General features: G+C 42.3%; 2 protein-coding genes across 5 annotated transcripts; both read right to left on the bottom strand.

The window, feature by feature from the left end:
* Positions 1 to 3539: 3539 nt before the first annotated feature.
* Positions 3540 to 40000, bottom strand: LOC129326500 (CD99 antigen-like). The gene is made up of 11 exons (XM_054974686.1): positions 39875 to 40000; positions 38849 to 39493; positions 26412 to 26447; positions 25885 to 25926; positions 23026 to 23088; positions 20959 to 21000; positions 17859 to 17924; positions 15040 to 15096; positions 13294 to 13332; positions 8455 to 8577; positions 3540 to 4327 (listed from the first exon to the last, which is right to left on the bottom strand). Exons 2-11 carry the CDS (start codon positions 38904 to 38906, stop codon positions 4311 to 4313), a joined length of 543 nt encoding a protein of 180 aa, XP_054830661.1. The 5' UTR covers positions 38907 to 39493; positions 39875 to 40000; the 3' UTR covers positions 3540 to 4310.
* Positions 40001 to 43227: 3227 nt separating this feature from the next.
* Positions 43228 to 81513, bottom strand: LOC129325970 (CD99 antigen-like). 4 transcript variants are annotated; one of them, XM_054973992.1, is made up of 11 exons: positions 81198 to 81508; positions 60413 to 60457; positions 57873 to 57917; positions 57092 to 57130; positions 55762 to 55809; positions 54976 to 55035; positions 54278 to 54301; positions 52499 to 52540; positions 49057 to 49164; positions 48769 to 48822; positions 43228 to 44917 (listed from the first exon to the last, which is right to left on the bottom strand). In XM_054973992.1, the coding sequence occupies exons 1-11, from the start codon at positions 81256 to 81258 to the stop codon at positions 44889 to 44891; spliced, it is 555 nt and encodes a 184-aa protein (XP_054829967.1). In that variant the 5' UTR covers positions 81259 to 81508; the 3' UTR covers positions 43228 to 44888. The 4 variants fall into 4 exon arrangements, with proteins under 4 accessions (XP_054829967.1, XP_054829970.1, XP_054829971.1 ...); XM_054973995.1 differs by lacking the exon at positions 54278 to 54301 and having other exon boundaries at positions 81198 to 81505; XM_054973996.1 differs by lacking the exons at positions 43228 to 44917; positions 48769 to 48822; positions 49057 to 49164 and adding an exon at positions 49176 to 50398 and having other exon boundaries at positions 81198 to 81513.
* Between the last annotated feature and the right edge of the window lie 42559 nt (positions 81514 to 124072).

Raw genomic sequence — 124072 nt, 5'->3', positions numbered from 1 at the left:
CTTTAAACCCTGGATAATTTCAAATGGTTCTTAACCTTTAAACCACTATTCTTACTGAGTGTATAAAGTGCTCTTCGACACATGGAAAAATTAGGACATAAAAACAGCATGCTAGCCAAAAAAAATTTTATTTATAGCTTAATTTATCATGTGTGCATATGATACAAGACCTCCGGCATACTTTTGATGAAACCATGATATGGCCCTCTGCCATCTGCCAAGTCCTTAATTTGCTGTAAGGGCCTGAAGGAGAAATCTAGGACTTAGGGCAGGCTGAGCGGTATAAAGCACCTCTCCTTTGTGGCTGTCAGATGCTCTTGTGAGTGGGGAAAAGGCTGGTAGAATTTCTAAACCCCTGCCTCCCCCACACACACCCACACACAGTGTTCCATGTACCTCCCAAGATCTGTAGCTTGCTCTCTGGGGGGACATATGGCCCTGTTAAGAATTGCTGCTCTAGAGCAAAGTTTAAGCCTGGTATTCCTGTGGTTATTGTATTGTTATCTCACTTCTCCAATGGCAAGCGGTTTCACGGGCTTGATTCCCTAAGGATGAGAGAGCACTGGAGATTTATATTGTCTTTGAAATATTTGCTTTATTTACAAAGATACAAATAAAGCACAGGCACCCTGACAAAGCAACCGATCTGCTACCCTACACTGGACTGCCAGAGAGAAAGAGAGAGTCCCTGCACCACCAGGTGATTCTCCTTCTGGCAACTCCTTCACAGTTCCATCTCTTACCATCGGTTTATCTCTCTGCATGATCTGCTACCCAATACATAACATATCACTAAAATCAGCCACTCTACCAGAAGACTGGAGAGTAGCAAACATTACATCAATTGTTTAAAAAGGGTCTGGGGACGGGGGGCAAGAAATTACAGGCCTGTTAGCTTAACATCTGTCCCAAGGAAATTAATAGAAACTGTTACCACAACAATTGTTAGACATGTAGAGGAACAAAGTCTGATGAGGAAAAATCAGCATAGCTTCCACAAGGGCAAATCCTTCCTGACCAAATTTTGGGAGTTCTTTGAGAAAGCAAACAAGAATGTATAAGGGCTAGGGCTTTTTTTCAGCAGGAACGCGGGGGAATGGAGTTCTGGAACCTCTTGAAAATGGTCACATGGCTGGTGGCTCCGCCCCCTGATCTCCAGACAGAGGGGAGTTTAGATTGCCCTCTGTGCCAGTGGCGCAGAAGGCAATCTAAACTCCTCTCTGTCTGGAGATCAGGGGGCGGGGCCACCACCCATGTGACCATTTTCTCCGAGGGGAACCCACTGAGTTCCATCACCTCTTTTCCCAGAAAAAAAGTCCTGATAAGGGCAAACCAGTAGATACTATTTACTTGGACTTTTGAGATGGTTCCTCACCAAAGACTAATGGATTATTTTAGCAGTCACAGAATAAGAGGACAAGTCCTCTTATGGATTAAAAAGTGCTTAAACATCAGGAAGCAAAGAGTAGGAATAAATGGACAGTTCTCACAATGGAGGGCAGTGGACATTGCAGAGCTGGAGAAAGTACAGAAGAGGGCTACCAAGATGCTTAAGGGGTTGGAACACCTTTCTAGTAGGAAAGACTGACAAGTCTGGGACTTTTGGGGGGAAATGTGTCAGAGGTTTATAAAATTATGCACAGGATAGAGAGAGTAGACAGAGAGAACTTTTTCTCCCTCTCATATTAGAACTCGAGGGCATCTGATGAAGCTGATGGGCAGTAGATTCAGGATGGACAACAGGAAATACCTCTTTACACAACAAGTGATTAAGATGTGAAATTCACTGCCAGAGGATGTAGTGGTAGCCACAGGCATAGACAACTTTAAAAGGGGATTAAGACCGATTCACGGAGGATAGATCTATCTAGGGCTACTAGCCGAGGTGACTAAAGGGAAACTCCACATTCAGAGGCACCAAACTTCTGAATACCAATGCCAGGAGGCAATCTCCGAGGAAGGCTTCAGCTTCTATGCCCTGTTGTTGGTCCTCCATAGCAACTGGTTGGCCACTGCGTGAGACAGGATGCGGGACTAGATGGACCACTAGTCTGATCCAGCAGGGCTCTTCCTATGTTCCAAATTGCAACCTGCCCTTTCTGCACTCTCTCATCGATATTCCATCCATTCAGTTTAGGAAGAGGGTTACCTTTTCAAAGTTCTAGGAGTCCTTGAGCACATCAGTGATCTGGAGACCACTGCCTATAATTCTCACTGAGAATTGCACATGCATTGAATAATTCTGATGTTACTGTCAGGCATGTGATACAAACTCCAAATATATCCAGGTACTAGTTCCCGATTTCATTTGTAACCTTGCAGTGGCTCTTCCTTACAAACAGGTGTACATGCATTCCCTGGAACTATATATAGCAGTGGAATAAAATTAGAATTTTTGGCTTGGGCTTTGAGTCCCACCAGGTGTCTCTAAATCATACTGATAGAATCATTCACAATTATCATACAGCAAATTTATAACACTATTTTTATCCCAAAGGCAAAAATCTGTAATTATATATAGTTCCAATATTATAGAAAACATACGTGCATCTTTATCATAATCGTTAAGCTGCAGATAAGATAAACTAAGAAAAGATACTGGGCGATTGCAGATGGAGGGGATTTTCCATGCTGATTATGTTGCCAGTTGGTTCAATCAAGCTTTCACATGTGATTCAAAACAGCACAGGTTATATGCTGTCCCTCCCATTATTAACTGTGGTTTCCTTTCACACAAAATGTAAATCACATCTGCTTTCTGGTGCAGGGTCATGCTATCATCATGACTCTTTGCCCCTTTTCAGTTTTTTGTATGTGTGCATGCCTAGCACTACTCTAGAAATGTACAATACAACTGCCCTTTTTTATGGGGTAGGGTTCATGCATAGTGCCACTCCAGAAGAGCTCAATACTAGAATGTACACACAGCACAGTACACGGTCACTATGTGCATCAATCTGCTAGAAAATGAGATTGTGTTTTATTGTCATAAGACTTCGCCCTGAGCAAAAAAAGTTGTAAAGCCCTGAATTGTGTTGGTGTCAATTATGACAACAAGAAATACATGGTGGGGTGAAGAGGCAGATTCAGTGTGAAAATGCACAGAAGGGCCGTTTCCAGACGGCTGACCTGCACCCAGGACGTCGCACCACGTTTCGGATCATGCCGGGGGAAACGCGAAATATCGCGTTTTCTCACGTGGGTTTTGCACGACGTCCCGGGTGCAGGTCAGCCGTCTGGAAACAGCCAAGGTGCTCCCTTTAATAAAGCACAATGTGTATCTTCCCTTCCACACTCATAAAAAACATCAGCTCAACAACACAATGACTGGAAAGATGGCTTTGTCTTCCTGATTTAAAACCAAGTGGGGTTTTCTGCACGAAACACTGGGTAACATACAATTCAAGCATGAGTGGAGGATAGTGTTATGTGGAAACAAAATAAAATCACAACTTTGGGTTGCTGAAATCAGGGAAAATGTGTAGAATCATCTCTGTGAAAGATGGCTAAAGGAAGAAAAAAGTCCATCTCAATCTCTTTTCAATTTTCTTTTAATAGACAATATATTAATTTAGTCAAATGCTTTCCTATGATACAAAAGTATTCATTTGGCACAATTATATGGATGCAATTTATAAAAGAAACTACAAGAGTCTTATTTTCCATATACAACAAATAGACTAACAGCGGCAATGGTAATTTATTATTCATTCAAGTCCTTTACAGATCTAAACTTTCTTTAAAAGATACACAAGAAAGGTGGGAAATGTCTGCATTTCGTATGTTAGAGAAAAATGTATATAAATCATACTGGGTTGGATCTAGCCAGCTTTTTTTGCTCAAACTCACTGAATGATCATCCTTACTATAGCTGCTGTCCCACATGGCTTTTGTCAATACAGATTCTGTGATTACCAGCTTAACTTTTGGGGGTAATCAAAGGAGACCCTTCCACTTATTTTTACCAGCAAAAAGATAGTTGAAATCCTAGCCACTGTATTTCAATCCTTCTTTAAATTCAGCGGCCCAAATAATTCTTTCGTGCTGTAACAGGCTTTTTGTCTCATCACCAAAGAGTCAGTTGTTCAGACAATCACATGAAAAAAGATATATCAGCATCTCAGAGCCAGCAAGATTGATCCATTAATGGAGAGTTGTAGAACTTTGGGTTTTTTTACACAACACAGCATAATTTGCTCATACATGATTGAATCCAGAAGGATATCTTTATATATGAGTTGCTTCCAAGACACGTTTCATATTGTACAAAATATACACAATGCATAGGAGTCCTTTTCTTGCCTGATAGCTTAGACAACTGCATCACCTAAAAGGAAAGATTGTATGTCAAATTAGAAGCTAGAAATGCATGATTAAAAATGAAACTATGAGCCAAGCTAGAAGTGACACCTGATATAGGTTGAACACTTGTCAGCTTCCCTCAAGTTTTGATGGGAAATGTAGGTGTCCTGGTCTTGCAGCTTGGCTCTCATTTAATTGAAGTTTACAGATTGGCAGTCTACGGGAGGAAGAACATGCAGTCGGGAGGGGAGTGCAGGCGTCAGGCTCTCACTGGGCACCCCCCTTCCCCTCTGCTGGGTGTGTGTGTGTGGGGGGGGGATTCTGTAAACTTCAATTAAATGGAGAGCCAAGCTACAAGACCAGGACACCTACATTTCCCATCAAAACTTGAGGGAAGCTGACAAGTGTCCAACCTGTGTCAGGCATCACTTGTAGCTTGGCTCTATATCCTTCAGTCCTGAGCCCCAAGTGCAGTGCAGCATTGATCTAGAGCAGGGATCCCCAGTGTGATACCCATGGATGCCATGGCATCCACAAACATTTTTCCTGGTGCCTGACAATTTTTTTTTAGAAAGTGGATAGGGCAAGATAGACCAGTGGAGATCTGATTGGCTGTGCAGATTAAAACAACATTGTTTCAGCTACAACTGCAACCACAGTGTTTTTATTTTTTTTCACTCCTCTTTCACACTGTATTTTTAAAATTCTCTCTCTTTTCCCTTATACTTGGGCTTCTTTTGTGTGTGTGTCTCCACCTCCTGTGGCAGCCATTTTCTGGGTGGCTGTGCCTCCTGTGGCAGCCAGTTTGTAGTTGGGCCCACCACCCTGTATCAGAATTCCAAAGGTGCCCCTAAATTCAAAAAGTTTGGGGAATCCTAATCTAGAGCATCTGTGCCAACTGTCTTCATATGAATAGACCTTCCTTTTTATTGGAATGAATGGCTAAGCCCTCACATGTTGGAGAATCCTGTATTTGAATTATAATCGATTTGCTCATAAGGAACCATGAATTGGTACACTGCATGCATTGTACAACGATCATTTGTTGGGGCTTTGCAGGATGTTTCTGTAAATCCTGGTATATCTGGGAACATGTAATCAGGAGTCTGGATTAGATGCGGCAAACAGAGAATGTCCACAAGTGTTTAGGAAAGCAGACCTCAGTGCAATCCTAAACAAAGTTATGTACCTTTCTAAGCCCATTGAGTTCAATGGACTTTGAGGGGTATACCTCTGCTCTATATGTGTCACTGTTTATAAATTTACTGTGAGAAACATCAGTGTGGCCTCTGAAAATATAATTATGAATGTAAATTATAAATTTGCTCTGACTGGCCAGATTTAGGACTCTTTCTTTTATAGGCATCTCTCCCTCATATGCAGATATTAAAAATAATGTGCAAATACACACCTATCAGTCCATATTACAGCCATCCAGGTTGCAGAAGAACTTTTTGTCAGAGGTCATTGATACAAAAACATACTGGGAAGGATCCAAATAACTGCCAGTGAAGTCTCACTTGCAGAATGGATCTTCCTTGCCTCACAATGAACCCCTCCCCCCCATTAAAACATCTATTCCGCATTGGAAATCCACGGACACATACCCCTTGCACGTGGAAATGCCTTCCTCTTGTACAAGAATGCCTTTGAACCCTGTGCTCAGTACAAATATTTAAAGGAGGTTGTTGGTAATGGTAACTTAATGTAAAATGCAGACTATAAAAACTCCATTGGTTTTGTTCAATTTAAGAAGGTTGAAGGACGTCATTGTCATGTTTTTATTACCTGTGCAAAACACCTTGGCGTTATTGGGTTCTTTAATACAAAACTCTACTCAAACATATAAGCTTGGATCCGGCAGAGTTTCCTGCCAACACAAGGATTTCCACCTACAGAGCTTGACTTCCTTGCATCGCTCCTCCCATGGCAGTAAATAATGCTATTTCTGGAGGATAGGGGGACTCACAGAAACAGGGTTGGAAGGTGTTTTGGGCTGCTGTGCAAGAGGAGACTAGAAAGTTATGTTCTGCTTGCAGAAAGTTGTGCTCTGCTTGCAGAAATCATTGCATCCACAAGCAAAAATTCCAGCGGAGCCAAGCCATTGGCTACACTTGAAAATGAAACCTTAATTTCTTGCTAAAGAACTCATGATGTCTTAGCGGGCATACAGATACTATTGAATGAATTTCTGTGATCTGTAGTGTGTCAGAATGCAAAGTAGAAAATACTAGTCTTTCCTTGATGTAAAATGGAAAAGACCAGTATTTCTTTTTGGTTTGTTTCCCCCCAGACATTTATAGCAAATAATAGCTTTTCCTCCTCTATCCTTCAGCTAAGAACACTGTAGGAATTACAATGAGATCATCTCTATTCTGACAGAATTACATTTACAGGATGGAAACCTACAGAAGCTGAAGGGCAATAGGTTTAGGACAACAGAAATAGTACTACTTCATTGGAAGAGTAATTAACTTGTAGAATTCACTGCCATGAGATGCAAAGGTCACTAGCTTATACGGCTTTAGAAAGGGGCAATAATTCATGGAGGATAGGTCTATCAATCGTTATTATCCATGATGTTGTCAGGCTCAGGCACGCCCCACCCCTCACGTGTCTCTTTCTGCCAGGGTGGTGCTCACTCGCCGCCTGCCTGACTGCTACTTCTTGGCCTTTGGGTCTACTCCACCACTGTTGGCCCACTAGCCCCTCTTAGCTGCCAGGATATTGCCTCCTGAAGGTCTCAGAAACAGGGTGATTGGGCCCTGGGTATTTCCCAGGGGCCCCTCTACAACCCTGAGTAGACTGACCTCCACTCCAGGAGCGAGCCAGCTAGCAAGCCAGCCTCCTGCTCCTACACTCTCTTCTCCATCTCCTTCCTCCCTCCTCCACTTGTGGGTGGACCTCCCTTTTATCCCCTCACCATTCCCAGGCACCACCTCCTAGCCCCATCCCCAACAGCTTAGCTGCTGCTCTGGCTGCCTTAGGTAGCCACCGCTGTGCCTGCTTTGCCCCCAGCCTCTCCTGGCCCTTTTCCATCCCCTCTAGCCTGTCTGCTGGGTTGTTGGGCTGTAGTTCCTCCCGTGCCTGCCACTGGGTTGGGGTGTGGCCCTGTGCCACTTGTGCTGCCCATGATCTGCTGCCTGTGGTGGCATGGGCTGACTGTCTCTGCCCCCTGTGCCCTCTTCCTCCAGCTAGGCTGGGCTGCTCTAAGGGCCTGGCTGCGAAGCGGGCAGTGGCTAGGACCCAGGAGCTGCCATCTAGCCTGCCTCCTGCCAACGAGAGCTTGTCAGCACCTGGGCCATCTAGCCTGCCTCCTGCTGATGAGGGCTTGTCAACACCTGGGCCTTCTTTGGCGGTCCAGTTCTCTTTTGGTGCCTTTGCTGCCTGTCTCCTCCTTGCTGCTGCTTGTTTCCTCCTTGGTGAGTGCCAAGGGTGGCAAGGCTGGATGGTGGGGCTGCCAGTCTGGGTTCTGGGGGGTGGCTCTGGGAGGGTTCCCAAGTCCGGCCTGGTCACCAGACAGATGTGAAACCTATGCGTTCAAAGGCAGTGTTCCTCTTTGTACTTTTGTATTCACTGTACCATTGTACTTTGGCATCCTGACACCCTTCTTTGCAACACCCCCCCCCCCACACACACACTTTCTGGCTGAGATATAAAGGCTCATGATTCTCCACTCTTACTTGTATCTGATAAAGGGAGTTTTGACTATAAAACGCATACCCTGAAAATCTTGTTGGTCTTGAAGGTGCTACTGGACTCAAATCTTGCTGTTCCACTGCAGACTAATATGGCTACCCACTGGAAATACCCTCACCTCCATGTCTGAGGCCAATAGGGTTTAAGACTTCAGCCAAATTGGGACCTGGCATACAATGGCTGTGGCCAGAGACCTGACAACTGGACATTATGTAAAAAAGAGTGCTAAACTAGATAGACATTTGGTCTTATCCACCAGCACTCTCTTAAGTTTAGCTGCCAGGTGGAATAATAGTACTAGGCTAAGCTGAGTGACTCAGTTGTTCAGAACAGGCTGATTTCTTACAACTACACAATTTTGAAATGTCACTGTGGGTTGCTTAATCCATAACATGCAAGATTAGTTTTAGTACATTACATGAAATAAATAATTATTGCATCAGTTGATCTTACTTCTTGGTTTAAAACAGTATCTCTTCTTTTTGTAAGCATTATAGCCAACCAGTCCTCCAACAGCACACAGCACAAGTAGAGACACAACAGGGGATGTTATCTGAGCTGTTTTAGCAGCATCGCCTGAAGAGAGAAACATTTTATTTAGACGTTGCAGAAGCCTGATCTATTTTATAGGACAGAAAATGCAGAGATATAGTAGACCAATTTTTAAAAAAAATATTGGCTCATATTAAAATGGAAAGAAAATAATATTCTAGGTCTGGATGGTCTATCATGAAACTTCTGTCAAAATCTCCACTGATCCATTCACAATTACATGGATGAAATCACTTTATTAAAAAATAATAGTGCAAAGTATAGTAATACGGATGCATAAGTTTATAATATAGGTAAAGTTATTTTTCTGATGAATTTAGATTATGTAAAGGTAATGCACATAGAGGTATAGGACAAATACACTCATTTGCACCTAGTCTTACTATATAATTGAGTAAGCGTATTTCAGACAACTCACTTTATACCCTGGTGCATCACCAGAGGGCGCTGCCATGGAGGGAAGCCTAGGCAAGGCACCGTGTCCCTCCAGAAAATGTGCCATGGTGGGAAGCCCAGGCCGGGAGCAGGATGGGAGTAGGTGGCAATGCCTGCCTCCCGCCTTCACCCAGCTGGTATTAAGAGTGAGGCAGGTGACAATGTCCACCACCCAACTTAACCCAGTTATATTAGGAGTGGAGCAGGTGGCAATGCCCACTGCACCTTAACACGGCTGGTCTTAGGAGCGGAGCAGGTGGCAATGCCTAACCCCCACCATAACCCAGCTGGTATCAGCAGCAGAACAGGTGGCAATGCCCCCCCTTTGAACCAGTTGGGATCAGGAGCAGAACAGTTGGCAGTGCCAGCCCCCCACCTTAACCAAGCTGGTATTAGGAGCGGAGCAGGAGACAATGTCAAACCCCCACCTTAACGCAGCTGGTAATAGGAGCGGAGCAGATGGCAATGCCCGCCCACCCACATCTTAACCACCTGGTATTAGGAGCGGAGAAGGTGGCAATGCCCACCCCCTACCTTATCCATCTGGTATTAGGAGTGGAGCAGGTGATAATGCCCACCCTCCTTCAGCCAGCTGGGATCAGAAGCGGAGAAGGTGGTAATGCCTGACCCCTGTCTTAACCTAGCTGGTATTAGGAGCGGAGCAGATGGCAATGCCCATCCACCACCTTAACCCAGCTGGTATTAGGAGTGGCGCAGGTGGCAATGCCCTCCCCTGACTTAGCCCAGCTAGTATTAGTGACGGAGCAGGTGAAAATGCCCACCCCCCCACCTTAACCCAGGTGGTATAAGGAGTGGAGCAGGTGGCAATGCCCACCCCTGCCTTAACCCAGCTGGTATTAGGAGCAGAGTAGGGGGAAATGCCCACCACCTGCCTTAACCCAGCTGGTATTAGGAGTGGATCAGGTGGCAATGCCCACCCCTGCCTTAACTCAGCTGGTATTAGGAGCAGAGTGGGTGGCAATGCCCTCCCCCTGCCTTAACCCAGCTGGGATCAGAAGCAGAGCAGGTGACAATACCCATCACCCTTCACCCAGCTGAGATCAGGAGCAGATCAGATGGCAATGCCGCCCTCCTTCACCCAATGGATCAGGAGCGGAGCAGGTGGCAATGCCCTCCCATGCCTTAACCCAGCTGGTTTTAGTGGCAGAGCAGGTGGCAATGCCCACTGCCCACCATCACCCATTTGGGATCAAGAGTGGAGCAGGTGGCAATGCACACCTTGCACCTTCACCTGACTGGGATCAGATGCAGAGCACGAGGCAATGCCCTTCTTCCTTTCACCCAGCCTGGATAAGGAGCAGAGCGGGTGGAAATGCCCACCCTCTTCAACCTACTGGAATAAGCCACTGAGCAGGCAGCAATGCCCACTCTGTCTTCACCCTGACGGAGTCAGGAGCCAAGTGTGCAGCAATGCCTGCCTCCCCTTCAACCTGCCGGAACCAGGAGCAGAGCAGGTGGCAATGCCTGCACCCCCTTCACCCAGCTGGGATTGAGAGCAGAGCAGGTAGTAAAACCTGCTGCCCACCTTCACCTGTCAGGATCAGGCGTGGAGCAGGAGGCAATGCCTGTTCCTCCCTTCTCCCAGCATGGAGCAAGTGGCAATGCCTGCCCCCCTTCATCCAGCCATGGTCAGGTGCAGAATACGTGCCCCCTTTACCTGGCATGTATCAGGCATGGAGCAGGTAGCAAAGCCCACCACCCCTTCACATGGCCGAGATCAGGCAGATCAGCCGTGGAGCAGATGACAATGCCCACTCCTCTCCTTCACCATCTGGAATCAGTGAGGGAGGAGGAGTGAATGCATGCCTGCCCGCCCTCCCCTTTCTAGAACCCGTTGTATTTTTCCCCCACAATGGGTTTTGTTGCTAGTTTTAAATAATTAGTTAAATATATTACAATAACATTTATTATATTTCTGCCCAATGGCGACCCAAAACACTTCACATCATTCTCCTCTCCTCCATTTTACCATCCAAACAACCCTGTGAGGTAGGTTGAGCTGAGAGGGTGTGACTGGCCCAAGGTCACCCAGTGAGCTTTCATGGCAGAGTGAGATTCAAACACAGGCCTTCCAGATCCTAGTCTGACACACTGAACTACTACACTACAATGGATCGATCGTGCTCAGTGATGGACAATGGCTTGGATCCAAGGACTCCTTTCTTTTAAGTAGGCCTTTCAGGTGCACAGGAAGATGTGAAAGACAGTCATCAGATCTAACCACATTTATCAGCACTTCTGAAAGTGTAATTAGTGAGTGTACTTAAATAATAATATATGCTGCTTAAAGACAGGACATAGCGGAAGCCCTATATCCTGTGCCTTCTAAATAATATAAAACATATAGTAGAAATTGTGGCATGGACTACGTGAAGCCAACATATGTGCTGTAGCTAATTATAAAATTAAGAATTTGCCTGCTATCATGATTGTTTTAAGAAGGAAGGACAGTTGCTGAAATATTGAAGCTGTCGAACTGTATTAGAATCAAAGAAGGATGAGATCAGGTACATTGATGGAAATTGGGTTTTATATCTTCATAAGTGAAACAAAAAATACATTTGAAACGTTCAGCTGTTATTCTATTTAATTTGTTTGTTATACATTCCTTTGTCTTATGACTGTGTTTATTATAACGATAGTCAAATATATGCCAGTTTAGGATGCAAGATAGAAACCAGTTCCATTGATCTCCTTGAGCATGATGCATCCAAAATTAAAACCCACTGATTTCAACTGAAATATTAAGGACATTTCAGCCTAAAGAGCAATTATTATGAGGAGCCTAAGGATGATTACTAAATGGTGTCCGATGTCTACCTATTGGGGGTGGGGGGTGGGAAGTAGTATAGTTGCTTTCTTGCTTCACTGTGTCTTTGCTGGGCTTTGTTGCTGTTTCTGCCGAACGGTGTTATCATTGCGCAGCTGGAAGTGAGTGTCTGGGAACCGACTGATCTTGGGAAACTCCGCTCTGCATCTCTCTCAGGGGTTTCCTGCTTCGAAGCTATTCAACTGTCTTTTGAATTAGGGGGAGGAGTCTGGGGATATAATTTTTCTGGGAGGATTTTGCTTTGGAATTCCAGGCAATTACTCTGTACCGTGCTTTACTAGTATGGATTCCTAATAAAGACCTTCATATTATACAGCTGTGTCTGAGGAAGTGGAGAGTCTGAAAGAGTCCTCTAGCCAGGCCTGACAAATGATAAGGTAGGTTTAGTGCAATGATCTACATTCATGCCAGACTGGAAACCACTAAGCTGAAAGCATGCCACAGGAAGACAGGCAAAATTATGACTTCTCTAGTATCAAGGCAAGGACCATGTGCAGCAGACCAAAACATCTGCCAACAGAAAACATAAGCCAAGCACCAAGAGAAGCAAATAATGAGAAACAAGCCCAAAGTCATAGTCATGGAGGAATTCTCTCTACCAGTGTGGGATCTCACTTTGGCATCCTGCTGCTCTTCTCAGCTTGCTTGCAGATAACAGTAGGAAGCATAGTACCCTTGCTTTCTACCAAGCAGGTCCTTCCAAAATGCAGCGAAAGGGCAGCTTTGCATTACCCAGTAGATCCACCAGAGAGTTGCAACTCATGGGTTGAAGACCACTGGCTTCATGCATATATTCAGTTTAGAATGTGGTTGAATGCTTTATCATTAGGCTCCCACTACACCATAACAAAATGATGGAACTAAAAATGGTGTGAAAAACAGTAAAACTTTCATATGACCACTTAATTGCTTGCCTCAAAGTTAGAAACTTACCTCACTACTGAAAAATATTAACAAGTTTCATCTTTAAGTGGCTGGAGGGTGACAGTCATCCATGGATAACATTCTCCCTGTGTTCATGGGAAGGGATATGTTGGACAGAAGCTAAAAGAACTCTGTTTGGTGTTCTGGTTAAAAGTGCGGGACTCTTATCTGGAGAACCAGGTTTGATTCCCCACTCCTCCACTTGAAACCAGCTGGGTGACCTTGGGTCAGTCAAAGCTTCTAGGAGCTCTCTCAGCCCCACCCACCTCACAGGGTGATTGTCATAAGGATAATAATAACATACTTTGTAAACCACTCTGAGTGGGTGTTAAGTTGTCCTGAAGGGTGGTATATAAATAGAATGTTGCTGCTATTGTTGTTGTTATCTCTGAGCAAAGAAAACAAACCCCTCAATCTGTACACACACATAAGACACAGCATGTACAGTGCCAGAAATTATTTACATTGAAAATTTTCATCCCTTCCCTATTCTTGTGACTATGAATATGAAAACCATACACCCACCTTACCTGTATTTCCTCCATTACTTGAAATGTGTTCATTTCCATCTGGAAAAGAGACAATGACGGAATTGGGGGAGAAGTTTAAAAGATGAATTTTACTCCATGAAGAAGAATACCATAACAACTTATATTATCTAAACACATTCTGGAATGCCAAACTTGATTACAAATTATGCCCAACTTGGAAAAGGCCCTCCCTACTTCTCCTAGTCAGTTCAAGTTATTTTGTCAGCCCAAGCAAATTACCCTTTGCCCCCCTCTTCCCACATAGCCACAAACCCAGGTGAAAGCCCTATAGCCCCAGAAGGCCACAGAAACTCAGCTTGGACTCAGCATGGCTCCAAGAGGTGGTGCCTATTGCTTTCCACACCAATGATAGCCAGGAGCAAGCTGGGCCCCTGCAGTGTGCTGGCCCCTGCTTATTGGCCACTGCTAGGGTAGCTTGGCTAGGGAACTGGTCCCACCGCTTCCCCAGTCTTTCCGAGCAGTTTAATCCTGCAGAGAATGAAGCTATTGGCAGGGAGATCTGGCTGGCAATGAACAATTTCATCCTTTGGACTGGATACATATATAGTAGATGAAATTCTTGAGAATTTTAATTTCCAACTTTTCTGGTTTATGGTAGTCTATTGTCATTGGAATGCAGGGCAACTGCAGGCATTTCCTGATGAAATGCCTGCCCTTGACCATTCCAATCTGGCTTCAGACTTGGATTTGGGACTGAACAGCACAGTTGATGATCTTTGGGTAAGGGCAATCATCACCATTGATAATATTATATCTGTCAGTAACATCTGATACAGTCAAACATGACATGTTGGTGGATAAAAGGGGCAGACCTCTGAGGCCATGGTCAAGTGGCAGCAAATCAAAGCTTAATGCACACAAGACAAGGCAGCAGTGTGTTCAGCTGGTACTGATTTACTAGCCTTTGATGGGGTTAAGCTTTAGTAGATCAAGTTAAGAGCTTGGGGGTGCTCTTGAACCTGGCACTGTCGATGAATAAAGAGCTTGCTGCTGTTGCTAGCTGCACTTTCTTTCAATTAAATATAATCTCAACAACTGGCCCCATTACATAGACTCTGCTGCCTTAGCCATGCCAATCTACACTACTGCATCCTCCAGATTAAACTACCATAACACCCTCTTTGCGGCTGTCTTTGAAGAGGTCTTGGAAGCTTCAACTGATACAAAATGCTGGAACAAGACTTCTTTCTAGTTTAAACCACTTGAAACATGTAATGCCATCAATTCAGCACAGTGATTCACAAGAGGAGGTTCATTTTCATACCAAAACCCACTCAGAGCCATTTCCCTGGTTAATGATTTTCTGTCGTGAATAATTCACAAGTTATTCCTGTGAATATATTTCAGTTCAATCATATTCATATCATTTATCCAGAAAATACGTGAATCCATACCTGCTGTCACGTATTGGCATACTTGTATCTTTCTTTAGACAACATGAATGTAAATATTTTGCAGTTCAAAAGTGCAACTTGAAAAGTAGTCTGAACATATCCTCAGAAATAGGTAAGCTTATGACAAAGCACAATTACCACTAAATTTATTCCATAGTAATTTTCACTTGTGTTATTAGAGTTTTTTTAATTAGAAGTAATTGTTCTCTGTGTGTTTACACAGCTGCAAAGAGCATTCTGCACTCTGCATTTTATGCATTCCCTTACCATTTTGCCATGTTGTAAAAGGGACTGTAAACTAAAAGAAAGAATTCAGACTGTTATACATTACCTGGGGAATTTGGATGTAGAGGTTTTCCACCAATAAGATCTAAGTCATTAAAATTTCCTGGAAAGATATAAGGATATTTCAAGGTGTGATCCTTCAACTGATTTGAGGGTCTTTAAAAACTGCCTTAATAGTACTGGTATTATGGCTAGTCCTAATATATTGCACACAGTCATCTCTGCTTATCTACAAAAGATAAGGCTATCTTGGACTACAAAGTATGCAGCTGAAATCCTTTGGAATGTTAATATTCAAAGCATTCTAACAAAAAAATCATAGGTATCCGATTGGTATCTCCCAATGGAAATATAAGGCTGCCAAGAAAAAAAATCATTCATTTAAAATATATCTGAAGTACAAAGCAGAGGAATTACTAGCTCTTTTAGTTTATAGTTGTGTTAACAGTTGCTCGGAGCTGCAAAACATCATTCTACATACACAGTGGTCTTTCTAGGGGTTAAAGTAAGGACTGAAAGACAAGCATCCTCTAAAAAGACAGACCTGGAAGAAAAGGATTGTGGCTGGGATGGAGGAGGACTGGCACTGGGGTCTTGCTGTTCTTAGTCCATTCAGGCATTGGCTGTTGTCCATCTTTCTACACTTCCCAGCTAGGCCGATTCCAGATGACTAACCTTAAGTCGCTTCATGCCGCCCTCTTCCGGATCGCGACGGGGAAAATGCGAAATATCGCGTTTCCTCGCGCGAGTTTTGTGCGACGACGCGCAAAACTCACGCGAGGAAACGCGATATTTCGCATTTTCCCCGTCGCAATCCGGAAGAGGGCGGCATGAAGCGACTTAAGGTTAGTCATCTGGAATCGGCCCTAGTCTCTGTAAAGGAGTGCAGATTCTGCTGTGGGATATGTATGTTTAATTCTTATGTTATGCAGGACACCCTATGGCTTGAATCCTTTATTTTTCAATAGCACTGCCACTGTGGGGATTGTGGTCCTAACTAACCAGTGCAGAATAGTCCTGCATCTTCAGCTGCCAGAGCTCACGTGTTTGTGTGTGAGACAGAGAAAGCCCGCTTCTCTACCCCAGGATAGAGAGCCAGCCAAGTCCAATGTCCAACCGTCTTCCCATCCAAAGCCTTTCCTATATGAGAAGTAACATAAGCTAGGTCTGACCCATGTTGGGGAAGAAGGCTACTGCTAAGATCCTGTTTTGCATAAGCTCACACAGACATGGAGAAATGAGGGAAACTGGAAAATACAGGGTTTAAATAACAAGATCTAAATATAGTTCAAGTGAGAGGCAGTGGTGGCTCAGTGGTACAGCATCCGCTTTGCACGCAGAAGGGGCAGGTTCAGCCTCTGCCATCTCCGGTTCAAAGGCTCAGGCAGCAGGTGATGTGAAAAGGCCTCTGCCTGAGAGTCTGGAGAGCCATTGCCACTGTAGAGAAGGGGACTTTCTCTGTCTCACACACAAACACATGTGCTCTGGCCGCTGAAAACACAGGTCTGTTCTGAACTGGTTAGTTAGGGCCTCAGTCCCCACAATGGTAGTAATTATGAAATATGTAATGTTGGTTCAGTATCTAGATACTATGTATTATGAATTGCACTTTGTACACGCTCTATGTAATTGTCCTGTTTTAATAAAATGTTTTATTAGTTTTTAAGATGATATACTAATTATCAATTTATGTTCTGTTTTAATTGGCAAACCCCCGATGAATCTGTATGTGAAACACATAGGGGTTATACTATTACTAAAGATACTTCTCTTTGCACCAATTGCTGTTTTGACTAGGCAGGAGCAAAATGTTTGTTACATCCCACTATGGGTATGAGGATGGGAGCTGCCAGTGAGTCTGCACCTTTCCTTCTACAGCCATGTTCTGCTATCACAGACTGTACAGGAGATGTCCCAGTGACTGCTCTGCAGAGGATGCACTGCAGGCTGCAGTTTGCAAGCAGACTGCAGGGCTGCATCTTGTCTCTGGACATTTGTCCACTCCATGCTGGCTGCTTGAGTGCCTATGCCCTGCGTGGATTTCCTTTCCCACGGTGACATGCCATTTGCATGTAGTAGATGTGTGCTATTCCGGAGGAGGAGGAGGCTTTTATTCCGTGGGCCAGAGGGATGTATGCATTCTGTGCCCTCAGTTCCTGACACGTATTCTGAGTATGGGAGCAGTCTGGAATCGTCCCTCTAGCTTATGGCTGTTTTTCCTTGTAGAAGTCCTGCTAGGTGCAGCAGTGGCCTCTTCCAGGCTAAGGTGATGGAATGTGCTCCATGGAATGGAATGTGGATGGTATCAGGGAGCCACAGACGGTATCTGGTTGCTATTAACAGGGGCATCAGCTGCACACTGGGGCACCATAGGAGCTGTTGATAGTGTGGCTGTGGACTCCTGTGTGATAGCACCATTTTGTGCCCTTGGGTGAAAGGTATTCCCTGCTTTGGGATGGATGTAGGATGCACAAACATCACACTTGTGCAGCATCCCCACCAGTCTCAGGGCTTTAGAATCATAGCGTTGGAAGGGACCTCCAGGGCCATCTAGTCGAACCCCCTGCACAATGCAGGAAATTCCCAATTACCTCCCTAGTGACCCCTGCTCCATGCCCAGAAGATGGCAAAACACCATCAGGAGCCTTAGCCAAACTGGCCTGGAGAAAATTGCTTCCTGCCCCCAACGTGGTGACTGGCATTACTCTGGGCATGTAAGAAAGGGCTTTAGGCTGGGTCTGCCCATCTACATGTTAAATACCTTTCATACTGAAAACAGTTTGCCCCTAAACTCAGTAAGAATGATATAATTAAATAACTAAAGCATTTTAAAACACCTTTTTATTTGCCAAAAACCGTTCTTACCAGAATTACCATGGCTTCCTGGGTGTGGTGGTGGATGTGGCTTTGGCTGAGGTTTCAGATGATCATCTATAGTATGGAAGATAAGTTTGAAATAAGTAGGGCATTTCCATTTTGTGATATGTATTTTAAGACCTTTGCTAGGGATAGTTTAAAGATTTTTAATGAAGCTGGAAAGATTTGCCAAAATGAGTAATAGGAATCTTAATGAAAAAGGTTTTTTAAAATTAGAGTAAGTCCAAATGTTGGGTTAAATCATTTTAAAATAAATGCCTGATGCTTGAAGTTTAAATGCCTATGTTACATCATACAACCAGGAAAAGTCCATAATCTTTCCAAGTTTTACTTAATAATTTCTACTTGGTGCACTGGGCCAAGAAAAAAAAAACGAACAAACCAAACACTACATTTACAAGAATACAGAAAACATAAATGTTTCACATAAAATCAATACAAATACAGACCACATTTCTAATGCCCTGTGAGTATAGATTCATGCAGATATCACAGTTCAAAGCAAGATAGATAACTCTCACAATATGACAGGGCTCATTCTCTGCTTTGGAAAAAAGCATGACTTGTAGCCCAGATGGCTCCTAGTCAGTTCTATTGGATGCAAGAAAGAAGAGTCTGGAGTGGCCGAATGTGTATCACAGATCCCTAGAGAAAATCCCAGGAGATTACTTTTTATTTGATTACCAGTACAATCCTAAGAAGAGTTACATCCTTTTAAGACCATTGAAGACAATGGTCTTAGAAAGGCGTTAACTTTGCTTAGAATTGACCTGGTATATGGCTGAAGAAAGAATGATCCCAAACCTACCCCATAGTATAGCCTGATAAACAGGCAGGACTGATGAGCTGTGGAAGCAAATTACAATATTCCATTTAAGAAAATAATTCACTCAGAATAAATATGTATTAGTGTGTGTGTGTGTGTGTGTGTGTGTTAAAGGATTTGTATAGCAATAGACAAAAATACCATTTTTAGGTGAAAAAATGTATCTGGAGTATTTTCTTGGCTAAATATGTCTCACAAATTACTTTTTCGTTAAAAATAGTTCGTGACAACACGATTATGTATCACCCTGAACTGCCCTGACGTAAAATCTTGTTCTTGCAACATTATTACTGGGTAGATTCTCCTTTGCGTCTGCATGATCATTTAACTTGGACAACAAAAAACCTAGTTTGGGAGCACAGGTTTTTGCAAACATAAAATACTCATTTTGTATGCTGTCCCCCTTGTTTTTTCATTTCTTACAATTTGGTCAAGGTTTACATTGTGTTTTTTGCAGATTGACTGGAGAAGAAACGCTTTTGCTACAGTAAATATATTGTGTTTGGCAAAGATAAGATAAAGAGGACAACAGAAAGAGTAAAAGGTAGAAAGGGACTAATTAAAGCCAGCGACAGAAGCCCAAATGGATTTTCTCCTCCCAGAGGCAAATTAATAAAAACAATGTTTTTCAGGAAAAGATTGAGGGGAAGATAGTTATATGTGTTGCATTCTGCTTTTTTCTGATTGTTGCTAGTACTAAAGAAGATATTTTAAGGAAAAAAACATTAATATTTTAGTCTGATTTTAGTCTTGTTAATTTTTAACATTACTTTTAGGGTAATGTTAGGGTAAACATTGATGACATTTTATTGTGTCTATTCATTTGGCGCCACAAGCCATACTCCATACATGGTATGGATCATTCCTTCCTCTCCTGCTTCCCTTCTGCATCTCCTGAAAAGTCAAACACCCTGAAGGATTGGGCAGGAAGGGGCTGCAACCAGAGTACAGGAACCATAAAAATTGCTGACGCTCCCTCCTGCCTTCTTCTTGCACGAAGGCGCATAGTTCAGACAAGTTGGCATTTCTCAAACTGTCAGTTGCCTTGGAAGCCCAGCTGCAAGGGCAGATGCCCTGGTGGGGAACCCCTGGACAAACCAGTCCTCCCCTGCAGCTGTACGGCCGGGGGGGAGCTTCAAGGGGGTGAACCATCTCGCCAGGCTGGCCGGGTCACAGCCATACCATGGATGGTTTGCCCCCGGAGCTGTTGGTGGATCACCCAAACAGGGCAGGGCGGGGTCCTGGAGTGACCCCAGGGCCTGACTTGTACCGCTAGTTAGGCCCTTGCCGTGTTGACAAATATGTTGTGTTAATTCAATAAAGCGGCCCTTTAATCTCCAACACTTGTGTCTGCCTCTTCATTCTGACTGGGGGGGGGCAATTGCTGACACTCCCTCCTGCCTTCTTCTTTCACGAAGGTGCACAGTTCAGACAAGTTGGCATTTTTCAAACTGTCAGTTGCCTTGGAAGTCAGTTATCAGGAAAAAAACCCCAACATATATAAATCGTTTGATATCAACAAATACAAAATATTCTTCTTTGGATTTTGAACAATAGCATTAAAATTTAAATTAAATGCAACTTCTTCAACTTCCTATTGCAAATCAAGTTATGAACATAAGAATTTATATAACTTTAATTGCTTGCAAACTTAACTTTTCTTGCCTTTGTAGAGTTCCCATCATAATTGACACCCTAGCATAGGGATGGATCCTACAAACTCCCTGTGCAGGCAGGAGGGGTTAGTGGATAGAATTTCTCCCTTTTCTTCCAACAATACAAGTTGTTGGTGGAGAAAACACTCTAATAGAAGGGGAGGGGAAATGATGTCACCCAGTTCTGACTCCTAACTGCAGTCCTCTCTGCTACATGACATTTTGTACATGAGGTGTTCCCTGACCCTTAGTATAACTTTTGGGGGAAGTAATGACTGTTGTGGAAGATGAAGCTGGAAAAGGTTTGTCACTGTAAGCAACTATTACTTGCATTTCATGGCAACCAGTTCATAAATCTGAGTATAGACCACAACAAAATGAATATTTCACTATGTTGGGGGACTTTTTCGTATCATAATCTAATACAGATTCATCCCCACTTCTAAAACACAGACTGTCTAAATTTTTACTTGGCTTTAGACCAGTAATGTTTATTTTACTTATTACTTAGTTTATCCCAGGCCAAATAAGCACTGCTTTAAATCTGAGTTCACTGGTTTAAGAGTAGGGTCGGGGAAAATGCTGCCAAACACTTAAACACACTTACCATTACTACCTCCAACGGCATCTCCTAAATCAAAATCTTCATCTAAAAGAAATCAAAGTAGATTAACACTGTAGACATAGATAAAATATAAGTTTAACAACAAAAAAATACAAGTACATTTCTGCAACAGTCAACATGAGTAACTTGGAATTTAAGTGCAATCCTAAACAGAATTAAAGTCTTCTAAACCCATTGGCCACAATGGGATTAGGAGGGTATAACTGCTTTGGATTGCAGTGTTACTACAGCCATCACAGTACATGGAGAATGCCCAACAGAGCACACGTACATCTTGCCATTTTATTCACTGTATACTGAAAATTTTTCTGTGGCATCAGTGTCCAATGCCTAATGGTCACTATATCAGAAAAAACTATAATCTCATTGCTAGAACTAGAACTGAGAATTTATTCAGTCAAATATTAAATAATGATTTCATTTTTAAAACACCAGAAATAATACATTATTCATCAATGGGTTTAATATTTATGATGATTACAAAAAAATAGTTAACTTTTACTGTAAAACACTGAAATAATTAAAAGTACTGGAATTTACAATTTAATGAGTTGGATCCTGTGACAAACAGGTCCATGGGTGTGTTGGGGGGCATTGCTGATTCCCTTCTCCCACAGCAGCCCTCCAACTTCCACCTCATGTTACTCCTGTGGGGGGCATACCCCCTGGAACAGCATTTTAGGGCCACTTGTGGCTGCAGCAGGAGGTGATGGAGGCATGTTCCACAGGTGAAAATCTGCCTGTGCATCATAAAATGTGATGAAATCTAAGCCGATGATTTTACAAAGCTTGATGCAAAACATCTCAGTCTTAACAGTCCTCCTGGCCACAGCCCTCCCCTGAGTCACCAGTGATTTTGCAATTTTTAAAAGAAACATCAGCACTAAAATATATTCGGAGATACAAGGGAAAAGGCATATCTCAGCAAGGGAAGGGGTTAGAGACTTTTTAAAATGAAAGCTGGGAATTTAGAGAAACTGCTACACATATCAGTACAACAATATTCTAGTGCTTTTTTTTAATTAAAAGCTCCTTGTGGTGGGGGGGGGGGAGAGAGAGGGGGGAATGGCTGCTGTGTGGGCCAGGAAATCTGATTTTTTTTCCATCCACACAGCAGCCATCCAGGCTTTACTGTGATATCGTATTTCCCAAAACTCCAGAGAAAAGCAGGTTTGAGAAACATCAAAGAAAAGCCTGGGAAGCCTTTTGAGGTGCATAAATGTACCATGATGCTGTGAGGAAACAGGAAAAATTCAGGAGAGAGAATCAATGTGGAAGAACTCACTATGTCTGGATTACTTCCCTGAAGGGGGGCATTCTTATAAAGTAGGATTGGAACCTAAGCCAACAGCTTTAGCATGGGAATGGAAGGTGATCGTGACAGGACAGTTTCTTCCATGTACTAAGATATGGGCTGCACTGGAAGATTCTTTGGTCTCCCTGTGACAGGCTTGTGCGGAGTGAACAAACACCAGTTTACTGAAGTACTTGCAGTCAGACAGCACAGTGAACTGAAGTTTGATTAAGCTTGGGAAGCTCTGCGCACAAAAGGGGGAGCACGTGGATATGCGCACAGCATTAACATGGTTTGTGTTCCCAAATGGAGTTAACATCTTGTCATGACTCATGAGGCCTGAATGCTGTGCCCTCACTGTTGCCCTCTCAAGTTAATAAGCAAGTTAATAAGTAAATTGAGCAAGCAGCACTCATCCTTGCCATTGCTGACAAATGACACAATAAACAAATAGTCGATTGATCAATTAGCAACAGTTGACCTATCAATTAACTATTACTAACAGATATACTAGGCAGACCAGGTCTCCAAGCCTCCCTCATCTTTTTCTGCTGCTACTCTGAAGTGGGGGGAAAATAGCTATAAAAGTGTCATGGTGTCAATGGTACAGGGTCACTTCCTATAAACTTGAAAGGCTAAAATGCTGTCCACTGAAATAACCGATAAAAAATAAACGCAGGAGAAGAAACAACATTTTCAAAATCACCAGAATTCAGATCATCTTTGTAGATTATAACAACAGAAATAATTTGTACCTCTATTTCCATGGCCTCCTGGTGGTGGTCTAAGAGTTGGATACAGAGGTTTGGGACGATTCCCTGTAAAGGACAAATATTTCCAGATATCACTGTCATCAGTTCAACATGCATTTTCTTTCTTTAGCAAAGGTATCCTCCTATCTGGGATCACTGTGGGAGTGATCATCAAGCTTGTTTGTTCTGACATAAATGTGGCAAACACATTTTAAAAAGTTGCAAACAGAACACATTAAAATATGCTTGATGAGATGGATGCAAAATTTTGAGGAAGAGATATCTTTCTAACAATGGGAAATCTTACAGACAAAAGATTTAAAATTTGCCATCAGTCAAGCACTAAGAGAAAACTGGTATAAGATGTTGTAAGGATGGTACATCACTCCAAAAGATATCAAGAAGATGGGCAAGAACTACAAGAGAATATGGTGGAAGTGTAAAGAAACGCATGTGGTAGACATGTAAAAATACAAAAAATACTGGAAATACATGTTGAAATCCAGAAAATTTTGAAAACCAAATTTACTATGAAAGCTAAGAACATGTTATTGGGCATCTTACCAGAGAATATACACAAAAATCTCGGAAGAATTATTTAGATAAATGATAATGGCGGCCAAAGGTATATTTGCAATGAAATGGAAAGCAGAAGAGTGTTTAACTTTCCAAACCTCTCAGCTTAAATTTGCAGTAATGTCTAAGTTAATGGACTATGTAAATAGAAGGCTGATCAAAGAATTTCAAGATAAATGGAAATCTTATTACTGCTATAAAATTGGAAGCATTTTTATGTTAGCCAAAATTTTCCAAATAATTTGGCAGGCTGGGGAGGATGTGAGCAAAAAACCCTATTCAGGTCAGAGAAACAAAATGTATTATTATTCTGTTAATGTGATACAGGGATCCCCAATACGGCAGCAATGGGTGCCATGGTACCTGCTACTATTCCCCTGGCTCCTGCTCGGTTTTTCAGAAAATGGACTGGGCCATTATAAGGCAGGGCATGTTATTGGCTGCCCTCATTCAAATGGAACTGTTTTCCATTGCTGTGATAGCAGTTACAGTCACTGAAAAACCAGGACTGGTAAGCACCATTATTATTATTGTATTATTATTTTATTCAACTTTTAGCCCTCGGGTGGGTTACATCAGAGAAGTCAGTGTGCAGTTCTGTTCCCCTTCAAACATGAGGAATTGTTGCCATGAACCATAATACTAATACTAATACTAACACTGACTAATTGCTAGACTCTTAATAAGGCAGCTTCATGAGTTCAGTGAGGTTCAGGGTAGCCAGGTCCCCTTGGGGTGAAAGCAGAGGATATGGGGGGGGGTGTCACAGGGAGGAGGAGTGCTGGGTAGGAACCTACCTCGACCCCTCAAACACTGATTTTTACTCAATCAGCCCCTGGTATGACTTGTTGCGAAGTCATAATCATGAAGGATGCCGGGGCACTGCAGAGTGCATGGGAGCCAGCTTTGCCCCCACAGCCAGCCAGCTGAAAGTTGGCAGGGGGCAGAAGATCCCCATCCCCACCAGAGGATTAGCAAGAATTTGGGGATGGTGCATATCAGCCCCTCTCATAATTACAAAGATGCCTGTAGGTTGAAAAAGTTTGGTGGTGTAAAAAGTACAGGATTTGCTAGATAAGCTGAGAGACCAAAGGTTAACATATTGGGACCTTCAAGTTCTTCCAGGTGTGTGGCTTTTAGGAAAAGTCCTAGAAATCTTTTGATTTATTTTGGCCAGACTGCCTAAGTATGTTATTTTACTTTTGGATTCTGTGTTCTGTTTTCCTTATGGCTGCATTTTAGTGTTATGCTTTTTAGGCATTTTTATATTTGTGAGATGTCTTGAACTTTTGGGGGGAAAGCATTAAAATGTTTTAATAAGTAAATTTGAGAGATACATCATTTCATGACTTATTAGCACTGTAATAGTGAAACACACAAAACTGTTATTTGCCCTATTTCCCTTAATTAGTTCAGTTCTCCCCATTCATGCCACGTGTCTCTCTCACCTTCAAGCTTAGCAGATGTCAACATGTTTATGTATTGCCTACACATACAAAGTAAAATTTGGGACATCTGGCAGTCTGACAGTTCTGGAACTGGCACAGGTATCTGAGTCCACTGCTAACCACTCAGCTAAAGCATAGTTGCTTGTAGGACTAGATGTCCAAATGTTTCCCCTGGGTTTTTTTTTCCCCTTCAGAATTTTATCCATGGTCCTAAGCCACTATCCCAAAACAATTTTTTTTAATAAAATGCGATTTCCTTATGTACTCCAATGGAAAAGAAGCAAATTATTCGGCACCATGCTTTCCCAGGCTTCAATACCCACTGGGAGCTGATAAAATTTTCACTCAGTCATTCTCTGTTCCATAGCTCCTTATCAATAATGAATTATTCTTTTTGACCTTTTGCAGAATTCTCTATCTCACGAACACAACTTACGTTGAGGGTGAGAAAGTTGCCCTCCAAAATCAATATCAAAATTCAGTACAAAATGTTCTATTTGGAAAGTCCAAAAAAGAATCTGGAAATAGGTTCCACCTTACCAAGAATATCAGTACTGTCCAAAGGCTATCTGGAAGTTCCAGATATAGCCTAGGAAAGGAAGTATGAGCTTCACATTATGGCTTCATTCACTGATATTTGGTTTTTTTCAGGTAGGTAGCTGTGTTGGTCTGCAGTAGAGCAGCAGGATTTGAGTCTATTCACATCTTAGAGATCAACAAGATTTTCAGGGTATGAGCTTTTGAGAGTCAAAGCTTCCTTCTTCAGATACCAATATTCTTCAGATACCATGATATTTGACGTGTTTGTTTATTTGGACACTTGTAGTCTGGTACTCACCTACCGGTGGCTTTTTGGTAGCAGGAGAAGGCTTCTTAGTAACTGAGCAAGAAATATCAGAATTAGGGCATCATTCAGTTATGAACTAGTCAATTTTTATCCTGCGCTGTATCCAGCAAGCTTGAGTAATGTATGTGGTTCTCGTTTCCCTCCATTTGATCCTCGCAACAACTCTGTGAGGTGTATTAGGCAGAAAGAATGACTGTCTAAATATGGTAAACATGCTGGTCCTTATTTTGAATAGTATATTATAACTTCACCATTTCCTTTGTTGTTTAACTAAGTGTAATTAAAAGGGCTTTTTGAAAAGGAAAAAAATGTATTCAGGATTTTGTAGTGACCTCTGTGATATTAATGTCTATTGAGCTGTTGACTGAAGTAGATTGTTCACTTTATTTGCTTAGGACCATAAGTCATTACAAAACAGTAGTCACAAAGGAATTCATAGATGAAATCAATATATACATTTGAACCCAATGCTTTGAGTGAATAAACATAGCTGTAGTTGTTTCCCTGGTAATACATACCTGGATCTAGAGCATCTGACAAGTCAAAGTCTTGGCCTATCACAAGAACAAAAACGTCATATCAAAGGTTTGTAAGTACCACATGTTCATTTATGTTAATCTTTGGGGATGATCATATATTATATGGGTTCTATATGGAAGCTCAGCAAATATTTGTTGCATGCTTGAGATCAGCAGCTGCAATGTCTAGAGAGAGTTGCTACATGAATTGCCATAAATATTTGGACAACTTACTACAAGTTACCCATGGAAAGATCCAGGATGAAGAGCCTCCATCTGAAGCTGTATCAGTGCATTCCTAAGCAAGGTTACATCCTTCTGAATCCACTGAAGTCACTGTGATTAGAAAGGTATAACTCTCTGGTTAAGATTGCACTGTCAATTTCTCAAGAAAGTACAGGTGGGTGTAGAACACTTATCATGCATAGTAACAGCAACAGGTACATCAGTCCTAATGGATGCTAGGATGCAACCTCTTAGTGATAAAATCTTCACCAGGCAGAAATGTTCCCATCAGAATACACTATTGACAACTTATCAGGAAATATGCTATATCTGAGGCAGTTGATCCACTTAATTGTAAACTGAAATGCATAGAACATAAGGATCTCATTCATAAAATCACACTAGCAGTCAGTAAGTATGATTCTTGAAACATTTGATGCAAGAGTCTAGAAGCCAACAAGTACATTTCTAAAATTCTTGTGGGTAACACTTTTTAAAATTCCACTAAAATTAAAAAGTACGCAAACTTTGATTACTGTCTTAGCTCATTATTGTGAATCTTCCTGAGTTAAGAAAAAATGATAATTTTGATGTAGAAGACTTTTCTCAATTTGTTTTATTTCAGGAAAATTTCAGGATGAATTCTATAATGTCAGATCCCCCCAACTGGTAGAATCTGGTATTTACAAATTTTGACAAACTTGTATTTGTAATTGTTCTTCAGAACTTTGTTAATGACTATTGTCTAAGGACAGGCATGATGCTATGTGCTTAACAACATGTGTGTGTGTCACAGTGTACTACGATACACAGTGAATGCATGGTGAAACCATCATTCCCCAATTGTGAAAAACGTTAATTAAAGCTTGAAATGGTGAGCCACTGTCTTAACATGCATTTACGATTTGTCATAACACCATAAGCACTGCCACCACAACAATAATCCGTTATGTTTTCATATCTTTAATTCACCCTCTGAATCCATCTATTGAAATTCTAACAGTAGGTCTCTCTAACAAGCTGGTTTAATTGCTGAAATAATATATGAAGTATCATTAATTCAATCTGCAATCCTTGGAAAACCTCAGATCCCGACCCAATGTTTGGACAAATTACACTAGAGGAAACATGGTATCTGAAGGGCTGGCTGCACCCAGGAAGTGCAAACAGATTGGTAAAAAGAACCTTTTCTCCCTGTTGAAAACAATTCTCTACAGAATCTCTTTATACAGTTGAATCAGCTGGGTGCTAATTATATTTGTATGGTATAGCTTCATTCCAGTGACTGGTACATGCAAATATATCGATTGCTGCATGCAAGGTTATTCTGAAAAAAGTTGTACACAAGCTGCTTGTGGAGGTCACTTCATTTTCCAGTATCCCCTTCCTCACACTATTTCCTCTCTCTTCCTTTCCCATTTCCTTCTCTCCTTCCCACCCATCAACCAACCTTTATTTTATCTGCCTCCCAGTCTTAAGCTTCATTTATTATTTATTTCTTTTATACCCCACCTTTCTACCCCACTGGAGAACCAAAGCAGCTTACATCATTCTCTTCTCCATTTTATCATCACAATCACCCTGTGAGATAGATTAGGCTGAGAGAGAGGTATGGCCCAAGGTCACCCAGCAAGCTTCAATGGCAGAGTTAGGGGGCTTGATCCTGGATCTCCCACATCCTAGTCTGAAACTCTAACGAATATGGGGACAGAGATGGCATCTTGGTTTATTGCAGGCCCTAGTCCCAGAGTCCATGCCAGTGTTAGGAAGTACATTATTGTGATTAAGAAGTTGTTTGATGGGTGTTGTGGATTTTCCGGGCTGTATAGCCATGGTCTTGGCATTGTAGTTCCTGAGGTTTAGCCAGCTGGCAAAACTTCAGGAACTACAATGCCAAGACCATGGCTATACAGCCCGGAAAATCCACAACAACCATCGTTCTCCAGCCGTGAAAGCCTTCGACAAGAAGTTGTTTATCTATGGATAAGAAAGGGTTTGTCTCCCAATCCCTGGGAGAGAGGAGTATTGCTGTCCAGCACAGGATGCAAGTCCTTAATGATATGTTGAGCTGGTTTGAGCTGAGATCACTGTATGACCACCAGTGGTATTCTTGTTTCATTTGGGCCTGTCTTGTGCCAGATTATCTCTTGGTATCATTTTGGCTTTCTTATTACATCAGTTGAGTATTGTAATTCCAAAAATGTCTGTTGTAGGTCCTGCAGATAGGAATCTCTGTCCAAAAGATTGGAACAGATGTGGCTGTAACATACAGCCAGGCTGTAGACAATGGATTTTTTTTGGTGTGTTTAGGATGGTAACTGGGGACATGTAGATATGTTTGCTTATCAATAGGTTCCCTGTATAAGATGGTTCTTAGGTGTCCATCATATATTTGTACACTGGTGTCTAGAAAATGTACTTCCAGTGTAGACTAATTAATGGGCAGGTTGATGGAGGGGTGGAAGTTACTGAAGGCCTGGTGAAATTCCTCCAGTGCTTCTTCCCATGTGTCCAGTTGATAAAAATGTTAATAAATCTCAAGTAGAGGAGGGGTGTTAGTGGGTGGGAGCTGAGAAAGCGCTATTTGGCCATGAAAATTTTGGCATATTGTGGTGCCATGTGAGTGCCCATGGCTGTGCTGTTGATCTGCGGGAATAAATCTTCACCAAATCTGAAGGACAAACTGGCTGAGAACAAACTGGCAGAGTTTGGTAGCAAGGTCAACTATGGTATTACAAATGGCATGTAGTCCATCTTTGTGAGGGATATTTGTATATAGAGACTCAACATCCATGGTGGCCAAAGTAGTGTTACCTGGAAGATAACAGATGGTCTAAATCTCAGGACATCTCGCACATAACTAGGGGGCACTGAGGGCACAGGGTCTGAGAATGGAGTTCTTATATCCAGACACCCTGGTGGTGCCTATGGCTAAGACATCCAGGGTTGCCAGGCTTGGGCACTTTGTACAGAAGACAGAAAGTGTCTGGTCAAGATTCTTGTGGTGTGTTCATATAGATTTTTTCCCTATATGTGTGGGTAATTCCTTTAAAATATTGTTTTGTTTTCTTTGGTATTCTTGAGTGGGGTCTGAGATTAGTTGTCTGTAAAAGTTGTACTAGAGAGTTGTCTTTCAGCCTCCTGAATATAGTCAATTTAGTCTATGATAACAATTGCTCCTCTTTGTCAACTTTTTAAATCATGATGTCTTGATTGTTTCTGAGACTGTTTATTGCCATTCTTTCAGTGTGGGTGAGATTGTGTTGTTGGAGATAGTATTTCTTGATCATGTCATTTTGGGCTCTGTGGTGAAAGCATTTGATGTAGAGATCTAATGTGGCATTGTGACCATTGTGGGGTGGTCCAAGCAGAGTCTTTCTTCCTGTAGCATTCAGTGGGTGGCAATTGGTGGCCAATGTGTTGTCCATCAGAGAACTGGAGAGATGGTAGTTTGTCAGCAGTAGATTGTGAATTGATAAGTTGTGAACATGCTGCCTGTCCAGCCAGTTCGATTCTGAGGCTTGATGAAAGTACTCCATCATCAAACCTCAAAAGGCTTCCAAAGTTACCACAGAACCATATGTGTAGATTTAGATAGGCAGAAGGAAAGTCCTCATGGTAAGGAGGGGTTGCTTTCTAATAGCAAATTAGGAGGTAAAGGCTTGAAGCACTAAAGAGTTGATCATTATTCATTTCTCCTGCATATTAAAAGATGTATGAGAAAGGAAAGCTGTTATGGCAGTTTTAGTTAACGCATCAAACAGGAACACTTTTCTCCTGAAGTTTTTCCTCAAATTACTCCTCCAGTCAGGGCCAGCGCCTCCATTGAGGCAAGCCTGGCGACCGCCTCTAGCGCTGAGACACCAGAGGGGGTGCTGGGGCCAGAGGCAGCGGCACACACTGCGAAGCTGGCAGCAGCAGTGCATGGGTGGTTGACCAGGAGGGATTGGAAGCTGCTCATGTGCTGCCCCAGCTACCTGCAATGCCTGGCCCACAGCTACTGCAGCCTCCCAACTCTCCCGCACTGCTGCTGCCCAGCTACCTGCCATGCCTGGCCCACAGCTACTGCAGCCTCCCAACTCTTCCGCACTGCTGCCACCATCCACACACACACCCAGCCAGGAGCAGCAGCCATGGGCCAGGCACGGCAGGCGTCTGGGGTGGCACGCAGAGCAACGGAGCGGGAGGGCTGGGAGGATGCATGTGCGCTTTCTTAGCCACCCACCTTGCCTGGCTGGGCCAGCAGCCTCCCAGCCCAGCCACCCGCTGCCCTGCAGTCTGGGTGTGCGTGTGCTCTGTGTGCACACAGGCGCAGGGCAAGGAGCAGTCCTGAAGCTGCCCCACACCTGGCCTCAGGCGCCAGAAACTCTGGCACCAGACCTGCCTCCAGTAAGCATTTTTATCTTAAATGAGGCTGTTTCATACACTTGTCAGTGCGTGCTGATAACTCTATTGACTCACACCGTTCTTTTAGAGACTGTTTATGTAACTATCTTTTCTATTACCATCTATGCTGTGCCCATAAAAAAGCATACTTGAGTAATACCATAAGAAAATATCTGTGGCAGCAGAATTGATGAGCACCAATAGTAGGTGACCCTCCTGTGCAATTGCAGCATACATTTTTGTAAAAAGCACTACATTTGCTGACCACCCTGCAGCATCAGTTCAGTAAGGAAGGGAACATTTGGGCCAGGGCCACAGGCTACTGTGACTTCAGAGAACTAGTACAGGAATACCTCTTGGGGCTTATATAACCCATGACTGAAAGACCTGGGGACTAGGATGCTTCTGTCAAACATTGGTAAGCATTTGGCAGCAGTGTTCCCTCTAATGTGAACTGGTGCGCAATTGCACACAAATGTTTACCCCTTAGCTCACAGCTTCTAAGCTGAAGTGCACGGAGGAGTGCCCTGGGCCTCGCCTTCCCTATTTCCTGTCCTTTAACAGGCCCACCCGGAGGGCTTGGCGTGGCCCCGGCCCTGGTGCAGAGGATGGGGGAGAGGTGCAAGTCCTTCGAGAGGGAGTCAGCCTAGGAGAAGCTTCATCTGCTGCGCGAGGGATGAGTGCTGGGCCAGGAGGCAGGGAAGGTCCTTTGCATGAGTGGGGGAGCTTTGCCCCTGGCAAGCACCATGCAGGGAGGGACCAGGCAGGATGGGCCAGGCAGTGGTGGTGCCGAGGCCGGGCAGACCACAGTTTGCCCACACCAGGGACTCTCCCTTGAGCCAGGCCGCAGGGCGGCTCCTCTTCAGAACCCGCCTGAAGAGGTTGCTGTCCTTGGGCAGTAGAAGCATGAGTGGCATGCTGGGCCGTTGGTTGGACAAATGGCCTCTCTACTGTGGCACCAGGAGCCAGAGGAGGCGGCAGGCGGGTGAACACAAGCAGGCGCCTGGCTAAATAGTACGTTTCGGCCTCAGTTAGCTCACGCGCTCAGCAGTCATTGCCCAGCCTGGCCCTCTAGCTAACCTGTCCCTTCTGCTACTCCAGGCCCTGCCACCACCCCTGCTGAGGTGAGACAAGTGTCGCCCACCCAGCCCTGCTCCGGCTCCCCTGGCACCAAGGCCCCAAAATGGCCGTTCTCCTGGGAGGCTGCTGCTTGAGCGAAGCCCTCCCACTCAGCCAGGTGAATTCCAAGGAGCAGCAGCAGCATCAGGCGGGGCTGCAGACATCTTCTGGGCACTGCAGAAAGGGCAAGAAAGGTCCTTCACCTGAATGGGAGAGCAAGCAGCCAGCTACATGGCGCACCCAAGCCTCAGCTGCCTCATGCAATCGGCACTAGCCGTCCGGCTGGCCCTCTCACCAACCAGCCCCTACAGTATTTGATTTTCTTTTCCCTTCCCTGTCATATTGTGTTCTTTAAATTTAGTCAGTCCCAAGTTAGAAAGCTTTCTGGATGGAGTAGAACTGAACAGGGTTTTTGAGAGAGCTCCCCCCACTTTTCACTATGCCTGCCAAGTCATGTACCATTTCTGTGTCCATTATATATATAATCTTTTTTTTAAAAGCAAGTAAGGGATGATGACTTTATTGACTGGGTTTTAGGGGGGTAGTATGGGAGCAGGGAAGAGCATGTGGGAGGCACGACAAAAATTATTTTGTCCTGAATGGGGAACAGTATCTTGAAAGTAATTTTTTTATTTAAAAAGTTGCATCTGGTCTGGTGAGCTGAAAAGCTTGCAAATTCTTTATGCCAATTTGGTTGGTTGTAATAAAAGGTATTCCACATGTTTCTTCTTGCTTTTGGATTTTGCACGGGCCAGTTTGTAACCTTTGCTACACCTTTGCTACTACTGTCTGCTTCCAGCTCCTGAAACTCAAGCTGTATTCCCCCTCCTTCCCCCGATCAAGTCTGCCCCACATTGTTACCCTGGTATAACTGTTAAGGAAATTAGGTTTTCATTTCTTAACACTTTCAGCACTGTATCCAACTTCTAGTTGTTTTCAAATTTCTGCAACCCATTCCCTTTTGTATTGCTTATTGAATGTTCCATTCTCTTGATTGTATTGACTTACACTGTGAAATGTGCCTTCAGTCTCAGTGAGAAAGGCTGACTATAAATAGTGCAAACAAAATAAATAGCAACCCTTCGAGGTTTTTAAGGCAAGAGATATGCAGAGGTGGTTTGCCATTGCTTGCCTCTGTAAAGCAACCCAGGAGGGCCCACCTAATTAGCTTCCAAGTAGCTTAGCTTCAGGTTAGCCTGGGTTGTCTTGGTCTGGGCTCAGATGGTATACTGCTCTATATGTGGAGTATCCAATTAACTCTTATGCTAAAATAACTGTGAATAGACCTCTCATCCACATATTTCTCTAATCGTTTTTAAAGTCCCTAATACCCTCTAGTAGTTGCCACATCATGTGGCAGTGAATTTCATATATTAGAGATATGTGAGTTTTATTAGATCCTAGTCTTCTGGTGACAATGCATGTCTGTATTTCTGACAGTATATGGTTCAATTCATGAGTAAGATGCTAGGAAGTCACATTCCTTTAGATCCAAAAGATATGCATAACTGGGTTTAATCAGCATATTTATGGCACCCAATACCAATGCTTCAGACAATCTAATTCAAAAGTCTTTTAATCAAATGAATTCTGGTTTTGGAAAAGGCGTGCCCAACACTTGCAAGTTGCTGCTCACAAAGTAGGTTTCTGGCTCACAACACTGCACCGTTTAGAGGGAACATTATTTGGCAGGGAACGGCCAGAACAGAATATCTTCAGATGTTTGAAACTGTAGAAGTTGCTGGGATTTGGGCGTGGGAGCCTAGGTAAAGGAGGTTTGCCTCTTAGACACCCCATCAGATTGTTACCCATACTAAACTGCAGTTTGAATGGCCTCCAGAAGACCAGGCCGCAGTGTCGGGCCTTCCCACCAGCACGCCAGGCCTTCCCAGGCCTCCAGAGGCCCCAAGGAGGCCTATGTAGAGGTGGGAAGGCAAGCCATCTTGCCAACTATTCACTTTTTATCCCCACAGAGAGGGCTGTGAGTGCGCCTCTGCAGGGATAAAAAGTGAGTCATTACCAATACAGCTTGCCTTTTATATAGTCGGGCCTCTAAATATTGTATATTCTTTTCATTCTGTATTTTTTGGTGCTGTATTTTTTGTCTGCTTGATCTGTTATATCCCAGCACTGTAAATCTTCTATATAGCTAGCAAATGATATGGAGAATGGATCTGTATGGAAGACAACTCATTTAGAGAAATTATTTAAAAGATGCAGGTTTAACGTATCTATTCAGTAGGTGTTAGTGTGGGCCATACAAACATTACACTCCTCCCCCCCCCTTCTTTTTTCAAAATTCTCTGCAAGGCTTTGTTTAGCAGTAGGTTACTAGTATGATTCATCTCTTGGAAACCAGGACGTGAGATTGGAATTCATGACATTTGAAAAGCAATTTAAATGCAGGACACTTGAAGAGTATTGCTGCCTGCATCATGCATCATCACTCAGTGTCCTAGTTCAATGGTCTTCAACCTTTTCAGAGTGTGGGACCTACTGAGCTACAAGCATATAATAGAAACTCATGAGGCATCCTTCACGTAACAGGAAGAGAAGGTGCCGAAGCTATGACTTTATTTGTGTCAAGTGTAGGACTTTGGGAAGCAAGCTAAAAGATCTGCAAGACAAGAAACAGAAGCCAAGCACCAGAAAGTCGTAAGGAGCAAGATACAATTCAGGAATCCTCTCTAACATACATAACCTCACATTGCCATTCTACTCTTTTCTCATCATACATGCAAAGAAACAGCATACTTGCTCTGTACCCAGTAGGTCTTTCCCAAAGAGAACAAAAATGGGAGCTACTTAGGGGTTCATGAGTGACCCAGCAGGAGGGAATCTGAGACCCACCTGAGGGTTTAGAACAATAGGTTGAAGAACATTGTCCTAGATGAGCATACCATACTTTTCTTGCAGAAAACTAATCCGGATCAACGATAATCTAGATTTAGTGCAATAGTATCACTAAACGGGATGTTTACATAAAAAGCAGGGCTGTTCTTATGTAAATTGACATATGAAAACAACAATTGTGTTATGGTAAGCAGATTATTTCTATTTTAGAAAAGTTCTGTAGTTCTTTTTAATGTGTCAGCTTTCTTTTTTAGATATTGTGTATCCAAATAAACAAATACTTGAGAAATTAAAATTGTGATGACAGGAATTAAGGACAATGATGGATCTTCCAAGGATATAATTCTGGTTTGTAGCTAGTTCCTTAGATGGAATTATTTTCACATATTTTTAAATTAATTGAATGCATATAAATATTAGTTTTTGAAAGTCGACCCCTTATTTCCTAGTTATAACACTTGATGAAATGCGATCCAGTCAAACCTGGCAGTTTCTCATCTAATAAATCAAGAATTTACTAAAAGACCAACAACGTAGTATAATGAAGGGTTCATTTGAGTTTGGCACACAGTAATCCACACAGTTTCATTAAATCTGGTATGTGGAATTTCTTGTTTGGGAAACCATAGTAATGGGAGTTGCCTCTTTATGTGGTGTTGTTTGACACACTTAATTTCCACATACACAGTCAGTCTTGTATACGGTGTAGTGTGTTATATATGATTTATTACTTTCAAAAGTCACCAATGCACAGTGCAGCTTGACAATATTTTACTAGAGGTTATCATTGAAGAACAGTAGAATTTCATCATGATTTCTGTGTGCACTCTGATGTTGCTTTACCATTTTACTTCTAAAAGAAATTAACATTAGAATTCCTTATTATCTACTGAAAATATGACAATTAATTGGTTTAAGCTAAAATAACAAATAAGAAAAATACCTTTTGTAATCCACAATCCAACACTCTACTAAAAATGTTTAAACTATGTGAAAAAGCTGCATACATAAAGTAGTCAGATATACAGAAAGCAATTCAGAGCCCAGTAACCGTAGGCTACACTAGATACCAAAAGTTACTTCTGGTTCTGTATGTGGTAATCGAACTGCTGTATGTATGCCTGGAACCTACTGTTCTGGATTGCATTTTGTATCTCAGATGCATAAACAAAATCTTGAAGTAAGAGTGCAAGCATGTCCATAGATACTTGGGAGTAAATCTTCTTGAATATAGTGAGACACTGAAGAGACAAATAAGTGGCTTCAAATCAAGCCTGAATTCTCCCTATAAGCTAAAAGGAGGCTATTGTACATCATGAGAAGAGTAGACTCACTGGAAAGGGAGAATAATGCTTGGAAAAGCTGAAGGCAGTAGACAAACAGGAAGAGCTAACATGGAATGGATTGACTCAATAAAAGAAGACACAGCCTTCAGTTAGCAAGAATTGAACAAGGTTGTTAATGATAGGTCATTTTGGAGGTCATTAATTCATAGCGTCACCATAAATAGGAAGCAACTTAATGGTACTACACACACAATTCCAAGTACATTGGGTTGTGTTGGATAGAGAGCAATTTGTAAACTTTATTATTAGTAACCATAGAAATTAAAACTCATTCCTTTGTGTAATAAAGGCATTAACACCTTCAACAACTAAGCAACTCCAATAATTTAATATTAGCTATGCTGGTAAACAAATTTTCCACCGAAAATTCCTAAGTAGTATCAGTCAAGTATAAGTATCATTGCATATCAAGATTTCCCAAATGTTTAATTCCAAACTGACTAAAAATAATAGCAAAACACAATGTTGCGTATTTTTTAAACAGAAGCTCTAAAATGTAACAATTAAAGTTCATGGTAGCCACCTTTTTTAAGAACTACAATTTTTATTTATTTTACTATTTTAGAAAATAGCACAAGATAAACAAACCTACCCATTTTTTAAAAAAGAATAATTAAAACCCACCATATTATTTTAACTCATCTAAATTTTATTATTTTGCAATTCTTGCCCATTTCCCTTCTTAAGGCTTTAATTATGTGACAAGAAGTCTGTTCACAAGGTGGTTGACAAGTACTTAAAATAAAAACAAAGACCACACCACTGAAAAACGGTAAAATAATAAGTGTAACATGAGAAGTCCCTGCTAATCCACAAATGTGCTGCAAAATAAATCTTTGCTAGTCTGAAAAAGCAGATTAGAGAACACACATGGACTTCCTAGAAGTATTCCACAACTCTTAGCTGATGACACTACTGCTTCAACAGCACAACCCTAAGCAGAGTCCACAGACTTCAGTTGATTCAAAAGGGTGTAACTCTATTTAGGTTGCTACTGTAGAGGAGAAAAGCCAGAGCAGGGCCTTACTAATAGCTGCAGAGTCTCAGAGGGCTTATGCAGGACAAGATGAGGTAACTTGGAAACTAGGCCATCTTGAGGTTTAAAGGTCAAAATCACATCTTTCATTGTAGCTGGAAACAAGTCTGTAGCCAACGCAGATCTTTTCAGCTCATGGAGCTGGTTCTTCCGTACCAGCTATCTTTTCCAAACCCTCTTTAACAGCATCCCATATAGAGAGCATTATAGTAGTCTAATCTGACAGTTACCAAGGCATCAATAATAATAATAAAAAAATATTCTAACCAGCTATATGAGCCAGCCAGGTCTTTACCTTCCACTAGTAAATTGGATGCAGCTAGTAAACCAAATGAAGACACCAAAAAGAAAATCAACAGGATTGTACTCTCTTTCAGAGCAGATCAACAGCCGGAACAACCAAGCTGGTCTGCACCTATGTAAAGTGAAGGAGAGTCTGACACTATTAATTCTCTTCTTGTAGCCTTCATTTGGTTTCCTAGCTGGATCCACTGCTGGATGATACCATTATTCACTGAACCAAAATATATCTAATCTCCTTCAACCAATACAGCCTGAAATTTCCTGGCTACTACCCACTGAAGCATAGGGATTAGAAATGGCACTTCAGAAGCTAGCCAAAATAGATTGTTTTTTCTAAGTAGGGATAAAATACCACTTGTTTCCATTTGTTTTTTAAAGTGAAGTGTTGTATTATACAAGAACATAAGAACAAAAATGTTCACAAAACTTGTACAAGGGCTAAAGACTTTAAATGACTGTAAATATTTTTAAAGTACTTGTATTTTAAAGCAGTTTTCATATAGCTTAGTTTGATCGGGAACACACTTCCATTAAAAACATTTCAAGTAAACTGAAGTTTAATCCAGACAAGATGCCTTCTGAGATTAGGTGGGTGGCTGGCTACCCAAGAAAGGGCATTCTTGAGGATGGAACCAAAATTACGTAACTCCCTCCCTAAGGATGTCCCCTTCTATCACTGTCTGCTGCCTGCAGATGAAGACTTTTCATCTGTCATTCCCGCAATCATCCGACCTTCCTGCTCTGTACTTTAATTACTGGTTTTGTGTTTTTACATAGGTATTTTGGATTTGCTTTAATTGGTTGTATGATCTATTATTTATAATGTTCCGTTTTAAATGGTTAGCCACCTTGCTGGCCCTGATTGGGCAGGAAAGTATAATATTAATTTTGTAAATAAACAATGATAATAAATGCCAAATTTATCCCTGCAATGCACAAACAACAGAAAATCTCTGACCATGCACAGAGTGCATTTCAGTACTGAGTAACAGCTGCCGGCTCACATGCATCTAGAACTAGAGAGGAAGGCTTTGCATCAGACTTGTGCCAGCCGCCTTTCGTTTTAGGACTAAATAGGAACACCATTAATAAAAAGATCATCACAACAGGATTAAACGCTTCAATTTAGCCCCAATGCCCAACCTGAACAGCATTCTGTAGCTTCTTACCTGAAACGAGGAGCAGAAAACAAGCTGTGCACAAAAGGGCCTCCTTTATCTTCACCATGATCTTGTCTTCCACTCTCTCAGAGGCTTTGTCTGACAAAGGTGTTAAAACACGGCTGGTTCTTTCCAAGTGATAATTTTTTAAAAAATGACTAAGCAGGTAATGATATTTCCCAGTCAACCATGTGCTACTTCCAAGCTGCACTTTTCTGAAGCATCCATATCATTCAAATAAAAAAGGGGGGGAAGGGGAGCTCACAATCCAGATGCAAAATATCCAAGGCAGATTTCTGGCTCTGTCACATAACACCCACACATCCACGTATCCCTTGTTAACCTATCAGCATGAGGCATGTTGCTTAAAAAAGGGGGAAGGCAAAACTGCTTCTATTAGGGCCAATGAAAAAACACCACCCACACTTCTCGCAGCTCACCTCTTCCCACAGAGAAGGCACCCAGCCCCTAGAAATAATTATCATATGACTACCAAGTCAAGCTGGGTGTGGCGTAAGTATGTTTCATATTAATCCATAACAGATTTTCTCCACCCGTGTGATGTAAAACTACTTGAAAGCTATCATTCTCATCTTTACTGGTTGGAGGCTAAGCAGCTGTTGTGAAGATGACAGTTCTTATTGGATATCCTGTCTGTAATTAAGAAGTTTAAGACAAAGAAAGACAGAATTAGTGTATAACTTTGTGGAGACTGCTGTCAAAACTTGCTCACAATGTTTCTTTTTAAATTCCAGAGTTAACGCAAATGCTTGTAAAATACAACTTTTCTCTAGTTCCATAGATTACTGTGCAAGGTAAACTCATTAATCAACGGTACCTTTTAAAATGAAAGGTCTGAAAAGGCCATCTAGAGACAGCACCTTTTTGCAGAGTTTTTGTGAGCTATTACATCACAAAAGGGAGGAGAACTTTTCTCTCAGCAAGCTGAGGCAATGTCTGCTGAGGAACTGCTTTCAGTTTGAACTGACATGGCTTCTGAGGCACAGGTGTCCTATAGAGGGGATGAGATTGTACCTGTGAAGGAAAAGTCTGTATTCTGGCGGGTCCCTTTCCTTCCAGCACCTTGCTGAGCCCAGCTGGAAAGCAGACCTACTGAGGGAGAAAGTTTTCACTTGTGTTAGTCTGTACAAAAAAAATTGGAATCCAGTAGCACTTTTAAGACCAACAAAATTATCTGTACTAAATCAAAGCTCACTTTGCCAGATACGAAGGAGAAAAACATTCACAAACCAGATCAGAAACTCTATAGGGGCAATGTTCACTTGGACCCTGAAGGAGAGACAAGCCTGACCTCCCATAGAGTGGTGGTGATTAAGGTCTAAAGAGACCTCTTTTCCCCCACACCTTGACAAGAGGGAGGGGACTGTGGGATTAACCTTTATCCTAACCCAAGTATCATGGTTTTCCAATTTTAATCAGCTGATGCTCTAAGTTATTGTACCATTTCCCACAGGGACAACTGCCAACTAGACCCTAGGTGTCTACTATGCATGACTTTTTACCCATAGTCCTCTCACTTAACCAGCACGTACCTAGACCTGTCCTGCTGCAGGGAAGTAGGAAGCGCAGCTGCCACACGCTCTTTGTGCTATAACTCCAGCTGAAGACCAGCCAATCCTTAGGCCAGCTAATAGTGTGGATAGGATCATCCTCTTGTGTAGTGTGAGATGCTTCTTCAGCATGAGCAATTGGACAGTGTTTAACACATGGATGTTTTGTACAACACCATCTTTCCTGTATTCTTTTTTAAACATTATACCTATTTTGTATTGCATATTTTTCTATAAATTTAACTGGCTCAGAATCCGTTATCCTATAAATTTTTTTGGTTCTCTCATCCTGTCCACCATTCATGGATCAATCTTACTCTTATTGTATCAGTTGAGTTTAGGTTGTAGTGTAGCATTTGAACCACCACAAACTGGGAAGATAAATTGAATTGTGAAGCATAATGAGAACTCATTGCAAGGTGAGAGTCCATATTACATGGAAAATTCCAAAATCATGTTATGTTGAAAGTCCAGGAGACTGTATTGAATGTGAAATTTTAGAAATTGACTCCTGTTAATTTTTACGACAGATGCATCAAACTGTTTTCTATGTACATCACAATGCATTCTTCATATAACAAAGGTGGTTGACATGTTAACCAGAATTAGAACTTGAAAGTGAAAAGAAATAAAAGGTCATAGCTCTAGAGGAAAAATAAGGAAGACTGGACCCACGGCAAAACTCAGTCAGACTAATGGCATGATAAGCTTACATCTACCCAAATGTGATTAAAAGGCCATCTTGCAAGGGCAGCAAACAGGGCCATCTTAAATGGCTTAGAAGGGTGTAACTCTGTTTAGGATGGCACTACAAGACGAGCTGGCAAAGATTTTCAGATTCTGTCTACAATTGTAATTATGTGCTTGTAGTCATGCCTGTCACGACCTTTTATTTAGCAATCAGTTCAGAATTCTAAGAATTTTAGGACTGTTTTTTTGTTTTGTTGAACTTACATTCTCTCAGTGGAATTCTAAACCCATTGATTTCAATGAATTCAATCAATGAATTCTAAACCCGTTGATTTCAATGGTTTTGGGATTTCACTATTAGCCATCAGTACTAAAAAAAATGTACTAGGCATAGGCAACATCTGGTGAATTTAGATACACCAGGTAGATGAGACCCATTTCATTAAAAAAGAAAACACACACCATACACACAAATGAAACTGCTGACTATACTCCAAATCCTTTTCTAATACATCCAGTTCAGTTTTATCTATACAAACCCTATTAAAAATTCAGACAAACAAAACATAGTTTTTACATTTGTTTATTTTTAAAAAAGAAAACCACAATTTTATCTTGATTACCAGTTCTCCAGAGGTTCTCATAATCTAAAGATCCACAACTCTGGTTGAAAGTTTAGAATCCCAATCAGCTATTAATATATGTTAAGTTGTTTTAGCACATAACAATATACCCGGAAATACCAATATGATGGGTGACAATGCTTGTGATTAGTTTAGAGCTGGACAGCCCAACTGTATGCAGATTTTATGGAAATGGAAACCTCAGAGTTCAAATTCATAGTGGCCTTCATGGTCACCTCCCCTTATTATACCTTCACATCAACCTTGTGAAGTCGATTAGGCTCAGAGCAAGTGACTGAATGAAGGTCATCCAGTGAATTTCATAGCTGAATGGAGCCTTGTAATTTGTAATACAACACACTAACCACTGTATCACACCGACTCACAAAGGGAGCTTATTCCCAAGTACATGTAGGACTGAAGCTAATCCTAGGCACATGAACTAGGAAATAAACCACTGGGAATAAGCCATTTACACACGATTCCTTTTTGCTTTCATGACAAAGTATGAGTGAATATGCTTTGGACTACTTCTGCTGCTTTAAGAACATGGCAACATCAGAATCAAGGGCACTCCAATATTCAATTAAAAAAAAGTTAAGGCATTGCTGATGGTTTACAAAACAAATTTAACAATTAAAAATAAAGAAGTCACTAAATAAAAGTTCTATGCAATCCACTACTTTGTAAACTTTGCTTCACTATGAAAATATTCTTATTGAAGTCACAACAACACAGTTCTATGCAGTTATTCTTAATGTAAACCCTTCAAAATCGATGGACTATCAGAGTAACTCTGAATATGGCTGCATGGTAAAGCACACATTGGGAGTGTCTTGGAGTGTGAACATAAGTTCTAGCTCAATTTATAACATGATTGCAAAGCGGAATTTGGTTTACTGTACTGATGAGTTTCTGGAAATGGGAAAATAATGGGAAAATAATCCATTTGTCACATGTGGCTTATTCCTATCTACTTTTAACAGGAAATTGCCATCCAATAGTGGTTCTCTCTGAAAAGATGTACATACAGAAATTCTTAATCATGCCATGTGCTAGAATCTATTCATTCTGCATTGCTTAGCCAATCCTCAATTTCAGAGCACAAAAGCAGGCATACTTTTAAGCATGTTTTTACACAATGAAAAACAGTCCATGGTATTTACTCTCAGTTGCCATATCAAGGTATTCCTGCTCATTAAACAAACTGATGTGGAGCACTCTGCTCACTCTATTATAGTCACTTGTTTGCTAGTGATTATTTGTCTTAAATAGCACTTCAGGATGAATCGTTTAAGGCACCTGCAACTGGGCACAAAAGCTAAATTACAGAAATTATATTTTTGAACAAATATAACAATTAAATGTATTGTCGAAGGCTTTCACGGCCGGAGAACGATGGTTGTTGTGGGTTTTCCGGGCTGTATTGCCGTGGTCTTGGCATTGTAGTTCCTGACGTTTCGCCAGCAGCTGTGGCTGGCATCTTCACCTCTGAAGATGCCAGCCACAGCTGCTGGCGAAACGTCAGGAACTACAATGCCAAGACCACGGCAATACAGCCCGGAAAACCCACAACAACCATAACAATTAAAGTCATGAGAATATAAAATTTGGAGAATACAAAATACAGTTAGCAGGTCACTTGTGAATAATAAAGGAGGCACATCCTATAGCACAGATGCAAGATTTTGGAAGGTTCCAACTGAAGAATGACATTCACTAAATGAATTTTGGAATTCCACCATGATACAGCCTCAGGAGTAGTGGCTACACAAAGGACCAGGTCTTTGTTTTTAATTAGCCAGTTTATACAGTTGGATAAGGAGGAGGAGGAAAGCAACATTACGGGGGAGAGATATACATTTTGTTCAGAATTATTATTTTTGCATTCTAATATCTAAAAAATTCAACGAACACCAGACAAAATTATTAAGAAAAAAATCTTTTCAGAGTCACAAATATTAAGGCAATATGCAATTAATACCTTCTGTATAGTGTACTGGACAAGATTGCCCTATGTGGAGCCTGTAGGGGCCATGGCAGCTGACAGTACTTCCCTTGGAGTCTGCTGAGGTTTTCAGAAAATGGGTGGGGTCACTGTAAAGCTAGGCTTGTTATTGGCTGCCCTCACTCAAATTAAAAGGTTTTCTTCCACTGAAGGATCAGGAGGATTGCTAAGCCCCTGAGCTTTTCTTAGTGTGCAGTTCTTAAGAGGTTGAGGAGGGAGGTATTCTATTCAGCACCACATCCTGTTGCAGCCATTTTGGTGTGGTACTCACTATCCCCTCTCAAAATTCCAAATGTGCTCACATGTTCAAAAAGGTTAGGGACCCCAGGCATAGGAAGACAAAATTCCATGGCTTTAAAACCAGAAAGGGATCTACTCACTTAAAAGCCCATTCCCAACACTCTGTGACCAATAAATAGAATCTAGAATGTGTCCATGTGGCCAAAGAGAAGCTGGGTTGATTCCCAATAACTGGGGATTCTCAGGGCCACCAGGAGCAAGTAAAAGGTTTGTCCTCAATCCCCAAATGGTATTCCCAAATATACCCATAGCCATTTTCAGCAATGGTGAAAAGTAAAGCAATGCACTGGAGGACACCAACATGGCAAAGAGCACTTGGGTGGCATCACTGACAGAGAAGTTCTACCTTATCAGAGGTTCAACGTATGTCTGTATGCAGAGCATACAGACACACACTGCATCACTAAGGAGTCATTGCAACATAGTGCAATCCAATGTGAGTTACTCCAGCCTAAACTCACCGAAATAGTCTGGAATAATTCTGCATAAGATTGCATTCACTAGGCCTCTCTCAATGACCTGCCTGTCAAATGATGGAGAAAATCAAAAGACAATTCAAAATAATCTCACCTTTAACATTCTTACCACAAAATCAGAAATGAGATTCAAACAAAAACAGCTATTTCAACAAAACTGTTTTAAAGCCAATTATCAGCAACACTGTTGCTTCAGAGTTTGCTACTGATAGAAGTTTTTTTTGATTTGTTGAAGCATCCTGCTCCATCTCAAAGACATTTCAGCACAATTATTTTAAGTCTCCTTTACAGCTCCATGTTTTGCTGCTGGCAATATGTAGTACTTGTCAGGGGAACATGCACATTTTTTATCCAGTCTGCTGCTCTTGTCTCTAAATTCCATTACGATTTCTGCAAAAGAGTGCGTTGAACTAAAGAAAGAAAAAGAGATTATTAAATATATTGTCATTTGTTATAAATGCCAGTAGAGGCATCAGAAGAATACTGACAATTAAAATTCCTTATAGCCTGGCTCTAAGCATGTTTATTCAAGTTCTTTTGAGTTCAATGGGACTTCTCAGTATGCTGTGGAAAAAACTTATTGCCCTAGATGCTTGAAATCCTCTTTGATTTCTGCCAAAGTATCAGCTAGCTAAATGGGACTGGGTGAAGTTATTTGCCTTGTGGGGAAGTGTACCGGCAGGAGATCAGATCACAGATTTCACAATGGGGGAACCCCAGCAGCAGCATGAGAGAAGAGTTAAAAAGCTGCTGTGATAAGAGTTGGAAACAGTGAAAACCATATTCCCCCCGCCCCTTGTGTACACAGATCTTTTTGATGGGAATATAACCCACTGATGGGAAGTGCAATGACTGCTTAAAATCTCAACTCTGTCTAGGATTGCTCTGTTAAATCATCCTAAACTCAAGAATCCTATGGGGCTGATACTGTCCTATACTATGGACATGGAGCAACAGAAAAAACTCTTTCAACCATCATCATGAATATAAATTAAAAAAAGAAGATTGTTTTGCATTGTACTATTTTTTACCAGAAGCTTCTTTGTTCCAAACAACAATACGGAGCCAAGTTAATCTTTCCTGCCATCAGCTTGCTTCTATGTAGCCTCAGCTCCATCCAAATTCTGTCAACGTTTCCCTTCTGCCAGTTCCCACTAAGCTTTGCTTTATTGGTCTAATCCATGGTCCAACAATGAGGGGATGCTGTCGTATTTCCAGTACATTCCAGTACAATAACCAACAACTAATTACAGCTGATTTTCCCCCATCAGCGGTTTGTGACCAACTGCTATGATTTTTAGGGAGGTTCGTTTTTCAGTTCATCACTGCAGACAGCCTGGCACAGATCAATCTATTCCATAAGCAACATGGGGTATGGACTTCTGCAGACCTTCTGCAGCCTTGGGAACACCAATGTCAGCCTTCCAAAGCTTGATAGGCAGCTCTGGCTGCCAACCAGAGAGCTCCCATTCTTCTCTATAACAGCAGAAGGAATATCACGCCCCAGCTCTCAGGTGAGTGGTTTGTTAGCAGCAGGCAGTTAGACAGGGAGGAACCGCTTAGATTTCTGGTGCTTCGGGGCTCTGAAGCACCTGCTTCTGTGCCACTGCCAGGCTCAGGGGCCAAGCCAGGTGTGAATGTACCCCACCCCCTGTAAGGGGGATTTTAATCTTCTTCATCCAGGAGCCAGGCTCCAACCCCACTCCAGTCTCTGTGCCACTGCCAGCCTCAGGGGCCAAGCCTTGGCCAAGCCAAGTTTAACTTCCTTGCCACACACACACAAGGGGAGTTTTAACCTCCTTCCCCATAGGTTGTGGAGATGGATTCCACTGGTGGAAGGTTTCCCTCCCAGCCACCCCGTTGGGGAGATGGATTCTGGCTGTTGTAGCAATTCCCACCCAGGGTCTGTTTTCACATTAAAAGGCTTTTCCATTTCCAGATGGGTCAGGACTCTGAACCACCCACTGTTCTTGCCAGGTGCAAAAGCACCTCCCCGCAAAGGAAGTTTTAACTGTCTTGTGGCCCACTTCCTGTCCACGCCAGGTGCGAACACACACACCTTGCAAGGAGAATTTTAACTGTCTTGTGGACCACCTCTTGTCCACACCAAGTGTGAATGCACCCTCCCCCCCACAAGGGGAATTTTAACCACCTTGTGGCCCACTTCCTGTCCACGCCAGGTGCAAACATACACACCATGCAAGGTGAATTTTAACTGCCTTGTGGACCACCCTTGTCCTTGCAGGTGTGAATGCCCCCTCACAAGGGCAATTTTAACCTCCTGTTGTGGCGATGGATTCTGCTGGCGGAAGGCTTCCCTCTTGGCCACCCCGTTGAGATGAATTCTGGCTGTTGTGGTAAACTCCCACCCAGGGTCTGTTTTCTTTCTGTATTCCAGGCTCCCCGACCATTGCCTGCCCCACTGAGAAGATTTCTGTTCCCCCAAGTTCTCCCCCCCCCAGGATTAACCTCCCCTCATGGATCGCCTCTGTCTTTTCCTGTACAAGAATATTCTTGTCCCCCCAAAGAACATCTACTTTCCCCCCAAGATTAACCTCCTCTCATAGATTGTCTCTGTCCTCCTGTCCTTTAAAAGAATATTCCTGTCTCCCCAAGAACATCTCCTTGATTGTCCCCTCAAAGTACTTCTGTCCCCATTCTAGCCCCAGAGCAGTTTAGCTGCTCCCAGAGACTGTTATTCCACTCTGAGGGCCATCATTCTGTTCTCAGAGGAAGATTCTTTAACTCCATCCCACATTTTCACTGCAACTTTTTGGTGCTGCAATGTATTTCAATGGAGCCAATGCAAGTCAACTGGCATTCATGGCTCCCTCCCATTATATCTAATGGAATTTTCCTGGGGGCACCCACTTTGGGGGTCTATAACTCAGACGTCTGAAATCCAATCTTCACCAAAATTGGGAGGTAGCTGGAGAAGAGCTGCTGAAGACTCCCCGTGAATGTGGCATCTCTGACTGCCAAGGAGACTGTTTTATGGCCTTCAGAAGTGATGAACCACGAACCAAAGGAACCGGTTCTTGAACTGGGCAATTTCGTGTTGGTTCATGGTTTGTGCAACATGATGAACCTCGAACTGCCACGAACCGCCATTTTCCCAGTTTGTCCCATCTCAATACAATGTTATTTTTAAACAAAACAAATTAAACTTAAAACAAAAAAATTGATTAATTATTAATTAAGTTTTGCAGTTCTGATCATGCACCAACATATAAAGGAGCAAATAAAATAGGCGAATTTCAGTTATTTAATTTTTTTACTGGGCATTATAGATGCTGAACGTTTACATATGCATATACGTATGCCTTATTCACCTCCAGGCAGAGTCCTTTTGATAGCAGGAATTTTTCAGGAGGATAGGAACTCCTTGAGGGTTTATATTCTTTGATTTGGCTATAAGCTTTTTATAGTGTTTACTGAGATTGTTAACTGAAAAAATATTAAAAATAGTTTTCATTGTTGGTGATATTATTGATTTTATATCATAAGCCACCTGGGGATTACTGCAGAAAATGAGACTCAAATTTTACTAAATAAATACAGCTGCTTCTTTGCTTTATTCTTTCATCTCAAAGGGTTTCCAAGACAGTCTTCCTCTCCTTAGAATGAATACATGCACACACAAGTATAGTGTGAAAGGATTAATATCTAGATAGGTAGAGAGACAATGATGTTGCACAGCTAGAAGGGGAGAAAACAGAAGCAGCACCAAAATCAGCTATCACTGAACTGTAGTGGTATTCATAGAAGAAAACACGGATCAGGTTTTGCCTCAACTCAGCTGTGTCTCTGAAGCTCCTTCACTGTTTCTCCATAAAGACTGGCAGTTCTATTGACTTCCATGGGAAGAATAAGCTATTGTGATGGTTACTTTCCTAGCCTAAAATATTAACTCTCAGCGCAATCCTAAGAAGGTTACTCCAGTCTAAGCCCACTGATCTCAATGGGCTTAGACTGGAGTAACTTTGTTTAGGGTTGTGCTATATATGTTGTACTTTCTTCTAAGAGCTCAAAATGTCCTGTAAGGAAACAATGAAATTATTAGCGGATACAAAAATATACTGGAGATTCTTAAGAATGGCTTGAAAGGTGCAGAATGAAATTCTAGTGCTGAACTCAAACAGACCTAGCTCCATATGATGCCGTTATAGAAGGCTCCCTAGAAACCTACCCCTGATTCTTCCTTGAGGGAATCATAAGCAATCAAAATAAGTTTTTCATTTTTAGGGGCACCTTTCCTTACCAGGTGGCTCAGCATGTGCTCCTTGTTGGCTTTCCATATTAACATTCTCTTGATCTGTAGACAGAAACAAAGTTAAGACACCAGCCATATATGTCTCACAGTCACATACACACTGTACTTAACTACAAGCCTCCAGCTAGGTTAGGAAGTACAACCCTGATACAATTTAGGAGGAGTCTATTCTATGGAGGATCTCTCTCCCCACTTAATTGTCACACAACAGCTGGGTTAACAGAAGCATCGAGTAAACATCTAACCCCCCCCTCTCCCCAAAAAAGATAAACTCACCACTGGCTTTAAAGCAGAGCTTTTTCTTCTGGTAAGCTATAAAGCTCGAGACAGCCCCAACTACTGCTACTGCTACTGAGCTTATAATGCCAGCTAGCATTCCACCTCCTGTGAAAGCAATAGAAAAGAGCAAGAATCCAGTAGCATCTATAAGACTAACAACATTTGTGGTAGGGTATGAGCTTTTATGAGCCACAGTTCACTTCTTCGGATACAATGAAAACAATATTGCCCTCCATCAGAAAGTAGATAGTACCCAATATTAATCCAAGTTCAACTTGCACACATCATAGAGAAACCTGGGAATCATTCTCAAAAACAACCAGTACACATGCCAATGCAATGCATATTTTAATCATCAGTAAATTATACTCAGTTCAATAAGTTTTACTCTCATACGCACATAGAATTACAGCCTTAGATGTTAATTCCCACTGAAAGACTAGGTGTGGCATATTTACATATTTTCTTCAGAAACAGGCTACTTTCACAACTTACAAATAACACAAAATTGAAGTAAGATTTTTACACAGCCCATTACACAGTTGAGGAAGGTCCAACTCCCCATGACTTAGTTGAGCTGTAATGTCATTTCTAATGTAGCCTAAATTTTCTATTGACATTTGAAGCACTGTGAAGCATTGCTTCCAATGGTAATATATTATTTATTTAAAACATTTATTAGCTGTCTTTTTTACCTTGCCGCTCAAGGCAGCTTACAATATAAATAAAACAGTAATAAAATGAACACAGTTTAGAACTGTCAATAAACATACAGTTAATTAAAAGCAGTCCCAAATAAAAATGTCTCTAGTTGCTTCCCAAAGATCAGCAATGAGGGGGCCAGACACAACTCCCTGGGGATGCTGTTCTGTAATTGTGGGACTGCCACCAAGGGGGCCCTCTCTCATGTACCCACCAGGTGAGCTTCTTTAGCTGATGAGATATTCAGAAGAGCCTCTCCCTGTGATCTTAATTCTTGGGCAGGGATGTATGGGAAAAGACAGTCCTTCAGGCTTTAAAGGACAGAATCAACACCTTGAATTGTGCTTGGGAGCTGGATGGTAGCCAGTGTAATTGCTGTAATATCACGGTCACAATAGTGGGCCCCAACCAGCAGTCTAGCCGCAGCATTCTGGACTAGCTGCAGCTTCCAAAAACTCTTCAAGGGTAGCCCCAAGAAGAACATACTGCAATAGTCCAATCTAGATGTAACTAAGGCATAGATCTGTGGCTAGATGCAGGAAGAGATGCCGCTGATGTTCCAACCGAAGCTGGGCAAAAGCACGTCCAACTATCGCAGCCACCTGGTTTTCTAAAGTAATTGCTGTGTTCAGTAGCACTTCCAAGTAGATAGGGGCACAAAATGGAAAAAAACCAAAATGAGTTTCATGTTTCGCCGCGATCCACAAATCACTAATTATGAAATTTCATGAAACTGACACATTTGCCAAAACGATTTGTTAGTTTCATGACTCGTCAGAACCCGGGGCATTTCAATTGCCCCCTTCATACCCGGAGATGCCAAACTCGCAGGGAGACTTCAGCCTAAACCAAAACCAAAGGAAACAAGGAAACAGCAAGAGTTTGAGCCCTCAAAAGAGCAGAGAAAGAATTTAGAAGGCACAAAGACAAGCAAATAAAAAAAAGGGAGGCCTAGACCCCAGGACCCAGAGCCAGGCTAAAACCTGAGACTAGGGTGATGTGGGGTGGAGGAAAAAAGGCACTCTCACCCAAAGACCTTCCCACAACAAGGCAAAGAGCTGGAAATAAGAGACTTCTTTCAGTCTCTTTTGAAGCAGCAGCAGCCAAAAGCAATATCCCAAATCCACACTCTCTCTCATTACTTCAGTCCCAGCAACAGGTCTTCCTCCCTCTCCCTCTATCTACTGGAACTGAAACACAAGGCAGAGAGGTGACTTTTATAAAAAAAACAAACCAAAAAAACCCACTGAAATAGAGCAGAACAGGAGGTCTGTGGTTGGCTAACAGGCCTGCCTAACAGGGCTTGGAGGGGTGAGAATGGTGTGCCCATGGCTACAGAAGGTCCACTTCCTTGGTTGCCTAGGGGATTGTATTGGGCAGAATGGAAGCTCTCCAGATGGCTAGGAGAGCTGCCAATCAAGAGTAAGTGGGCTATGATTGGGGTTTCCAATGGCAACAAAAGGTCTGGGGCCATTGTTGCCTAGGGAATCAATGGATCGGAGCCAGCCTGTCTGCAATTATGAATCATTCACAAAGCTAATGAAACAGGCCAAAAAATTGTGAATTTCGTGATAACCGCCCCACAAAATGCTGTTTTGTGACACACGAAACAGCCTGTTTCGTGTGCCCATGTCTACTCCCAAGCTCCAAACCTGACTTCAAGGGGAGTACAACTCCATCCAAGACAGAAGAGCTCTCAAGTTCCTGATCTGCCTTTCTGTTAATCATGAGAACCTCTGAGTTGTCAGGATTCAGTTTCAGCTTGGTTGCCCTCATCCAGCCCATTACTGACTCCAAGCACTAGTTCAGAACATCAACAGCATCCTTGGAATTAAGTGGAAAAGAAAGGTAGGGCTGGGTATCATCTGCATATTGGTGACACTGCAGCTCAAGCTTCCTGATGGCCTCTCCCAGTGTCTTTCTACAGATATTAAATAGCATGGGGGATAAGATGGAACCGTATGGAACACCAAGGATCCATGTTTGCAAGCAAAGCCAAGACTTGCCAAGACTAACCAGAATTCACTGATCATCTGCAGGCCCAATCCTGATTTCACTAACCAACCACAGCTAAAATAAGCCATGGTTTTGTGTTATATCTCTAAGAGCCGTTACATATGTAACCATTATGTCCCCTTTGAAATACAGACAGTAGTTATTGTTCAGTTAACACTTTCAGCATTAGAACACATGTCTGGGATGAGGCATACAAGCTGCTGCATGTATAATAGTAATAATAAAATTTGATTTATATACCGTCCTTCAGGACAACTTAATGCCCACTCAGAGCAGTTTACAAAGTATGTTACTATTATCCCCACAACAAAACACCCTGTGAGGTAGGTGGGGCTGCGAGAGCTCCAGAGAACTGTGACTAGCCCAAGGTCGCCCAGCTGGCTTCAAGTGGAGGAGTGGGGAATCAAACCCAGCTCTCCAGATTAGAGTCCCGTGCTCTTAACCACTACACCAAACTGTACAGTATGACAACATCTATGGACAAATGCTGCAGAACGATAAAGATTATTTTTTAGGTAATAGGGTGAAATACAGATGATCATTAACATCTATAAAATGGCAAGCTGGTTATCTTAATACTGCTACCTAGCGATGAGTAGGATTTTACCAAGTAGCATATACTCACATGTGGCATGATATTTGATCAACCATTTTCTATATCCACCCTAGTTTAGAATCAATTAGGACTTAAAATATCATTACAAAAACATAACATGCTTACCTTCTGTATTTTCACCAGTGTTGGAATCTGAGCCCTGTCCACCTATGAGAATAGCTCTGTTAAAACATTTCTCTTACATAATGCAAATCCCATTCTTTCCTAATGACTAATGTTTGACAGTGTTAGCAAAATGTAAGAAGAGGAACAGTACTACTTGCTAAATAAAAATCCATGCGGGATCAGTGCTTTTACCAGGTGCATCTTTACTACAAAGCTTAAGACATTTTGTGCAATACTCATTTTTTGCTCACTCGCCAATTAGCAACTGAAAACAGGCTACATGCATATGGCATGATAAGCTTTGTGGAGCTAGCTGGTGCTCCTTGTCAAAAATGTTTGCCCTAAGTTATCCCAGCATCCATATGCTATCATTTATGCCATGGGATAGTAAGTTATTGGAAAACAGTTCTGTGTGTAACACCTCTGGAATATTATTTTTCAACCCTCAGTTTTTTTAACCCTCAGTTTTACAGAGTCAAATATCATGACATTAAAATGCTCTGTTAGAAATATTTATGCATTCAAGTGCAGTCATATTAATTTGCATCTGTATAAAACTTACTCAGATCCATGAATGGTGTCTTCCTGTGGGAAGAAGAACCTGCCTCCTAGCTGAGGTTAGCTTGACTGGAACTGGTGGAAGCCTTTTCCAGATACTACCCACAGTCTATGACATCCACCCCCACTGGCAAGACTGGAGCCACCCCTACTAATTTGTTTGCTGTTGTTAGGTGATCTTGTGATCATTTTTAAATAATTTTAAAAATTTAACCTATTTGTTAGCAGCCTTGGAGACCCAACTGGGTGGAAAGATGCTTTATTCTAAATCAATCAACAATCAATCAATCCTGAGGGCAAGCACCAGAGCAGATACCAACAGCTATTCCAGTACATCATAGCAAAACAGAATGCTCAGCTGATGTTGCACAGAATTTTAAAAATTAGCCCAACATTTTTGACAGGAAAAAGTCAGAAAGCTGCAGTTCACGCAATTCAGAAGCTTACTGTATTTATTTAGAACAATTTATGTCCAGTAGTAAAGAAAATGCACTATATAGATTAAATCATTGTGAGAGGGAGTAGGGCTTTAGTAAACATTTCTAGGTATAAACTTTCCTGACAAAAAAGGAAGGAGTTTGTTTTATTTTGGCTTACTTCAAATGAAGCAGTTTTGATAAGGCATTATCAAATATAGTTTAGGGGAAATGCCCTGTTTTGACTTGGTTCTTTGGTAGTGCCTGCAGGGGTGAGATTCCTCGTACACGCAACCAGAAGGAATCCAGAACACAGGGTGCCTCTTTGTATTGTCTGTGCTCCTTTCAGACATTTTTGGAGTGGCAGCTTAGGTCTTCCTGGTCTCTACATACTTGAAAAAGCAGACAGGTGGCAGCTTCTGGTATTAGTCTATACTCTTTCCAGTGCAATTCTAAGCACAAGCAATTCACAGTGAGTTCAATAGGACTTGCTTGCAAGTATACTTAGGACTGCAACCTTAGCCTTTGAACAAATTGGACTAATAACACTAAGTTATGCATAGATGAAAGGCAATAAGCTAACAATACACTCAGAGTTGCTTTTTAAAAAGACTATTATCTCACAGAATATCATAATCCCATAAGGATTTTTTTAAAGAAAAAAATGAGAAAAACAGGAAGAATTATATAGAGCAGTTCCTCAGTGTCTAGCAACAAGTCCAGACAAAGAAATACTACAAGGGTACACTTAAACTGAAGACTCTGCAGTAACTAATTCAATTAATGTTGACCAAAGCCCACATACCTGCAGATGGATTAGATGCACGGCCTACATTAAGAAACAAAAAGTTTTGCATAACTGTATTCAAAGCAGAATTTAGTTACTAAATTATCGCTCAGAAAACAGAAAGAGAACCAATTAGTTAATAAGTCAATCACATATAAGCATCCAGCCCATTCTAGCTTTTTACCTTTTAAAAATTTTTTTAAAAGATTGCACACAGAACCCTGCCAGATGCGGTCTGATGCATGTATCATGCAAAACTAGCTCAAAATTAAGGTGCAAAAATCATCAAACCATTTTTCATGCACAAGTCATTAGAAGCACGGGAAAATAACATCCAAGAAAAGCCATCCTGAGAATTTCCATGCACCAGTCTTGTTTCCTTCATCTCTGAGCACCAGGACCATACCAGTGCCCACCAGTCTGCACTGTTGCAAGTCCCCCAGACCCCTGAGAAGCCTGGTAAGTGTACAAAAAATAAAACACACTTCTGGGAAGCAATAACCTGTGCAACCCAGAGGAGAACACTGCCACCAGTGTGTCCGGTGTGCATACCGAAGCATTTAAACAACCGAATCCTGAATTGTTTTCCCACTTTGAGTAAACCCGAAGCAGGAAACTTCTTCCAGGCTATTCCTTAATCCTACTCCCAGTACCAGTTTAACACAAAACCAACAAAGAAAAAGCTAGAAAGAAAAGAGTGTTTGTCAGAAACTTACCTCCTGGCTTTTCTGGAGGCAATGTCGAATCACCAAGTAAGTCAGAATCATCAAACCCTTCTACAAAAATAAATTTTGGCAAAACAAACTTTTAAAAATTAAACTATTTATATCTTTAATAGTTTCTGTCTCTTAAGTTTTTCACTATAAATTTCTTGGCATCTTTTCAAAAAAATATCTTGTACACTCGAACAGCATAGGATGCGGTATGTTTTGGGGGAAAAAATATCTTGTACACTCTTTAACCAGACATAAATCAAGAGGTTGGAACAATTTACAAATAAAGTTTATTTCCTCCTTTGGAGGGGGCTAAAAGACTAATTTGCAAAGAGACTTGAAACTATTTACAACACTTATGCTGGACACAGTCAGTAGGAAAATAATACAATTAAATTTATACACTTAGAGGCAAAGAATACCAATGAACCAAGCTAATAGACTTATTGTGCCTTTTAAATGGTTAGACCTCCTAATTCACTTTCCAGGAAAAAAAAGCCCTCCTGCTTCCTAGGATAGACTCCTAGTGACCTTTAAACAGATACCTTTCATCTTTAATTTGACCCTTTAATCATTTCTCCAATTTAGAAAGACTAAAATTTAAGTGTCAGCCTCTCGAAGCCACCACACTTCGTTAACCTGCCTCCTCAGAAGCCAGACTCTTGAGACCTAGAATTTCTTAAGCCTAATGCAAAGAAGACGTTTACAAGGATTGTGTTTAGATTAAAGAAAAACCATGACCTATATGGTCAGATTAGGATTTCACAATTTGCTTCTACAGACTCTTACCTCCTTTGTTGCCATGACCTCCAGGATGCTGGGGTGGACTGGGTTCATCTATTGACAAATATTGATAGAACAAACTTTAAAATGTGTAAAAAAAACAGGAACAAGGTCTAAGCACAAAAGAATGCTGCCAGTGCTGGATTCTCTACTTTGCGTATCTCCTTCCTAAGCACTGGGCTACACAGTTTGTTCTTATTTATTACGTAGCATAAAATCATGTAGTTAACAACCAATATGTACAATGGTTTAAAAACAGGATCCGTATTAAGACCAGGATACAGACATGCATGCACGCACAACAGCCCCGTTATTCACTCAATTTCTTATTCAGTAGCATTCATAAAAACTTCCCTTTTGAATCTAAAGTTTGGGGATTTGGCAAAATGTTCATATTTAAGAACACAATTGAATGTACATTTCAGAATACCATTCCCTACACCCAAAAAGGGAGAATGGAGTTGTCTCATATACTAGAAATTACTACAGACCTATTTTGGAAACTGCCTTAACACGGAAGATACTTCTATAGTGGCTGCATGTCGAAGAGATTCAGGCTCAAGCACCATCTCCCATTATGTAAAAAAACCCACATTTATGGGAACCCAGAATTTCTGCATATAAAATTGCTATGCATGTTGGTGACGATACTGCTGTCTGCCCAAAAGGGGCAAACAGACTGCATGAAATGGATTTGAGCAAGCAGACATCTATAAGCACTGATTCAAAGAGTAACTAAAGGATCTACATGTGTGTTCTGTGAAAGAAGCAGGGGAAGAATGCACAAGACCAATGCTATCTCCCATATGTATAATTTATATGCCCTAGCTGTGGGTGAACCAACCAAGAGTAAATACACCGTAGAAGGGAAAGTATGTGTCACACAACATGGAAAAGGTTTAAACAACAACTTGTATTCATTTGTTTAATGAACCAGGTCATGATCATTTAGCACAATTTTTTTTACAATAGTTTCAATGAAAGAAGCACACCTGTCTCCATTATATCAACTTCATACTATCAGGCATCTGAGATACCCTCCACAGCTACATGGGGAGGATTTCCAGACAAAAGAGCAGGGTAAGCAACTTCCATGTCACTTTCAGTACCAATAATTTTTTTTAAAAAAGTATCACTGGCTAGGCCAGAAACACTAAGAACACAAGAAGGGCTCTATGATGTGAATACCCCCTTAACAGAAGGCAGAAAGGGTGATTTTTATTCTGCTTTTACATAAATTCTTTGATAAATTGCACATTTTAAATATTGTTTTGTTAATACTGTGCAAAAAGTTAAGATTCATTTTACACATTTTATGGAGTCTTCTTATACTTACCCTCACCTCCAACAGCATCCTCTAAATTGAAGCCATTATCTAAGAGAAGGGAAAAGCAGGGTTTTTTTCCCAAAAAATCTCATACAAAGAAGGGAAAACAAAGAAATTTGCAAACACATCAGAGAAACTGTCCCAGGGTGGAGAAGAACCAAACCAAAAGATCTACTAATAAACAGGAGTCTAGTAGGAAGAACTAATATCTATATTAGTTTGTTAAATATATAATAGAAATGTAATTCCCTAAGACACTCATCATACTGCCAGTTTGAAAATCTTCTCTTAAGGACTACTTTGAAAAATACCACCTCATTTCAAACAAAAATACCATCTCGTTTCAAATGAAGAAATCTTGTAATCAACTGTACCAAATTATGAACAATTGATTTTGGTAGCATTCAACCCTACATAAAATATATTTACTTGAGATTCTCATCTAGCCCTATGGATGATGTAGAAGTTGAGATGCTATAATAATTAGAAAATATACACCTGTCATATTAAAATGTCAAAGTGCCCAGTTGACCCTCCCCCAAAACTGCTTTTTTCTATCCATTGAAAGAATATTATTTTTAAATTGCACATAAGGTCACATATTGGCCTAGCCTAATCATATATTTGTATACAACTGTTCTTCAGCAAATTTGACTAATTACTGTTCGTAGAAAGGACAGTTAAGAACATAGGAGAAGCCATGTTGGATCAGGCCAATGGCCCATCCAGTCCAACACTCTGTGTCACACAATGGCCAAAACCAGGTGTCCTCAGGACAGTTATTACTCACCCGGTGTTGTTTTTTTGGGTCCTGTAGCTGGCTTCTTTGTAGGTTCTGAATAAATTAAAACATTCAGTATTTAACATTTGAAGCAATCAATTATCAGGGGAAGCAACTAGGACTGATTTTATGATGCACCCATTTGTTTTATAGTATCACTGAACTACTGTTTTCTAGATCGAAGCAAAGCGCAAGTCATACATAGTTCCACTAACTGCATGTATGTCTTGCAAAACATCAGATTTGAGCTAATAATAATTTTAATTAGTTGATGAAATCTTAAGAAAGCAAATGCTGCCCAAATATACTTATAGTTTAAATAATCTAGCTCTGCTGATTTATCAGAGCTCCTTAATTAACAATTAGCAGCTTTGCCAATAAGATAAGCTGGGAATAACTAACATGGAAATACAAGCATTTCTACCTCATGAACACTCAAAAATCAAGCAACCCCTTCTCTCTTTCTTTCCCAAGAATTTAAGAAACTAAAATTTGTGACTGATCTGGAATCACCTACTGCTGTAGCTTTGTTGGAGCTATATGACACCATTCTGAGTGACCACCTTGGGTCTTATCAAAGTGACATGCACTGGGAATTCCCAGTTGAAGCTTAGCATCTCAGACACATGGAGGTCAATTCAGACAGTAATCATAATTGCTAGGAAAAGAGGGCTTAACCCCCCCCCCAACATTTAAACCCATTTTCCTGACCTGAAATGTTGCTGGGTAGCCACGTTTGCCTGTTGGGGAAATTAGCCCATTGGTATTGCATAGGTCACTAATATATACAAGTTTCCCCAAGAGGGAAAACAAGCAGCTCTCTTGATCTGTTTCTAGCCAGGAAGTAGCATGGGATCTGGCAAGGAGGTTTACTTTCCCTATGGTCCCAACCTGAATCAGCCCCCGCATGCCCGAGAATCTAAGCCACAACCAGGAACTTGCAACTTGTGTTTGCTTTAGAGGAACTAGGGAACCCAGGAAGAGTTGATTGCATAGTTATGTTCTCAGCTTAGTGTGAACAGTGCCTGGATATCAATAGACATGGGCACGAACTGAAAAAAACCTGAACCACCTGATTCGTGGTTCATCGCTGTTCCATGAACTACGAACCACGAACTTCCACAAACTTTTACCAGTTCATGAATCGGTTCATGGTTCATAGTTCATGGAATTCAAACGCCCAGTGCCGGCTTCTGAAGCCGGTGCGGGATGTTTGAAACTAACAGCCCCCTTCTCCTGTCACCCCGAAGCGGCAGGAGAAGTCTGTCAGTTTCAAAACACCCCGCACAGGCTTCATCCGATCAGGTGAAGCCAGCATGGGGCGAGTGAAACTAATAGTCCTGTTCTCCTGTCCCCCAAGTGGCAGGAGAACAAGGATGTCAGCATCACTCACCCCACGCTGGCTTCAGCCCATAAGCTGAACCCAGTGTGGGGTGAGTGAAACTGACAGCACTGTTCTCCTGTCCCCTGAGCGGGAGGAGAACAAGAGCTGTCAGTTTGATAGACCCTGTGCCAGGTTCAGTCCATGGGCTGAACCCGGTGCAGGGTGTATGAAACTGACAACCCTGTTCTCCTGCCGCTCCCCGGTGGGAGGAGAAGGGGGCTGTCAGCTTCATGGACCCCATGCCGGCTTCAGCCCATAGGCTGAACACAGTACGGGATGTGTGAAACTAGCAGCCCCCTTCTGCTGTTTGTTGGTGGCAGGAGAATGGGGCTGTCAGTTTCACACACCCCTCAGGGGCACCAGCCTGTCTGGGCTCACAAAGGGCTCACAAAATGCACAAGTGGGGCCTAAAACATCATGGGGTTCATTAACACGTGGCCCCACGAATCGCATTTTAACTAACCATGAACTGGCCCAGTTTGTGCGTTTTTTGGTTTGTATTGCGGTTCGTGCCCACCTCTACATATAATTCAAGACCCCCCATGCCAGCCACTCTGAGCGATCTAAAAAGAAGTCAGCAATGTAGCACTTAGGCTTACACAGGCATTTATTTAGCCTAGTAAATGTTTTGACCGCCTGTCCTCCCTGGAACAGCGACCTCAATGCCATATCAGAAATTGATTTTGAAACCCCTGCCACTTTCAGAAACTGCTAGCCAGAAAACACTGCTGTATCTGAAAATTAAGTTTTAGTTTTCCTTGAGCTCACAAAATTAGTTTCATGCTCTTTGAATTTTAATGTGTAATGCTAAACTAGCCTGTCAATCACACTAATCCTGGGATTCATTTACTGACATAACAGCTATTTCAATCACGCTGTTGTAACATAGGGTTTCAGGCATTACAGTAGTTCCTACCCACTCCTGATCAAATTTCAGGACTCATTTATTTTATCCATCTTGTTAGAGATTCGGGTGATCTCAAGTTATAGCAGTAGAATAAAGATATTCCACCTTGACCATTTACTCTGAAACAATATAGGTTTATGCTAGTTAAGCAGAATGTAACAGTTTAATTCAGAGTAAAATGCATGTTATATTGTACTATTACCATTATTGCAAAACCCACAAAATGCATAAATGTTCTATACGGCTTTTGTTGCTTACCAGTATCAGGTAGTGCATCGCTCAAACTGAGATCTTCCCCTTGCCCTGTTTGATTAAAAGAAAGTTTATTGTTTTCCTTCTGAACTATAATTTGGGCTCTATTTGACAGTATAGGACAGGTGCTGATGCAATGTATTTGAAAGAGAACTGCAAGGCATTCCATCCTGCTGCATAAATTCCCCTCCTTCAAGTGGCTGTTAACTGGTGACAGTGTGTGTGGGGGTACCGGGGGGGGGGGGTAGGCATCATCAGCCAACTGTGTTATATTACTTCACTCTGTGGTTTCCAGCAATTCCTAGAGTGGACTGAAGTGATATAATCTTGTTGGCTGATGCTGATTTTTTAAAACTTTTTTCCTCCCACAGGTCACCACAGCAGCAACAGCAGGAAACAGGAACTGTGGAATTCACGCCCCTGGTGGGAACCTGGTAGCCCTACTCTACTCCCTCATTATAGCCTTACATTTGCTACTACGAGTTCCCATTCAACTATAGGGTTTGCCGATCCTGATTTCAAATTGTGGTTAAGCAGAAAACTGATTCATCTTAACTATGACAGCATTGATGTAAATGAACAGAGATTAAGGCAAACAAAGGAAGAGATAATTCATGTAATGGTTGCTAGCTTTTCATCTGCAACAAGCCATAGTATGAAAGGCAGAATTAAAGATATCAGTGCTGGAAGAGCATAGCTATATGCAGTGCTATCTGAGTGACCTTGGGCCAGTCCCATAACTCCTCACCTCAGAGAGGTGGGGAGAATATTGTGAGGATAATACTAAAGAGAGGAGAATAATAAAAGCCACTTTGGATCCGCACTGGGGAGAAAGGTGGGGTATAAATGAAATAAATAAATAAATACTTCCTTGTGTCTTTAACTGAAAAACTATGGGATGCAGCAGACTTGTAAACAGCCACTTGCCTACTTAGCTTATAGCAAGGGGGAAAAAAATCACTTATAAGCTCTAAAATAGGGAAACCGTTTGGAAATCACAAACCATAGCTCTCTTTTGTTATAATTCATACTGTTAATGTGCCACATATGAATACTGTTTGTATGAGTAGACCAGCACTAAAAAACTTAACACTTTCATTTGTAAGGAGATACTACTGGAAAATAGTGGCTCCCTGTGGCCATTTTAGCAGGGAAATGGGAGAGGAGAAAAGCTTCCCACCCACCCACCCCACCCTTTGCATCGCAATCCTGATCCAAACTGGCACCTGTGTGCCTTGTAAGTGATTTCAAAAAAGTAATGAGAACTCTTCACACGAAACCGCAGAGTATCTTAAACAGGCCCATCTTTACAAGGGATGGAGCAAGATATAACAGTCATCAGTACTGCAACCAGGCTTCATCAGGCATGTGCACCATCCCTGGTACAGGTTACCCAGAGCAACAGTGGAGCCCACATCCTTGAGAGAACAAGTAGAAACCCCTCAACTTTCTGTCTTGTTTGTAGGCCTCCCAGAGACATCTGCTATAGATGAACTCAAAACCCTGCTGTAGTCAACTATCTGGGTTTTGGGAAGGTAAATGTGATGCTGGTTACTTCATTCCCCTGATGTATCAGAAGTTTTGGATCTAAAATATATTTGCTGTATCATCTCTGGAAGCTGCTCAATAAAGGGTTAGGCATTAGCAAGTTTTAAAGTGGAGGGCCCGAATATGACTCATGCGAGAGCAACAGACAGCCCACAACAGAATTAGTCATCGCATACTATGCAGGAATCTGTGGGCATCATTCTTTCCAATGAGGCAAAAACTCTGACAGGATGTTTATTCGCACTGCCAAGCAGCCCTTTATAATTAGCTCTGCAGCAACATACCATGAAGCCAGACAGACTTTACACTACACTGCAGTTTCTCAGACATATGTATTGTGCACAACTGTTACAAAAGATGTTGTATGTAGAAATGAATTCTCCTGTCCAGAAGAAATTCTTCAGAGTGCATTTTAAATGTGCAAAATCAAAAACAGACTCCACCAGAATAAGCCATGATGGCTGGTTTTAAGCCAGGCAATGCTGGGGAACATCATATGGTCATGTGCCACAAAGTCATGAATGCCAGGCCTCTGTTATATGAATGGTAGGGTTGCCAGCCTCCAGGTAGTGGCTGGAGATCTCCCGGAATTACAACTGGTCTCCAGGCCACAGAGATCAGTTCACCTGGAGAAAATGGCCACTTTTGGGGTGGACTCTATGGAATTATGCCATGCCGAGGTCCTTTCCCCCCCAAACCCCACTTTCTCCAGGTTTCACCCCCCCCCCCCCCAGATCTCCAGGAATTTCCCAACTTGGAGCTGGCAACCCTGATGAATGGTCATTTTTAGCAAGTCACCATGCTGATAATTTCTTTTTCTTTCTTGACAAGTCCATATTACAGAACTCATTTTCGGTATATTCTCCTGCTGTGTTCACAAGTTTTATCCTTCTACACCTTTCTTGCCCCATGTTCAGGCACTATGTATCTGTATAATTTCTTATTTTGTCTAACTGCTTCTAGAACAAATCCATGGAGATTGTTTTTGCTGTCACTACTGCTACTTTCTCCTCCTGCATTGCACAGATACAAAAGAATATCATTGAGGCTCACCCATTTTACTCTCCTTCAGGCACCCCCAGGCAAAACCGTTTTTTATTACTCAAGATTTTAACTAAAGTGTTCCATTGTCTTCAGCTGTTATTGCCAGCCTCTAGCCTGAGGACTGTTTTGTGTATATCCTTTTAGACCATGGAGTGGTATTTTATGCTGTCTTCATACCCTGGCTAAGTTTGATACTGTGGGTCTCATGCTTTTATTGAATTGTTTTACTTGTGAACCAACTCAAGAAGGTCTCAGGAGAGGCAGCACATAAATTTTATAACTAACTAAATCAATCTTGAACAGAAAGGAAGTTACAAGTCCCACTGAATTCTAATAAAATGAGTACGACTGTTCCATTAGCACACGTCGGGCTTTATCAAGTGTGTTTGAACCAAGACAACTATTTGTAAAACAATGACTTCTAGAATTCATTGTTCAGAAAACAGAAATGGTACAAATGGGATTTTATCATACCTATAACCATGACTGTGCACCATGGATAAGAAAACATATCATGTTCCAATTCTGGGAAACACTGTTCCAAGCACAAATTTTGCAATGAACATAGATAAATTAGTTTAATTCTGAACTGTATTTCGCAGACAAGTAATAAAGGCTGTGAAGAAGCGAGTGTAGGCGAAACCGGGGGGGGGGGGGGAACCAAAGCCGGTGAACCCGTTGCCAACCTCCCGCCGGGAGTGTCCGCTGGGGCAATACGATGGGATTGGAACAATTTACTGCATATAAATTCGATTGTTTGAACAAACGTCTGTGAAGCAAAAAACAGATGAGAAATTAAGTTGTGGATTCTTTAAGTGTACATTAGAACTAAGATGTGGATTCTCTAAGTGTACATTATTGAGTGTGAATATGTCTGTGGGTTTAAATGGACGGAAGAAATCGAGATGTGAAGTCCTTTATGAATTAAACTGAAGTTGAAACACGATTGGGTCTGTTTGGACTTGGTGTCCCCTTCGTTAGTTGACATTTGGGCACAAGCTCAGCTGCTGTTGCACATTTAGTTGTGCAGCACAATGCCCCCTATACATGGCCCCTGATGTCACCTCTGAGCAGTGGGGAATGGGTCCTGTCCTTTCCGTGAGGGTAGAAAGGTGGGTGATGTTGGCAGCAGCCTCCACTTCGACACACAATGGGTAGACAAGGTTCTCCTGCAGCAGTCTTTGCATTCCTTCCAGGTGGATCCCGTGATGTCACCCGTGGGTCTCAGTTTGGCCTAACTGTCCTCCCGGCTCCACCATGTCTGGCTGGAGGGTCCCTCAACGGCATCAGCCTCTGCTGCAATGCCATCTTGTCTAGGGTGCTGAACTGGCCACCACGTCTGCAATGGCAGAAAAGTGGGTGATGCTGGAGACAGCCCACACCTCTCCATGTGGGCACCTACCTTTCTGCCCACTATCCTCTTTCCTTGGGGAACCGATGCCTCCCCCCCCCCCGGCAAGGGGGAGGGCATCCTCCACCGCCTCGACGGCCAGCACATGAGCCTCCACTTCTCCATATGAGGGGTGGGCCACACTTTCACCCTTGGTTATTCCAACTGTCTAATGACAAGACAAAAATTATATTGATGCAACACACCTGTCTCCCCAATATCCCTGTCCACTATATCTGTCTCACCTGTCCATCTGATACAGGTATCCAATGTATCCATGCATCCCTCTATGTTATACACTATGTTATATAGTTATACACTATGTTATACACTATGTTATCCCATACAGCTATGTATCTGTCTATCGAGAAACTTACCTAGCCCATGTACCTAACCATCCAATGCACCATGTCCAGCCTGTGTGTTTGGGTGGCAACAGCCTCCGCACCACGCAAAGTGCAGCACATCAGCATCTGCTGCGATGCCATGCTGCCCCTATCTGGTGGACGTATTTTGTGATTTCTGACCCACCGGTGTGTGTGTGTGTGTGTGTGCGCGCGCGTGCATGTGTGCATGCACACAAGGCCTCCTCGTACGCCACAATGTCTTGCTAGAGGGTGTTCTTAGCAGATTGTTTCAGGGACATTTGGTTATGCGGTGGCAGCCAAGTCCATCAACTGCCTCCCTGAGCCCGCCAGGCGGGGCAGCCACCAACATCGCCCATCTCCCTGACTTGGCGACACTGGCCTCTCCTAGGCCTGGCAGGCAGGCACATGAGGGTGCCGCCAGTGTGCAGCCAAGCCCCTGCCCCCTACAAGGGAGGTGGCCCAACACTGCTTCCCCAAACCCACCAGGAGAGGTGGCCACCGTCACCCCCCATCTCCCTGACTTGTCAACACTAGCCTCTCCTAGGCCTGGTGGGCGGGCACATGGGGGGTGCCACTGGTGCATGGCCAAGCCCCCACACCCTACAAGGGAGGTGGCCCAACACCACCTCCCCGAGCCTGCCAGGGGCCTGGGGTCCATCTCTTGAAACAAGGCCAAAGTCAACTGATGGCTCCTATTGTATCAAATGGGAGTTTCCTGGGGATGCTGGCTTTGGAAATGTATAACTCTGAGATCCATGTTGCAATCTTGACCAAACTTGGATGATGGCTGGAGGAGAGCCTGCTGAACACTCCCTGCGAATATGGGCTCTCTAACTCCCAAGGGGCTGTTTCTTGGCCCGACGAATATTCGAACACAAACATGTTTGTTTATGTTCATTAATCCATTTGCAGGCGGCAACAAACAACGAACACCCTGTTTGTTCTTTTTTCTCGTTCATGCCCATCTCTACCAGTAAGCAATAGCTCTCTTCTCTGCATCAGTGTTCAAAGTGTTCACTCAGTTAAAAACAGACAAACTACTAGGAACAATAGTCCCTAGGGGTGCCATTCCCCCACCCAGGGTGGGGGATCCCCAGCTCCCTCACTGTCCCCCCAACGCTCACTTACTTGGCTGGCGGGGGAGCACACTCCTCAGGAGGAGTGGCGCACCCCCGCACCCCAAATCACGCCCCGCAGTGGGCCCATTTTGGGTAGAATCAGGCTCCACAGCAGGCAATTTAACCCCTCAGGCGCACCCTTTCACTCACGCATCTGCCACTGCTGCCACCACTTCCAGAAGTGACAGCGCTGCACATTCGCCATGATGATGTCACTTCCAGAAGTGATGCTGGCTCCGGGGGGCACACGCGTGCAAAGAGCACATGCATAAGGTCACCACGGAGCAGGGGAAAGGTAAATGACAGGTACCAATCCTCCCACCAGGAGGACAGAGGGACCTGGCAAACCTAATATTTCCCCATGGAGGGCAAAGCATATCTTAGTATTAGTTTAATATCCATTTATAAAGAGCTCATAAGCAAATTATATACTATATATACTTATAATAATCAACAACTGGCTCTAGCATCAAATATCAAGATTTGGACAGTACTCTGGATATAAGTTGAATAAGAAGAAAACAAAGATAATGTTACTTTCAACAATGACAGAGGAACGAGAAAAGATTGGAAAGATAACGGATTGTGCCATTACTACAAAGCTGATAAACTATTTAGTGATAAATGTATCATCTTGAAATGAGAATAAAGATAATTACCAAAAAGTTTGGACAAGAATTATCAAAGATTTGCAGAGAGGGGGAAAATTAAATATTTTATTGTTAGGAAGAATTTCAGCTGTCAAAATGAGTATCTTACCCAAACTGAACTTTTTTTTTCAAATGATTCCAATTTATATAGAACAAGAGACTCACAGCAAGTGGCAGAAAGTAATAAATTACTTTATATGGAAAGGGAAGAAACCAAGAATAAGATTCAAAGTGCTACAGGATGATAAAAATTAGCAGGACTGGCAGTACCAAATATCAAATTGTATCATCAAGCAGCGGCGTTAGTTTGGATAACAGATTAGATTATAAATCCAAGTAGTAGACATAACAAATTGGAGGCAGTGAACACCAAAGGAGGCATTCATAATTACTTATGGATCAAGAAATCATGGAAAACCATGCACAAATAGGATGGGACCCCTATTATAAGGCATCAATTGCTTAAAATATGGTTTCAGTGCAGAAATAGATTGAGTCCACTAATCTCCCCGCTGATGTCCCCAGTTAATGCTCACTTTTTCGCTACATAGTAACAACAGCAAGAGTATTATATGCAGTAAAATGGAAAGCAGTTATTTGTCCTGATGTGTCAGAGTGGAGAGATAAGATTTATGAATATGCATCAATGGCTAAACTAACTACTTAACTACATAATAGACTGATAGCCAAATTTTGGGAAGAATGGAAGGATTTTTTGATGACCTAAGTAGAAATTAACATTAATTAAGGAAATTTAGTATAAAGACAAGAATAAAAAGAAAAAAGAAAAAAAACTGATATTATAATTCATAAAGTAACCAAGGAGAGGGAAGGACAACTATTACATAATTATGCTTAGGTATGGCAAATTTTGAATGTATTCCTTTATTAGTTCAATGTAATTTTAATTGCAGTGCTTGTACAAGTCTCAAATCAATTCCACACGTATTGTTTATATAAGATTGTATGTCTCAACTTAATTTCCAATGTAGTTGTTTGTATAATTTTTTATTATGCACTTTCTGTTTTCATATCTTTTCTTTTTAAAATAAAATCTTTTTAAAAAAAATTTAAAAAACATACTTGCCCAGGCTAAGGCTGTTCTATCCTTTCTTAAGGAAGGAACAGAAAACAGGTACTGGTGGGACAAACAAACAAACCCAGGCCTAAGTGAAGAGAGGGCAGTCTTTCAGGAATACCAGAGTATTTGTCTCCCACTAGCAAATTTAGAGACATCTGGGAGAAGAGACGCAAAGAGGTGAAAAAGATCTACTAAGTAAGTCAGAGTCTGGCTTGGAGCCTAAGCTTAAACTACATTTGCCTTCAAAGGCTTCTGCTCCCTTGCAACTTCACTGGCTAGAACCAAAAGTAAGCCAAACAGAGAAGGGACCAGCACCTTGAGGCAACCAGTTAGCAGGGCCAACTCAGGAGATGCTGGCCCCTTAGAAGTCATGGCAGGAGCAGCTGTAATCAAGGACACCTACTTAGTCATGGCAGGGCTGAGTAAGAATCATGGGAGCAGCCAGAATCTCCTCACTCTCTTGTGAGGCTGGGATTCCTCATCAGACGCCAGAGACTTGTTCGGGCCAGCATGGCCTTGTAGGGAGATACACAAGACCCGGAAGGAAGGAGAGGAGGTGGAACAAAGTGACTGCAGCCTCCTCTCCATTTCGAGGGCTAGCCTCTGCTTTATAACAGACTTATTAGTAGGAGCCGCTTCCAAGGAAAACTCTAACCATGACATTGAGGGTAGTGGTGGTATGGTGGCACTTCAGTCAGCAGGGCAATGTTCTCCATAGTAACTGGAATAGGATGCAATTGCACCAGAAGTGCTTCATTCTGAAAAGAGGACAGAGGTCCCCGCTGAGCACTAACATGTACGGTCTACTGTTAGCTATGCAACAGTCAAAACTTGTTCTCAGCTTGACTCTGTAGGCCAAACGTGTTGATTTCATAGCTTACTACCTTGTTCCTTTGGTAATCACCACTCATTGCCTTTCCCCCCTGATCTGGAAGTGAGGTACCAATTTATGCTAAATATATTCTTTGATTGAGACAGGTGGATTATTTGCCTTCCATACAGTCATATGCACAAAAGCACACAAAAACATGGGTTTTTGCTGCAAAACATCTTTAGGGTCACTGGTTAAAGTTCAAGATTTTTTAAAGATTAGCGTCCAGCAAACATCTAGAATGAATTTCCGAACAACTTGTCTTCTTGCAAATACACACAATCTGTATTGGTCTTTTGACACACTTCTTGTTGTAATCTGTCACTACACTAAAGACATCAATGGTATAGTTGTTGCCTGATGAATTTTCAATGGTTTAAAGACAGTTGTTGTTTTAGAATGTTCAATCACGAATATATCAATTTGGATAACGAGCTCCATGCACCATCTCCATCCTGCACTTATTACCACTACCTATTACCATTCAGTCTTTGCTGTACATATGTATGCACTGCATGGGCCAGAAAGATAGAGCCCCATGCCATGTACCCTATCATCAGAGTTATGGGCATTCTGGCTTGGGGGGTGGTTGTAATTGGCTGCTGACTTACTCAGCATACTAAGCTGCACCAATGCTTGGGAGTGAGGCAGTTGATTGTTTTTTTTTTGGCTTGGATGGGTCCACAGGACTTTTGATGGTGTAATGATGCTCCAGGGGCATATTCAGGACTGCAGGGCAAGTCCCACTTCACCCACAAAATGCCCCTGACAGCACCAGGTTCTAAGCCAGCCTAGTGGATTACACTTGCATACTGTCACCAAAGCTTAGGATGGAATTGTTAGTTTTCTACAAGCAAAACAGCTAATACACCCAATAGCAGAAAGAATCTGATGTAAACTGCTGCACTCTATTGTCACGAACATAGCTAGAAATCTTGGGGAACTCTTGCTGGATTTAACCAAGATGTCTCTGCACTCAGAAACAGGGCCAGCCTGGTCCCTCAGCTAGACATGCCAAGAAGGGAGTCTGGAGGCCTTGAACAGAACAACCTTGGAGAGGGGCATGAAACAGAAGAGTAACACAGTTGTATGGCATTGTATAGATTAGAAGATCCATCTAACCCATATCAATAGATACTATGTGTTGAGGCCCAGGTGTAGAGTGTCTGAGAATGACAGGAATGTCCATCTTCACAGAAGTTTAAATTTTAATTCAAGAGCGGTTCGTCAATGGAACAGGCTTCCTCTGGAGGTTTTTAAAAAGAGGCTAGATGGCCATTTGACAGCAATGCAGATTCTATGAATTCAGGCAGATCGTGAGAGGGAGGGCAGGAAAGGATGAACTGGAGCTAGGCTCTCGTCGTGGCCCTTTCTTATATGCCCAGAGTAATGTCAATTGCTACTTTGGGGCTATAAAGGAATTTTCCCCCAGACCAGATTGGCCAGGGATCCAGGAGGTTTTTTGCCTTCTTTTGGGCATAGAGCAACAGTCACTGGGAGAGTAGGGGGGAAGTAGCTATGAATTTCCAGCATTGTGCAGGGGGTTGGACTAGATGACCCTTGGGATCCCTCCAAGCTCTATGTTTCTATGGATGAGTGTATTGGTTGAGTGCGAAAAGATATACATATATATGAGAAACTTGTAATCATTAATTTTTCATAGACGGTGTTAGGATAAAATATAGCAAGAATGAACTAACAATTTTTCTGTACTTTAAAGTGTTTTAAATATAGATAACCTGGTCTGGTGTTTAATTATCTTATAACTTCAGTTAGCTAATGTGAGCTCTTTGAAGTGGGACAGTCAGTTATTGTTAGGAGAATATTTTGAAACCCCATAAACATGAGAAGTTGCACTGATCAGGAGCTTCTTCTTGGAAGGGGCTCCATGTCTGTGACTTCCTTATCTTTGGGCTAAGCTATTTTCTGGGAGTAATGCAATTGCTCTCATTTAATGATCTATGCAGTTATAACAGATGGTATGATTTTCTGTTGACTGAACTAATATTGCTGATTAATCATATTTTAATAAAGATTTAGAATGAAAGCAGAAGTTCTGTAATTGTATTACTTGTATACAATACCCAGTAATTATCCTAAAATGGTATTTGTGGCATCTCTCTCATCAGGAGTTAAATGATCTGATATAGGAAAGCTAACTAGATGCCAGGGCATCTTAAGTAAATGTCTATATTTGAATCAGGCCTGACCAGAGTCATTCAGAACACTATGCTGTATATTTAAGGGGCTGACAAGTCACAGTCAATCTATGGTGACTCCTGCTGAGGTTTTCAAGGCAAGAGATAATCAAAGGTGGTTTGCTATTGCCTGCCTCTGTGTAGAACTTTATTTATTTTATTTTTATTTATTTATACCCCGCCCTCCCCACAAATGGACTCAGGGCTGCTAGCAACATTCATAAAACACAGTGAATTAATCACAAAACCATAAAATCAATAATAATCTTTAAAAGGTCATTAAAATAGTCCAGGCACAGGCTATTTAAATAAATATTTGGGAGTCCGTATATGGGTATATACGGACTTTTCTGGGCAGCCCCAGAAAAAGTGGTGGTCTTAGATGGAAGAAAGAGGACACCCACTGGCACTCAGCCAAAGGCCCAGCGGAACATCTCCATTTTACAAGCCCCTGCGGAACTGTAACAGGTCCCGCAGGGCCCGGATCTCCCATGGGAGAGCGTTCCACCAGGACGGGGCCAGGGCAGAAAAAGCCCTGGCCCTGGTTGAACCCAGATGGATCTCCTTTGGGATGTCCACCAGGAGTTGCTTGTCTGCAGAATGCAATGCCCTGCAGGAGACATAATGGAAGAGGTGGTTCCGCAGGTATGCAGGTCCCAGTCCGTGAAGGGCTTTAAACACCAAGGTTAACACCTTGAACCGGAACCAGAACTCCACTGGGAGCCAGTGCAGCTGGCACAGCACAGGATGAATGTGTGCTCGGATTGGCGTTCCAGTAAGGACACGTGCCGCTGCGTTCTGGACCAGCTGTAACTTCTGGGTCAGGTCCAAGGGCAGCCCAGCGTAGAGTGAGTTGCAGTAGTCTAACCTGGAGGTGACCGTTGCATGGATTACTTTGGTCCCAGGGCGAAAGATAGGGCGCCAGTTGCCTGGCCTGTCGAAGATGAAAAAAGGCAGGCCTGGCAACTCTAGACTTCCTTGGTGGTCTCCCATCCAAGTACTAACCAGAGCCAATGCTGCTTAGCTTCTAAGATTTGTCAAGATTGTGATAGCCTGGGCCATCCAGGTAAGGGTGTGTTCCATGCTACCTAAACACATACATCCTCTCTTATTCCACCTCAAGAGTAAGAAAAGTGAAACCTGAAAATAGGAAACAAATTTTGTATTGAACAAGAGAATGTTTCAGTCCAAAGCATACCCTATCTCATATAGTTGGTATATAGTATCTCATATAGTTATAACAGGACTAGCAGAATATTTGGATTAAACACCAGACACATTTCTCTCTTCTTCTAAGGTGGAGTCTAGTACCACCTTAGGGATTAACAAGATTTATTGCAGCATCCATCCAAAGTAGCTAAATTTATACTCAAAGAGTTCAAGCAACAGAAAAAGGATGAGCAGGTAGGGATAAATTACAAGAAGCCAATGTAAAACAAGAGCCAGTCAAGTAGTAATCAACCCATTCAGACTGGGTGAGAATAATTTCCAACTCTTGACAGGTGGGCAGGTTGGATTAACATATAATCTAATTAACAACAGTCATACTAAGATGAAGAAATTGTTGTACTACATATTACTTTGTATGGGTTCCTGGTAGAATCTGTAAAAAAATTGTCCATCAATCTCTAAGGAACTGTCTTGGTTCCTGATGTCCTCATCAAGTGACCTAGCAAACAGTAATGATTTCCAATGAAATCAAATCAGATGAGAATTATGCAGCTACAAGTCCCTGTTGACTAGAAGATCCACAATCACATGCAATCTCTCTTCACTAGACATAAGACAGCTAAAGAGTAAAACACTCCTGGTTAGGTTTGATTCAGTTCCACAACTTCACAAAAGTCACTACATCTTATTTATTGGCCTGGTTCCTAACAGGGATTTTGCCTACAGCCAAAAAAGGCAACGATAGTATAGAAATATGCAAATTTGTAATCGTTACTAAATATTTTCCATGTTCTGGCTGTCAAGATATAACTCCATGAATGATCATGTGCATAATACCAAGTCAGCATCTTGCAAAAGTGCCTTGACGGAGCTTGCTTATACATAGTTTTGAGCCTGCTGTATAAATAACCTGATTGCTGCATGTGTTTGTTCATTAATAAATTCCACTATAATCAGTGGAATTTGAAAGTAAATATACAAAAGATTGCAGTCTTAGATTATGAACAGTAATCTCAGGCACAAAGTGACAAATTCCATGCTATCCAGCTGATACAATTTCATCTCAAAAACGGTTATTTTTCCTATATATTCTCCACTCTCAGGAAGGCTTACAATCCTACGCCATCAAGCAAATTAAAGTCAATCCAACACATGACAAGCCAATGGGACAAAAACTAACTCCAGCAGTACAGAGAGCAACTCAAGTTCCAATACACAGCAACTCATTTTCCTGAAGAACTGCCAAAATAAAAAGGCTTTATCTTCCTGAAGGGCCAAAAATGAGCTCCTTGTTATACATGTGCCTGGGGACGGAGTTCCAAACCAATCAACCACCCCACCAACCAACCCCTCCAAAGCCCTCATAACCGGAAGAGTTCACTAGGATACATTAGCTGCAGCAAAAAGGGACTAGTTCTGTAGAACTGGGCTCCTTCCTATCTCCTCCAAGTGCCATGCCATTATTTGAAACTTGCAATCACCACGTAGAAACCAGCTTACAGAAGCCACTCTGCTCACGCACTCCACAGCACAATCCTAAACGTAGTTTCACCTTTCTAAATCCAATGAAGTCATCAATCTCAGAAGGGTGTAACTTTGTTTAGGATTGCTCTGATTTCACTTTCAGGCATTAAGTTAAACATTTATTTGCCCGAGCATATATTTGATTGACTGTATTGATTCCCCCCCCCCATTATATTTTACTCTGTTTTATTAGTTTCAGTTGTTCTTTTTACATACTAATGAATAGTTTTAATATTGGAAGCTTTCCAATTTCACACTATGATGATGTTAACATTGTTATTTTCCACTCCCCAGAAGCACATGACTGAGGAATAAATATTCTAAATAAATAAATTACGCCACATAGTCGGTTAGGAATAAACATACTATGTAGTAGTAGTAGAGCAGTGTGATGTTCCAAGTTGCCACCTGACAAGTGGTCCTCTGTATTCACCTACTGTTGTGAGGAAAAGGAAGAAAAGCCGAACAGTAAAGCACTTCCCATGCTGGGGGGAAAAACCCACAGACATAAGTTATATGCCTAAACTTATTTCCTTTCCTCTCCCACAGAATACAATTGTCAGTCAGTAAAGAAGGGATTAATTGTTGTTAAGGAAGTGATTAATATGTACATTACTCACAAAATTCCATGGAGAACACTTAATACAGTTCTTGGTTGGCATGTAGATACCAGCCCTAAGTGGCTGCGTGTCTGTGAGCCTATTCTAAACAGTTTATTGAAATTGTATTTATTTATTGAAATTAAAGCTGATTTTATAATTTTTAATTTTATTTTTACTTTATTTATACCCTGCTTTCTCCACAGTGGGGACCCAAAGTGGCTTACATTGTTCTTCTCTCCTCTATGTTATCCTCACAACAACCCTGTGAGGCAGGTTAGGCTGAGAGTATGTGACTGGCCCAAGGTCACTCAGCAAGCTTCCATGGCAGAGTCCAGAGTCAAACTTGGTTCCTAATCCAACCTTCTAACCACTATACTACACTACACTGGCTTAAAAGGTGGGTTGGGGCAACATTGTGAATTTATGATTTATATATTGCACACAAAAGAACGAGGGAAGCATTTTTGAAAAGTTTTAGGCAATAATCCTAACCATATTATGTGGATCAAGCTCTATACAAATCTAAACTTATTTCCAAGTAGATTTGTTAAGAACCAAGGTGGGAGTGGCTCAGGAATGAGCTACAGCTGCACCATTCAATATGATTTTTTTTTTCAAAAATCTACTCTCCTAAGAAAACAAATTTCAGTTCTAAAAAGAAATATTCTCAAACTTGCTTTTGGCAGAGAACTATTTTGAATTCAAAGGTGTACAGCTGTTCCTTAACATGGAAGTATGTGCCAAAATTTCGAAAGTGGTATTCATGTTAATCCTTATGAAAGTAGAATAATCCACACATATACATGTTCATAGGCAGCTTTTACATCAACTTTGTCCTCTCATCCGACTGGCCCTTTTTTCAAGCTCCTATATGGCCTTGTCCTCTATTTGTGCACAGACAGTTAACAGCTCATTCCTTCAACAACAAAAATCTGCTTTATTTTAAACTTGTAAAAAAAAAAAAGTTTCCGGGACAGGATGCTATCAACACAATTAGTTTCATGTGTCTGAAGAGGAAACAGTGCGCTAGTCAGTTACTCTGTTCATCTGTTAAAAATGCAAGGAGCTAGACTCCTGCAGAAATTAAGGTAATAGAAGCAGAGGGGAGAAAGACCTTGAAGTCTCTGCAAGCGTAGTTGTTTCTATGTTGTTAAAGGTACTGTGCTATTCCTGTCCAGAGTTACTCATGCGTGAGGGATTTTTTAAAAAAGAAGAGAATCACCCACAACTCAGCCTGCCTTTAGGGATGGGGAGGGGATTGTCAGAGGTACCTGCAAATACATGGAGGCTTCTTATAAAAGCTTTTTTCAAAGGTACTGTGCTATTTCTATGCATCATTACCCATGTTTCTCAAAATAAAAACCAGGTGGGCAGAGACTCCTAAGGGTCATGTGAGAAATGTGTGTGTGGGGGGTGGGGGGTGCTTCAGTGCACATCAGGTGCAAAACGGAAACAGCAGCTAAAAATGGAGAAAATGGATTACCCTGAGGTTTCTGGAATCGCTGCTGTAATGGTAATTTCACAAAGAGTTGCATCAGCAACCAGATTATCACAAAAAATCCCCCTGGTGTGGAAGCAGCCATGGTTTCACAAATGAACTGCCACCACCCAGAAAATCAAGTCTTACCAAAGTCAATAATAATTAATTGTTGAGTTATGTGATTAAGATTCATTGATGTTCTAATACATGCTTCTCTTTCTGGAATGCATCCATTAAGATTATTTGACATTTAAAATTATTACATTAAATTAACACATTAGAACATTCTAGTTAACATATCCGCCCTTTTAGATAGTGCTAACAGCACGATGCGGGGGGGGGGGGGGAGCACTCAGGAAGCCAACTGGCCCAAACAGCAACATACCTCCCACTTAGATCAACATAAGCCAGAGTTACTATGGCACAACTCCCTGGTGGTATCCTTGTTGTGTCTGCCAACCTGCATCCCACAGGCATAAACTCCTGTGCCAGTGTGGGAGTGAGTGAGCTGCGGGGGCATGCCAAGAGTTAGCTTCCTAAGCTTCTCCAGCCTAGAAACAACCCCAACATAGGCAGAAATTCACACTAAGAAAAAGTTGGCATCGCTCACAGGAATTCATGCAAAGGGAAAAGTGAACAGTACCCACCCCACCTACGCAGCCCCACCCAAATGGCCAGGTGGAGCACAGGATGCCAACTATAACCACCACCAATTTCTCTGAGCCTCTGTAGCAGCCACACCCCCTCCCTAGGACCCGATCATGGTCCCCTGCCCTTCATAAACTGCAGACATGATGCCCAATAACTCATTAGAGAGGATGTATGACTCATTCTCAGAGCTCCCTTTCATGCAGACTTATCGAATGTTTGGCACTTTTGGTGGTACGGAAAGAACACAGTAAGCACTTAGCAATATCAGACAAGCACTTAGAACTAACACCTGAGGGGAAGAGCAAAGCCCAGACTGTGTGGCTAGCATCTCTCAATGCAGACCCCTAACAGGTACCTCAATTCCAGAGACTCTGCTCAAAAGGGCAAGGTTGCACTAACACATAAGCAAGAACTGGAAATCCAGCAGTTCCAGCCCGGTTGTCCACATCCACCTCCTCTGTTCTCCTTGCTCAGGGCCAGGTGCTTCCACCCAATGGTGGCTTCCACAACCTAAGCCAGGAGTGTGGGGAGGGGTGACCTGAACCTGGTACTCCAGGACCGAGGATCATGGCATGCATTGTGGCAGGCCCCTGAGAGAGTCTACTCAGAAGAGCTGCTTCAAATGGAAGGGGGGCAGGGATGCTTGCAGCACACTCCCATGACAGCCCCCCCAGTTGCATGAGAGGGCACAACTGTAGGCTGCTGGCCCACTGTACCCAGTCTGTGCCCTCTGCCATTGCTGCACATGCCTGTTTTCCTTCATGCAGGCAGCAATTCAACAGGGAGATTCCGGTGCATGGCCATTACAGTTCCTGCCCCTCTGCTCAGATTCTGGTTACAGTCCAGGTCCTGGAGCATCCCGCCTCAGGCAGCTGCTCAACATGGGAGTCTGTCTTGCTGATGAGCATGCTACACTAGGGATGGCCCAGTGTGTCTCCCCCTGGCCCCTGGGAACAGCTTTCACTTGCAGAAGTGTCATGCTGGACAGGGAAAGTTGGCGAGTCCTCGTAGCCCTACATGATGTGCAGTCTAATCAAGTCTGGGTTGTTCCACAACTGTTTCCCTGTCTGTCTATGAGGGGATAACACCATCTCCACACCCCTCCCTCCCCTTTCTGGTACTGAGGAACAGGGGCTGCATTGGCAGCTGACGACTGGCTTCACCTTTAAGTGCCATTCATAGGGCTGTCATTAGCGGCTGTTGCGTGACTGGTGGATGCTACCAGCACTACTACGGACTCCAGAGCACGTTCTGCTATCTGTGTCTGGCAAGGGGCATGCTTTGGTATATCCCCCTGCAGAATGTCCACAAGGAGCAGATGAGCAGCAACTTAATTACATGAGCATCAAGACGACTCCTCCCTGAGGCCCTCAGGATTACACTGTAAATCTTTTTTTTTTATATGTCAAATACCATGTCTCTCTCCCAAGTGTACTGTTTGGGACCCTTAGTCCAGTTTTTAAAGTCTGTAAACCAGAGAGTGGATGCGTTCAGACTCCACAATTAACCATTATTTGTGCAACAAACTCTGGCCCACAACTCCTACTCACCCTCAGCTTGTGGAATGGCCTGCTGGAAGAAGTCAGGAAAGCACCCACTTTCTGGTTTCCTGCAAGCTAGAAAGACTGACTTATTCAGGAGGGCTTTCTGTTGAGATTATAGGGCTGCGTCATAATAGCTCAAAGAGAAACCATGGTAAGGGACTACAGACTAAACTACTGGGTACTGTCTGCTGATGTAGATATGGTCCTGCCAAGTAGTTCAACATTGCTAAAGATGTCATGTTACTTACTTATGCTTTAATTCAGAAAGGTTTTATCTCTGTTTTCAGCTTTATGCTAGTTTGCTGCTACCATATCCTATTGCATCTGCTTTCACTGAATGTCCTAACTGTTGATCATGTTGTATTTTTGCTCTGTGAATGTCCTAGCTATTGATTATATTGTATTCGCTTGCAGTATATAATCTGCCTTGGATCTCAGTGAGAAAGGCAGACTACAAATAAAATAACAACAACAAATCCCAATTTCTATATAAATCCTGGTTTGTATAATTCTTGGTTGACTCTAACCTCCCTATACTACTAGGTCTATAGCAATGCATCTCTGAGAGCGGTACTACTCAACGAACTGTGATTTGTGAATTCACACATCACAATAATTACAAACTGTGATTAACACACAGGCTACAAATCCTAGTTTGGTGTCAAACAAGAACCTCCATTTTTAACCACCTGCATTTAGATGCCACAACTAACCAGAATTTGATCTAATCAGCATTTATAAACCACAGTTTATCAAGATGCTTGTGGTCAGTGATGTTAAAAAATGACTATAAAAATTCTTCTATGACAATATTCAAATCTTAATGGTTTATACAGGATCTAAACACAAAATGCACAGCTCTCCTTATTATCCTCAAGAAGATTCTCTCATGGTGGTCCCTAAAAATAATGCAAATTATTAATCTTAATATTTTAAATATAACAGCTGGTTACTGTTTCAAACTGCTGCTCTGATTTTGAGAGGAACAGCCAGTAACAGACATGATGCAGAAGTCAGAGTGTCAGATTAGAATCTGGAGATGATGTTTAAATACCCACTCTGCTTTGGAAGCTAGCTGGGTTACCTTGGGCCAAACACTCTCAGCATAACGTACATCATAGGGTAGATAAAGGTAGTCCCCTGTACAAGAACCGAGTCATTACTGACTTGTGGGGGACGTTGTACCACGACATGTTCTTGGCAGACTTTTTATAGGGTGGTTTGCCATTGCCTTCCCCAGTCATCGACACTTTACCCCCAGGAAACTGGGTACTCATTTTACCCACGTCAGAAGGACAGAAGGCTGAGTCAACCTTGAGCTGGCTGTTGTAAGGATAAAATGGACAGGAAAATGGCGTAAGCTTCTTTGAGCACCCACTGAGGAGATAGAACTTTAAACGAAGTTAGTAAGATATAACTTGCAACAAACCACCTCTCCGCACAAATATGAGAAGGCTAAGCATTTTTTCCCTACAGAAATATCACTTCTAGATAGTAAGGGTGAATGTCTGCATGCTGTGATAAGCAAAGTGCTCATGTCTATTGCCACCCACCCAGAGTTCTGTGTGAATTCGTCATGCTAGGTTGTATACGTATTTTTTCCTATTCAGAGCAGGAAAAATATTATGCCTTGAGCATTTCCTATATCCAAGAAGGGTGGGATGTCAGCATCACGTGAATGGCACATCTGCCCTCCCACTGTTGCATCACGCAAAGGACCACTCCCGTGCTCATAATGCATTCCTTCTGAAGAAAAAATACATAAGAAATAAGAAATAATGAATTTCCTCCTGTGTGAAGGAGTCAAATAGCCTACCACTGTACTTGTAGCTCCATAATCAATAGCCATAACCTCCACACACACCCCAATACCTGTGTCTGCCACTTTTAAGCAGTAACATTAGCCAAATGCAGACTCTCAAGAGTCTGACCAGTTTGGTCTCAGGCACTTCCCTCTTGAAAAGTCAAATGGATCAAAAATAGTTTGCATTTAGGCCCAGCAAGCCTACTCACACAAGAACTACAAACCTTTCTACTGCTTCCTACCCAATTTAAATTTGCCTAGGTTTCCAAGGGCCAAGCTAGGCATGACAGGACAACCCACGACCAGGATTTCCCATTCTTTTTTAGAATGTTAAAAGCAGTCACAGGTATGGAGACCATTCATACTGCAGCCTTGACACTGGCAAAGAGGCTCTTCCCCCTATGCCATTGCCAGCTCATAAATGCCCCTCCTCCTCAGCTACACAAGTGAAAAGCATCTGGGTCAACACCAACAAAACAGCCCAAAGAAAATGTTTAAATCCTCCCTTCCACAGTGCCATCCCTGTCCCTTCTCTTCTTCTTGCATTTCTCAAACCACTGGAGATTCTAGTCATAGATTTCTCAAGTCGGGTCTGGTTTGATCCTAATTCAGTGGGAAATTAAAAGGAGGGGAAGAATAGTTGTTACCAAGGTCAAGGCGTGATCGGGGACAAGGAAGATTTTGCTTTCCACATCCATCTCAAAATCAAAATATTGTAGCAAGTTCTGAAATGTGAATTGTAACACAAACATTTCTAACAGACTTTCACAAGGGCATAGAACTGGGCAACGGGCCAAACGATGGCTGTCATCTGCCCAAAGCTCCGTTGGCAAAGACTTCATACTTCTCCTCGTCTCATCAAGCCATTTTGATCAGCACTCCTCTTGTGCATAGACTGACAATGCTTTCTGTTTAAACAATGGAGTGGAAAGAAGTTGGAAGTTTGCTACAGGTTTCCAAGCACAGATCTATTGGCACATCTCCCAAAAGACAGACAAATGAATGTGTATACATTGCATGGACCACCTCTGTAAATATCGTGGAGTTGGACTGCATTTTCTCCACCTTCCAGGAGAATGCTTAAGGATCAAGTGGGATTCTATAACATAATAGAAGACAGTGAACTGACAATAATTGCTTCGGATTCACTAACAGAATGTGATCTTGTCCACAACCCCCCACCTCAAGGTATCACCTCTTTCTTATTTCTCTTAGAAGTTTACTCCTGATGCCAACACTCTCATAACCCAGTCTAAGTGATTTTTACGGGGGCTGATGTCCTGCAACTGGGGTTGGATTCTTCTCGCTGATCTCCCGCCAGAAGTACCCCCCTTCAAATCCTACGGTTCTTCCAATTTCAGCTTGCAGTTCAATTTCAACCAAGGCCTATTCCCAACCCAGTCCCACCCCATCTGAAGAAGGCAATGCTTCTGAGCACGTGCAAAGTGCTTTCCACTCCCAGGCCTGGCTCCGCTGCGAAAGGAAGGCTCCGAGTGCCAAGGGCGTGGCACGCAGGCAGGGCCTGATCTCCAACATCTCTTCTCCGAAACACATCCTGGAGGGCTACCGACTGGCTCTCCCTACCTCCAGGGCTTCCCTCTCCCTGTTCCTTTGTTCTGGAGCCAGGGCGCACGCTGCAGCGCTCACGGCGGGTCCTGCCAGCGACCACACCTGACTCTGCCAGGCGGCGCAACACACCCTGGAAAGGAAAGGGACCCGAGAGGAGGACCCGGCAGCCCCCTTCTTACCTCTGCAATAGCTTGCCAGGAGCACCAGAGCCAGCCAGACGAGCGGGGCGAGTCGCTGCATGGTCGTCAGAGGCACGGCTCTCGTCCCAAGGGGTCTGGGTGCTGCCCCCCACGAGGCTCTTCTCGCCGAAGCTCCTGCAAACGGCTACGGAGACCCTCTGCGCGCCTCTTCCCCTTGGGTGGGAAGCGGCAGCCAGCAACCCCTTCCCTTCCCCTCGCTCGCTCGCGAAGGCAACCCTGAAAAACAAACAAACTGCCCGAAGTTGGAGCCCCGCAGCCGAAAGTGGGCTAGAGCTGGAAGCGCTCCAAGCTTAGAGACCAGCCTGCCGGGGGCGGGCAGCCAATCCCGAGAGGGCGCTGAACTCGAGCGGCCAATAAAAAGCAAGAGGAATCTTTGTTCTCTTCCCCCCCCCCCCCCTTCGGCCCCCACGGCAGAGGGAAGGCCGTTGAGTCATGCCTCAAAGTAACAGGACACCCGCGGGCAGCGGGCCCGGGCGTGGCGCAGCCTGGCTTCCCCCAGCTTCAGGGCAGGCGGGGAAGAGGCTCATCCCGAGTTACAAAACTGTATGCAATGGGCTGCCTATGGGGGAGAGAGGTTTTCTGATTTTTTTTCCCCTCGTTGATGACCACCGCTGTCTCTTGTTTTGATAGAGGCAAGGAGAACTTTTGCTCTGGAACTGGGGGAAGGGAATTTAGAAGCTCTTATAATTTTGACAAGAGAACCCATGATCGTCAAGGGTTTAACAGTTTGCAGGAACAATCAATCCGTGCAAAAAGGAACAATGAAGCAACAGCCCGAGCCAAGATCTCAGTGGGATCCAGACTGCCCATAGAAATGGAATTTCAGGTGGGGAGTCGTGTCGGTCTGCGGTAGAAGAGCAAGATTCGGGTCTAGTAGCACCTTAAAGACCAACTCGGTTTCCAGGTTATGAGTTTCTTCAGATTTATTTAGAAGAGAGAAACTGACTCTCGAAAGCTTGCGCAATAGACGTGTATTGTGTCATAGCTGCCCTGACAAAGGGCTATCCCAGAGTGTTTCCCCTGAGGCCTCAAGGCGCTGGTTACAGATTCAGCGAATGTTACCATCAACCGCAGGGCCCCTTAGAGATCCATGAGGAACCGATGCTGAGGCGTTCAGCTAGAAACATCAGACCTTGAGAATGGCAAAAGGAGACGTGTTAAGGTATAACAAACACGGTGTAATAGTTTCATAAGTAAAATTTAAGTACACGTGATTTATTATTATTTTACATATTAGGTGATTTTGTTATTGTATAATAGTCAAGGGAGGACAGAATTTATAATTTATAGATAGACATATATAGAATTTATAATTTAGAAACATTCCTTTATATTTCGTTTAGGGATATTTCTTTATATTCTTCCCACCCACACACACACACACTCTTTTGGGTTTTGCTGGAAGAGAAGTTGCATGCCAGTGCACCTGGAGTTCCCCCACAACTGCCCCCAGGGATTCCAGGCTGTGTCCTGGCAACCCTAACTCTGCCTAGGATTGCACTGTGGTATTTTGAGATTTTGCCCTAAGATCTCATTACCATAATTTGTTCTAGAGCAAGGCTTCACGAGTGCTATGTATTTCAGTTGCTCTTTGTACTAAAGTTGTTTTAAGCTGTTCCTCATTCTCCTAACCCAGAAATACTGTGTAGAGAAGTCTTTTGGCACCTTAAAATCTTTTGTTCTAGCTTTTGCAGACTTCAGCCCTCTGGTTTTTTGCTGTATCAGGCTATTCCTCTGGAATTAGTACCCAGAGCAACTATTGCAGTATTTCAGACCAACAAGATTGAAGACCAACAAGATTTTCAGGGATAAACTTTCAAGAGTCAAAGTTTCATTTGCCAGATACCCTGTATCTGATGGTGTCTGACAAAGAGAGCTTTGACTCTCTAAGGCTTATACCCTAAAAATTGTGTTGGTCCTCAGTGTGCTACTAGATTCAAATCTTGCTGTTCTATTGCTACCCACCTGAAACTACTGCTGTATTTGAGGCATAAGTTTACAATGGATGCTAGTAATGGAAGGAAAAGGAATGTGTTATCTTTGAAAGCAGCATGACACTGGATAATCAAAAACGTATCAAAGTTTTTTTCCCCCCAGCAGTTTTAAATAACTCATGCTTCACCCTTTAATGCATTCCTTTAGGCAGAATATAAACTTTCATATGTATTTCCAATGAGGTTCCAGTGCCAAAAGTATGGGAATGAATTGGTCGTATTGGCATAGGTTGCATTGTCAGGTGGATTGATGACGGTTCTCAAAGTGATGCTTCAGCCGTTGAGCTCTTTTTGGAACAGACAGAGGCTGCTGCAGTGAACATCCAGCAACAGACAACCTAATACCCTTTGTGTGCCCCAGAAAGGATGAATGCAGAATATCTTTGCTACATTTCCCAACATTGTGCATGTTTGTAGAGGCTTTTCAAAGAAATCATACTTTATCAGGATCATTTATAGACAGTTCTTCGCTGAATCCAGAACAAAACTGTACCACAGCCAGAGGTTGCAAGCTGCTTGTACTGTGCTTTCCTTTTCTCCTATCACTTTGTCATTTTACAATGGGAATAAATTAGTTATTTTCTCAATAAAATACAATGATGTCTGTATCACATTATAACTACGTGTTACTTACTTTTAACATTTGTCTGTCCATATTACTACCAAAGTCTCCCTAAGACCCTAACATGTACTGTGGTAGAAAGTGCTATCAAGTGGCAGCCGACTTATGGTGACCCCTCATGGGGTTTTCAAGGCAAGAGACAAGGCAAGGTGTTTTGCCATTGCCTACCCCTGCATACCAACCCTGGACTTCCATGGTGATCTCCCATCCAAATACTAACCAGGGCTGATCCTCCTTAACTTCCGAGAGCTGATGAGATCAGGCTAGCCTGGGCCATCCAGGTCAGGGCTCCCATGTGCTATCCCTTTCTAAACTTGTTAGTTTTAAAACCAAGGAGCATGACTGTCAATGTTTTAATAAATTGTTGTCTGTATATTATGCAGTAGAAATTGTTATAGTACTTGTAAAAAAACATGGAGCCCTTAACTGATCTATCTTATGAAAGTCACTGTTTAATGGGGGAATTGGAATGGTGTCATCACCGCCAAAATAGATAGGAGCTCTGAGAAACATATTAAATTACTCCAGGGTATTTTTTTATCTGATGGATAATTGGGGGCTAGTTTATCTAAGAGCCCCGTGGCACAGAGTGGTAAGCTGCAGTACTGCAGCCCAAACTCTGCTCACGACCTGAGTTCGATCCTGGTGGAATCCGGGATCAGGTAGCCGGCTCAAGGTTAACTCAGCCTCCATCCTTCCGAGGCTGGTAAAATGAGTACTCAGTTTCCTGGGGGTAAAGTGTAGATGACTGGGGAAGGCAATGGCAAACCACCCCATAACAAAGTCTGCCAAGAAAACATTGTGACGCAACGTCCCCCCATGGGTCAGCAATGACTTGGTGCTTGCAAAGGGGACTACCTGTACCTTACCTTTTTTATCTATGATGACAGGAAAATAATAATGCAAGAGATTATATGTATTTTTCAAAAAGACATAGATCCTTCTCAAGAATAAATAAGATTCTGACACTGAGAGACTTGCGATGCAATCCTAGGAAGAGTTACTCCAGTCTAAGCCCACTGAAATCAATGGGCTTAGACTTGGGTAACTCTTCCTAGGATTGCACTGTTTGCCACCAAGATTTCCAAAGTAGAGATTTTACCTAAGGCTTTTTCAGATCGTAATCCTGTGACTATGACTTATAAGAGGAAAGTGGATATTTTTAGATGGAGATTAAATGAAGTTCTGCTAAAAAATGAAATAACTGTGAAAGATTGTAAAACCAAACTAAGGAATTTTTGGGAATTAATTTGAATAAGAGTAGGGATATGAGAGTCGTCTGGGATGCAAGTAAAACTTTAATAAGAATCAGGAGAAAAAGCAAAATATTTTGAATGAGATAAAACGTAAAGAAGGAGAATTAAAGAAATCTCCAGCAAATATAATTATTTTGCAACAAATTAAGATTAAGCTGCCCTGAGCCCATCTGTGGGGAGGAGGGGGGTATAAATCGAATAAAATAAATAAATAAATAAATTTACAGCGACAGTTATTGATGTTAAATTTAAGAGAAATTGAAACAAAATTTAATTATATTAAACAAAAATCTTTTGAATTTGCAAATAAACTGGGGAAATATGGTTGGTATATAAATTGAGAAAGGAGAGAAAAGAAAATAATATTGGGGGAAAAGTGGGAGATGCTGTATTAAGAGGTACCCTAGAGATACAAAAAGCATTTCATCTGTATTATTCGAATTTGTAAAAGAGCTGTGATATAGAACTGGAAAAAATAAATGAATATATTAGTAATCATAGTTTACCCAGGATTACAAAATAACAAAGACAAATTATGAACGGACCTATAACAATAAGAGAAGCGGTGGATGCTATAAAAAAGATTAAGCCGGGTAAGGCACCTGGGCCTGATGACCACCCAAGTAGTTGTTATAAATGTTTCGAGGATGAACTTTTACAACCCTTACAAAATACAATGAATTCTATTTTAGAGGGAGGTATGAATTTGAATGTATGGCTTAAAGGACATTCAAGAAACAATTTTTTTTAAAAAAATGACATTGTAAGTCACATTCTTGTCAAAGACTGATTCAAGAACTTTTGAATCATCAGTAGTTCAGTCAAAAAGTAAAGCAAATATTAAAGTAAATATGAAAAGTCAGTGGTGTCTAAGAATGGTATGTGTCCTAAACATGTATTTCCAGATTCTCTAAGGGTGTGGAAAGGGGGAAATTACTTAGTACAAGTGCAGGTGTGTGCAGTTATTTTTATCCCGTTAAAGAACTCGCTGAATTGTGTCAGAAATTAGAGTGCCACAGGGAAACCATGAAATTGACAGTATTTCCTCAGGACAGGGTGGGAATAGATGTCCTCCAAGCAGCTCTGCCAAACAGAAAGATGAATGCAAAGCTGAGTCTTGCAGTCTCTCAGTTTGAAATTCTTTCTTACAAATCTTCACATTCTGCTTTCATTACACAGACTGCTATTATATTCAATGTGATAGCCTCTCACATAATTCTTAGCATGCAGACCTATATATACTGACTTTGAAATAATTCCCCCTGAGTTCAGGCTTCAGTCCTATGCACATTTATTTGAATGTAAGCCCTATCAAACTGTCATATACAAGTGTCTTGCACTTACTGCTTAGTAAACTTTCATAGGATTGGACTGAAATACTTACAATTTTTATTCCATCATTGTAATGATCTCTTTTGTTTTCGTGAATCTGCAATCTTTTTCTGTTTGTCCCTACTCTCTTAGTATTTGCTCTAGTATTGATTTATTCCTGGTTTCTAGGAATAACAACCTGGAGAAAAAAATGCCTCTTCAATAGAAGCTTAATGGAATGTTATTTACCAGCTGCCATGGAAAGTTTCAGCTGTCCTTTTCTAGATACGAAGCCCCTATAAAAGAGGCAGGGTATTTTTTCTCCAGGCTGTTGGATCACTATCTGCTTCTCTTTCGGTGGATTGCCCTTCATTGCTGATAACGTATTCTGAGAGGGTTTTTTCCCTGGTGTTTCCTATATGTAATTGCTGTCTTTGGACAGACTTGCTCTCGAAGTACTCCACCTATATCTTTGTAAATAAACAGATAATTGCAAAGTCATCAGCACTGTCAATTTACTCGGGAAATGTGGCGCCTCCCACATGCCCCCTCCCACATCTCTTTCCACTACAGCAAACATATGGAAGAAGTGGAAAGCCCTCCTTGCAGCCCTTCAAGCCGTGCTGAGCAACGGAGTGGTTTTTAAGGTGAGATCCTAAGAGTATGGGAGATGTGTCAGGAGATCCCCAATCTAGCTCATGTCACATGTATCAATTACATGCATCCTATAGGGTTGCCAACTCTGGGTTGGGAAATTCCTGGATGTTTGGGAGTATAATGGCACAGTGGAGTATACTGGAGTATACTGGAGTATAATGGCACAGTGTCCACCCTCTAAAGCAGCTACTTTTTTCAAGGGAATTGATCACTGTTGTCTGGAGATCAGATGTAATTCTGGGATATCTCCAGGCCTGACCTGGAGGTTGGCAATTCTAATACTCAACCCTGTACCACATCTCACTGTCAGGAAAATGTGCTTTTCTTTGTTAAATACTAATCTGACAAGTACTCTCTCTGTGCTGAAAAGGATTTAAAAGTGACTAAGCAACCATCAGCAGGAAAACATCTGTGAATGAATGCAAGAATTACACAAAAAGTACAGAAGTTTCCCAGGAGTGCAACCACACCCTGGGAAAAGGAAAACAGAGGCAGAGTCAGTAGGTGGAACTTCCTGATGTATTCCATGTCCATTTACCAAGAGAGTGGGAGGTACAGTGAATTTTTCTATGTTAGGGCTGTCAAGGGGGTCAATATCCTGGTGAGTGTCCAAAAAAAAAAAGCTATGACCATTGGCAGGACTGCTTGATAAATGATAATTTAGCCAGGAGGTGTGTGAATGATAAGTCTTCACTGTGAGTTCCCACCCCCTATATCTTTGTGGCGTGGCTCATTTATCCTCTATAAATGAGAGAGACTACAACTGCTCAGCCTCCCATCCTGTTCCTGTATGGGTCTTCTCATTCACCCTTCCTTCCTGTATGGTAGCAACACAGATTTATGGCTCTTTAGGAGAAAAAGTCCCACTAGGGAAAGGTTCCCAAGCCACTTTTCACCACATTCTGAAAAGTAAACCCGAAACAAAACAACGGCCATACCTGCATTGCTAAAGGGCTAAGCTAGGAAATTGTTCCTCTTCCTCACACTGCTCAACAAAAATTCGTGGAAGAAGTCCATGAAGGGTGATGTTGAGAAATCTGGGAGCAAATCATCATCACCCTTCAGAGCCCCTTTTCGGGTGTTATGGTTCTTGTGCTCTAGTCCTGCCCACTGGGAGAACATGCAATACGCTGTTGTCTCAGTACACTCATTTGCTATTTTGTCTGAAAAGGGCAACACATGCATTTTGCTGCTTCAGTATATGGGAACACTTGCCAGTCGCCACCCCACCCTCCAAAATCTGAGTTTTGGGTAGCATGTATTGAAGCTGCAAAAAGCACGTGTTTCAGACAAAACGACAATTGTGTTCCTGTTCTTAGCATATGTGGTTGAAATGCAAACCACTTGACACCTGAAAAGGGGCATGGACTGTTAGTTAGTTGCCAAAGAATATTGTAATAAAGCCCTTAATCTAAATGAAGTTGATAAGTCAAGTGAGAAAACCTGGAGTTCTCTTAGCCACAAATGGCTTGAGCACCTACCAACAAATGGGCACATTCATACCCTATTAACTACAAATATGTTGATGATCGTGAAAAACAAATTATAAGGGTGTGATGCTTAGATACATCTGGAATTAGTCAAACCTAGTGATTCATCATAGCTTATTTCTAATGCTGAGTTGATATCTTCTTTCATTTGTGCTGAAACACATAGGCTCAGTTTGAACACAGGGTGAGCACACAGCTTTTCATCTCTGATAATAGATTTCCAGTTTCGTTCTGCTTCACAAGTCTCCTAAATAATACAAGAGCCTCTGTTTTCCTCTTCAAGACAATGCATTCATATAGATGAAAAATCTACAGGCTCTCTGAGAACCTATAGGCACGTCTATTTTAGCTGCAGTGCATGGCAGACTGTAACACATAATGCTGGTACGAACTCTGAAATATTCTTCTGTCAAGAGAGGAGAGTAATGGTATGGTACTAGGAACTACATTCCAGTAAAGTTAGCTGGCAATAGATAACCACAGGAGAAAGCACACCTACCAGATAAAGGGTTGTGAAATTCTTGCATTTGTTGGAGGCAACAAATGTCATGTCTGCCCTGTTTTCCAACACGTAGAAAGCTTTAGCTAGAGTAGAATTTGGCTAAAGTATTATTTATTGATGGTATGTCTTTTCAGGAAGTTGGGGAAAGGTTAAGCATGGAAGCCCTCAAAATTAAATTCTTCTGAAGATATAGGAATCCAGTTGCACTTAAAATTTACTACAACATAAGCTTTTGTAAGTCAGAGTTGGTCTTTAAGGTGCTACCAGGTTCCTGTTTTATTGTGCTATTACATACTAACATAGCTGCCTGTCTGGAATTATCATTAAGATGGCATATGTCACTTACCTTGATAACAAACAGTGATGTATGTGTAAATATGTAACACTACCTGTGCCTTAAAAGGGAGAGGAAAAACCCTTAAAAATCTCTTGATTGTGCTGTTGAGATAGATTTTTTAACCCCAGCCACATAACATATTGAGCTAAACAAAAGGGGGGGGCATAATATATTTACAGTGATGTGAAGTGACAAATAGGTTGGCGTATCTGTCATCACAGCAAGGTGTGGCTAGAAAAGTAGCCTCATATGCAAACATTATCAGTTATCACTAATTTTATATGGTTTTGTTTAAAAATTTAGGCCAGCTCATGTTCATTTTCTCATATCTTAGGTTCAAAACTTATCTTTTGTTCATTCAATAATAATAAAAAGTATAGCTTTATAAAGGTGCAGAACCATTGATTTATTCAATAAGCAAAAAGTGAGGAACATACACTAAAAAGAATCTGCCTCATAAGAAAGTGTGTTTTCAGTCAGGATATTCTGGTATTTGATTTCTGCCACTACGAATATTTTTGTTTCTGTAGGACATACAATGGAATTTTGTCTTGGGGTAGAAATATAACTTCAATGATAATATGTGTCATATTTTAAAGGTTGTTTGAGGGTTAATGAAGATTTATAGGAGGGAGGTGTCAATATAGTTGTCCTTCATAGCAGCAATGACAGCTGCCATAGCAGCAATAACAATTCAATTGATAAGTATGGGAGGAATGGGAAAGTTCCAGAGGGAGGGTGGAGTCATCCTACCTGATAGAAACAGGTGTTCACTCAGCTTTGAGGTCATTCAAAAGATGTAGAGAATAGAAAGGTCACAAACAGCTGAGCTTTTCAAGGCACACCTTTCCTCAGTCTTGTGTAGGATGGTTCATTATGTATCAAAAGCCACACAATCATCCTATGGGTCCCTCCATAGCAGATACTGTATAAAATGTTCACCACTTGCCTCTGTTTCCAGTGTCTTGGTCATTTCGCTCTTCTTGCCAAGCTTTGTGTTTCTTCATCTTCTTTTCTCTGCAAACGTTCTAAGGATTTTAGGTTTTGATATTCTAAAGTTTTGAATGTTAATGGAATCCTCTGTGTCTGCAGTGATTTTTATGAATTCATCTCTGACTTAAACACTTCCTAATATCAACAAATCAGTTTTAAAATGTCATACTTCCATCAACATAAGAAGAGCCACGATGGATCAACCAGTGGTCCATCTAGTCCACCATGCTGTTTCACACAGTGCCAACCAGTTGCTCTGTACAGCCAATGAATAGGGCATACAGGCTGAGGCGACCTTTCCTTATGTTGCTTTCTACAGCGGGTATTCAGAAGTTTACACATCTCAGCACACTTATATATCTATGTCAATCCACCCTCTTGGTCACATGCACTTAAGACTTCTAGACCTCATAACCAGCAGAGGCATGATTTGGGATGTAGCAAAAAATAGGTAAGATAAATGTAATAATGTATGGGGCTAGCAACAAAGTGAGAACAAAATACAATGGGCTTTAGAAAGGGGAGGGCAGGCAGGCAAGCATTGCCTCCTCCTCCTGGCTGGGTGAAGGCAGGGGGTAGACATTGCTATCTCTGCACCTGATCTAGGCCAGGTGAAAAGGGGCAGGCATTGCTTCGTGCTCTGCACCTGATTCTGTCCAGGTGAAGAGGGGAGGGCATTACTGCCTTCTCCGCTCCTGATCCCAGCTGGGTGAAGGCAAGGGGAGAGGGCATTGCCACCTGCTCTGCTCTTGATCCCAACTGGGTGATGTCAGGGGGAGGGCATTGCCACCTGCTCTTCTCCTGATCCCAGCTGCGTGAAGGCAGAAGGCAGGCATTGTCACCTGTTCCTCTCCTGATCCCAGCTGGGTGAAGTCAGGAGTGGAGCAGGCATTGCCACCTGCTCCACTCCTGATCCCAGCTGGGTGAAGTCAGGGAGTGGGCATTGCCACCTGCTCCACTCCTGATCCCAGCTGGGTGAAGTCGGGGGGTGGGCATTGCCACCTGCTCTGCTCCTGATCCTGAAATACACAAATGAGGATCCCCAATAAATTGAAACCAAAAATAGGGTGGAATATCCACAGTCTGGCTAAAGAAAAATGATGCAACTTAATCTAATTATCAAAAAGGTGTATTCAAATAAGATTTCATAAATATAAAGTGACTAAGTGGTAAGCGGCAGTACTGCAGCCCAAGCTCTGCTCATGACCTGAGTTCGATCCCAGCAGAAGCTGGGTTCAGGTAGCCGGCTCAAGGTTGACTCAGCCTTCCATCCTTCCGAGGTTGGTAAAATGAGTACCCAGTTTCCTGGGGGTAAAGTGTAGATGACTGGAGAAGGCAATGGCAAACCACCCCATAACAAAGTCTGCCAAGAAAACATCATGGTGCGGCGTCCGCCCATGGGTCAGTAATGACTTGGTGCTTGCACAGGGGACTACCTTTACTTTTTTAAAGTGCATATATAAATAGGAAGCTAAACATGTATATTCATATAGTACAATAAATAGGTAATAAATAGAACATTCCATAAATAAATATTTACAACAAATCCAACAACTTTGAAGCTGTCCTGTTAGAAGTGTAAATGTCCCATAAATAAATTAACACTTTTTTTTCTTCTTTACAGGTATTCTCTCGTGTATATTCCTGGAGAGCACAAAGCCTTCCAAGGTAAGTATTCAAGCCAAGTCTCTAAGAGAGGAAAGCTGAACAGAGACAAAGCCGATTTTCATGAGGAGGACCCTCTTCTCCAAGGGGTGATGATGCTAGTCCCCTAATCTGTGCCCAACGGTGGACCCATAGTTTAAACCACGCGTTTCACTGCATCTTTGTCAAGGGCATAGAAACACAGGTCCTACATCATTTTACATCTGTAAACAATAAGAAGTCTATTTATCCAAAATTACAAAGTTTCATAATCATTGTCTCGAAAGATACGATACCATGGCTTACCATATATACAATCTCAATTTTACATGCTTATCTCAGAGAACCTTCAAACAAAGTGGCAAACATGTCAATCTCATTAATTAATGGAGTATATACTGATATACAGAGACCCAGTTAACAACGGCGCAAAGTCTTAAAGACGTATACGCTAGCAATCACCTTTAAAGCAGAAGTCTGATCTAGACTGTTACAAAGTATCTAAACATCAATGTGCTACAAAAAGCAATACAAATTAAAATCTGTATTGAGTCCCTCTGGTGCAAGTCTATTGAGTCTGTGAATCCAATAAGCTCCCCTTTGGAGAAGTTCCCGCTGCAATTTTTGTTGGGAATTGCCTTTAGCTACATGAAGTACAGAGAATCTCAAGTTACATTCATCTGTATGTGATGTTATGAAGTGGTCTACCAGGGGAGCTTCAATAACCTTGTTCTTTATACGTGATACATGTTCAAGAATCCTAACTCTGACAGGACAGCTTGTCCCCTATTATATATCTGGGTTCCTATTAAGGTTTTTTCTGGCAGAAAGTAACAATAGTGATTAATTGGAGACAGAGAATATTGCTGTTTTTGAATGCTCTTGAAAAAGCCTTTCTGAAACAGGAGAATAGCTAGCACCCTGTTGAGAGTTTCTTAGCCACTGTGGATCCTTTCCTTGTGAGAGACTTGGTCATCCTCTTGACATCTCCCGCCCAGGAGTCGTCTGCCAAGTTGGAGCCCTCCCGGTGGGTGGACTTGCATCTGCAAAAAAAGAAGCAAGAGCATTACACTACCACAAGAAATGTATACAAAAAAGATTTACCTGAGGACTCCAAGACTCCTATTCGATGTTGCAAGCACTTATAGTTGGGGAGTAGAGGAGAACTCCTGGGCAATATGGTCATACAGTAGAATTGTATCCTCTGCTCCCAGCCTCCACCCACCAACACGTCTCACTTGGCCAGCAAGGGGGAAAGGCACAGGGAATGGACCCAAGAGCTCTGGAGCATGCTCCTGTGTGCTCCACAGCACTTTTTTGTTGCACCAGGAATGATGTGCACACAAGAGGTGAGTACCCCTGATGCACACATCTCTACCCCCTGTCCTCTGTTTGGGCTCCAGGGGACCTGGCAACCCCCATGCAGAAGTCAGAGATGTAACTAGTTTTGTATGATGCTTTGTAACATGGCATAAGGTTTTCTCTAAATGAGCCAAGTCTGGTTTTCTAACAGTGCCTTGCTGAGCAGAGTTAGACCCTTCTAAGTTCATTGACGTCAGTAAGTTAGAAGGGTGTAACTCTGTTTAGGATGGCACTATGAATCCGAAAATTTTTTAAATCCATATATTTTTAAAAAGTCTTCCAGAAATATTTTAAAATTTACTCTTTCCCAAGACAGAAAATCTGACTTAAATCCAGGCTGAAACAGTGGCTTCCCATCGCCTGGCATACATCAGCAGCACCTAGTGGATAAACAAACAGTAAAAACAGGGCCTGGGCTTCTTTTTACTAATTTGATAAATGTGCTTGCTGGCCAGTGTTGTTTATTCACTCTTTTGGGCATAAAAACAACTTTTCCACTGGTTTCCATTCACTTCCTGCCAAACTTGTTGCCCTTTGCTCATTCGCTGTCTGAGTTTTCAGACTGCTGCCATCATTGTTGGATTTTCACTTAGCAACGACTCTTGGGGGCAGGGGACTAGTGTAATTTAGGTCTTGCAATACTGCTTAGCAAAAGAATAGAGAACAGCAGGAAATGATTTACCACCCTAAACAAAACAAAACAAAACAAAACAAAACAAAACACCCCCCACAAACGTTCAGAACTGCAGTACTGGCTTCAGAAACTCTATATTTGTGTGTTTTGTTTTTAGTTTCCTAGGAGTGCTCTTTAAAAAGAGAAACAACGCTCCTTTGAATTCAGTAATGAGTACTTCTATTATAGATATACAAAGTATATCATCAAGCGAAATAACCAGGTTTTTTTTTTTAATCCACAGTGTACTATTTGATGGTTTCCAGCATTCCTGACCTGTTTCTTTGTTTACAAAACACACTAGAACTATCAAATTGGCATCCTTGTTTTTGCTAGTCAGGTAAAGAAGATGAATGAGTTTTGAACTGGTAGAAGTCCAAGTTGCAGATCCCCCCCCCCTTTCTATAAACAGGAAAAAGAACGTTAGCATTTCATTGCACTTTTTGCACTAATTTGAAGAATGGAAAATATATGATCAGCCATGGCTAAGGATTATTTGTAATATTTTGGGGGGTTTCGTTTGATTTCTATTTGTAATTGAATTTTAAGCTCAATTCTCCAGCAAGTCACAAGATTGGATCCAGTGGAAAATTTCCACTGATGGCAGGGGGGGCATTATCATTAACTTCCTCTCTCTTTGCAGACCCCCAACTCTCCCTTTATGTTCCCCTTTCTTCCAGGATCAGCATTTTGGGCTTAAGCAGGAAGAGAAGGCAACTAAAGTTGTGCTCCACTGTCAGCTGGCATCCAAGTCATTAGTATGAAAAAGTTGTTAAATGGAAAGGATTTATACCTTTAACTACTAACCACCCTGTTGTAAAGATCCTGGTATGAATCAGTTTATCCGTGTCTGTAAAGTGTGGCAATTTAGCATTCCCAGCTCCTAACTTTAGAAGGAACCTTGGGAAAAGCCAGCCTTGGGAACCAAATGACATGGTGACAAAGATGCTGGAAAATATCAGAAACAAGTACTTTACAGTGGAGAAATGGTGGGGGGTGATTAATTGTTTCTGCCTGCTGTTTTCAACTTGTTTCCCCACCTCTATCACAGGGCTGCAGGCATGCAAGTATAAACACTAGGGATGTGAACCAAGAAAATTTCCATTTCCATTTTGGTTCTGTGGGCAGGGCCAGAGCCTCCATTGAGGCAGATCTGGCAACCGCCTCCAGCACTGAGGTGCTGGAGGGGGCGTCAGGGGTGAGGGCGCACTCTGTGGAGCTAGCGGCAGCAGCACATGCGCAGCTGAGCAGGAGGGATGGGAAGCCACCTGTGCACCACCCCAGCCACCTGCCACGCCTGGCCCACAGCTACTGCAGCCTCCCAGCCCTCCCACACTGCCGCTGCCACCAGCACCAGCTGGAAGCAGCATCCACAGGCCAGGCATGGCAGGCATCCAGGGTGGTGCGCAGAGCAATGGAGCAGGAGGGATGGGAGGATGCATGTGCACCTCCCCAGCCACCCACCGTGCCTGGCTGGAAGCACACGCCAGCAGCAGCAGCGCGGGGCAGTCTGAGCGGGCAGCCGTCCTGCCCAGCCACCTGCTGCCCCACAGTCTGGGGGTGGGGCAAGAGCAGACCTGAAGCTGCCCCCGGCCTCAAGCGCCAGAAACCCTGGTGCCAGCCCTGTCTGTGGGGTTTTGGAATAATTCTGTTCCATTACTGTTTGTTCCAGTTTGGAACTCATCCATTTCTTCTTTTTGTTTTCATGACTTTCAGTCCATTGCACATGCACAAGGCAGGCATTAGCCATGCATGCACAAATACATGCTGCTTTTTTCAAGGGAGGTGAGGAAAAGAGGCTCTGGGACAGCTGTTTTTGCATGCAACAGCCCCAGAATCACACAGAACACGGTCTGCCCTCTGAACCATCAACCCACTGAATTTGAGAGCACACAATAACAGGTTACCTGAGGAATGCTTGGGGAAGACACATGTCAAGGCGAGTGTTGGGCAGCTATGCACACACATACTGTTCTTTTCCAGGGTGGAGTTGGGGAAACAAGGCTCTATCCATGCTTAACCAAAAAACTCATCATCCCCAAATCCATCAATCTAATGAGTGTCTCCTCAAGCATATGAAAACTCACACAGCAGTGGACCCCAAAGAAGGCAAGTGTTGGTGGACACACACAATGGGGGGGGGGGACTGTGTGCTGGCATGGCATGCTGATGGCCCACAAGCAGGAAAGCTTTACATTGCCAATGAGTATAGTACAGAATTTTTTTTAAAGTTTCTTTATGATAGTTACGAAGCCAATAAATTAGTAACTTTGAGTCCTGTCGTTATGCCATGCTTCCCTGTGCCTTCTAGTTTCATTTCCACAATGAGGGGCACTTGATTCCTCCTCACCCTAATCTCCTTTGCAGCAGCCCGGGACTCCCTATTTAAACCTGCCAGTCACTGGCCGGTCTTTGCACTGTGCATGAAAGCCCACAGAAAGGAAGAGTTAGTTGTTGGGGGGTGGGGTGGGGTGGGGGGTTACGAGAAGGGAAGCAGAGGGAAGATGGTTCTTTTTTTCTTATTTTTTACTAGCAAAAGTGGGAAGCTGGACAGGTTTCTGGCTGCCAGTCTCCCTTTATGACTAAAACTGTTAACCCAGAGATGAATGAAGAAGATGAAAAAGTGTCAGGAAGAACCAAAAAAGTCCCCCAGATGAGTCCTTCCACATGGAAAACTGATCTGGAAATGCATGTTGTTACCTCCCCATCATTTAACACTAGATTAACAGTTTTAATCAGAAAACCCCCAAAGCCAGAAGGCTTTCTGGGCAAGATGAAATTCTTCCTGCTGCTCCTTGACCCACTATTTTATAAGTCACAGGGAGTCCCCCTGGCACCCAGGCACCTAAGTGAAGGACAGCAGCAGCAGAAAACCACTGAATGTGCATGAACTAGTTCCACATGCCGGGGACATCCTCAGAGCACCTCTCTTTTAAAAGCTGCTTTTTCCTGCCAATTTTTCTCCCTAATCTGCATAACACGAGACTTTACAGGAGACGGGGGAGGTGTCAGAGGCTGCAGGAGAGCCCTCCCTCCTCAAACCCATATGTGCACACCCACGTGGATGTTGCTGGGCTGGCCTTTCCTTGCATTGTGCGTAAAACACAGAAAGGGATGATGATGGTGACACTGGTGCTGGTGGCACTGTACCATCTGCTGCTTCCCCTTCCAGTGCAAAGTAAACCTTTGATCCCTACAAGCCACCCAATGCCAATGCCATAGCCCAGGAAGCACTGAAGGAAAAATGGACTCATGATGAGAGCTGCATACATCCCATTCCCATCAATGGAGTTAATGCTAAGAGCTCAGTCTCTCCCCTCTGGAGCCAATTGGTTGCATAATGAATGTAGGCAGACTTGCTGTTAAGGAAAATGAGATGCTGTTGGATGGCCAGGCCCTCCCCACTGCCTGCCTGCCTGCCTGTGCAGCCTCTGCACACTATGGACCGAAATGAAACATATACACTTTTTATTATTTAGTTTCTTGGTGAAATACACCATACATGTGTATGAAATGACTTTCATACAAGTGCTACTGAAGATGGAGGAAACTGAAACAAGCGAGAAGTTCTTAGAGCTGTACATGTTTACAGTACAGGACCTGTAATTATCCAATACGCGTATTATGTATCGTTACATCGCTAACCCAATCTTGTCAAACAAAGGACAGTTAAAATGCATTTTAAAACATTAAATGATATTTCACTCATCATTTTTTAAAAAGAAATTATTTTGTAGTAGACGTTTCTCAGCTTCTGTACAACAGATTTTTTTTTAAAAAAACCCTCTGAAAAAAAGCCCAGTTTTTTCTACGCCTTCATCTCTATAATCAGACTCAGAAGCAAGTTTGACTTGCCTATTCTGGGAGAGAGAAATTGTTTCATTTATTTGAATATTTTATCCAACTTTTTGCCTGCAAAGGAAGACTCCGAGTGGCTTACAAAAACCAAAAACTAAACAATCTAAAAATCATAATAAACTCATACAACAGAAACAGAAGCCAGTAAGTGGGGCTGAGCATCTGGAGAACTCAGAGCCTATATACACAGAGTGAGAATGTGTGTGTGCGCGCTGCTTTTTTCCCCAATGGGAACCCAAAATAGTTTACTACATTTTTTCTCCTTCCTCTATTTCATTCTCACAACAACCTTTTAATGTAAGTTAGGTTGACTGGTCCAAGGTTGCCCAGCATCTTCTGTTCCAACACAAAGTATTTTACTAACATCACAACAATGCTGTCACCACCACCAATTTCATGTATAGATTTCTTTTAGTAATCACAGCACAATACAGAACGTTCTGATTCTAGGAAACTGTCATGATAGTTTTTCTTGTTATTCCCCCCCACCCTCACCCCCACCCCAAAAGACCATGCATGTAGGCAAAGCATGAAAGGTCTGCTGAGTTTAAATTGCCAAGTTGTTCAGCTAGAAGGAGAAATACAGAGCAATGCCTGGTGACCTTTTCTATATCCATTACCCTATGCAGTAATGATAAGCAGTAGTCATTACTAAAACAACCCTGGAGCTTTCTTTCTTTTGCACACAATTACTACCCAAAGCCAGATAAAAATTCACAATGAAAAATACAGATAGTGTACATTCCTGAAACATCAAACTACCACAATTCCACAAAATGCTCTGGTGGGCTGATCTGTGATATTTTTAATCCATTGTCTTCAGCATGGATACTAGCCACTCCTGGTTTTCAAAATCAATATTAATTTGGTCATCAACATGACTCATATTTTCTTTTGTTATTTTTTTTTAAAAATCTGGAAGTATTTGGTGGGAAGGAGGGGGAGCTATAATTCTTTACGAAGAAACAATTTTGTGTCAAAGAGAGGAGTAAATAGTTTCTGTGGGAAACTGAGGCACAATATTGGGGTATGGTTTTGTTGAAATACGTAAGAGAAGTAAAAAAAAACCTGTGCCGTTTTAAATAAATGTACTCAGGTCAGTTTAATGAGGCCTAGTCAGCTGGTTCAGGCTAACCCAATCTTGTCAAATATCAGAATCTCAGCAGTGTAAGCCCTGGACAGTATTTGGATGGGAGACTGCTAAGGAAGGCCAGGGTTACTATGTAGAAGGAGGCAATTGCAAACAACCTCTGAATATCTCTTGCTTTGAAAACCCTATGTGCTCGCTATAAGTCAGCTGCAACTTGATGGCATACATGCACATATAAGGGCCAGTACATGTGGACGCTCTAAGCTATATCATTTTTAAGAGGCTCCATAGCATTACCAAACAATGGTAATTTAGAAAAAATTTTGTTTAAATGCCCCCTGTGAGTCCCTATGCTATATTTTACTCAGCTTGTGCATAAATCCAGCTCTGAATGGAGTTTACTCCCAGGAAATTGTTCTTAGAATGTCACTTAAAATGTCACAGTGTATTTTTTTTTAAAAATTAGTGGTTTGTTTATAAATACCGTCTTAACTGATATTCAATCAATACTTACCTTATATAAACATTCAAGAGTAAAAATTACCTTTAATTAGGGCTACGAATGATTGGTATGCCGCATTTATAACAGAGGTATAGCAAATATACTGACTACAGAACTAGACACTGATTAAGGAAAGCCCAGGTCCTTATCAGTCTTCCTGATCCTCTAGTTGAAAGCTCTTTATCTGAATGAGGGCAGCCAATAACAAGGCCTGCCGTACAATGGCCCCATCTACTTTCTGAAAAGCTCTGTGGGCGCCAAAGGGCCATGTTGGGAAACCCTGAGCTATAGGATCAACTTAGTGGAAGGAAGTCATAGGTTCCAACCCACAGTGTTTACTTTACACATTGCAGTGTGTTGCCAGTAGATAAAAATGGACAAAAGGAACCTGTTTCTTGTTTTTGGTGAACCCCAAATCACAAGTTGTTTAGAGCCACCCACATCTAAATAGTTAAATCCAGTGCGATGGGTTCATGAGTTGGGGTATAGGTAAATGGAGCAACAAAAAGGCTCCTGCAAGATTTGTCACCAGGGCTAGTGTCAGAAGTGAGCTATGATGAAGGGGTCCATGGACATCCTGTGCCTGAGACCCCATCCAGATACATAGCCAGCCCTGCAGGTGAGGCCAAGCAAATTGTGTGAGTGCCTTGCAGCCTCAGGATACACAGCGTAGTAATAACATGTACTTCAGCTGCTCACAAAAAATGCCTTTACTTTGAATACAAAGGTATGGGGTAAGAGAAGTTAGGGGAAACCTGCTATTTAATATGCTAGATGATAACATCTCAGGCATGCCCAACAAATACCATTTTTTTTCTGGGACATATTCCAGGGCAGGTGCTGAGCATCCTCACCTTGTGATTTCCAAAAAGTTAAAATATCACGTAGGCCAGAGCGGAATATGCTTTTAGAAAACCTTCCCCATCTTTTTAATGCCATGCCCTCTGGATTTTGAACACATTCCTTGGAAGTCAGTTCTATTCATATCAGGATACTTGTGTTTTGAATGGTGTTTTTGTCTGATACTCTAGCTAGGAGCTTAAGATCTTTTTGTCATTTTTTTATGATTGTTAAAAATAAGAAAAAAGTACATTTCTGGAAACAGGATTTCTGCTTGTGTAAAGGGAAAAGAAGTATTTTTAGGAAGAAAAATACAGTGATTGCCATTTGGATATAATTAGTTTTGACTGACTCAAACCATCAGTGGCAAATATTCATACTTCCTCCATCTAAAATACATTAGCAATGCAATTTGACTGCAACTATGTTATCAAACTGATTGGAAGTATCTCAATATGAACAGGAAATTGACTTTTAAACCAATGATCAAAAGAAATGTTTTAACATACACAAATGTTTGGTGTGCTTATATAATACATGCAACGATATGATAAAATGATCAAATGGGCCGTGACAAACCAACAGAAATGCATGAAGCATCACAGAAAACGTTTGCCAGTTTCTCACTCATGAAACAACCAGTTCATTAATTCCCATTTGTACTATGGCATCTGATGTTCCAGGTTTCTGTGGTCCTTTCTTTACTTTTATAAGGTAAAAGGATTGCAGTCATTTGTTGCCTTCATATATATGTATAGGTGTGCATAATGTGTGATCTGGGGGAATATACATTGATCAAGTGTCACAAACACAGCATATTTTTGAATGGCAAATGTTTGAAGGAGCTCTGAAAAATAAGCTGGTACATCAGTGGTTAATCATTTATGCCCTGACCTGGAGGGGGGCAGATAAAGGTTGGCTGTCTGCTGGGTGAGTTATCAGTATATCTAGTTCTCAATATTATCCCATCTGAGAAAATCCCCAGGTTTGCAGAAAAATCCAAAATCTTTTTTTTAAAAAAAGTTGGGGTTAACCTTTTCCCCTCAAACAAAAGCAGAGCCTGTACTTTTAAGAAAAGAATGCCCTTGGAGATATCAGTTGTCACTATGGAGGTTGATAGGCAACAACAACAATATTGCCAGCACTCAGACTTTGGCTTCTGTCAGTAAAAGGAAGAGAAGAGGAGGTAAGGTCCTTTCTGGGGCTATTTTGGCTACCCAGTCCAACTCACCCAGGTGTGGCAGTCACTATGACAATGCCACACAACTCATCTGGGCCCATCAGTAGCCACCCCACACATTGTGTGACTTGGCCATGCTCAGCAGTAGCCACTACATGATTCACCTGAGTGCCTTGCTACCTCTTGACTTTTGCAACTTAGCCAAACTTTTCCCAAGGAAAGACTGACATGGGAGGGAAAGGGAATGCTGAGAGCCAGTGTGGTGTAATGGTCAGTCTATAATCTAGGAGACCCAGGTTCAAGTCCCCATACTGTCATGGAAGCTTGCTGAGTGACCTCAGTCCAGTTGCCAGCACTCAGCCTATCTCACAAGGTTATTGTGAGGATAAAATGAAGAAGAAGAGAATGTTATAAGCTGTTTAGGGTCCCACTGGAGGGAACACTGGGCTATAAATGAAGTAAATAAATGATAAATAAAGCTAAGGAGCTGCCAGGAGAAGAGAAAGATAACCAAATGTGGGGAAGGGGATACAAGGGAAAACTAACTCACTCCTTCAGCTATCCTTGTATCAGCTAAGACTGAAATGTCTCAAACTGAAGTGTATTATCATCATTTCAGCTGACTCAAGCCATTGTTACTCAGAAACCACGTTGTGGTTTTGAATTTCCACTTATTTCTCTTTTTTTCAAGGCAATCCTTAACAGAGTTACTCTAGTCTAAGGCCATTGATTTCAATGGGCTTAGATTGGAGTAACTCTTCTTAGGATTGCACTGTTTGCAGTCCTAGGATTGCACATTTTTTCTTTCTTCTTGTCTTCTTTTGGGTGGGGTAAGGAAAGAGGCACAGAGGCTCAGTCACATGCTATGTGTCATGTTTACAGAGGAATATTTTTCAGAGGGGGTAGCTGAGCTTCAACTTTTAGTAAATATTAATGATATATAAATGTTCTGGCTACCTTACATCACAACATAACATAACAAGTAAAGTATAATTGTTTTACAGCTGTACAAGGTGTCAAATTCTTCAAGACTGTTCATGTGCAAAGAACAGGGTTGCTAGTTCACAATGCAATTTTCCTTGACAGATGTGCATAGTTGTCAAATATGACTACATGCTGCTAGAATCATGAGCAAATAAGGCCAAATGAAGTTGAATTTTTCATAAGTTATATTATTCTCATTAAAGAGTTGAGTCAGTTCTAAAACAGACAGCTGAGACATCAGTTACACTGAATAAAAGTCCTGATGGCAGGCAGGCCTCATTGTTGTTTACAATAGCTAATATTGAATTAAAATGGCAAAGTTATTATATTTGAAACTAGGTTGATGCCCATGCTTTGCTACAGTATTTAACTACTTTAAATCCAGTTATAATATTTAAGTGTATGTAGCATTTGGTGGGGGGGGAAGTTGGTTTTTGTAACATAATAGCTGAAAACTGATGAAGATAATTTTGAAACGTAACATTTATTGAAGAGATTTTAAAAGGAAAAGATTGAAGTACAATAAGTAAAGTGAAAAATACGCACAACCTTTTTTTTCTACTGAAAGACCTCTTTGTAGACCCCATCGGTGGTTTTCCCCTCAGGTGCTAGGATCACCAGGCTGCTGGGTGAGCTCACTCTGGAACAGGCCACACAGGAGGACTGCTTCTCAGCCCATGTGAGAAGCAGTCCTCCCTCATGTCAATTCCTGCCACCTTCAGTATCTGCCCCTGGGACTTGTTGATTGTCATAGCCAGGGGTCATTTCATAGAAAAAGAACTGCAGGAACTCATTAGCATAATTCATTAGCACAACTCATTTGCATATGCCACACCCCTCCACAACACCAGAAGTGTGTCATTAGCATAACTGATTTGCATATGCCCCACCCCCTGACATCACCTATCCTGGCTGTTTTGGACCCAATCCTGGCCATTCAGGGCCGAAATTGGGCCCAAAATGGCAAAAAAGGGCTGAAAATGGCTAAAAGGGGCCCAGAATGGTCAGGATTGGGCCACTGCTGAGTGGGAGAGTGATCTACCACCCATCAGAGGCCTGATCCTGGCCGTTTCAGGACCAATCCTTCTGGGCTGTTAATGCCCACTCAGAGCAATGAACGGTGTTGTTGTTATCCTCACAATACAGCTGAGGAGCTGGAGCTGAGAGGAGTGGCTTACCCAAGGCCACCTGCAGAGCTCATGGCAGTAGTTGCAGTCGAATCAGCAGAGTGCTGATTTGTAACCCAACCATTTAACCATTATGCCTCAGCCAGTGTCGTGCACTGTAGTGGTTGTTGGACTAGGAACAAATCTTTACACGAGTTAAAATCAATATTCTGCCATGAAGACCTTGGACTAGTCACTCTCTTCTAGTCTAACCTACCTCATAGGGTTGTCATGAGGATCAAATGGAAGACAGGAGAGGCACGCTACCCTATACTTCTTATAGGAAAGGTGGAATGAAAAGAAAGAAAGAAACTCACCTTCACAAATGTGTTCATAGATTTCAGATCCAACACACATATTTTACTAACTGGCATTTCAAAAATCAGTGGCATTTTATGAGGTTGTCAAAAATTTGATATTTCAAGAGGACCTAAGAATGAAATTTAAGTATCTTTTTCACATTTGACAGTAAGAGTAATGAAATGCCATATATTCATTGGCTGACATTATCTTTTCAAGCCAGGCTCTTTCAAAAAAAAAAGTTACAGGGTTTCATGGTCTCCTTCACCTCCAGGAGACTAATTTTTAATATTTTTTTCTTGACAGTATGTTTTGTTCATGGAACCTATATCTGACATATAAGGAGGGAAATGAACCTGTGAATGGCAAGGGATGTCAAAAAGAAAGTGGTAATGGCCAAATACACTGTATTTTTGCAGGAAATCTTTCATTACCTGAGAAGTTTAAGATGTGGATTATGTTAATCTCTCAAGCAAGTCTATCCAAATCATAGAACTTTTATACATACTGGCTCACTGGAATCCCATCAAAATCAGCATGATATCTTTAGCAGGAGCTTGAGCCTAAGAAAGAGTTAAGAGTATACACTATCTATGTTTTGAAGGTCAACATTCAGTGATAGAACTGGAAGCACTACAATTCATTAAGCTCTGTGATGTATAGCCTGGTTTGTCTACTTAAGCAAACCACAACATAGACCCCATATTATTATTAACTTTTGAAAAAAGCAGAGCGGCTACTCTAAAATAAATGCAAATGCTGAATGATGAGACGTAATGACACAGCAATTGCTCAAGCATATTTAAAATTCTTATAAAACATTATGCAATATATTAGCCCAGGATGCCAACAGTCAATCCCTCAGGAACCATTCAGGGTTCTTGGGAGCAAGCAGCATTTTACTCAATTAATAGTATATTAGAGCACTTCTTTACTGTATCCAAAAACTCTCTCGTGCTCCTTCCTGAAAATGAATTTAGTTACATAATAGCTCTGATATTTACGAACCATTCACTTTGGTGCAGTAGTATTTAATGTGCAGAATTGCACTGGCAGATTTGCTCTGGCAGATACTTACAGAACAATCCTGAGAAGAGTAACTCCAATCTAAGCCCGTTGAAATCAAACTCTCTTTAGGATTGCATTTAGGATTGCATCTGTATACCTAAGCAATGCTTACCCAATGTCTCTGCTTTGATGCAATCCTAAAGAGAGTTTGACTTCAACGGGCTTAGATTGGAGTTACTCTTCTTAGGATTGTTCTGTAAGTATCTGCCAGTGCAATCCTAAACAGAGTTATACCCTCCTAAGTTCATTGAAGTAAGTAGGCTTAGAAGAGAAAACTCTGCTCAAGATTGCACTATAAGATGTTTGTCAGGCCTGATTCACACATGCGGGAGTGCTGCTAGGGATTATAGCTATGCCATGCTTGCATGAAGATCCCATTTGTATAAACTTGCATCCCTTTATAGCTCCTGTACATACAATCACTGAGATTTCTTTGATGGCTTAATCACTTCTTCTTCTTTTTTTTTAAAGCACTTTTAGCATCACCTTTTGGTATTGTTAAAGAACTCAGTTTGAGTTGAAATGAAATCCTGTCCTCAAGTCACAGTTGACTTATGGCGACCCCTGCTGGGGTTTTCAAGGCAAGAGACTAACAGAGGAGGCTTGCCATTGCCTGCCTCTACAGAGAAACCCTGGTCTTTGTTGGAGGTCTCCCATCCAATTACTAACCAAGGCTGATCCTGCTTAGTTTCTGAGATCTGATGAGATCAGGCTCTACTGGGCTATCCAATAAATGTAAAATTGCTGATGCTATATACATTTATCCCCTGGCCTGGATGGCCCTGGCTAGCCCAGTCTTGTCAGATCTCAGAAGCTATGTAGGATTAGCCCTGTTTAGTACTTGGATGAGAGGCTACCAAGGAAGCCCAGGGCCTCTACATTGAGATATGCAATGGCTATCCACCTCTGTTCATCTCTTGCCTTTGTTTTATTTTATTTTATACCCCACCTTTCTCACCATGAAGGATGCAAGGTGGCTTACATCATTCTCCTCTCCTCCATTTATCCTCACAACAACCCTGTGAGGTGGGTTAGGTTAAGACTGGATCAAGGTCACCCAATGCATTTCCATGGCAGAGTAGGGATTTGAACCTGGGCCTATCAGATTCTGGTCCGACACCCTAACTACTACACCAAACTGATTCTCATGCAGTACTGGAATAACTTATAATGCATTCTTATACTATTGAGACAAGAAAATAAAAGATCAGTGAAATTTGTTTTTTATGCATCAGTTGCCTTGCCATGTCAGTCCAAGAGAAAGAATTCTTTCAGTTATTAAGTGTCCTGTGCTATTACAGTGTGGTATAAAAGAAGTGGGGTCTAAGAGAAGATTTTTGTGCATATCAACTGTTTGTGCATTCTTATCCTATTACATATTATTAATGTTCTCCCTCTCATTCTTTGGAGCCAATTTGTCAGAGTTCTATACTTAGCTAAGTATCAGTTCCATATTTTAAATGGCGGACAGAAACCTTTTAATTCTAATGGTATAAATGATAATGTTACCTAGAGAGAATCTTAGAGACAAACATTCTCATAATGATGGCACTTTCCTCTTTTCTGTGCTGGGCCGAGATGAGCAGGTGGATTAATGACACTGGAAAACATACGGCATCAGCTGTAAGATTTTGGGGGACTTTAAACAAGGAATCCTCAAGTGACATCCTTAATCTGGAAGAGGGAGGAAATGTAAACTTTGTGGTCAAGAGGACTGCCCCAGCTGTGTGAGGTGTGATTTCCAGTCTGTCCTCTTCCCTTTATTTTTTTGCTGAGCATCCTGTGGCTAATCAAAACATTCCCTTTGCCTACATAAAGGAAGCCTTCTGTGTGAGGTTCAAACCTAGAGTCCCAACCTGCCAGACTGGTGCCTTTCCTCAGAGAGATACTGGGAAGATGGCAGGATTGCCTTGAGTGACTGTACAATCATCCGTCCTCTAACTGCTGCTCACATGCCTGTTTTCTCCTTGCCTGGCTTTCATGTAGAGGATGGAGCAGAGTTATTTTCAGTTGCCCCAGAAGAGAAACAATGGGTTAAAATGAAAGAAAAAGAATTTTGGGGTAAACATTAGGAAGTGCATGAAGGGATGAGCCAGTGCTAGGCTCTCGTGGCCCTTTCTTACATGCTCAGGGTAATGTCAACCTTTGCTTTGGGGTAGGGTTACCAGTAGGGATTCTATTTCCCTGGTGGGGACAGGGGATCCCCCGCTTTCACCCTCCTCCCCCTGGCACCACTCACCTGGCTGGTAGGGAGAAAGGCACAGAACGGGCCTCCCAGCGTTGCGATGACATCAGTGACATCATCACGCCATCCCAAGAGCACTCCCGCACTGCACTGTAGGCCGAATTAGACCTGTTTGAGGTGCAAATTGACCCGCTGTTAAGTGCACGCGTACTCCTGCACAATGATGTCACTGAAAGTAACATCACCAGAAATGCCATCAGATTTGTTATTATACACACATATAAATTATGGCTCATAAACATAAAATGTTGCTGGTTCAGGCCAGGTAGTTTAATGTGGAACATTTATAGCCCCTATTATAAGTCACTGGTTGTTAATATTTTCTTAAGGGGCCTCACTCCACAGAAGTGGTGCTCAAGTAGCATTCTGTCCTGAACCAGAGTTGTATTCTAAGTGTTTGTTCCTATGTTAGTCAGTATGCAAAAGTAAGGCCCAGAGGACAGAAACGTGTTTGGTCTCTGTATATTTGCAATCAATTTGTGACCTGGTTCTTGTATACGTGCCAACATTTTTGTGACTCTGTGTAACTGATGTTACTAGGTCTCAAGATTTTTAACTTTGTTTTTAATTGTTTATGTACCGTGGTATCCTGGAGGTTTTTTTGCCTTCCTCTGGGCATAGAACAGAGGTTACTGGAGGAGTAGAGGGGAGGTAGCTATGAATTTCCTGCATTGTGCATGGGGTTGGACTAGATGAACTTTGGGATCCCTTCAGTTCTCTATTTCTATGTTTATGTGAGCTGAATTACACAATATGAATGACACGCAAATGACACGTGAATGGACTTACACGTGTCTCCCCATTGCTTTCCTGTACACTTGCCAGCATGGCTGGACTGCTCTTGATCCTATGTCTGTGCTTGCACAGGTTTCTTCTGCACCAGTTTGCGCCAGTTTGCGCATGCTTAAACCATCCCCTATAACTGTTCCCTGTTCCCTATTGCCTTTCTATGCAGGAAGAGGGAAGTGGAAGCAAAACAGAATCACCACTCTGCAACGGCAACTCAGTGATATGGTCCACAAACACATGCCACTGTAAACTGCTTTTTTACTGACATGTGCACAGAGCAGAGCCACGGACACAAGTTCATCAGGGGTAAAAGAGACATGGGAAGGTAAGGGAAAAAAACAAATCTGGCCACTCGCATAGACTTGTGTAATTCCTCTCGTCTAGTTCGGCTCTGTATTTTTGTTTACTTTTTATTTACTTTTCTTTCTTCTGCAGAACAGCTAGTGACATTGATGTTGTGTAGTGTCAGGGTCTTTCAATGGGACTGTTATTGTACTGTACATTGTATGGAAAATGTACATGTATGGAACATATAGAACACTACATGGAACATGTATGTACATATTGTTATGGTCAGAGTGTCATACTAGGATCTGGGTGACCCAGGCCTGAACCCCTACTCTGACTTGGAAGCTTGGACCTGAGCCAGGCACACACACTCATTCTAACCTACCTCACAATGTAAAAGAGAAGGGTGCAGAATAATGTTGTTAGCTGCTTTGAGTTCCTATTGGGAGAAAAGGGGAATCTAAATAAATAAAGATACATCCTTTCCCCTGTTTAAACAAAGATGGCCACTATGTATAAGGAGGATTGCATGTAGTGCACAATCCCATAATAGGAACACACATTTTCATTATGTATAGCTGAAGTGCCAAAACTGTCCATCTGAAAATGCCATAATCAGGAAAATATTTTAATATTAATGTGAAAAGACCTTTTGAATGCTAACTTCTCATACCCACTCATGTGGCATTTCATGAAAACCAGCATTTATGCTTTATAAAAAAAAACCTGTTTCACCCTTAGGCTACATCTGATTTAAACATTGCAGGCTTCTTAACTATTTCCTAATTAAAATCATTTATATTCAAAGTAGAATGTATCATCTGATTTTTATCTGCACAGTTCTGACACTGAAATCCATCTCAAGACATAGTTTGGTTCCAGTTTGCTAATAGACATTGCAGGAGTCATCAAACTGATGATTTTACTTCACTTTTAGCCTAATTAGCACGCAATGTAATGGAATACAGATTTCCTGGCTAGCTTATGTCAGAAATAATTAGCCATTTCTAGCAGCATATTTGACCTTGAGCTAATGAAATAAAATTTACCACCAAATTCTATCAAAATTCAAGAATAATTTTGTAAAGAGTGCACTTGAAATACGAAAGCAGAATTAGGTTACTTTATCACAGCCTTCAAGGGAAAAAGCGATCTGCTACCTTGTTATCTAACACATCCCCCAAGGGGCTCAGGAAGCATATACTCTTCTCTGTTTTATCCTTGCAATAGCACTATACGGTAAGTTAGGCTGAGAAAAAGTAATTGGACCCAAAGTCTCCCAATGAGCTTCATGGCTGAGTACATCGGTGGGGGGGGGGGATAATTCATTAACAGAGCAAGTAGGCTTGCCAACCTCCAGGTGGAGCACAGAGATTTCCTGGAATCACAACTGATCTACAGATGACAGAAATCAGTGCCCTGGAGACTTGGGGTTGGGATTTTTTGTAGCATTGTGCACCACTTTACACTTCCCTACATTGATCTTCATTTGCCACATAGTTGCCCACTCACCCAATTTGTGAAGATCCTCCTGGAGCCCTTCACATTCAGATATGGTTTTCACCATCCTGAATAGTTTCATGTCATCTGCAGACTTGGCCATTACACTATTCACCCCCAATTGCAGATCATTTATGAATGAATTAAATAGCATCAGCCTCAAAACCTATCCTTGTGGGATCCCACTGCTTACTTCCCTCCATTCCTACTCTTCGCTTTCATTTAACCAAATTTTAATCCACAAAGACCTATCCTGTTATCCCATGACCACTAAGCTTACCCGGGAGACTTTGGTGAGGAATCTTGTCAAAAGCTTTTTGAAAGTCCAAGTATATAATGGCTATCAGATCACTGTTAACTACACGTTTGGTCACTTTCTCAATCCATTTAAACTGCTTATGATGGCAACCAAGTCCCATGCCAGCATAATACAGAGGTACACCTGCATGACTAAGAGATATATTGGTGTTCCAGAGATATTCCATCACGCTTAGGGTTGCCAGGTCCCCCTGTCCTCCCAGCAGGAGGTGGGGGACCAGGCATCTTCCTTCTCTTCAGTTTCTTGTACGCATGCTCCTGGGCCTATGCAATGACATCACTTCTGGGAAGTGACATCATCACGAGTGCCATGGCTGCCTCACAAAAAACTTGTATTTTCCTTAGTCAATGTTTGGTTCCATGGGCTACCATTTTCCTGGCTCCTTTTTCCCACTGCAGCACCTGTGGCTAGAAGGGGGGAAATTGCAAAAAACAAAAAACATCCACATGAACATGACTGGAAGTAATGTCAGTCTGCTCTAGCGATCGCCTAAATTCCCAGAAATTTGTAGAAAGGTGTGATGTCATACCATCACTGACAGTGTCATCCCATGTCCCCACCCCCGGACTCCTGCCAGTTTCCAGTCACTCGCTGGCCTTTTCAAGTTTTTCTTCTTACCAGAAGTTGCAAGAAGGGAGGCATTCTGTTTGGCGCCACATCCTGCAGCAGTCATTTGGAGTTTGACTCTACCTCCTGTGGCAGCTATTTTAGGATGGCATTCACCACCACCCTTCAAAATGGCCACAAACTCAAAAAGATTGGAGACTTCTGGACTAGGATCTGTGTGACCCAGGTTCAGATCCTCAGTCTGCCATAGAAGCTTGCTCATTGACCTTGGGCCAGTCACACATTTTAACCTACCTTACAGGTTTGCTGCAAGGTTGAAATGGAGGAGAGAACATTGTAAGCCACTTTGGGTCCCCACTGGGTAGGAAGGAAGGGTACACTTTTATTTTATTTTTGTATGTTTTACTTCTGTAAACAAAGTAAATAAATAAACAGGGCAGCTTCACAATTTGTTGTGCTAACTTCTTCCAACCGCATGGACACGAAACCTCTCACAATACTATTCATTTTAGGAATGCAGATTTTAAATCGCATATGAATCAGCAAGGTAAGTTCAGTTGCTGATTACCTGTTCTGTAAACATTAGATCACATCCACAACAAACACGCATATACTGTCAGTACCAAAAGTGCCCAGACATGCTCAGGGCAGATTATCTTCTCCCTGTTCCCCCGCCAAACTCATCCAGCATTATCCTTTTTAAAGTTTGTTTAAAAAATAAAGCCTTTTTCACTGTTTATTTAAACTTTGAAATCCTGCCTGATAACGAAGGGGCAGTTATTTCATGATAAGGGCCAGCTAATCAGCATTGTGCACATGTGGTTTCTGCTCAAGAGAAATAAATTCCTCTCAAGCTGGGCCTTCAAGAAGGCTGCACGAATCTCAGATAAGCAGTGAGTGCACTCCTACAGCAAGCTCACTATTGAAATCAAGTACGTCCATATGCACCCTTAGACTTGTTGGAGACTGCATGACTTACAGTGCAATCCTAAGCAGAGTTACTCCAGCCTAAGCCCATTGATTTCAGTGGTCTCCGACTGGAGTAACTCTTCTTAGGATTGTACTGTTAATGTCCTATCATATACAACATAATCCTTGCTTGTGGGAAGCTAGTTGTCAGCCAAGCCTTTCCTCTAATGTGCTTGTTTTCTGTGTGCAGAAAGGTTTTTTTTCCCTTTACATGAAGGACATTTAAACATGCCCTCATCTGCAGTCTGAAGGGGTACACTCCCAAACGAATTAAACCACGATTTTATTTAATGCCTGAATCACCTCTTAGTCACAGTGATGACTATATGTATGAATGAATCACTTTATGAATGAATGATCAAAGTTGCCTGGTAGAAATTGTGGGAGGTGGAGGCAGAGGAGCAGAGATTGCCAACCAAAATCTCTTATGGAACTACTTTTATGGAAACAGACTGACAGAGACAAGGAGAAGTTGCAAACCCAGGTGTCTGTAAGTTGGGCCAGAGTGTTTATGGATAAATGATATTCCCAATAAATCGAGATGCAAAAGTACAGTTCTGTTTACCAGGTAACCAGTGTGGTGTTGTGGTTAGTGTTGGACTAGTATCTGAGAGAACCAGGTTCAAATCTCCACTCTGGTGCTGAAACTTGTTGGTGACCTTGGGCCAGTCACACACTCTCAACCTACCTCACAGGGTTATTGTGAAAATGGAGGAGAATTATATAAGCCATCTTGGGTCCTCATTGGGGAGAAAGGTGGGATATAAATAAAATGGAGTATAAATAAAGTAAATAAATAAATAAGTCCCCATTCTAGGACTGGGATGCGTGTTAAAGCTCTGCCAAGAATCCCATGTTACATAGAATTGTATGTGCAAAAGCCTTATGAAGATATTCATGTGACACAGCATTAAGTAAATAGTCACACAGACTCCTCAAAAACATCACTCAGAAATTTTTCTCTTAAAGCTATTTTTGCCAAGTGATTCATTAGGGCCCAGGGTTAAGCTTTGTATATTAGTATTTTAATGCTGAAATGCAGCTATTCCTCCAGGAACCTAAAGTAGCTTGCCTCTGGTTTTTAGAAGGTCAGAGACTGACCTGCTTAGCTTCACCTATAGAGCTGCATTCTGTAGAGCTGTCTTGGTAGTAGTATGTGCAAAAAGGATCTAGGGTCTCAGTAGACCATACACTGAACATGAGTCAGCAGTGATATGTGGTAGCTAAAAAGGCAAATGTGATTTTGGGCTGTATCAACAGAAGCATCATGTCCAGATCACACAAAATGATGGTATCACTCTACTCTGCTCTGGTTAAACCTCACCTAAAGTATTGTGTTCAGTAGGGGTGTGCAATTCGGGTTTCTGAAACCCGAAAGAAACCCGAAACAAACTTGTTTCGGGTTGTTTCGGGTTATCCAAAACGTTTTGGGAAACCCGAAACATTTCAGGTTAACCGAAACAAAATAACCCGAAACGTTTAGGGTTGTTTCGGGTTTCTTTCGGGCTTTTTCAATGGGGAAATGCCTCCGTATTCCCGGACGCCTGGGGGAGGCATTTTCCCACCGAATCAACCCAAAATTGGTGGGGACCTTCCTCTAACTCCTCTCTAACAACCCCCCACGTTTCAGACCGATTGGACTTTGGGGGGCCATGTTATGGCCCCCCAAACCAGGTTCCCCTATCCTCGCATAAGAAAGGGAAGGGTGAGCATATTGTTAGCTTGCTGCTGCTCATCTTCTTCTTCATTATTTCCTATAGGGAAAAAATGAAGAGGCAGGCTTCCTTTGCCAGGGGTGGCATTTTGCATGCAAAATGCCCCCCAACCCTCTGGGACCCTTCTCCCACCCTTCCTCCCACCCCCACCACGGCTCAGCCTGCTCCCACTTGGGGGGGGCATTTCATGGCCTCCCGAAGTAGGTGCTCTCAGACCCCAAAGTCCACCCCTTACAGCCCCACACAAACCCAATTCCCCCCCAGCTGCCACACACAGACCCAAATCCCCACATTAGCCCCTCACAGACCCAAATCCACCCCCAGCAGCCCCACACCCATAACCCCAGGAACAGGCTGGCAAAGGCCAGCCCTCTCCCTTTGTTCCCTATGCTGGGAACTTCTAAACTCTCTTTCCCTGGGCAATTCTGCACAGCCCAGGGGTGCCACAATGGTGGGCACACTTCTGAGTGCCAGCTGGTCCCTGTGAAAGAGCACCTGAACCACAGACACCCTCCCTCAAATTCCCCAACCACCTACTGAGATGGCTGGCCAGCCAGCCCCATTGTTCCCTAAGATGGGAACCAACTGCACAACAAAGAATAAAGCACAAACAACACAAAATAAAGTTTTTTAAAAATTATTTTCTCCCTTTCAAAGCACAAGTAGGCAAAGCGTTATGACACATTACACCAGCAATCCCCCACACAGAAAAATAACACATCTCACTTAACATCAGAGAATCACAAAGCACAATTCCTGTCAAAAACACTTTATTTCTTGAACAGCTTTAGGTTATACAGCAGGGGGGCACACCAAAGGGCATGGCAGCAGTATCTTACACAAAAATAACACAACTCACTTCACATTAAAGAATCCCCCCAAAAATTGCTGTCAAAAGCACTTTATTTCTTTAACTGCTTTAGGTTACACAGTAGGAAGGCACAACAGGGCATGAAAGCAGTGTACTACACAAAAATAACACAACTCACTTCACATCAGAGAATCACCCAAACACAATTGCTGTCAAAAACGGTGAAGTGGGTTGTATTGTGTAGTACACTGCTATCATACCCTGTTGTGCCTTCCTACTGTGTAACCTAAAGCTGTTCAAGAAATAAAGTGTTTTTGACAGGAATTGCATTTTTGTGATTCTCTGATGTTAAGTGAGTTGTGTTATTTTTGGAATGCTGGAATGCCCTTTGGTGTGCCCCCCTGCTGTGTAACCTAAAGCTGTTCAAGAAATAAAGTGTTTTTGACAGGAATTGTGCTTTGTGATTCTCTGATGTTAAGTGAGTTGTGTTATTTTTCTGTGTGGGAGATTGCTGGTGTAATGTGTCATAATGCTTTGCCTACTTGTACTTTGAAAGGGAGAAAATAATTTTTAAAAAACTTTATTTTGTGTTGTTTGTGTTTTATTCTTTGTTGTGCAGTTGGTTCCCATCTTAGGGAACAATGGGGCTGGCTGGCCAGCCATCTCTGTAGGTGGTGGGGGAATTTGAGGGAGGGTGTCTGCGGTTCAGGTGCTCTTTCACAGGGACCAGCTGGCACTCAGAAGTGTGCCCACCATTGTGGCACCCCTGGGCTGTGCAGAATTGCCCAGGGAAAGAGAGTTTAGAAGTTCCCAGCATAGGGAACAAAGGGAGAGGGCTGGCCTTTGCCAGCCTGTTCCTGGGGTTATGGGTGTGGGGCTGCTGGGGTGGATTTGGGTCTGTGAGGGGCTAATGTGAGGATTTGGGTCTGTGTGTGGCAGCTGGGGGGAATTGGGTTTGTGTGGGGCTGTAAGGGGTGGACTTTGGGGTCTGAGAGCACCTACTTGGGGAGGCCATGAAATGCCCCCCCAAGTGGGAGCAGGCTGAGCCTTGGTGGGGGGTGGGAGAAGGGCCCCTGAGGTGGTGGGGGGCATTTTGCATGCAAAATGCCACCCCTGGCAAGACAAGCCTCCCCCAGCTGTAAGTAGTAGAGAAAAGAGCACCTACTTGGGGAGGCCATGAAATGCCCCCCCAAGTGGGAGCAGGCTGAGCCTTGGTGGGGGTGGGAGGAAGGGTGGGAGAAGGGCCCCAGAGGGTTGGGGGGCATTTTGCATGCAAAATGCCACCCCTGGCAAAGGAAGCCTGACTCTTCATTTTTTCCCCATAGGAAATAATGAAGAAGAAGATGAGCAGCAGCAAGCTAACAATATGCTCACCCTTCCCTTTCTTATGCGAGGATAGGGCCCCCCAAAGTCCAATCGGTCTGAAACTTGGGGGGTTGTTAGAGAGGAGTTAGAGGAAGGTCCCCACCAATTCTGGGTTGATTTGGTGGGAAAATGCCTCCCCCAGGCGTCTGGGAAGACGGAGGCATTTCCCCATTGAAAAAACCCGAAAGAAACCCGAAACAACCCGAAACAAACCCAAAACGCTAAACCCGAAATGGCTAGCCGTTTCGGGTTTTGCTGTTTCCGAAACAGATTCTTATTTCGGGTAAACCCGAAACAAGAAACACGAAACAGAGTGCCTTTGCACACCCCTAGTGTTCAGTTTTGGGGACCACAATTTAAGAAGGATATAGACAAGCTGTAATGTGTCCAGAGGAGGAGAATGAAGATGGTGAGGGGTCTGGAGTAGATATGGGCACGAACAGAAAAAAAACCTGAACATGGTGTTCATTGTTTGTTGCCATCTACGAATAACGAACAATGAACATTGACATACATGATACTGTTCACGAACATGTTAATTGTTCGTGGGGGCCAGCAGGCACTCCTCCAGCCATCAAGATCCCTACTGTACCACTCCCAGAAACCCTACCTGAGCAGGCAGCAGGAAAGGTACCAATAATAAATAATAGCTTTTCCCCAGAGCCTGGCAGCAGCCCTGGAACCTGAAGGGGTAGATCCCTATCCCACCACACACAAAGAAAATTCAAGCTCCAGTGCACTCACCCTGTCTCTCTAACAGCAGCTGTCTCTCCTTGAAAGCCAGAGCTGGGAGCCCCCCTCCCCCCTGGTCTTTTCCTCTTGTAACAAATTTGGAGCTCCAGTCCACACTTGGAAGGAAGACCTGCCTATCAAGCTACATTGGGCTTAGATTCGGGTTTCCAGGGCAACAGCAGGAGTTTAGACAGAGTTCAGACAATCCCTGCCTAAGTTGCCAAGGGAATTGATTGCAGGTGCCAGACTGTCTGGCTTGACGAACAGCAATGAACAGCAACGAATGAGGCTTGCAACAACCATCTGTTCGTTTAGAATGGGGCCTCATGAACAGTTTGTTCGTGAACAGCAGATTGGGCTGTTCGTGGGGTTTTTTAGTTTGTATTGCTGTTTGTGCCAATCTCTAGTCTGGAGACCAAGTTCTATGAGGAAAAGTTGAAGGAGCTTGGTATGTTAGCCTGGAGAGGAGACGACTGAGAGGTGATATGATAACCATCTTCAAATACTTGAAGGGCTATCATATGCATATGATATGTATCATATCATATGATACAGTCTCTGTATCATGCATCTGACGAAGAGAACTTGATCTCGAAAGCTTATGCTACAATAAAATTGGTTAGTCTTAAAGGTGCTACTGGACTCTTTTTGATTTTGCTACCACAGACTAACACGGCTAACTCCTCTGCATATAGAGGATGGAGTTGTTTTCCATTGCCTCAGAAGGTCGGACCAGAACCAAAAGGCTGAAATTAAATTAAGAGTTTTCAGCTAAACATTAGGAAGAACTTAGACTGGTTCCCCAGTGGAACAGGCTTCCTTGAGAGATGGTGGGCTCGCCTTTGGAGGTTTTTAAGTAGAGGCTAGATGGCCATTTGACAGAAATGCTGATTCTATGAACCTAGGCAGATCATGAGAGGGAGAGCAGGAAGGGTTACATCAGTGCTTAGTTCTCGTGGTCCCTTCTTTCATGCCCAGGGTAATGCCAATCACCACTTTGTGCTCAGGAAGCAATTTCCCCCAGGCCAGTTTGGATAGGGATCCTGGCAGTGTTTTGCTGTCTTCTGGGCATGGAGCAGGGGTCACTTGGGGTGTGGGGGGGGAGGTAGTTGTGAATTTCCTGCAGTGTGCAGGGGGTTGGGCTAGATGACCCTAGAGGTCCCTTCCAATCCTATGATTCTATGATTCTAAAAACGTGGAGAGTTTTCTTGGTCAAGATATAACAAGTGCTGTTAAAATTTTACTTTCAACATTCTTGCATACCCAGTAATTATAGTCAAGTATAATCACTTGTAAGACAGCAACCTTAAGGATAGTTACGTGGAAATAAGATCCATTTAATTGTATGAGATTTTGTTCTTAATAAATACACCTGAGATTGCATTGTATATATTATGCATATGTAAAAATAGCTCTTATTGACTGCAGTGGGGCTTTCTTCTAGGTATATATGCATATATGTTACTATGCTATGGTAACATCAAGACTTGACTATTGTAATGCACTATACATAGGTTTCCCATCCAAAGTAACTAGGAGACTCCAGTTGGTGCAAAACACTGTGGCGTGACTGCTATCAGGAGCAAGCAGGAGCATGAACATCACCCCCATTCTGCAGTCACTCTATTGGCTACCTATCAGCTATCATGCTCAGTTCAAGGTATCACATACAAAGCTCTTCTCAGCCTTGTCCCAGCATACCTACAGAACTGACTCCCTCCCTATGTTCCTCCACAGCAACTTCACTCATCTTAAGAGGGTTCCCTACATGTGCCACCTTGCACATGGATGAAATCAAAAGCAGCCCATACATGGGCTTTCTCTGTGGTGGCCCCTATCCTGTGGAATGGCCTGCCTGAGGAGGTCAGGAGAGCCCCCACTTACCTTGCTTTCCACAAACGATGCAAAACCAAATTATTCAAAAAGACTTTCGTACTGTAGGGAGGGGCTCTCAGATGCTTCACTAATGAGTTAAGGACCTTAGACTTCACTACTATGTTGCCTTACATACTACCTGTTGTCTTAAATATGTGCTCCTATGAGCTGCTTGTGCTTCATGTGGTCTAATGTCAGCCCTAGAATTGGTTATGTTCTGTTTCAACATTTCTTCAACTTTGTATGGATTCTTACTAATGCTATGTCTTTGTAAATTATGTCCATTTACCCTATGGCAGTGTTTATGGAAATGTCCTTGAAACTGACTGTACTAATCTCATACTGTGTAATCCGCCTTGAGTCTCAGTGAGAAAGGTGGTCTATAAATGACAACAAATAAAAATAAAGTAAAATAAATAGACCAGGGTGCAAATATTTATTTCTGAACATGGCTTTTGTTTCAAATTAAATGTGTTCCAGTGCCTAAATTAAAGGGTTTATTACTTAAATATCTGTCACTGCAATAATTTTCTCTCATTGTGAGGAATTTTTTTTTATAAAAAAAAGAGGAATCATTATAGTATTTCCATTCCCTGGAAACCCTTTTGTAGAATATCTGCCCATGTCCGGCAGATTCTTGCCAACAGTGGGCACTGAGTACACCCACCCAGGCTTCAGACTCAGAGGGCAAGGGTTTTCCTTCACCCTTGTTTTCTACCTGACCTTGCTCCTCTCAATCTGAGGGGCAAAAGCTAGCATGTCCTCCTTGACTAATTCCCCTTTGCCTTATGAAGAGCCTGGTTAATCCTGGAGTCAGTGACTTTGGAGACTCCATCCCTCTGGAACTCCCTATCATGCAACGGAGCAACAGGCTTTGCCTTAAAGGTGCTTTAGTGCAAGAATGCTGAGGGTCAGTCTGCGGGTACCCTCACGTTTGGGAAGCCCAGCGTTGCTTGGTTCCCGCACTTTCCTTAACTTCTCCCTTTTGTTTTTCTCACAGATGAACACAGTGTATTTTGAGTTTAGAGTGTTCCCCTCCCCCTCCACATTTTATTCTAAGCATGTTAGCTGTCTCAGCAGTACTGGATTATCGTCCTTGTTCACAGGTCAGTCTAAATTTAGAATCTTTTGTTCTGTGAAGGAAACATAAATTAATCTAGAAATTAATAATTCTTTGTTCAAGGAAATGTCATGCATAATACTGCAATAAAGATTAAAAATGGAGGAAGAAATAGAAAGAATAAATATATACATGTAATTGCAGAAAGAACACTTAGTAGAGATTATAATACTCAATCCCCTACTACCCTTTATTAAAGATATTTATAGGCATTTTGTGTTTATCTGAACTGAGAGTCGTGAGATATGAGTTTTTATTTCTCCAGCAGTTCGTGAAAATAGTCACTTTCAGTCTATCTGGAATATGTTTGCTTTTTGTGATACTTCATTTGATAGAACTGTTGTATACCTACAGGTAAAAATTTGCACTCCATAAGAACATTAATAGTCCTAAAATTTCCATTATTAGAAACAGGTCTTTTTTCAGCTGGAACGCGGTGGAATGGAGTTCCGGAACCTCTTGAAAATGGTCACATGGCTGGTGGCCCCGCCCCCTGATCTCCAGACAGAGGGGAGTTTAGATTGCCCTCCACGCAGCGTGGAGGGCAATCTAAACTCCCCTCTGTCGGGAGATCAAGGGGTGGGGCCACCAGCCATGTGACCATTTTTTCTGAGGGCAACCCACTGAGTTCCACCACCTCTTTTCCCAGAAAAAAAGCCCTGATTAGAAAAAGCAACTCCCACCATTTAAACAGGATCCATACAGTCCACAGCTTTGTCCTCAAGACCTCTACTGGGATCCGAGTAGGAACTTGGATTCGTGCAAAGGCCATGTCGTAGCCCATGGCTTGTATCATGCCTAGAATTCCCATGAGAGCAAAGGGAGGTGATTTTTGCCAATACTGTCTCTTGCAGGAGAACTTTGGACCCCCCCCAACTATTCCTGGGGTCCCCCATCTTCCAGTAGAAGCATTTTTGGGGGTTTTGAAGCTGATGTGCTGGGGAGTTGAAAATCATCTCATGCTTGAGGAAATTCTGGGTGGGATTCAAGTTTATGTCTAGAATGCTGGACTTTTTTTTTTTGAACCAGAAGATCTATATACAGATCACAAAATTTTGTGAAACCTTTCCTCAGTTTCAGCATTCATAGAAAACCTTTCACACGCAACTAATTATACAGTTCCTCAAACCATGACGATGACTGGGAAACAGAAAATTCTTCAACATCAAACAAATTTCATACATAATTATGTTATTTGGTTGCCACTTATGTGGCTTCTAGTGGTAAAATTCTGGAGCAGAGTTTGGGAGGCTCATATGAGAGAAGGCACATGTTTGTAATTGTTGGAACAATATTATTATTACTTCGTTATTATAATGGCATCTATTTCCTGCCTGCTCACTTTTGCTTCAGTTGGTTTACAGAATTATTGGTCAAGTAAAGTTTTATCTTGGCAGACTTTTCAAGTGCAGGGACTGTGTGGTAAAGTGTTGGACTAGTGTGGTAAAGTGTTAAACTAGACCTGAGAAGAAGACTGGGGTTCTAATCCCCATTCAACCATGAAGCTGGACAAGTCATTCTCTTTTCTACCTCGCTAGGTTGTTGTGAGGGTAGAATGGAGGAGAGCTATGTCTGCCATGAACTCCTGGGAGACAGGGTGGGATTAAAATATGATAAACATAAATCTGGTTAGATATACCTTTGGAACAGCTGTAGGACTGGTTATTTGGATTCAAGAAACTTTGGTTCAAATCCCTACTGTGCCACATAGCTTGTTGGGTTAACTATCGACCCTCTTACAGGGTTGTTGTGACTCACAACTTGTTGTTTATTCTCACAACTTGTGAGAATAAAAAGGAAGGGCCATGTATATTAGCCAGAGCTCTTTGATGGCAGGGCATGATAAAAGTATACTAGATATACAGATAGTCTCTGCAGATTTAACCACACTCAGTTTGGAGCATGGGTCAGAACATCTTAACAGACCTGAAGGTTCACAAGAGGGAAAAGCACTTTTTGATAATCTGTAAATTATTACAGTGACTTTCAGTCAGGTCTGCATGGTATATGACCATAAAGAGCCACCAATAGATTGCATGTCACCTTTGCTTGCACCTTACTTGAAATATGTGGTGTCCTTTTTCAGTGAACTGTGCATTTGTGAAAAAAAAAAGGGTGGGGGGAAGGGGGTTGTGAAGTCTTCTGAAGGTAACGTTGCATATGCGCACTAGATAAAGAAACCATTATACCAATGGAGCTCTTTTCCATGCCTGTCAGAAAAAGTTTTCTGTGCCATGAGGGCATGGCCATGCCTTCAATTTAGTTCTGGACCATTTAACACTCATAGCACTGTCACAGCCCCAGCAAAGTAAAAATGCAAAACAGTTCTCTTGAAGGTCTTGCACTCTATAAACTAGTGATATGCCCACAAATTGAATATTTTATAGGAATTTGGTTTCCTGGACTCAAAACACCGTATAAGAGAGTTTGAAAAAAAAGAGAGAGGAAGAAAACAATAAGAACCTAAAAGCCCGATCCTCGGCATATTTACATGGAGACAGTGCAGATGAAATCAATGACATTGACTTCCATATAATGGGCTTCATGACAGAATAGACTCTATCTATATTCTTGTTACTGTGATGATGCGGTTGCCCCTTGAAACCTCCACATGGGATGGTGTTTGTTTGAAGTGACTCCCCATGCAAGTGTAGCAATATCGAGTGCACTAGCACTTAAACAAGATAGATTGTACTGGCATGATTGAAATTGCACATGGTGGGAAGCCACTCACACATAAAGGGAATGGTGACTGCATGGTTCCATTTTGAAATAGGAGCCATGCTGTTATTGTAAGGTATGAATGAGGCCTCAGAACTACTTTAGCTCTGAGGCTTGACTCCTATAATACAATACCTGCATGGCTGCTGTTTCTCAATGGAACCACGTGGAAAGCATTGCCTTTGGGTAGCCACCTGCTTCCCACCATGTGCATTTTCAATCAATTTTTTACAATGTCATCTCTGGACCTTTCAGTATTTGAAGATAAGGAGAACTTTGCATCCTTCCATAGTTTCACTTAAATAAGGAAGCACATGGATATGGCCAGCTAATTTACACTTGCATAATTTGGAAATGTATGATCCTGTTATGCATTCACATAAAATCAGTCATGAAGATGTAACCCTTACGTCTCACCTATGGTCAGATTGATTCTGTTTGGAAAAGCTGGTTTTGATATTCAAAAGAGGCAAAGATTTAAATGGCACACATTTTAATTCATGCTTTAAATGTAATGGTCAAAATGAAAAATCATGCATACCAGCTGGGCTAAAATCCAGGTTTTAAAATTGAAGATGACCTATGGAATACACAGATTCTTACTTAGAATGTTTTATCAGACTTGGTTAATAAGGAGCAGCAGGGAAATTCAGTTGTATGAGAGTGGTGGCATATAGGTGTCATAATAAACGTCAGTTGTCATGCCATGCCATGCTAGTGTACACCTTTTTGAAGGCCACCAGACAATCTACATTGTGTTAAATAAGTGATATTCAGACTTTCCTCTTCTGAAACCTTCTCCCTTTTTCAGTATCTAAATTGGCCAAATATAACCACAGGTGAGATCCATGTAGGGGAAGGCTAGGTCTCCTGCTATAGCATCCATCCTTCCAGCCCAACCACCTCCCCAATTCCCTACTGCCAATCAGCAAGACACCAAGCAGTGAATGAGGAGGGAATCTGATATTGCATCCATGTGCAATGTCACTTTTGGCACAAAACCAGAACTGGCGTCATCATGTCAGGGCAAGTCATCACTGCACTGGTCGCCTTCACAGATGACCTCCGCTGACATTTGGATTGAGGTGGGTTGGGGCTGCTAGTGTTGTTAGATCTCACGGCAGCATTCAATGCAGTCAACTATGATCTGTTGACTCACCACCTCGCCGATGTGGGGATTCATGGGACTGCCTTGTAGTGGCTTGGTCTCTTTTCTCCATGGTTGGCGACTGAGGGTTGTGTTGGGGGAGCAGTTATCGCTTCACCACCCCTTAGTGTGTGGCATCCCTCAGGGGGCAATACTCTCCCTGATATTTAACATCTGCACATGTCCCCTCATCTAGTTGGTGAGGAACTTTGGATTGGGCTGTCATCAGTATGCCGATGACACCCAAATCTATCTGTTGATGGACAGCTGACCGGACTGTGCTCCAGAAAATTTGGCCAGGGCTTTGGAGGCTCTGACTGGCTGCTTGAAACAGAGCAGACTGAAACTGAATCCCATGAAGACGGAAGTCCTTTACCTGGGCCATGGCTTGATAGGTTCTGAGATCCATCTCCCACCCCTTGATGGGACATTGCTGATGCTTAGGCCAGTGGGCAAAGTCCTGGATATCTCCTTGTCAATGGAAGCCCAAGGTCATGGCAGTTGCCAAACCTGCGTTCTTCCATCTTCATCAGATTAGGCAACTTGCTCCTTACCTCTCAGTCCACAACCTAGCTACGGTGATCTTTGCAATGGTACATCCAGGTTGGACTACTGCAACTTACTCTACACTGGGCTGCCCTTGGGTCTGATCCGGAAGTTACAACTGGTCCAGGATGCAACAACACATATTTTGACTGGGACTCCATTCCGGTCATATATAACACCAGTTTTGCACCAGCTGCAAGGGCTCCCAGTGGAATTCTGGATCACATTCAAGGTTTGGGTTTTGAACTTTAAAGCCCTTAGGGGACTGGAACCAGCATACCTGTGGGACCGCCTCTCGCCATATGTTCCCTGGAGA

Source organism: Eublepharis macularius, chromosome 3, assembly GCF_028583425.1.
Source record: "Eublepharis macularius isolate TG4126 chromosome 3, MPM_Emac_v1.0, whole genome shotgun sequence".
NCBI classification, from domain to species: Eukaryota; Metazoa; Chordata; class Lepidosauria; order Squamata; family Eublepharidae; genus Eublepharis; species Eublepharis macularius.
This window is presented reverse-complemented; position numbering and strand designations above follow the sequence as displayed.

Bases quoted from the DNA above. Each gene is read 5' to 3' on its own strand.
- LOC129325970 (XM_054973992.1), bottom strand. From the start codon at position 81,258: ATGCAGCGACTCGCCCCGCTCGTCTGGCTGGCTCTGGTGCTCCTGGCA. The intron at 57,131-57,872 runs GTGAGTAATAAC...CCCTTCTCTTAG, and splicing joins ACCCAAAAAAACAACACCGG to ATAATGGCTTCAATTTAGAG. The intron at 48,823-49,056 runs GTGAGTTTATCT...TTCTGTCTACAG, and splicing joins GCTCTGCTTTAAAGCCAGTG to ATCAAGAGAATGTTAATATG.
- LOC129326500 (XM_054974686.1), bottom strand. From the start codon at position 38,906: ATGGTGAAGATAAAGGAGGCCCTTTTGTGCACAGCTTGTTTTCTGCTC. The intron at 25,927-26,411 runs GTATGTATTACC...TTTCTTGCTCAG, and splicing joins GTCAGATGCTCTAGATCCAG to TTACTAAGAAGCCTTCTCCT. The intron at 23,089-25,884 runs GTGAGTACCAGA...TGTCCTTTACAG, and splicing joins TACCAAAAAGCCACCGGTAG to GGAATCGTCCCAAACCTCTG.